The 144,179-nt window shown below is 40.2% G+C and overlaps 1 protein-coding gene and 1 long non-coding RNA gene across 2 annotated transcripts; one reads left to right on the top strand and one right to left on the bottom strand.

The window, feature by feature from the left end:
• The first annotated feature begins 45,558 nt into the window (after positions 1–45,558).
• Positions 45,559–143,979, top strand: CDH6 (cadherin 6). The gene is made up of 12 exons (XM_069008308.1): positions 45,559–45,624; positions 98,985–99,340; positions 120,804–121,098; positions 122,533–122,652; positions 124,608–124,775; positions 126,305–126,492; positions 127,934–128,187; positions 133,896–134,032; positions 138,481–138,602; positions 139,407–139,524; positions 139,612–139,863; positions 143,489–143,979. Exons 2-12 carry the CDS (start codon positions 99,113–99,115, stop codon positions 143,977–143,979), a joined length of 2,373 nt encoding a protein of 790 aa, XP_068864409.1. The 5' UTR covers positions 45,559–45,624; positions 98,985–99,112.
• On the bottom strand, positions 104,628–109,478 carry LOC138105798 (uncharacterized). Its single transcript, XR_011148696.1, has 3 exons — positions 109,432–109,478; positions 107,982–108,068; positions 104,628–105,961 (listed from the first exon to the last, which is right to left on the bottom strand). It is a non-coding gene; the product is annotated as an uncharacterized lncRNA (long non-coding RNA).
• Positions 143,980–144,179: the final 200 nt, after the last annotated feature.

Here is a 144,179-nt window from a genome sequence, read left to right as displayed (position 1 = left end):
TAACTGGCAGGCTGAGTTCTGTGTTTAATACTGAAGCTCCCAATGTCAGGTCAAGACTGAAAACCCAAGAAAACCACTTTGTACAATTAGATAGTGAAATTCAAATCAAGGATCATTTATTACCAAAGTTTTATTTTCATGCATAAATACTGTTAATTAGTTATCTATTTAGCACACTGCTCACACAATGGAGTTTTTGATTACTCTTTTGCAATTTGTTGTTCTCCTTAAATAATGTATGATTAACAGAACTTAAAAAATAAATGGGTGTGTCCTCTTGTGTTTCTCCACATGCCAGAACAAAGGTCTAGTCAGGCAAGCATAATTCCTTAAAGAAACAGTTAATGTAGTAACAAAGTGCTCTATCAACTGTTCTTCAGAATAAACAATGATGAATGAAGTTTTAGAGATCACCATACCTCAAACTAAAAAACATGCATTAGAAGTAATTCCTGACAATATTGAAGAGATGCTGCAGTGGACAAGAAGCATCTTCCTTCAGAAAGTTCTGCAGGAACTGGATGGAGGAAATACTCTGAATTCCTGAATTAGAAGGACTGTATTGGCAGCTGACCTTTAGGTGCCTGGACTTCATACACAAATTAACCTGAAAATGGTCTAATTGCAAATGGCTCCAAAAGAAAAATTAAAAAATGAAGTTACTCACAAAACTCTACAACTTATTTTCCCAAATTTATCTGCTAACTGCCTTTTAATGACATCATTTCTGTCTTCTGATTTGTATCTCAGTGCTCTACTCTTTAGTTAAAAAAAAAAATACCCATTCGTGCTACAGAGGCAATCAAGCTAAGACAGTGTAAACAGTCACACATATTAAAGAGTTTAATTTCAGTTAGTCACTTACAGATGTAGATAGTTCTGTATTTGGTATATTTGAATCAACTGCTAAGCTGCACAACCACTACTGCTGGTGATAATGGAGGAAAAATAATCCACCAGTCTGAACCTCAGATGCCAGGATATTGTTACAAGGTTAATCAATATTTTAAATTGTATGTACACATTGATTTTGCTTGAGTAGCACATAGAGTCAATATAGAAATTATTGCGATAACACACAAACCCTCAAAATGAGGCTTTTTGCAGCTACTTCTCATACTGAAACGGCATATATAAATTATTCAGCATAACACCAGAAGTTCAACCAAAAAATAAACAAAGCAACTCTTTCCCTTTCTTCCTCCCCCTACTTCTTCCTTGCTCTTTCACTACAGTTCTCAAAATATAACAGTTTCTGCCACCTCTGCAAATTCAGGTAAGTAGCACCAAAAGACAGGAAACAGGCAAAGCACACTGCAGATATAGCTATTGTTAAACAAGTAACAAACATAGTTCATTTCAGCTTCATTCAAAAAAAACCAAAAGAAAACCCCACAAAACATTTCACCTGACCTTGCAAATGGAAATGAACAGAAATTTAAGGGACTTCTTTCCTTCATAACAGTTTTTTGAGTTTCTTCCAGCATGCAGACTCCAAATGCAAATGTATGTCATTAAAATGTTACTTCTTTTTTTTTACCCCAGTTTATCTAAAATTATTCTTTCCATAGAAACACAACTCTTGGGTTTCAAACTCTATAACATCGGAGATAGCATGAGTACTCTTAGTGATACATACAAAATGACATTTTCCCTTACTGAAGCTGTGCAAGGCAACTTGCCCCCTTGTAAGAGACATCTGTGTGGAAACTGGGGTTGAAGTGCACACCCTACATACCCTGCTATTGCTATGACTTGTCTTTAGCAAAGATATCTGACTGTAAAGATATCCAAATTTGATCTCGTCTAGTTTAGTCATATCACAGATTTGAACTGTTCGCATTTTTGTATTATCAGTCTGATTTAGTTTGCAGAAAGAGAAATCGGTAAATCTTTGTCTGATATTTTGTTACTTTAAAGAAACATAGTGCAGTTCATCTACTATTTGGAGAAGCCCTATCTTTGTAACTTAGATCAACAACTGAGAAAAGGCAAACTGAATACAAGAAAATAGGAAGCCCCGTAGAAGTAGTTAAACTGTCAAACTAGACCTTGGAGAAATGGGTTTAAGCCTCTACTTCACCACAAACTTCTGTGTGGTAAGCAAATCACTTAGCCTTATGAAAGTGTGAGTCAAGATATATATTTAAAACCTTAAGTTGGTGTCCTGAATGATCCTATTTTTCCTCTTCTCTAGTCCCCTCACACCATGGCTCAACCAGGAGCAGGGAAATGAGGATTTCGGTTCTTACTCATAAAAAATGATTCAGTATATTATATTAGCCATAACAGAGAGAAATTGCAACCCACACCTAATCAATTAGCTGGTGTCACACTCTTTTTTTCCCCCTTTCCACAAGTATGAAGCATTTTCCAAAGCAGAAATGGATAGCTCCCCAAAGCCAAAGAATTTTGATTTTTGTAGCTAAGTCAGTCTCCTGGGAAATGAGGCTTTGAATCCTCTTCAGCAAACACAAAATTTAAGAAATAGGAAGCAAATTCTTCCCCAGAACCAATTCCTCCCCCTTTTTTTGTCCTCTTCCAACAATAATGTGAGAAGCAAAGTCCGCACTCAGCTGAGAAAGGACAGAGAACAAACAGCAGAGGAGAAGCTCCATACAGCAAGCACCCCAACTGTGAGAGCCTGTCAAAGATTTATTGGCACAACACTTGCCCATGTGCTTCTTGTTGCTACCTATGAGCACATCACTTCTGCATATACTTAGGGGGTTTTGATCCCATTAGAAGTACTTTATTTACCATGTGCCTTGTACAGGTTATACACACCTAAAAGACCTGTGGTGCTGAAGGCACTCAACATCTAAAAGCAAGGCAGTGCATCATGTTACTTCAAAGCACCTAAGTATTCTGCTGTTTCTAACGTGTCTGATTAGAGTTCTAATATCTTCTGACCTTCTCCTGTATCTATAGCCAGTGCCACAACTCGTTATGTGTTGCTGTAGTCGTGTCACAGCAATGCCATGCACAGAAACGTTAAAGACTGCAAAGTATTTAGCCACTGCAGAACCACAGGCACAAATTCTTCATAAGCAGTGAGAAAAGAAAACAGGGGAAACTCTACACCTTCAAGATTTTATCTAGCACAAAGTTTATTTGTGTAGACAGTCTGACTGGTGTGCTTTGAGCAACACTTTAGAGACGCTTATTCAGGAAATGACAAATAGTCAAAGCAAAATCAGTACCAGAAACTAACTTGGTTTGTATCATAACCTGTTTTTACGCATGGCTGAATTATTTGGAGTTTCAGTCCTCTCCTTTCTCTCATCACGAAAACACAGACAACAACAATAATAATCTTTGGCCTGTACTCCTGGGCTGCATCTGAGTTGTGCTTGAGGTTACTCAAAGGGTGGCTTCAAAAGCATCTGCATGAATCATGAGGGAACAGATCACCTGGGCCACAGCTCTCCCCTTGTCATATACATTATGAGAGCCTTATGAAGCCAGAGGAGTCAGTTACACAAAAGCATACTCCACTGGAAATTTAAGCTGGATTTAAGATGCTCTGCACTGCTGAAGCAGTGCAAAGCTGCCTTTAGAGATTTGTGAATGTAGCTTCTTATTGTTACACCTCGGCTTTCAATAAATTCTCCCTGAGGGAACATATGCTTTCCTTCTACAGTTTCTATTGTTTGGATTATCTTTCGCTATCTATGACACATTATTTATTAGCATCTTGCACTGCCTTTCTCTTATTGAATTAGCAAATGCATCCCACAGACTAAGGTAAGGAAAACAAGTTGCTCACTGCAAGTAGCACACAAGGAACACAAACCCAAACCTCTACTTCTCAGGAGAAGCTGTTGTGCTCTCTGGCTCATTAAAGATTGAATCCCCACAAGCACTAGGGCATGAAAGCCAGCTGGTACCACTTAGTCCCTACTTAAATCCAATGCCCAAGGGATGCAAAAACCTCATAAATGAGGAATTTCTAGCAGTACTTGGTTTTGGTACTTTTAATTCAGTTTAATGGTGACCTAGCAGGCATAGTCTGAAGATTTTTATTAGTACAAATTGTACAAAGCTTCCTTTTTCTTTATACTTTTCCCCACGCCCCCTCTCCAAAAATGAAAAATGTTCATAATCATTCATCTGCAGTATCACGGCATTACCAATTAATTGGAAATGACCATTCCTTCACGTGAGCCTGGGGCTGGTCTATTTTAAATCAGTAATTGTGTTAAGAAGGCAAGGTTGTTACAGGCTCTACAGGAGCTCTCTAACATTGCTAAAATTTTTATTCTTTCATTTTGTCTCCTACATCTGTTTTTGTTTTTGACTTACTAAAGTTTTCCTCACTTTTATTTTAAAGCAAATGCTAGCTTTAGTTTTACGACATTGAGGTGTTTTGATCAGATCCACAACTCATTTAAACTGACATAATTCCATAGCTCTATGGGCTTGTCTAGGTTTACCGCCACTGTCTGTGCCTTCTGTGTTACAACTGAGACAAAAACAAACTGGTGTACTAGGTTCACCTTATCAGACAAATAAATTGTCAGTGTCATGATTTATCCTGAATAGTAGATGTTTTCTAAAAGAGATTTTCTTTAAAATAAGGGGGTTAAAAATGACCTAATGTACTGCAGCAAAATACTGAAGGCAATCAGTAGGACTGTTATTATTTCTTGAGATGGATAGAAATCTGCTATTTTCTACCTTCCCTTCCAATATCCCAAAGAATAATGATGCGATTTAAGAACATAAAGCTTGCAGCTCAATTGTGGCAATTTATGTTCCTGTAAACTTGATGCAAGCCTGAGCAGCCCAATATTTTTACCTCGTATTGTAAAGGATGGCATCTCAAAGGTCATAGCAATTTCCACCATTTTACTTCCAAATTTATTTCTCTTTAGTTTTTCACAGGAAAGTGTTGAGATTTACCTCTGACCCAACCTACTTTCCTCAAAACTTGAACTGTATATAAAGAATGAAGGAATTTTTCAATGAATGGGCTCTTTTCTGGGTGACACGATTGAAAGACAAACCTCACATCATAAGGAGGTACAATGTATCCCTAAATGCATTTCAGTTCCAAAGTGAGAATGGTAAGCAACCTCTCGCTCTGACCTTTTCTCTCTTCACTGTATGTAATATTTTCAGATTCTGTTGAGGAGTGTGTCTAATTCATTTTTCCGGCTTAGTGAGACTCACCCCGAGTCATTTCCTATTTGCTCTCTTGCTGTGAGTGGAGTCACATTCCCAGTGAGAAGTCAGCTCAGTTCCAGTGATTATCTCCGCTGCGAGCATGCCCAGACCCCGGTGATGGCCTGAGAGGATGCCTGCTCATGCTGAGAACATAGTTTAACACTGTGTTAATAAACACACAGGGAATGTGTTATGCAAACAAAGGCCCCAAGGCAAATCCCTCTGCCCTCAGAGATGCAAAAAGAGTGATAGGTTTGGGGAGAACAAGGGAATAGTACTACATCTGAAAAGCAGCCTCATTGTAAATGTGTCCAGGTTTGCAGTGGGAAGAGTTAACATGAAGACACACTGTCTATCATTCTCTTCTGCCCTTCCTTTGAAGATCATTAGAGTTGGCATTAAGAGGAGTTATACGGATTAAAGGCAGCTAGGTCTGCTCTCACTGCTCGATGAAACAGCTATCATCACAAAGCAGCATACCTTCAGCAGGCTATTAATTACACCCCACTAAAGTCCTTACAAGGTAGTTGATTTTAACCTTAAAATTTTACCATTTACTTCCAAGAGACCTTAAATTTAAATAATATTAATAATATTAAGTAATGAAATAATGCTTTTAATAATATCATAAATGAGTAAATAATAAATTGCTGAAGTAAAAAGTATTAAGATAATAAATACTAAATAATAAAGTGTCTTAATAAGGGTAATATTTAAAGTGTAATAAGGGTAATAATAAAATAAAGCCTTCCCATCACTGTGCTTAAAAATCTTTTGCACAATGACCTTATTTTTCTAAACTGAACCATAACAAAGGATCATCACCTTCTTAAACTCTCGACACCCCCACCCCAGAACCCAACACTACATTTAGAAATGGCTCAGGTTCTTCAAGAAAGCTAAAATCTCACCACTCTCCCCTTTTCTTCATCTTTCCTCATCCTCTTGTCAATTTTACACTCCAGCCACATAGAGATATACATTAGAAAGTCTCACACTTTGTGTCACTACAATACAGAAAAATGCCAACCTTAAAGGCACTAGGAAAAAAAAATGAAAGTATGCAGGAAGAAATATTCATTCACTCATTGAAGACTCTTTCAAAATCACAAAGAAAAAGGATAGGAAGTCTCAGTACTTACACATACTCTCCTCATTCTTCTGTTTTCATTAACATTTCTATAATTAATTAGAGTCCTCAGGGAAAAAATAACCAACACTTCTTTAGTTCTGAAAAGCAATCAAGATCTATAATAGCCTCTCAGTTCTGAAGTTTAATGTAAGCTCATATGAGTGAGGGAACAACAGTTGTTTTCTTTATGCTTTTTACAAAAAAATAAAAAAAAAAAAAAAGAAAGAGTGAGGAAAAATAATAATAGATGATGTTTGGGACTAAAGATATTTAAAAAATAATAATTCTATGTCCCAGTAGCAAATAATACATTTAGGAGGCTAGGATGAAATAAACAACTTGTATTTTTCAGTATAGTACTGTATCATTTACAACCTAGTCAAATTGTATCAAATATAACAACAATCCCGTAACATTTTAACATAATTTATAGCTCCATGAGGTAAACAGAAGGAGGATTTTTTTGTTGCCTTCTGTTTGCTACTTTAATCACATTCTGGGGACACAATTCTGCATGGAAGTGGCTGTAAATATGCTCATGCATTTCCAGCTCATGGAGGTGGTTACAATGTGTATATTAAGGACAAGTTTTACAACCAAACGTGTGATGCAGAATGCTTTGATACTGATGAAATTGCACATCTCTAAGGGTGAGATTAATCCCATCTAACTTTGGCTGCTCAGGAAAAGGATGGCTGACTCGATAGTCAGCAGAGAGTTAAGTAATTCCAGTGGGGGATTCTTCCTATCTACTTTGGACATCAATGTTTGCCTACTAACTGAGCTGTCGGACACACTCCTCTACTTGCAGAGCATGCCTAAATGGGATGTTTAGATTAGACACCTAATTTCCAGACAAGTGAAGCTAGAAAACCTAACCCCATGCTGCAGCCTATCTGCACCATTGCTAAAGTCAACTTCAAGGTTGTTTTTTTATGGAAGCCTGAGCTGGAAACTGAACAGAGCTGGGGTACAGTGGGGATCTGGAGCCACTGCAGCAGAGGTTTCATTGTGCATTTCTTGCCTGGGGACCTCTGTGGGGATCCTGGCCAGCCTGCATGGGGATTGCAGCCACAGTCCCTGTGCTGATCCAACAGCTGGGAAGATTCAGGCTCCCTCCTCAGCCTCTGCTCCCAGCTGCTTCAGCACAATCCTTCTCACTGCTCCTCAGGATGAGAGAGCATGCTAAACTAACCCAAGCAATTTTTTTTTTTTTTTTTTTTAATAAGGAAGAAAGGGAAAAGAAAGAGGAAGGAATACTTTTCAAGTTACTAGGGAAGTTACTTAGGAATTGAGGTAGAAGATGCAGCATAGGGAGGGCACAGGAACCCAGGGGAAGGAGTAAAGAAAAGAAAAAAAGAAAGGGGTGAAGAAGGAGTTCCTTGGCAGTGCTGAGACATTCAACTGGCTTGGCTACATGACCTGAGCACACCTGAGTTCTCCGCTACCCTGCAAGGCCTGTTACTGGTACTGAAACAAGCTGGTTCCAAAGGAAACTCAGGTATGCCTCAACACAATGTAGTTAGTCCTGTCAGGTATGGATAGATACCAAGAAGACTGTGTTGATCTAAGATACCTAATGGAAACCTTAAATTTTGGTATTGGACCGTTTGGCACACTGCTCTAACCCCCTGTTCTCTCTTGGCAGTGCTACTGAGCAGCCAGGACACAGTTCTGCCTTAGGAATGGGCTGGGGAACAGGATAGGTCAAGCAAGTTAAAGCACTGTTGAGCCTCATGCATTGCAATGTGCACAGGACAACTCTGAAGATGGAATCAGGATGTGCCATCTCTTGATAATGAGAAGGAAAATCACTGGGCACTGCCTCATCCAGTAAGCTAATTATCATATCCAAGCTTATTCAGCATCCTTGGTCCACCCATAGCTAGGGATTTTGAAAAGGAATGCCCCTCATGAACTGTGTATACAAGAAACCAGTGTGACAGACAGATAAATCCAGAGCAAAGTATGTTTGCTGCCTGTAGGGCACAATGACAGGAGAAAATTATAGCCTGTATTGGGTTTTGCTGGAACATAAAATGCACATAAAATCTTTTTATGCCCTCATGCTCCAGTTTGCTCTGCCTGACTGACAAGGTGCACCAACATATTGGTATCAGTTTACACATCATTTTGCAGAGAGGAATCCAATGCCACATGGCGTGTGTTCCCTGCCAAGGCACTTTCCCACCACACCTGCAGTGCTGCAGCCCAGATAGCAACCACTGACTGACTGCCTCTAAAAGGCTGGTCTGTGATCATTCCTTCCCCTTCATTGACACACTGACACGTGCTGCAGTGACTATTACCTAGCATTGTACAAAACCACAGTGCAAAAGGTTACATATACTGCACTGCAGGCACAATTTGCATCCAGCCTTTGAAACTTCCCTTCTTTCCTCTTGCTTGAGGTAGAAAACAGAGCATTACAGTGCTGAGTGAACAAAGGCTTAGAGTCTGTTACGAGCTTCAGGGAAGTCAGGGTGCCAGACTTACCACCTTGGCAAAGTGGCAGTAAGTCAGAATATTTATGATAAGAATAATGAGGGAGGAGAGAGGAAAAACTGCTAAGGAATCACTTTTGCTCAATCCTGGTTCCTGAAGTTTGCAGTTCTCCTGGTATAAGCCACATGGGCAAGTGGGGAGTCATGGTCTCACTGGAGGCTGTATTGCATGGTCTCCCTCAGTGTTACTGCTCGGGACCCACTGCTCCACAACCTGAACTTAAGGGGACAGTGTGGGACACAAGCTCAAAAACCATCCAGGGAAAATTCTTCAGGGACTGGTACTGGGGTTCTTACAAACCCTGAAAACTTCTGCAGCAGCAGCAGTCAGAGGCCATGGTGGAGCACCTTGGATAGCCTGAGGCAGGGAACATCCCACCCCATTATAAGTACTTGGTCCACCTTCCTCCTGTGCGACGTTTGGCCATACTTTCCAGGGCAATCCACATGGGAACCAGCAAGCAGGTTATTTTCTGGCAGAGCTCCCAAGTTCTGTGTAACTCAAATGACATTTTTCAAGGATGCTAGTGAGCAGATCAGGCTGGTGGTTTTTTTTGGTTTGACCTGTCCCCTTGTCTAGTAATAATATATTAGTGATTATACATGACACTTACATAACATTCTCCATCTGAACTGCTTCACTGCCCTGCAGAAAAAAAGGAATAATCTCTGTCCCTACATTACTAAGGGGGAAAGTACGGCACTCTTAGGAAAGATGTGCTGACTGTGGTGACAGAGCACAGCTCATGAGTGCACCAAGCAATAGGACTCACACCCAGTCCTGAGACTCAACTCTGCACTTGTCCCCTTCCATCTTGCATCCAAAATCCTCCTCACAATCACCCTTTCCTCAACTCTTCTCTTATTTTGTCTTCCCAGTAAAATTTTCCCACATTTATATTATTGTTACTTATTTATCTAATGCTTTCTTCCTCAACCACACAGTTCCCAGCCAGTACACATCAACCTTTCTTCAACCCTTCTTTTCACCACAGGATTGAGGCAGTCATTTGCTGATGCTCGAGACAGAGAAAAAAATGACTGACAATGCACAAGGCAGCAGGGGCTGGATGTACCTACCTGCCTGGCTGGATCTTCCTCACTTTAAGCTGCTCTGAAAAACACAGACAGAAAAAATGAGTATAGGGAGTAGTAAAAAAAAAAAAAAAAAAAAAAAAAAAAAGAAGAGAGAAAAATAAGAATCATTTAACATGTCCCTGATTGACCAACTGTGGAAACCTTGCAGTCCTGCACCTGAATAAAATTTCTGTTTGGTAGAATGACAGGATGACAGAAGTCCCAACATGCAAGTTCACAGGGCAGTGAAGAAAGCATGAGTTTCCCCACTAACAAAGGTCAGCATGCAACATATTTCCATAGCATATGACTGAAGTCCAGCTGTACAATGTTCCTTCTACAAAAATAGTTCACAAGTCAAAGCATAGTAACATCTTAGTACAGATCCCACTAAAACATACACTGACTTGGGTGCCTGAAGTATGAATATTACTCTCAGCAGCCAAATAATTCAGCTTATTACCAGGCATAGTGAAAGCTGTCAGAATTTCACCTTTTCCTTTCTTATACTGGAGAAAAATAATTACCAGACATACTCTCTGCAGGTTCTTTTGCAAAGAATCCTTTAAGTATAGCTTCAGATTTTGTTTGGATGTAGACAGAATTGTGCTTTGGAAAATCAGCACAGAAAAGACTTTTTAGGTGTTTTCTTCATCTCAGAATACTCTGCACGATGAGATTTCTGTCAAAGGGGCTGTCTTGGGGTGACAACTGTGCAGTTCAGGTTCCCTTGAACTCACAGCAGATCAGCCAGTGTGTTCAGCTAACTTGTTATTCAGTTTTTATTTGCAAAGGACAGCATCTGGTACTTAATCTCCAGAGTAGAAGGAACCATTTACACAGATCTGAGATCACTTTGTGACAGGTGCCAAAGAGTCATTTCCAAAGTCTTTTGAGCTGACCATATGCTACATCTTTCCCAAGCTGGAATAAAGGCATTCAGCCACCATAAAATTCATTAGCATCATAGGATAAATAGATAAATTAGTGATGAAATCACACTAAATATGTGGTCTGTATATTTATGTCTCAAACAAACTAAGCAAAAAACTGTATGCAATCTAATTACAATGACAAAACTATGGTTCAGGGTTTGATTCCAGAAACATGTAAAGATCAAGCTGAATATTTAGTTTTGCAGTGCAATACATCAAAAAAAAAAATGGTGCACCACCATACCCCTTCTTTACCACAGCCTGTGTTCAATATATTACCACTCAAACAAGCCTGAAATCAAATTTATAGAAAATTCTTTACCAAGATGTGACTAAAACATGGGAAGAGAATGGGAATAATTCTCTGAATAATCAGTGTAAATAAAAATAAAATCAGCAAATTATTCAATAATCAAAGTGTTTTTCAGTCTGATTTCAACTAAGTTCATGTCCCAAGACTGAACTACCAGAAGGAGAGGAACAGGAGTCTGGTTGCTAAAGTTTTACTTGTGGGAAGTGATGAGTAGGATCATACAAAAACCAGTAATGAGATTTTCCTCATCATCATTTTTGTGGAAAAATTCTGAACTGAGCTGAGGGACAGAAATTTTGCAGGCCTCCATTTTCCCTAAGTCTGCCCTCAGAAATCTATATTCCTTAATAGAGGGAGAAAAAAAGGAAAACATCCACATGTTGTTCTCCTGGTTGTGAAAATCCCTCAATGCTATACATCTGGGCAGTTGTTTCTATCACTTTTTCAGAGCCACTGCTTGGGATAGGAAACTTTTCTACATTTCTCAGAGGATCCGGAGAAAAGGGGAAAGGATTGACAGGTCTCCTGGGCAAGAAAGAAAAATATTGTGTCTCATGATTGATGTTACACGAATGCTATTTCACACACTTTGTAATCTCTAGTTCTTATTCCAAAGGCTCATGTAAACTGGAAGAATCCTTTCTACCACAGGTGGCCAGTGACAATGGGATGGAGAGGATAAAGAGTAGTTCAGAGCAACCAAGCAAGAAATTTATCCAGAGTCATTCCCTGCAAAAAGGCTTTTCAGAATCTGGACTGTGTAACTAGCATAAGCCTAGCACTGATGGGTTCAGCCATCATTAATTTCCAGCCATTTGGGAATAGGTGATTATTTGGCAGTAAGATGTGATCTGAGAGAGGTGGTATTAAAATGTGGAGAGAGCTGCTATTCTTGCACTGCAGCAGTGATCTAATACAATGGCAGAGCAGTGTGACTAGTAAAATTCACAGGGGAACAGACTTCTTCCCAGGGCTCAAATTATCAGCACATTTTCATTGCTGCCTCCAGAGAGAGACATGTAATGCTGTCAGGTGCTCTTTGAGTTGGGAGTTCTTAAAAAGAGATGGAAGTGCATGCATTAAGGAAACCAATATTTACACAAGGACATTTCTGTCATGAAATATAAATGCTGGAATTCTGCTGGTTACACTCCTTATTTTGAGATTTTACATGAGGGCAATAAACTGAAGAGGATGCAATGCTCCCTTCCCACTCACCATTTTGATTATCATATATGAATTTTAAAGGGGTTGGGTAAAATCCAATCAAAGCTGCATTTATAGATGTTTGTACTTTATACTACTGTCCTTGGTACACACTCATCCTTATTCCAAGCAAAACAACTCCAATTCAAGGTACAGTTCCTAAAGAGGAATGTGACTTTAATGAAATAAAAGGCTCATCATGACAAGTCCAGGTTGAGAATAACACCCTATCCTGTTGCCATTACAGACAGAGACAGAAATATATCAAAGTCGCCTCAGCACTTGAAAGAGAATGGCAAATAAAAGGGACATGTCCAAGCAGTGCTGATGGCAGGTGTCGGAAAGCGAACATCAGCAGGATCAAATAGGAGATCTTTTCTCTGTTGCTTCTTGAAAAGGAATAAAAACCCCAAGACCCGCAGAATTTTATTAAATACAAAGGAAAATTAGATTAAGGCAATACTAAAGGAAGAGCCTGGGGTTCCTACAGCATGGGCTTGCAGAGCTTGGCTTACTCGCCTCCCAGGACACAGAACAAAGGCAGAGTATTTGGCATCACGTCTTTGCTACCATGTCCTCATGGACTGCCTGAACCAGCTTCTGGGTGGGCTGAGAAAGATGTGAAAGCAATTCAAGGTGCGTGAGGAACTTTTTACTCCCCTCACCTCAACACAAGCCTTTTGTGATGCCTCACTGAAGAAGAGCAGATATACATACCAAGGACAGTAAGAGCTCCCATCAGCTGCACCAGATTGGGCTCTCAGAACACTCACATGCTGTGATGTCAAGCATAGTGCTCCAGTCCCTGCTCTGGAGGGAGATGATTCAGCTTCCATAGTTAATGAGCTAAACCAGGGCTCAGGAAAACTGTTTTCATCTCTCATCTCTGCTGCATGTGTCCCACCTGACTTCAGTCACATCCCTGAGGTCGCACGTATGTCACAGGATAACTGGGCTGGCACCACCTGCAGCTGAAACCCTCGGTGTGCTCACTGCATTGAGCCAGGACCAGAAGCAATTAATTCACACAGTGCTAGGTGAAATTACCAGCTTGGTTCTGAGCCAGCTTGGAAATCCCTGCACTGTGCTCCACTGATCCATAGAGATTTGCCTGCACTTCTCTGATGGGTCATCAAGCCGGTACCATTTATTATACTCATTAATATTGCCAAGTTGTGTATCCTCCTATGAGTCCCTGGACTCAGCTACTTCCTAACTTTAGCCAGTTTAACTTGTTTGGCAGAAATTTTACTTGCCCAGTATCTGCGCAGTTATTTATATCTTTTCCTGCAAGGCTCCAGGCAACGCTTTTCAGTCATTTCCAAGAAAAAAAGCTAATGAGAAGATGCATTATCCTCTTCATGACAATCCTTTCTTTGGAATTCTCTCCTGAAACTGAGCATTAGGCAAAGACCAGAAATTTGTCTTGGGAGAAAAAGGAATAAATCAGGGTTGTGCCTATATGAAAATTAGTCCAAACGTAGCCAAGTTAAAAGTCTTTGAATAATTGGTGTTTGTGCACATCTGTGATAGGCTGCTTTGATTTTAGCAGTTGAATTCCCCAAAGAATCCTCACAGGATATGCTGGAGATTTTCACAACTTCTGTGCTTGAAGGAAGCATTGCCTGTACTACTAAGGAGAGAAAAAGGGAGTGTGTTCAAGCCAAGGGTCATAGATACCTATGACCCTGTAATGATTGCTTTGATTCAGATACACAGGATTGTCTTTCCTGTGCTGTTGGTGCCCCTACTTCAGGCATCCAAGCAGCCTGGGGAATAGAGCTGCCTTATCAGGAAGTATGGGAAAAGAGACAGAAAGGATACAGATCTGACACAGAGTTTGTACGTGATGCAAGGGAATACAGAAGTGAAGAAAGGTGCTAGGAAGAGATCAAATAAGAGGAGGACTTTATGGTGTGTGGTACAAAGGACACCTATTGCATATGGTATTACCATGTTCATTTCATAAGCATAGAAATGATACAAATGCTTACCCCATCTACAGAAGGTTTAAATCCTGACATTTCTTAATGTTTGAAAAACATGGGTTTAATAAAAAAATAAATTAAAAAAAATAGTATCATTTTGTGTATACATTGTCCCAAATTTATCTAAAAATAACTAAACAAAAGAAAAGACAATAAAACTTGCACAGACATAACTTTCATTATTTGGTGCCTTCCTAAAACACATGCAGGTCATCAGCAGAGTTGAAAGCTTTCCTGCCAGTACACAGATTTTGTCACTGAGCTAATGGAGTGGCTGTTTGCATTAATAGATTGCTGTCCTCCTTGAGGGCACACGCTGAAGGGGATGCAACACCCCATTCTGGCAGATGGTTCCAAGCAGAGCAGCAACATTCAGGGATCAAGATATCTGCTCAGATCTGTTCATGAGCTACCTGGCTCAGAAAGTGCCAATGCATCTCAGACACATCTACTACTACTCATAAGCTTGGGGTTTTTCCTCATTAAGCCAATCCACAGAAGCCCGATCTTGCCTTCTTCTTGCCCTTGGCTCCTAGGCCAATCAGGTACTTGAGTGGGTTCTCACGCCCCCTTCAACCTGCTTGCCCACCAATCTTCATCTCACTGGATGCACAGCCTCTGATTTCTAGACCCAGACCTGTTGTTCTTTTATCCATATATCTCATATCCAGCCTCCCCATTCCCAGTCTATTCACAATTCTTCATCCCCCAGCACCATATGTGCCCTCTACGAGGCCTCCCAGTTCTATCCCCCTTGTCTTGATCTTGTAAATCACCTGTTTCCTTCACTCTCAGTTAGATCTGTCCCCCTTCCTGTCTCACCTTCTTATCTCAGTCCCACCAGGACAGTGTCCTGCCCTCCCAACCCATGCAGTTTTGTCTTCCTCCCACATGCCCAGGCCTTGTTCACTATCCCCAGTCATCACCCCTTCACAGCAAGGACAGATTTCAATGTCCTGCCAAAAAGATGGTGATGTCATGCCTGACACAAAGGCTAAAATACCCTTAGGGAATTTCAGAGCTTTGAGACTTTGAGCCTCCTAAAACTGCTTTAGCACAGTCTAAACAAAAGGTTTCTAGCAAGTTCCTTTCTCCAAAAGAGTATCTTCAAAGACATTTCAATGCTACAAAAATTTGGCCTCTTGTTAAAGGACAATAAACAGAAATCATTGCAATGTTCAGTCACTGTTGCTAAATGACAGACATGGGACAGGGTTGGTCAACCCTAAAATCAACTAATGTCATCAAACACACATTCACTAAAAGCAACTGCAAACAGAGTTATAGAGTGTAAGATAACTGAAGTCAATATGAAAAACAAGCAACTAGTTTTCCAATTTAAATGCCTTTTGAATTTCCTAGGTCAAGGAGCTTGAAGTCCAGATATTTATGTACAGCTAATCCATTCAGTGAACTGCAATAGTTATTAACTCGGTGTGATTCATGTAATTCATGTAATTTAGCTGACCAGTCATCATTTAGCACCATCATAACACTGCAAATAGCTGTATATTAAAATCATCATCAACAACAAAATAAACAAACAAAAAACCTTACCAAAAAACCCCTTCAATTCAGGGCTGGATATAAAACTGCAGCTGGAAAATTATAATCTTGCAACAAAAAAACCTTTTCACAAAAGAAAAAAAAAGACTAAATATGCAATTTCTTACAAATGAGTCACTCAGATCCATTATTAATTCGACTAACTTTGGCTACTTAGTGGTTTTGATTGCTTTTGATATTGTTTATTTTATGATGTCTTAATTATTGTTGTTTATTTATTACAGTAATTGCATTTTAATTGTCTTTGGAGCAGCACCCTGACTATCTTGGCAGGGAGTCACTAAATAAATAAAAGCATTATTATTATAAACATAATTGATGGTAATAGTTTTTCACTGTTATTGTTAGCAATGCATAAAGGAAAAAAAAATATATATAGTCTGTAAGAGAGAAACAGTAATCAGAACCTCAAGGTTATAGATCCAACTCTGCTACTGATTGTATCTGTGACTTTGAAAAGTCACTTAGACTCCCTCTTATCTCAATTTATTCATCTGTGAAAGGATTATCATAACACTGTCCAATCTCCCAGGATTAGCGTAAGAATTAGCTAATGTCTTTAAAGCATTTTGATCTCCTCAAATGAAAAGTGAAAAAAAGCTTTAGTCTTTAGATTGTTAGTGGTAGAACAGAAAAACGGGTATAATCTACTAAACTGGGAAGTTACTCTAGTATTAATATTTTTAATCTATAATTGGTGCATTATATTGTCCATACACTTAGAAATAAATCATTCTACTATTAGCTACTACTAATAAAGGCAAGAACGCATTCCAGAAGGAAAACCAAAATGGCTTCCAAAGTTTCTAATCGGAAAAAAAAAGAGGGAAGCAGTGCTTTGTGATACATAAAATGGTTTTTCCTCACTATTTCTACATCCAGAGCCTTTTATTTAAAAAAGAAGAAAAAAAAAAGGAGACAAAAAACCAACAATCCAAACCAAAACACACAACACTTTTTTTCTTAGGATATCCAAAGACAAAAGTTGTTTATATTGATTCACAGAAGCAGAATGAGAAAAGAAATAAAGGACAAATGCTGCACACTGTACTTCAGAGAACAAATCTAAGCTCTAAAAACAGAGCCACACTCCAACTTATAGGAAAAGAAAACTTTGACAAGTTGCGCGGGAGACGGAGATTCAAAGTTTTTATTGAAATTTTTTTAAGTTTGAGATATTTGGACTTCATTTAAACCAAGTAATATTGTTCTAGGCTCTGAATCATTACACTAGGCTTTCACTGAATTAACCGGCTTGGGTTTTTTCAAGTAGCTTGTTAGAAACTTCTAAAAATTAGTGAAAGGAGCAGAAAGAAACACTTCAGACTACAGTAGCCTACCCACTTGCTGGGTCTCTAGCCTGAGATGATCAGTCTACTTTCTCCATATTCCCACCCAAATTCTTACGTGCCTTTTTACTGTTGTAATTAACAGAGAGTTCTGCAGAAATGCAGTAAAATGTCAAACAAAATGTATTCACTTTTGCTATGAAAAGGTTCACTTGACTTCACCAAGCTCCATTTTTCTTCTCGCTGTAGAGGGCTATACCCGAAGATGTGATTTGTCCATGAGGGGTTTCTTGGTCCAGAAAGTGCTGACCTGTCTTTCACAGCTGCATGGTTTGAGTTATCCTCCCCGCAACGATCTTTGCCTTGCCATGCTTCACTCGCACACATCAATACTGATGCCTGTTGACAGTCAAATCCCTGTTCATACTCCTATTAATTAAAAATTTATACAGCTGATAATTTGTTAACACTGAGAATATTGCAGCTATTATTAATGATATTTGGTTTCCCATCCTTTTCTCCCACCAGTACTATTTGCAATGTTATTGATGACTGCAACAGGACATCATCGAAACACTTACCAAATGAAATTCTGTTTTTTAGTAGACTGTCTTACTTGTGGCAAAAAATTACCTAAAATCTGTAAAGAATAAATTTATACTTAGACTGTGAACAAGAAATGAATACACATACAGCATCTCCAGTGCAAAGATTTAATGTTATTTATGTTTCATGTGGAGACACCTGTGTTTGGCAGATATCACAATCACAGTCAATTTTGTACAGCGAGCTTAGTCACTGTAAGATCATGACAAAATTTTTAGAGAGGGTTCAGAATACCTCAGGTGAGCCAGATAAGCCTTATATGCCAGATGTGTCAAGCCCTAGGTACCCGTCAGGGTCAATCAAAACTGCAGCAGCAAAGCACCTCTGAAAGTCAGACCCCAGATTATTTGAGCTGGGTGTTCAAAAACCCAGGGATCCAAAATCGATGACAGTTTTCAGCAACTTGCCTGAGGTAATGGAGCAAAACCCTGGCAGAGGTAGGACTGCATCCCAGACCCCTGCTGCTTGAATTGCTGCTGTCGGTACTGTGACATCTTCTCTCCTAAGTAAAGCCATGCTCAATGTGTCAAGCTTCTCTACCAAATCCAGTGTCAGAACACTCTGCACACACAGGCAGAGGGATCTCACCTTGCCTAATCCCTGCATTTGACTCCTATTAATTTTCAACAACAGCTTGAATGTGTTAGGATTCAGGGCCAGCCGAAGGGATGTGCTACATGCAGCTGCCCAGGGTCTCATGACCACCTTGGTTTCAATCTGTCAGCATCCTTTCTGGACAGCATCCATGGACCTCTGGCTCACCTCTCATTGCAAGATGAATTGAAAAACTCAGTTCTCCAAGATCCTAAAATCACAGCATCCACATGAGCTTTCTTAATGTTTTCATGATGCGAGTACACTTATTTTCCAGGCACAGTCTGTAACCACATCTATGAGCTGCTGAAACTTCACACCCTCAAAAAATGGGCCTCCCAGTCAACCCCTTCACCAAAACCTCCTTCCATCTCAGTTGCTTACTTAAGTCTGCCCAGGTCTTTTCTCAGTCTGTAGACACCCAAAGAGTTCTGCAGGGCAAGTTAAAGTATAAATTTGCAGTACATCAACCTCCTTTCTCCACATTCTTAAACTTATGATTAATTCATTGTGTTTTATACTTTCTCTTCTTTCACAGAAGGATGAAATACCTCAGGTTACTTTACAATTACCATGGCACAAGGGTATACATGCAAAAATGTTACCATGGAGCTGCTGAAACACTGCAAATTTACAGCTTCACTTCCTCTGTAGAAACTTATTTGGGTGTCCCTACCCACAGCTTATTTGCACAAGTTCTCAGAGAGACCTGAGTCTGGCACCAAGAGAATCAAACCTCCCTATGGTGAATGGGAGTTGCATGTGTTGGAGTCTGTGGGGCTCTTCTTGTCTGTGAATAGCTGCCATTAACATTTATGGGGGGTATGCATATTGAGGAAAGAAGAGAATGGGCACCCACTGAGAAGAGAGCAGACTCCAGCAATTCTATTCTTATCACATTGTGTGCTTTAGTCTTCACTAATCTCAGCAAAGTATCCTCATGCAAGTCTTCTGAAGTTTGTTTTTTTCTTTTTATCTCCATGGAAATTGTATTTTTTTTTTAATAAGAAAGGTGACGAACAGTTAGCTTATGCTCCAGTAAATCCACAGAGTGAAATTATCTCATTTAAATATCTATTCAACTCTCAAAACAAATATCAAAGTTCAGACTTTGCACATACCTTCTTTGCCAGAATAAGTAGGAAACTCTCCTTTATACCTGTTCAGGCTACTTCAGGGTCTGCCTATTCCCTCATATATACACCTGTGTTCTCTTGTAAACATTTTAACTTGTCAAACGAAGGTCTCTTTGTCATAGGGCCAAGAGACTTTCACAATATGAGCAGTTTCTCAAAACCTCCGCAGCACTACAGCCAAGAGCAGAGTTTCACCACAGGGAGGATAAGCACAGGATAGGCAGTGACAGGATTTTTACTCTTGCCTGCTCTGAGCAAGATTAAAATGCCAGCAGCTAGTCCCAGTTAGCCCCTCTAACTGTTGTTATCACCAAGAGAGGTGAATCAGTGCTGTGCAAACGCTAGGAAATCTAATGAAAAATGTTAGTGCCAGCAGAAGCACAGAGGCTTAACTGAAGTACTGATAGAGAATACTTTGGACAGCAAAAACTGATAGTTGCGTACAGAGAGAAAAAGACTTCAGAGCTTGCCTTTTCTTCTTCAAAAGCATGCATGAAAATTTTCATTTAGCTAAGATTTAAATTAAGGTTTTGATTTTTAAAAGTTGTACAGTTCTCTCTAGTCTGCAACCAAGGAACGCTGGTGTGACTACATCAACATCAAATGAAAAAGCAAATAGTTTCTTCTCTCTACTTCACATTCCCAATGATGAAAAAAACCTTGCCTGAACTAGAGCAGACTTTTTCCCTTTTAATTCAGAAATCCCATGTTCCTTCCCTATAATACCAACTATCAAATGGAAAAACATTTAGTGTCTCCTCAGATTTAGCTGACATTTGAATTCTTACAAACTTGGGAAACGTGTAAATGTGCAAGATTACTATCTGCTAGAAATCTGCTTCCTATGAGGTTACACCAGAAGGTCTCAGCAGCACAGAACAAGTAGTGATTGATGTAGGACAAAAGACAAGCTTGGACTTCAGACACTCTTCTTGCATATTCTTCCCTCAAAATAAGTTACTGAAAATGAGGTCCAGGAGCTTACTGAAAGTAACAGAGATTCAATCAGGCAGGACAATACCAGTTTCTCATTTGTCTGGCCCCTTGGAAGAAGCCTTCGGAAGAAGATGCAGGAGAGCATTCCCTGCCAAAGAACAGCTCCATAGAGATCATTTTGAGTAACAAATTGCAACTCAAACACACACAGTTTGGTTAGGTGGCTTATTTAATGAGAAGACATCCAAGCACACAGAAATGCTTCTGATGATGCAGGTGTTGCAAGGTATTGTGGATAAGTTAACTACACTTGTGCTATTGGGTCATTAAATCTTATTCATTCTTCAGAGATCCTTTCAGCCTACCAGTCAGTGCTACGGAAATGAGAATGAAAAGCTCTTAGGGCACAGCACTACCCTGCTCAGCAGAACAGGTGATGATGCCTAAAGCTATGACTGAGCAAAAGAGAACTAAGTTTCGGAAGGAATATTTGGTACAGTCTCCTCATTAGCAATATTTAGTCTCTTGACAGAGTTGAGAGATAAATATATTTTCATGTATTTTAGAATGTTAAGTGTATCACAAAACACAGAACTTTAGCTTTATAGGTGAAAATCCATAACTGCTAGTTCCCTGACCTGCTGTTCCCTCTAGATGAGGAAAAGTTCAAATGGGTCTTTGTATCCAGGTAATAGGAATATTGCAACCAGTTAGGGACATAAACAACTTGATCAAGCAACTTTCTCCAGCCTGTGATAAACAATGATTTTGTGTCACCATAAGTGTTCTCTATTGTCCTGGTGCTTTGCCTGTTTCTCTTTTTATGAGTGCTGCCAGTGGCTGCTGTAATCTTGCAAACCAACCAGGTGCCTATGTCAAATGGCACCACCTTTCTTCCAAGTGTCTCATTTCCTTCAAAATGCAGGCTTTTTCCCCAACCTACCACAGTCCTGATAGATGCTTTTCTTTATGAAGTTCCCACAAGGATTGTAGGTTACTGCATTTTCCCATTTCTGTACTACGCAGTTTAGCATGCAGAGCAGCGCAAAACTGGCACATCACTGTAACTGAGAACAGCTCCAGGACCTTTTTTTCAGCAACCAAGGCCTTAACCGGTAAGTGGCAAATAGAAATTGCCATGCAGAGGGAACTGTAATTATACCCAAAACAAACTGGTAACACTGACAGAGACAGATGACCTTGAGATGGATAGGTGATCAATAGATAGATAGTCTGGTTCTTTTGTTTTTAAATCATTATTGATAGTACATCTTAAATTAATCCATCATTCTGTAAATCTTCAACTCTTTTAGAACAAAAGCATTCTGGAAGTTTAATTTTTTTTTTCTTTTTTACTAACACATACACTAAGCAGCAACACTAAGCAGGAAAAATCAAGTTCAGAGCAAACTACTTGTACTCAAACATTTGTAATTAAGCATGATAACCAATTACAGAAATACCTGGAATAGCTCCTGATTCACTCTCACATCAGAGGTTTCCTAATCAATTTGAAATAACTAGGCACTGCTACAGAAAATAAGCAAGATCACAGCATTTGCTAATGAGTCTCAAAAATGGATTTCACTGCATGAAAATCTTCATTGTCAGGAGAAAGCCTGTGTTCCCTGAATCTTTAGGGTCATTTCCATTTGCATGCAACTGGAGAAAAGTCCTTTGTTCTTTTCTTCCTTCTCACATCCTCTACAACTCCACACTTTTTTCCCCCTCTCCCTCTGTGAGTTGGTGTTTTGTATCAATGTGCTACACTAACTGCTAAAAATACATCAGAATAAGACCCTTTGTGCTGAAATAGCTTCAATCCACTTCAATTATTACCTAATTTCTCTATGTTGCTCTGATTACCATGAATATAAATTGGAAGATGTGTGATTTCTGGAAAATTATATGGCAGAAGATGCAATAGCATAACTCTGAAGCACACGCCAGGGTAGTGTATTATGTTATGAACATACCACTTAAACATTTGTAAAACGTAAAGCTTTTCTGAGCTCTTCTCCTTCCCCTGAGACTTGAACTCTTGTTGAACAAGCTGTTCAAAGCTCACCACTCTGATAAAAACCTACCCCAACAAAAGAGTGACAGTGACTCTTTTTTTTCATTATTTTTATTATTATTATTAAATCACTGTTTCAGTTTGCCAGTTGCTTGGTCTTCCTGCAATAAAAACCCCCAACAGGTATCCATTTGACCTACTTGTCCCTAACCCAGCAATGTTTGGAGCAAGATGAAATCTGATGATAATGAACTTTTCTTGAAAAAGGAATTGCAAACTATGTCCCAGACCCTGCAATCAATTATTCATGTGAGCAACTTTGAACTCAGCAGGAGTACCCACAGGCATAAACCTTCTTACAGGGGAACAGTTGGCAGGATCAAGACCCACCTCAGGAGGAAGACACACAACACAACATATGAACCCTTTGTGACTCTTTTTATTTTATTATTTTTTCCCCTTTTTGTCCTTGTTATTGTTCAATTTCATTTGCTAGTATATTTCCCACTTCCAGCTGGGAGTAGAAGTGAAGATGCCAAAATAAGAAGACAAAAGCTGTTGTTACGCTCAGCTGGAAGAGAAAGTTCTAGAAATCTCTCAAAAAAAAAAAAAATAGGCATAGAGATTTTTCAGACCAATTTTTAACTCCCCAAAGGCACCATGATAGTTCAAAGAAATATTGTAAAATTTGTAATGGAAAGCAAGGGAGGAAAGGCAAGTTACTGGTGCATTACAATTATCCTGCCTAACTTCCCTCACCATAATCTTTCTTCATCGAGACCCAGATGCTGCTGCAGGGCCCTCTAGATGCAGAAAGTCCCAAGTCCATGTGCCATGTAGCCCTCAGGCCTATACCAACAAGAGGAAAGACATCTCTTATGGTCCTTCTCCCAAAGAAAAGGGGCTCAAACATCCCTGGGCACTGAAGATGCCTTAGAAAAACTCTCTGCTTTAAAACAAGCACTTCCTTGTCTTGGAGCTCAAGGGACTCAGAGAGGGGATGAGATGACTGGCTGTCAATAAAACAAAGCTTAAATGCACAAGAGCTGTTTCTCTTCACCTGAATCTCTTACTCCCAAATGCAGAAACTTGGACTTAAAAAGTAAATTACTGAGTCAGAGGAATTAATAGCTCACTTTCAGGTTAAAGCTAATAAGGGGAAAAATCCAAAGAAATGAAGACTTTGTAGGACAAGATCACAGAACAAATGAGGAACAGGTAATATTAGGATTGTTGGTGTTCGGGAGCAGTAGCAAGCATAAGACATCTCAAGCTTGAAGTCCTTGAAGCAGACATTGCAATTAATGCCACTGAGGGGGAGGCAGGAAAGCACCAGTAAGCCTCTGTAACATGAAGGATAACTATTACTAACATACTTAAGTGCATGACTCTATAAGAATTGCTCAGAAGAGCTGGAGTATGTGGAAAACTAGAAAGGGAAGACATACTCCTGTACAGAAGTGTTCTAAGGGTGTTGAAAAGCAAATACACACTATTCCTGGCACTAGCCACATGTTTTTACAAGCTATGAAATGCCTCATGAAATGCCTAAGTACTCTATTGAAGCTGTGTGATAGCCACTAACAGTTTCCAGTATTCAGCTCTGTCAAAATCCTCTGCTAAACAAATTCTGTTCTTCGTGCTGTCGTTGGGTAAATAAGCAAGAGGATTCCAGCTGAGATTAAGGTACAGGATACAGATGTTTTGCATGCTCTGAGACTACAGCCAGGATACCGTCCTGTTCAAATGTCCACACTACAGGGGGATGACAACAAATTGACAAAAGCTATGAGAAGAGCTGCTTGGATGTTTATATTCACTGAAACACATGCCCTATGGTGCCTTATGACAAGGGCATGGGGGTACAGGTGTGTCAAAAGCAGGGGAGAACTACCTTGAGTTCTCTATAAATGTCTCTTCATTACCTAAACTAAGCAAACAAGAGCAGGAGAAAAGTCAAAATCTGAAAGTCAGAACTAGACAAAATTCAAGCAAGCCATAAGGCAGAAATTTTTAGCAATAAGGATAATTAACTACCAAAGTGTTAGAAGTATTACGGAGTGGAATCTCCATCACTGGAAGTGTTTCAAAGTAAGGGTGGGATGCCTTTTTTTTCTGACAAGCTCAGATGATAAGTCAATTAGGAGATTCCTGTGGCCTGCATGATTACTGAGGTCAGAAGAAGGGGCTCACAATAGTGTTACTTGTGGCTGTGCATTTTGCATGCTGAATGCAAGAAAAAACTCCTCCTGTAAAAGTCCACAGTGTATAGCTGAATGCCATCTGTAACTCTGGGTTTGTTTTCCTTTCATCCATTGTTTTCCTTTCATCTGCTGAGCATGTCCTAAAGACTGCCATCGGTTAGGCTTTATATGGTGTTTAACAGTGCCATTCCCACCATGTCCTAATTATCAGAGCTTTAGAAAATATGAAGGAGATCAGTCATTCCCACCAGTATATAGAAGCTTTGAACAGAAGAGTACTCACACCTGTACATTATTCTCATTTTAGCTCTTGTGCTGGATCAAAGTAAAAAGAAACACTCCAAATCACTCTGCATCTTTGGGGCTGCAGTATCAACGGGTGTCTTGGGATCACAAATCGTTCCTTGGTCACAGAGAAATTAACTCAAAAATTAGCTCAAACATTTTTGGCCCTATATAAGCCAAATAGAGCCATAGTCCTGACAAGCAAACCCTGTAGACACAAGGAGACTTACACATTCCACTAGCAGAAAAAAAACCTTTTCACTTTGGGGGCTCATTTCAACCTCTGAGATGAGATTATCTTCTGACATATGACTAGGTAACTGAAATTGCAAATGATGCAGCAATGAAGAAAAGTTCAAAATCAAATTTCGAGAACAACATTGTGACTATCTCATATTTGGGAGGTGAGTCTCCCAGGCAGTCAGGGGAGCTAAAGTCCTGATGGTCATGGCCTTTGTGACTTTCAGCATTGATAAATGAGGAACTATTGAAATAAATAATTTTGCATCCCTGAAAACTGTAGTATTCTAAGATATTGCAAATGCTTATGTGACAGAAATATAGCATACTCTCCAGCAGCAGAAAAAAAAAATCTTCATAAAGGCTAATAAAAAGTTGGCATCTGTATGTGAAACACTTAAATTTATACCAAGATCAGGCCAAAACAGTATGAACAGAAAACCCTGAATCAAATGAGGTAATAGCTTAGAAAGCATGCTAGAAAATTAATATATTACGTTTCATTTTGCCTTAGCCAAAAATTATAGAAAGCATGGAAAAGCAGATACATAGTACATAGACTAAAACAAAAACCTATATTCAGCTTTGGTTAAGTCCTTCATGGTGATCCATATAAAAAGCCTGAAAGGAACACCTGAGAGCATGACTGCATTTCACAGAAATAGACCTAACTGTGAGAAAAATGGTAAGTCCCAAAGCAGCAATGGCTTACCAGTGGAGTTTTATTTAAAGTGTAACTAAATAACCCACAGGCTCTCCGATGAGCTCAGTGAGGCCAAATGAGCAGTATCTCACCTCTGACCAAGCAAGAGGTAACAATATGTGTTACTCAGGCTAAGGAAAAGATCCTGCTGATTCTGCATGCTGGAAGCCCATTTCATTGATAAATTATGACATGATCACTCTTGCCAGAGCCTCAGTCATCAGTTAGAAGAAGTTATGACTCAAATTATTCACGTAAATCAGGTCAGATTCATTTCATGTCAGGTTTGGACAGACCATCCCAGGCCATTCATTGAAACAAGTACAATTTCAGAGCACTCACAAGAGCCTTTGGGAGCGTTTTTTGCTCGATTCTTTCCTTAGATTTGGCTGTGATGTTCCCATAATTTCTTAATGGCATACAGTTTGGTGACCAGTGTCGATTAAAGTGGATTAGGCTGCTTCGCACCTGGTCCTCCTGCCTGTGTGCTTCCTTGCCTCATTACAAAGGCAGGACCACTTCATCCCAGCTGCCTGAGTCAGCACTGGTACCACTAAAATGAGCAGCTGTGGGGATTGAAGAGTGCAATATAGAGTTAAAACTGACCACATAAAATGACAGCAGCAACAGACTGCTTATTTGGACCCAGCACAGACTCAATTCTTGAGCTCAAAAAGCTCAGTGCCCAAACTGTTGAACAGTTTGGCTTCTTGCCTGGATATGGGATTAAAAACAACAAGACTTTGGTGGGATTTCTAATAGCTGTTTTGACTGCCAGGTGAATTTATATATCTAGGAATTACGATTTCTGGAAATTTAAAACAAATGCTTCAGTTATCATACCAATCACAGATAAATGAGCTCTATCTCCATAAAATTTCATAAAATCCTACTTCAGTGCAATTGTTGCCCAGACAGATCACATATTCAAGCAACTCCATTGCTATGCTCCACAAACCACACAAACCAAAGCAGCTTTTTCTATTATAGTGTGGTACTGTTTTCAAATCTGTTTTCCAAAGTGCTACTGCTCTGTGGATATTCATCTTTCCAAGAGCTTGTTCTTAGCATGACTTTTGAACTCATTGGCCAAATTTAGACAGGCTGAACAAAAGGGCAGAGGTTGTAACAGTCTTACATTCCTGTGAGTTTGATGAAAAGAGATGACAGAGGAAGAAGATCCTACTACTGAATGGATCACTGAAAGGCTGTGACCTAATCATAAGATACAATTCTCCAACCTCAAATCACCCACTTCTAAGGAAGAAGGCTTGCCTCCAATGCTCATGGGCTACCTTCCTTGTAGAAGAGGGAAATGTCCATATGTCTGTTTTAAAGAGACTGTACCTACCAGATGAGAAACAGTAGCAAAGATTCCCAGATCTGAGGTAGCATTATGATGTCTTTGCAACTAGCTCAAAACATAGCCTTCTGAACTACTTTTAATAAAAGAAAAAAACCCTACAAGGCAAAAGCTTTGGAATTTTGTAGATGCCAAACATTATGGTGAGTGTTGGGCCCTGACACTGCTCACTGCACGACAAGGACTTGGTCCACTGAAGTCCTTCCCATTGGCATTAGCAGGTCTCCAGGTATGGCTTGACACTGCAGCTTCACCCATGGCTTCAGCACAGTGTGGAGATACTTAATCGAGTTTCCACCCAATTAGCGTGAGTACCAGGCACAATAAACTTAACACAGCAACATGGAGGTCAGTGTAGGTTATTCATCCACACTGAATTGACTCCAACCCACATGAGTACTTTCATGATAATTTGTCAGACGTAGTCAGTGCAGCAGAACCAGTAGACTAGAAGTCCTGAATAAATGCTGAATATAAGCCCACATGCTTTCATTCTCTCTCTCTCATCCATTATCTCTAATCCCAGAGTTTGTCAATACGGAGGTGCACGACTGCAGCGTATGTACCCCCACATGGGCCAGCCTGCACATAATGAGCTAGGATAACCTAGACCAGCTTCAGCAAAGCATGCTTCCCACCTGCTCTGGGACTGGAATACTCAGGTGGCAACACTCTGTATCAAACATATCTGCAAACACTCAAAATCTGTACACCTGTAGCAGTGTTTCAGACACACCAGTGGTGCATCCTAACCTCCAGTGTCACCGCCAGACTACCCACTGCATCCTTCTATCTGTGTCACCTGCTCTTTTTCTCTTTCCCTTTCAACTGCTAACTGGTTCTGCATTTGAAATCACTGGGAACAATGAGAATCCAAGCATAATATGAACATATTTCACCTTTTCTCCTTTTTAGTGCATAATATTTTAGTACCCAATATCTGCTTGTTTTGCAGTACTTGAACACACAATGTAGGGAAAAAGCACAAAACCAGAAAGGAAATTGCTCCTTGGCTGAAAGTCCAGCAGTTTGTGAATCATTAAAAAGTGACAGACGTATTGAAGCAGCACAGTTTGCACGGAATAATTTCACAGAATCACAGAATGGGTCAAGTTGGAAGGGACCACAGGGGGTCATCTGGTCCATCCTCTCTGCTCAAGCAGGGTCATCCCAGAGCACATGGCACAGGATTGTGTCAAGGTGTGTCTTGAATATCTCCAGTGAGGGACACACCAAAACGTCTCTGGGCAATCTGTTCAGTGCACAGTCACCCACACATTAAAGAAGTTCTGCCTCATGTTCAGGTGGAATTTCCTGTGCATCCGTTTTCAGTCACCCCATTGACTGTTTGCCTGTGGCTTGGCACCCCTAAGAAGAACCTGGACACCGTCCCTTCAGATACTAATAGACATTGATGAGATTTCTTCTCACTTGTTTCTTCTCAAGACTGAACAGGTGCAGCTCTCTCAGCCTTCCCTCATAAGAGAGATGGTCCAACCCCTTAATCATCTTTGTCACCCTTCGCTGGACCTGCTCCAAGAGCTCCATGTCTCTCCTGTCCTGAGGAGCCCAGAACTGCACTCAGCTCTCCAGATGAGGCCTCACCAGGGCTGAGCAGAGGGGCAGGATCACCTCCCTCGACCTGCTGGCACTGCCTTTCCTAATGCACCCCAGGATACCTTTGGCTTTCTTGGCCACAAGGACACACTGCTGGCTCATGGACAGCTTGTTGTCCACCAGGACCCCCAGGTCCTTCTCTGCACAGCTGCTTTCCAGCAGGTCAGCCTCCAGCCTGTCCTGGTGCTTGGGGTTATTCTTCCCCAAGTGTAGGACCCAGCATTTGCCTTTGTTGAATTTCAGAAGGTTCCACTCACTCATCTCCATCTCTCCAACCTGTCAAGGTCCTTCTGAAGAGCTGCACAGCCCTCTGGGGTATCAGCCACTCCTCCCAGCTTTGTGTCATCATTCAACTTGCTTATGTGGAAGCAGCTTCTCTCATTAGAGGAGTGCTCGCAAACTTGTATCACACCTATACAATTTCCTTCAACTTTTTCTTTTCTTCTGATTTTGTCCCTACTACTGTAGTTTATGGAAGAGTTTGTTTTAAATACCTCTAGTGTGAAAAAAGGGGAGGGAATCCATACGAACAAGACATTTCAAGGTGCTCTACCTACATCTTTTACTGAAGAAGTCACTCTAAAATCAAAATGCCCTGTAGGCTTTAAACCTAATTCTGATTAGAACATAAACTAAGACAAACAACTTTCTAAAATAGAGGAAAACTGGTAACAATTTGAACCTGTCTAGGGGAAGTTACTAAAATAAATAGTTCCATGGCAGAAGTGTTGCACACCTTCAGTAAGTCCCACTTCAAAGCAGAACATGAACTTTTTGTGATGAAGTTACAGGGAACTGAGAAAATTCATAATACCTCTAAAGTGCTCAGATATTATGATGATATTACCCATGCAAATAATTAAATATATAGATTAATTTTCTTTTTCGCAATTGAGATCCCTGTTTAGCTCACAATTCTTTTTACTTCAGTCAATAACTTTTAAACCACTTCACTTTCAGTAGTCTCTTATCCTTAAAATTTCCAATTAAATTTATGGTTGGAAATTATAGAGCAGTATAAAAAAAAAAGATTGTCTTTTTCAGCTCACTCTATGGTATAATTCAACTGGCAGCCTACAGCCTGATTCCTCGGAGATCCTTGGACAGGGGAACAGGGGAAGCATTTCTCTATTTCCTGTGAATAGGCGAAAGCAGAAAGATAATGGCATATGCTGGAGTACTTTGCTCTGCACTCTTTGGGCAGATGCCACTCCTGCCATAGAGGCATTACCCATTCGTTTTCCTACTGTGGAGCAGCACAGTCAGCTGGAAAGGGACCTGGTGGACCTTGTTGCCACTCCACCTCTCTGCAGGAGTATGTAAAACTGCATATTCTCGACAATAAATATAGCTGTTTAAATGTGCAACTTCACCCTTTGTTCATACACCTTGACTACTGATAATGGCCTGAACTGGAACTCATAAGGGCCCATGGAACTGGAGAAGTCTTGGCATTCGTTTAAACTTTGTTGCAAGATCAAAAAGCCCTTGATACGCAAGCAGCAGCCGGGCAGGAGTGAAAACACAGAGTTGTCCTGGCAAATGACAGAAACATTTCTTAGGTGATCGTCTTTCAGGGGCAGTGTTTTGGAATAGGTTATGTTGCATAACTGCAGACTGTTTGTGCTTGGTTAAATAGGAGAGTAACCAAATCAAACAATCACAGAATGATAGAATGGTGGAAGCTGAAGGGACCTCTGGAGGTCACCTGCTCCACGTCTCCTGCTGAAGCAGGATCACCTAGAGACAGTTGTCCAGGGCCATGTCCACCGTACTACTGGTGTGGTCTCACAAGCACTGAATAAATGGGAAGGATCACATCCCTCTACACGCTGGCAATACTTAGCTGACTGTAGCCCAGGATAACATTTGCCTTCTTAGCTACTAGGACAAGTTGCTGGATCACACTCAACTTGGTCTTCAGCAAAACCTCCATGTCTTTTTCTGCAAAGCTGCCTGCCAGTTGGGTGGCACCCAGCGTATATTGGTGCATGGACTTGTTCCTCCCCAGGTCCAGGAATTTAAACTTCCCCTTGTTGAACTCCGTGAGATTTCTGTCAGCCCATTTTTCCAGCCTGTCAAGGTCCCTCTGGCTGGCAGCATGACCCCCTGCCCTATCAGTCACTCTTGCACTCATTCATACCAGTAGCAGAAAAACACATTGGTACACTTGAACTTTGTTTTAATTCATAGGTGGAGATAAGAAAAAGCAAACTGAAACACTGTACAGGTAGACTCTCCTGAGCATATTATGGGACAGAGTCAAAAATGGGATTGGTGGTAACTGATGCAAGTGATAATCTTTCAAACTATAACAAAAACTGGTAATAAAGGAAGGAGGGTGATTATTTTTCAAAGCAAGTTAGGGTTTGGGTTACGTTTTCTTGTTTGTTTGTTTTTTGGGTTTTCTTTAGATTTAAAGACATCTATATAATATCAGTGGGAATTAATGGATACATAGCAGGGAGATGGATTTGCACCTTGTTAGTGAGTCTGTTCCAGAAAATGCACATATTTCTGCAAGCAGAATGTGGTAAGGTAATACGGAAAGACAGAAAGAAAAGGATTTTATTCTTCACTACAAAGTAGTCATGACAAGCTTTTGTTTACTGTGATTACAAAGCCAATAATATAAAAAAGTGCCTTGCGGCCCAAGAACACCTTGGTGACCACAATAGATCATGGGCATGGATAGGTAGCAATGTACATAGTAACAGGGGATAAAGCACTGAGAAGGAAAGAAAAAGGATGTTGTCTACTTCCCAACTTTCTAGTCATCCAAATAAACAATTAGAAAACATCACATTTGTGTTTCTCAGCTTTTGCCTGCTCCACACCATTTCTTTCATCCCACTTCTTGGACAACTCAGTGTTTGAAAATGAAGTCTAAAAACTCAGTGAGTTTCTCCTGATTAAAGGACCATGAGGATCCAACTTCAAACCTTCATGCAAACAAAATAAATGGAGTCACTGTGTGAGGCAACTGCCACCATGCTGGGCTTATGATTCTGGCAGCTACTTTCAATATTAAGGAGCAGGAAACAGGATGACAGAGGCCTTTCTCTACATACCAGACAGATACTTTGAGCATTTTGTTAACATTCAGAAGAGTTTCTCTGTGGTCTCAGAGAAGAGAACAAACAAGAATAATACCATTTCTGTTTCAACTTCATCAGTTGATGATGATGACAGGGAAACAGGAAAGGAAGAGTGACCTTACCTGCTCTGCCTTCTGCTCATCAGCAGTACAAAGGCCTGGAAAGGCAGAGGGAAGCATAACACGAGAAATTCACATAACTACAGTCAGATCTAAAGAAAAAAAGAGGTATCTTTTTAGCCTGTGTCTCATCAGGCAAACTTTTATTAAGTACTATTCATACACTGTATCTGAATTGTAGTACGCTAAAACACATCAGCAAATATGAGTACAGTTATTATTCCAATTAATTTCTGTGCCTCCCCTGAAAGATATTAATTTGAGATCTAATTAAAAAAATGGGATAAACAATTCTTTTGTTGAAAGGATGATGAACAAGACTGGTACAAAGTTGATTAAAATAAGTAGAAATCGCTGCTTTCTAATGTGGGATTTTGGCTAATTCAGCGGGACACTGAACACCCATTTTAAAATCTTTTTAGCCCCAAGCAGGAGACATGAGAGGGAAAATCCCCTGCAGGGGGTAATGCAATGTGACCTCATTGGGACATTCCTACAGAGATGATAACAGAACATTTTGATCATGACAGGGCACCCTGCAAATGTACTAGTTAGCTAGGATTTGCTAAAAATTTTATGTGTGTGGCTTTTTTTGTTACAGAAGTGCCAATATTACATGCAGTTGTTATTGCAATACTAGTGGGAGAATCATATATTAACCTGATCTCTATAATATGAGAACCAGTCACAAAATTAAAGGGGATAAAAGCCTACCTGGAATCCTGGCATTGATTTTAAATGAAGAAGTAAGAGTTTACCACCCAAATGCCACTGAAAAGTACAAGCAGTTTGCATCCAAATCTAAATGTTGTCTAAATCTGACTAGGCTAAATGTTTACGTGCAGTTACATGCTCTTTTAATTGAAGAGAAACTGGAAGAGTCATAGATGAGCCTGAATCACAAATTAAATACCACAGGGCTAATTAGCTCCATCTAGAGCTTTTGTTTTACTGTAAACAAACATCTTTTAGCCTGCTCTATTTTAAGATGAAGACTGTACAGTGAGAAGTGGCTGTTCCTAAGATACTCATACCTCTGGGAGCAGTACTGAAAAATATACTCTGTATTCTTCAACTCTGACACAGAGGGATTGCCAGAGAGCTCAAACAGAGTGGCTGGGGCAGCGCAGTTACCCACTCTGCCTCTCACTTCATGCTGTAGCCTTACCCTCCCTGATGAACCACAGCAACTGTTTATCTGACTGCCCTCTAAACCAGATCACTCAAATGCTTGGGGTTAAAACTAACCCTGAGAAGTCACAGGAAAATAACTTCAGTGACCTAGCTCACTGGTTCAGCTCTCATTGAGCTGCGTCAGCAGAGCTGGGGGAGTTGGGACGGTGAACTGCAATGCAGTCTTCAGCATTTCCCAAGCATCCTTCCCAAATATAACATGTAATTACACCCTCCTCAGCCTCTGCAGCCCTGGAAGCTGGACGTTTCTTACTAAAAATCCCAAAAATAACAAGGCCATGCTTTGGCAATACAGTACATTTGGCTTCAGAGTTCTTCACAGATCGTGGATGTAATGTATTAATTCACTTTGCCAGTGGTGACAGGTGAATTTTTACCAGTTGGCTGTATCAGCAGTTGTCTGTTGCCCTATAGCCAGCATGCAGCCACTGTACCAACACATCATCATTCATTACTGCGAATCTATGCTCTGTTCAACGACCAAAGAAAAAGCAACTGTGAGCCTGTTCTTGATCCAGGCCAGATGCCTGTTTCGCAGCAACCTAGTCCACAGATCCACTGCTTGGGAGTGCGGAATTACAGGCTAGGCAGGGCTGGTGTGAAGCCTGTGCCTTACAGCTGGCTTGCCTCAGCTCTGTGCCAGCAGGATGGGCCCACGCGAGGAAGCCCAGCAGCTCTCACCCAGTATCGCGTCAGCTCGGCCGCAGGAGCTCTCAGTACTGCTGTGGCAATAGATACGGCGTCGTGCAAGCTTGGGAAATTGTTTTCATCCAGCTCTAACAGAGTTTTCCTTTAAAAATTTGCCCGCTGTGTAAGAGAGTGAAAGCAGTGATGGATTGCTTTCTACCTGGCAGCTGACACAGTCGGCAAAGGCCAACTGGAAAGGCCTTCTCGAGGAGGGAGAGCTGATGTGCCATTCCAAAAGCTGTACTGGAAGGGGAACTTTTCCATAAAAGGTAATGCCGCAGCTCAGAGACTTTGCAGGGAGATGTTGCAATGTGTCTAGGGCAGCTTCTGCGACAATCAGTTCCAAACCAATCCTGGTAAGAAGCATGGCTTAGGTTCAGACAACTGGTGCAGAAGTAGAAGGACAAACCCCCACCTCACCCTTTGGTCATCTTGTGACACAAATACACTTGGTGAGATTACTTTGCACTTTCAGAAGCAGTATTCACCTCCTTAACGGTATGGAGCCTTTGTACCTCCTTTGTACAGCCTTTGTCACTTTTCTTTTCAAGATTTTGGATCCCTGAATAGAGCCCACCTGTCTTTTCACTATCATATTTCTGATCTTTTTTTTTTTTTTTCCTGTTGATTATGCCCCTATTCCTTTGCAGATTCCAGAGAGGAGAAATGTCTAGCCAGGTTTTCTCTTGCAAACTACCCAAGAAAAGAAATGGAAGTATCTTGTAAATTCCAAACCAAGCCAGCATAAGCTAGTGAGTGCAAAGGACAGAAAGAACCGTAATATTCTGGAGATAAAATGCAAGGGTAAGAAAGGATTCTCTGTGTGTTCTTGCCCCCTTATGTGCATTTGAGATTCATTGCAGCCTTTAATTGCTGGTGCGGGTAGATAAAACAGAAGGGTTGAAGAAGAGAGCCAAGGAAAAAAATAATGGAAACCTGACCAGTGACAGGAGCTGATTACTGTTGGCAGACTGTATAGGTTTCAAATTCATGCTGTGACTTAGGAAATAAGTCCTGGCTGGGATGCATTTTTCTGGAATATCCCTAAGGAATATCTATCAGTGATTCATCTAAGCAGCCACTGGATATCATTACCACTCTACCAAAAATGAGGATAAAATAACAATCTGGAAGAAATGAAAGAAACAAGTGCCCCAGATTTTCTCTCCAGCTGTAGCAAAGAGATCACAAGGGTGGGTAAAGAAAGGAGGGGGGAAGGAGGAAAGGGCTGAACTTTTCATCTGCATGTCCTCAGTTTGCCTTTAAGCTGTGCACATCTAGTTTACTCTTGTCAGAAGCTACCACCACTGTACTTTGTAGCTCTCAAAGAAAGAGATAATTGCCTTTTTTACCAGTCACATGCTTACTAATACAGAACTTTATTTCTTTTTCCCCAGCCCTACACAGTAGGACCTCCATCATTCAAAATAGCATAAGCTTCACTAGAGATGTTAATGCACCATCCAGAGCAAATACAATGCACAGGCTTTGACAGGTTCACATTTTGAAGTCCCTTTTGAACTCACAGTTTCTCTCTTTTTTGTCAGATGTACAGTGGCCAATTATAAATTATGGCTCTTTCCTAAGGCCCCATCCCAACAGCTCCTATGGGTTATGTTCCTACTGGGTGTGCATTACATTAGGCTGATTTTATGTCTCCAAATCGTTCTTGGGCATTTTCCCTGATGTGGTGTTTACCTAATACATAACTAATCATATGGGAGAAAATAAAAGGGGAAATTAATGCTAGTAAGAAAGAGCCTTATAAACTCTTCTTTCTTTTTCCTTTTTTTTTTTTTTCAAGGACATGCCAAGAAACCTATTTTTATCCAGAGCATCAGATACTCAGCTGGACCTCTAACAACAGTTCACTAATTTACATCAGATTCCCCATAGGGTCTATTTGATTTGCAAGTTTAAGTAGAAGATTGTTACTGAAATCACCGTTCTTATATATAAATATATAGTTGATCCAAAGAGAATGTAAATATCTATCACAAACCAAATTCACCCTAGATTCTCTGAAACTTGCAGGAATTAACTGCAAGAATTACACTTTAGAGCTTTTAAAACAAGAGATAATTGCCTCTTTTTCTGTCATGGGTTTACTAATACAGAACTTTAGTTTTTCCCAATCCTCCACAGTGGGACTTCCATAAGTCAAAGTAATGTAAACTGTGTGAGAGATGCTAATGTTAAGCACTACAAAAATATTCAAATAGGCTATACAGTATTTCAAGTGTGAAACAAAGCCTGTGGGTTCAGGAAATATTTCCTCACCCAGTTCAAGGAGAACATGTAAACAGGATTTTTTAACTCTTCAGAGTCTGCAGTGGAGCTTTACTGTAATGCTAATCCCCATAGTACCTCAAGCCCTGGGTTCAACAAAGATGTAAGGTGAGCACTCCAGATTTGGGTGGACTACTCAGGTGCGTAAAGTTTATTCTGTTTCTATTAACTTGCAGAGCTGCAACCTAGGTCAATAAACTAGGATTTCTAACAGGAATTCCCCTGCATTACCATGGATCCTTGCTAGCATACTTATTTTCATTCAACTACAACATTGTCTTCTCCTACAGAACTCCACCTACTTCACTCTAATTCCTGCTAAATGTTTTCTACCCTAATAGAAGGCCAGCTGAACAAAAGAGAATCTGTATTAGAAATATGGATCTATATTAGATCTATATTTCTATCTAAATAGAAAGAGGATCTAGTAGAGGATGTTTAGCTTTTTCCTTTTCAGTATACTACCTATTAACGGGATCTAGGTGTATCCCACAGTGTTGCAGTTCCTGAAATAGCTACAGGAAAAAGAGACAGTGAAATGCAGAAGGCAGTGTGTTAATTCTCTTGTGAATTACTATCACAGTTTGCTACTAATTGAGAAAGTAAATAAAAAAGGTCCTGACAATATGTTCTTTCCTAGTGGGGACTATTCTCATTAAATGCAAAATAAAAGGTTGCCGCTTCTCTTTCTGACTGGAAATTCTTAACAGAGGAGAGAATGCTTCTCTTCATTCAAGGAAAAATGACCCAAAATTATATTAATACCAGGCTGAGTAGCCAGCTGCATTATGCAGTTTCAATATTTCCTTTGCATTTCACAGCAACTATTAGGGAGCTGCCTCATCCTTAGGGACATTACTTCTAATGTCACACACAGGGTAGTTGTGCAACTCCATTTGAAGGGAATATAAAAAATTCTGCCAAGAGTTTGGCTCCTGGTTTCTACAAGTTCCTTGAAAGTGCCAGGGCTTGAGGATGCAGGCTACAGGATGAGTGGGAAACCAAGTAAGCAACCCTGGAGCATTAGGATGAGGGGTTACAAGTTACCAGCATGGAAGCAGATGAGGTGGAAATCTTAAAAACATTGCAGCCTTCTAAGAAAAGTATATGAATTTACAGACACTGCATGGGCATTTGTACATTTTCAGCTGCTATCACACCTTCATTTGAAATTTAGAGATCTGCTTAAATTCAAAATACCCCTGCCTTCTTAAGATGCAGACTGAGATTAGTGTCACTGTCCTACAGTAACAAAAGTTTTACAGCCACAAGAGATAGGGACAAGAAAGTTATGAAAATGTTCTGGTCACTGGACTTCATAAACTGGAATCACAAAGTTCACCTGGTGGCTTCAAAGAAAGGCATAAAGAGCTGCAATTTCCACTGTTTAGATGAAGGCTTTTGTGATGAAGCAGATAAGAGGAATTCCAAAAAGAAGGAAGTGGGAAAAAAGACCTGTTGTAGAGAAGAATAAAGTAGCCCATGTGAAACGTCATCAAAAACTTTGCTAGGCCCCTGCCTTCAGCCAAACATCAGGAGCAGCAAATTATGTTCTTAGATAAAGGAAGTAAGAATACAAAGAACTCACGAAGATGTGGTGTAAAGGGTGTTTATTTCTTCTGGGATGACAATATCAGTTGTCAAGTAGAAAGGCAGCAGCAGATTCACTGATTAGCTCAAGTAAATGCTAATAAGAAACTCTAGGTCACTTCAAATTCTGTATATAGCTAGAGAACAATCTTTCACAAGTGTCCTGGGGATTTTTCATCATTTTTACTACTATGCTGCTACACAATTTCTGCTGAAAAGGGAATGTATCTCTTAATGTGCAATATGACACTACATTTTTTCCAGTGACACAGTCATCTGAAAAGTTTCCCCCAACCACCACCCTCCTGTACACACACAGAGGTGCAGTGGTTCACAATACTCTCAGATTTACCACTGTAACAGGTGACTCAAACGGTCCAAGTTACAAAACTAACTTTGTCAAGAGTAATTTGTGACCATCTTGATTTCTGTGACCAGGTTACAGCACATACCATTGATGGTTTGATGACAAAACTGGGGAGGGGGGAGCAGGGGCAGAGGCAGGAATGACGAGCCCATAGGTAGAGGGAGAAATGACTTAAACTGCTTTTTTAAGAAAAATGCCATATGCATTTGCAGCCTTAGTGTAAGGGAGGTTTGTGCGTGTGTGCGTGGCTGGGCGTGTGCGCGTTGCAGAATTCAGCACTGGTGTAACCCCACAGGTCACTGCAGCCACACAAGGAACATACTTGGGACTATATGAATCAAAAAGTGGAGGAGATGGAGGAAAGCAAAGCACCACTTTTTAGAAAACTACTCAAAAATTATCTACTATTAATTGTGTAAATAACCTAGCCTAACAGTGTATGTGTCAACATTGGTATCAGGAAAGATGAAGATTTGGAATAAGTCCTAAGCCTGAAAAGGAGGAACTGATCAGCCTGGGGGGAGTGACCTGTGGTACTCAGCAATACTTATCTGAGAACTGAAAAAGATATGTCTGCATATCTTTCTTTAAAACCTTTGGTAGGAACCAGCCATGACAGGCACTCTGAATAAGGGGAAAAAATAGTGGTGTGAGCTAGAGCAGAGTAGGAGCCAGGTTTGGATTTTATCCCCAGATTTAACTGAACCACCGCATGAAACTTAACTCACTTCATCTATTCATTTACCTTTTCAGCATTTGCCTTTCATCTCTATTTAGGTGACAAATCCTTTGGGCCAGGAAATCTGCAAACGGATGTGTGTATGTGTGCACTACTGAAAAATACACTGTGATTTTGATGTATTAATTATTTGCATGACTTTTTTAGTGCTTTTTCTCCCATTGCACTAGGTATGTGCAAGCTGAGGTAGAAAAGAGAGTTATTTCTCCACAGGTTATTAAAATACAAAGTATGTTCATGTCAGACTCACAAGCAAGTTATTACTGCACAGTGAGTAGCCTACATCATCTGAGGCATAGTACCTGTTCACAGAGGCACTCTTAGTCATGAACAAATGGAAGATAATTCTTTTAACCCAGTCCACACTGAAAAGGGATTGAGAAAATCAAATTACATGGTATTCTCTACCATCTGCGAGTACATACAGACAGTCACTGTGGCTCAGGCAGTGACAAGGAACTGGTTAAACCATGGCAACTTACACAGAAAGTCTGAGCCCTTAGAGAAGAGAGAATCAATGGATGCAAACAGACAGGGGACTGGTAGGAACAAATACTGGCTTCACACAAATAAGGAATAGGTTTCGTGGCCAAAGTGGGGTTTTGTGACAACAAATGCAATCATGTAGAAGAGTTCTGCAGGTTACACAATAAATTAAAAGGATTTTTTAACAGAAAATTAAGTACTTCTTGAAAAATGTGTATATATATCTTGTAAAATATTCCCAAAGCATCCAAAGCTTTGACAGATATGGAAAAATGCATTGCCTTCTAATTTTGCTACAATAACATTGCATGTGGAAAGGGCTAATAGCTCCAGATTCTGACTAGTGCCCATGACTAACAACTCCTACAACAGCAGCATCAGATTATCACTGATAACCTTTCTTATTGGTTCCAGGGAAGTTATCAAGATTCTGACTGCAGCTGGATGACAGAGTGAAATTTGATCGTGAACTGATTTTATTGTATAATGATTATTCAGCTAGAGGGATAGAATGTGATTTTTCATTTGCTGCAGTCCCATGCATGCAGATGTGTGCTGGCTCCTCATTTATCCTAATGATGTAAGCATTAGTTTTTAAAGACCATACTGGTTGAAGTTTAGTTGATCTTCATGGTGTGTTGCATGGAAGCAGTCTCTGTCCTTTCAGGCCTTTTCTAGGGCAAGTTGAAGTGCTGGTTGCTTGCAGGAATGATGATTAGTGCAATTATAACTTCATGTACCTGTTGAGGCAATGAAACTCCCGAGGCATTAGCTGCTATTTACCCATCTTATTTGTTACGCTGACATTTTTATGCTTCTGTCAGGAATGATCAATCCGACATATTGGGAATGCAAAAGGTGAAGGATGCTGTTATATTATTTTTAACAGCAGAGTTTCTTGGTAGTTTGCCATGAGTGAGGGGTGAAGCCTGAAATACAAAGGTTTGGTTCAGCTGAACATATTTAAGCTATCTGTGTGTGAAACTTACCTGCCATCCTTCAGCTTGTTATTTCACAAAACAATTCTGTAATTACTGACTCCAAAAGCAACATAACAACAGCTGTTCTTGCGATATTTTAATACCACTGGAATTAGGAGAGCTAAGAAATTCAGAGGTATATGACAGTTTTGAAAATATCTATTTCAGTATGAGTTCAATCCAAAATGAGATTGTTTTCGCTATCCCTAGGCAAAAAAGGCATGGACTAAACACTGAAGGAAAAACTGGTGAGGGACCATGATGGTCAGGATTATTCACCTCAGATCTAAAGCTATTTCTTAAAGAAAATCTGTGTTTCTTTGAAACAGTTTACATGTACCCAGAGAAGCAAAAGGATAGCATGGTAGTTGACTAGAAAATCAAATTTCCAGAATAGTTTTGAAAATAAATTTTCATCTTCAACCTAGACAAGAAGACCAAAGTTCCAGTTTGTTCAGAGGAACTGCACAATTAATGAATAATTACAACTATTTTAAGATAAACCAAAAATGTTATTACTATTTTCTAATTACCATCATTCCCTGACTTTCACCACTGAAATGGGGAAAGACAGACATTCAAGAAACCATGAAACTGCAGGAATTTGCAGTACCAGGTTCCCTACTTGGGAAGCAGCTGAGAAGTTCAGGCAGCAAGCTAAGAAAAAACAGGAAAGTTTCACAATGTTTCCACAAAATCAGCAAGCTCTGATTCACATTTTGTTTTCTTTGTTAATGTAACATTATCTCGCAGTGGGAATCTTTGTCATCCGAAAATATCTATGGGATAGGCAGAAATGGAGTAGTTCCTCATGTGGCTTATGAAGGAACCAACCAAACCACCTGCTGCTTTTCTTCATCACTTCTAGAAGGGGCTAAAACATTTAAAAAACTCCAATTAGAACAAGGTATTCAGGGTAATTGGAATAATCTCCTTCTACAGTTTTGGAGGCCTCACTGGAAGAAGAACATTGACAAAGAACAAAACTTCAGAGACTGAGAACAAATATGCTACGCAGGGCTGCATGCAATCACTGGGATCCATTGGGCAAACCATCACTCTTCCAGTGGCCAAGCAGACCAGGAGGAATTGACAGAAGATGGGAAACTGGTTTGTGCTATGTTTCTTAGGTATTTGCATCAAACTAGGACTAGGAAAACACCAGGGCTGTTTCAGTGCTATGAGAAGCACATCTTGCTTGAGGAATGCTAAAATGTAACATTTTCTCAGCCCTTACAATCACCTGGCTAATCCTTGATCACTGCACATAGATTTACAGGACTGGGCTTAGACTTGAAAGATGTGGCATTCAATCTTGAGAAAGCAAGGCTCCCTGCCCCTAGGAAAAAAAAACCAGAAAAGAGTGAAGAGAAATTCTCTTAGACTGAGGTTTCCCCTTTATAAATTCAGAGTAAGGTCCCTCTTCATTTTTTTGAAGAGGCTCGGCAAACTGAAGTGTGGCGTTACGAAGTGAGACATTCAGATTGTTTCATAAATACTGCAGCTTGTAGTGAACCATAAGTGGCTGTTTAGTCTTTAAACCCCACATAGACATCTTCTATTGTATTTCACCTAAATAGCTTAGAGAATATCATCATATATTCCTAGCTCACACTGTATTTCATTTTTGTGCTGGTGACTGAGATTCACGGGCATTTTGGTCACAGTCTGCAGGGTTTGGACATTCCACAGAGACTGCAGAGGCAGAAGTTGCCACTTGGGATCTTCATTCTGGCTAATTCATTGTCAGTTCATGGGCAGGAATGCTTGCTTAAGAGAAGAGCCACAGACAAGATAGGTGTCAGATGGTATGTTTTACCTGGAGTACCCATTCTGATTTCTAAATATGAGATTGGTTCAAGAGCTGCAAAAAATGTTTGTCCCCTTTCCAGTCTTGGAGTCTTAGACTTGCAAACATTGAGTTGTTCTTTGAACCTTCTTATATTCTCCACCTCATGGCAGGGAAGTTGTTTTCAGCCAATGCTGATCTTGATCAATTTTCACAGTCCTAGCTGAGCCTCACTCAGCTAATGTATCAGGTATACAAGACTCCTCATTGGTTAATGATGTGATCTAATCTGCTAATTCTATTATCATTATAGCTGTCAATAGAAGAGGGCTGAGGAAGAAAAGCACCATCCTGACAATATCTCTCAAAAATGAAAGAAGTTTTCTTCACACAGCTATGGACTTCAGTTTGTGAACCACAAATTCATATAATTGATTAGAAGATAAATATCTTACACACATGTTATGGAGAACACAACAGTTCCTGCACTAACGTTTCCTTTTTAACAAAAACACAGAAGTCCTTGGATATTAATAATTCCACTCTGTCTGAAAAAATAAAATAAAATAAAATAAAATAAAATAAAATAAAATAAAATAAATAACAAAAGCAGCCTTATTAAAGCTAACCAGAATATGACACATCTAGGAATGAATAATGCCCAAGGAGACCTCAGGGTTAGAGTGGGCAGTGAATCGACAATGCAATATGGCAGGGAATAAGAAAGCCTGCAAATGTGGTCTGTCATAAAGAGAGATAGACTGTGTCCAGATAGCTCCCGTGGGAATGCTCTGCAAATACTCACTGAGTTCCTGACCTGTCATTGCTGAAAAAAAAAGAAAATAATGAGGGAACTAGGGGAAGTTCAAAGAAGAGCAACCAGAATGATCTGCAGGCTTGAAAAACTCAGCTGTGGAAAGACTAAAATGGCCAGATAATGGCAGTGGTACATACCTAAGTGGGTTTTCTAGGTGATTTGCTCAAGTAGAGTTCACAAATATATGCAAAGCAGAATCCAGCTTCTTTACACTGCTTTGCCTTTTGTAGGTATCATACAGAGTTCTTAAAAGAAGAATTCTGCCAACACAGTGACTGTGGGGAATAGCTTGAAGGCTTTCTTAAGGAGCCTGTTGTCCACAAAAATCTGATTGGTCACCTGGTGTTCAACAAGACAATAATTACACACTCAAGAGAGACATTGATTATTTATTTCACAGTTGTACAAGCCTGGGTGCTTGGTGGTATTCCACAAATCAAGCACACCAACTATCAAATTTTTACTATTTATACATTTCAGCAAATGAATTAGTGTTCATTGGCTACAAGTTACATAGTTCTCTATTAATTAGTATCCTATCTTCTGTTGGTTAATGATTCTCTTGCTTCTCATGCCAATTAATCTGCATGCTTAATCTTTCTTTTCTTTTGAGTTGTTGGATTTCTTGGGTCGATGGTCCGTGAGTTGGCACTCATGGTCTCTCCCTGCCAGAATTACCTTTTACCCAGTTGGAGCTGCTTTCAGCACAATTGCTGAGTTAGCTTTATTAGTTTATTCCTTACCTTGTCTCCCAGTTGTCCTTGTGGCCTGCAAATTCTGCATTCTTTGTGTCCACTATCAATGGATATCCTTTTTCCCAAGCTCTGGTAACTTTCCCCTAGGTCGGAGATCACTGTAGCACGTCAGGCCCTAAACCTTAACAAGGCAATTCTACCAACAAGTAATTTGTTTTTCTAACACCTGGACATCACTTAGAGTGCTTGTTAGCTGTGTTTCATGGATTAAATCTCCCTTCTTGCTGATTGGTCTTGAGAGTACACAAAGATCAAACTTTAAAGAACAACCTTCCTTAAGAAAATTTTACATTGTCCACATTTTGGAACAAGCCCAGCACCAGTTTCAGCTATGCTGTGGAGATGGTGCTGCAGCACTGTAGAAATTACAGCACAAGCAGCAAGATTGCTACCTGAATTCCTGGTGCTCAGGGTATTTAAATCATACTAAAGCCTTGACATAGTTCAGAAACAGGACACAAAGATGGCTTAGAGCCAGCACAGACCCATTCTTAAGACATAGAGCATGCAAAAATTGTGAAATTGTGGGTAGGAGCAAGGGAAGAAAAAGGAATAGAAGAAGAAAGAAAAACAAGATGACTTTAGATTTACTAGCAGTGAAAAAAATCATAAAGGTCAAATATAAGACTGTGGAGATGTGAGAGGCAAACGGCAGAAAGCTTCACTTCTTGCAACATTTGCCATGAATCTTAAGGGGACACTGTGCAGCTGAATTGGAGTGGACTCTTGTCAGGTAAATAATAAACTGGCAGGCAATTTCCATCTTGTGATTTAATATTTAGGTTAAGAAAACCTAAAGCCTTATTTCAGGCTGTATTTAGGGGCTTGTGGGGGGGAGAGGTTGTACAAAATGCATGTGTGCAGAGAGGCTCCACGAGTCCCACAGCAAAAGCTATGATTTCAGACCGTTCTGCATTAAGATTACTGAGAACCTCCTCAGTGGGGAGCCCTCTGGGAAGAGAGGGACCAAGCAAAGGCAGGCACCTGGAAAATCCCCCTCCGCTGCTTTCCATTCACATAGAAACCGCCACATGCGATCACCCCCACGAAGTGCCATCTCCATTAAAAATTCACCGAAATATCTTGATTCATCAAGTCCAGGAACTTCCTGGGAAGTGTGGGAAAAGACCAGCGGGGCATCTCAGGTGTCGAGAGAAGGACTTAAGACCAGCTCGGAGGATGAGAAGCCGCACAGCACAAACACACAATTCAAACAGAGGAACATGCTTCTGCCTCCTCTTTATCCCCCCTCCCCCGATTTTATTCCGCTTTAGCTATCGCTACCAAACGATTGGGAAGAAGCTGGCGCCTCTCCACCTCAAGCACGGAGCTGCTCTCTCGGGGGGAAGGGGGGCTCCCTGGCACAGCCCTCCCCCTCTGCCCTCCCACCGCATTCAGTTGCAAATCCCTGCCCGCCCGGAGGAATCGGCTCCGCGCCCGCTCCGCGCCCCCCCGGCCCCAGTGCGGCAGCTCCGGCGGCCCCGGCAGCCGCAGCGCCGGCGCCAAGGGTGCGGGTGCGCGTATGTGCGGGTGTGTGTGCGCGCCTGCCAGGGAGCCAAGCGGAGAGGGAGGAGGAGTTTGGCTTTTTTTTTTTTTTTCCCTCCCCTCCTCCTTTTTTTTTTTTTTTATTAATCAGGAGCAGTGAATGGAAACCAATCAGATAGAGAGTCCCCTCGGCTCGGGCTGCCTGCATGCCGGAGTTAAAAAGTGCTGCTGGCCGAGCGGGAGCCCTAGTGCGAGGCGGGGAGGCTGAGCGGCGGGAGAAGGGGCCGGGGAGCTGCGCTGCCGCGCCGCCGACCCGGGCGAGGCTCGGCCGCGTCGTCCCTGCGTGCCGGTAAGGAGATGCGGCTCTGCACCTCTGGAGGGGCAAGTTGTAGCTCTCATCAGCCAGCTGCCTTCTGCCTTTTTTTTTTTTTTCCCCTCATTCTTTTTGCCGTGTTTATTGGGAATGCTAATTAAGGGGGAGGGGGGGCGGACGGACGGACGGGGGGGACAGCACTTATTTTGCAAAGTTGGCAGCTGTCTTGCGGAGGGCTCTGCCCCCGCCGCCGTGCCGGGGTGACCCCCCCGGGGCTCCGCGCCCTGCCCGATGCTCAGGGGCGTGTGGGACCATGTTTGCTGGCGCTGTAAGTCAGGCGAAGGGATGCGGCGTTTTCCTGGGATTGTCATAGCCAGCAAGACACTTCGGGCGAGGAGAGGTGGTGAGAGCGGGCGAAGGGTCGTGTGTGCTTGGAAGAGAATAACAGTAATAATAAGTAATAACAACAACAAAATGATGAATAGCTAGAAAATAATAATTTTAAAAGTCTGTCTCGGTTTCTTGATACTGCCTAGCTGCTGTGAAATGAATACAGGGCAAACCCTTCGGATCATGAGCGAAATCTGAGGCAAAGTGCAGAACTGAATGTAGAGCACAGTTGAAATGAGGCGCTCCCTCAGTGAAAAGAAGGGGGCAGAGCGGGCAGATCTGGGGACGTTACAGGAATTGACAAATGTGAAGTCTTTTATTTGATAAAAGAACGGGCTGGGGAGTGCTGGAGGAGGTGGAAATAAGAGGGTGGGCGTACAGGCATTTTTACAGGAAAGAAGTTGGATAATTGCAGATAGCAAGCACTGAATTTGGTGGTGTAGTAAATGTTTTAAGGAGCTGGTAACATACTTTCTGTGTCAGCTAGGTTGAACTATTTATGTATTCCTATGTATATAGCACCTACTTAGATGCACACCGAGGAAGACAGTTTGCATACTACATCTGTGTATTCTTATGCAAAAGGTTGAGTCAAGAGGTAAGCAATAGCAGTAGAGGTCAGTGGCTGTGGAAAGGAGTCCTGTCACTGCTGCAATAAAATCCATATTTTACGGAGAGTTAAATGCAGTACTTTTTAAGTGCAAGTGGATGGTCACCTAAGTAACTCCTGATGACATTCAAGGTTCGAGAAGTTTAACGACCGAAATTACTCCCAGCACGATGGCACAGCTACTACTTTTATACAAATCAAGAAGACAGGGCACCTTTTTCCTTTTACTTGTGTGTGGTGTGGGATTTTAAAGTTCTGTTAGCACTGCATGGGAGATTGAGTAGTACAAGTTACTTACAGAGTGTAAGGTCAGTCCTTTCTCCAAATTTACTCTTCTTCTAGAACAGCTGGAATAGAGAGTATGGTTCTTGTCTGTTCAGGAATCTGTGAGGATGGAATGTACATCCTATGTGTGTACCTCATGAGCTACACACATGAACATTTGTGCAAGGAGAACATTACAATCAAGAGCAAGGTTATTTCCATTCCCTTTTGTCACAGGACTGTGTGTAGTAGCATTCTGGAAATGACATAATTCCAAGGGAATGAAATTGCTTGATCGTGCAGACCTCTTTGGTTTTAATCAAAATAGACATAGCTCTTCCAGTCAAGATAAAGGCTTATCTCCTGTATTTGCTGGGCTGAAATGTCTGTTACGCAGACAGTTCTGTGCAAAAGTACTTGCATGTTACTTAAAACATTCCATAAAATTGATTAACATCTGTTCCTGAGCAATATAATGCTATGGGTAATGGTGCATCCTTATTCATTTCTTTTTTTCTAATTCCTGTTTAAAGGCAATAAGTTTGCATGTCACAGGAGAGTCGGGTAGGGCTCGGAGGCTTGTGATCACGATTAAGTAGATTCCTTTATCATGGATATATACAGTTTTAAAGGCCTGGCAGCAATGACACAATTGGATAGCTCCTTTAAAGAGCCCAAACATGCTAATAAAGACTGCAAGGCTGAATCTCTTTTTCCTCTCCTCTCAGATGTTATCTGACACAGCACCAGTAAATATATAATCTCATATGCTTCTGGCTTTCAGCTGCACCATAATCTTTCTGGACATATTTCTAGTGGTTTGCAGTTGACTTTTGAGCTGGGGGAGGGAAGAGGAAAGCAGCCAGTCTTTTCAGAATAACGTAATCAGAGCAGCAATACTTTTTTTTCCCTTTTTTATTTCCCAGGGAAAATGGCATTGATTCAGTCCTGTTGTAGCTCTCTGCAATTATCCTTTGCAGCCATTTAAGTAACTGGGGTCCCCGTAGGGACTTATTAGTCCCTCTAGGTATTTTAGTTTTCACACCAGTTCACAGCTCTTGCATATCTCCATGCCAGCTCTCTAAAGATTACATTTATAGACATGGTCATCATTTTCTAACCAAGTTGTTCAGCTAGAAATGTGCATCTTAACTTCTGACTCTTCTCTCCCTCCCTCCCTCCCTCCCTCCCTCCCTTCTTTCCTTGCACAGCTCTTCCATGCAAACAGTAACCTGCCGCTCAAGGCAGCCTTCCCTTTCATAAAGTTTGCATTTTGCCATCTGCTGTTTCAATAATATTTAGTTGAGAGACTTCCTTCAAAACAAAACATACACATGTTAAAAAATGTGGGATTTTTTTTCCCCTGCTTTCTGCAGAATATCTCAAAAGTAATGTGAACTTGATAGAAGTTATGAATATGCCTGTACTCTCACCAGCTGAGATCTTTCACTAAACGAGCAACCCTCTTCTCAAGGGCACACTGGGTTTCTCTGGGCAGGAGCCTTCCTCCAGACCACTGTCCCCTCAAGTGTGCTACATTGTCTTTTCTTTGACTGAAGAAGTTTTCAGCATGCTGATATGCTGCTTATTAATAGAATCCTGCAGTATTTTGGGGTTTGGAAGGAACCACCGTTGGGTTTTCTGGTGGATGCCTGTGTGCTATGTGGTGGTCAGGCAACATTTATCTGTTGTTAAATGAAATGGTGGTCCCTGTCTCATGCTTAACTGAATTTTTCAGTGTGTCACCTGCCCTTTGCTGACTACTTTTAAATTATGTTACCTTTCTAGTGCAATCTTGCACTAGATGGCTCAAGATGTGCAGGAAATTATTTATGGATCTCCTTGGAAATGGTGGCTAATTACTAAAATGAAAGGTAGCTGAAATCTATAAAAAAGAGTGGGTAGAATGCACTGGAAGCAGCAGGCCCCACTGTGATGGTGCCTCATCTTACATAATGGTTGCAATTCCTCTAGTGGCTCTGCTGCAATTATACCAGAATGAAGTAGAATTGGTTTTCAGTATCTTTTGATTATCATAAGTGTGCGGGAAGGGCTTTGCCTTGGAAGCTGGGTGTTAGGGAGACTTCTTCATTAACCCTTTGAAGACTTAGATAGCTGCAGTAACTGTTCCTATGTCTTCAAAAGCTTTGCGTCATTTGGGGTTTACTTATTTTTTCCTTTTTCTTTTTCCTGTATAATTTCTTGGGTTCATAGCTCTTAGAAACAGGGCTGATAAACTCAGTTTTGGTTATCCTGACTGCCATGGTGGGGCCAAATTCAGGATCTTTTCAGCATAAATCTTTAAAGTGAGTGCCCCATCCTGGGCACGAAGCGAAGAGTTCTGCAGCACACAGAGCAAATCTCTTCTGCTGACTCTGTGCAGGATTCAGTTTGCAGTATAAACACAATTCTCCAGTTTAGATGTGTTCTGCTTGAGATAAAAATCCAGTAGCAGCTGGTTTGCTCATGCTGCATGCTTAGTCATGGCAGACCTTTCCAAGGGGTCTGAAAAAACTATGCTGAGTGAGGAGAAAGGTATGGCATCTTGCATTGTTTCGTTTGGAATGGGGAGAGATGAGATGTAGACTGAACATTTAGTATTAAATCCAGCTGTTAGCTGTTTTTATTGTGTAACAAAAGGTACAGGGCAGATTATTAGTCCCTGTTTTAAAAAACACCTTTGGAGAATGCATAATTAATGCAAAACATCAGCAGAAAAAGTCATCCTCTCTGAGTTATGCTGTGAGTGATGCCGCAGTGGAATTAGGTGGGGGAAGGCTGTATAAAAGCATTTTTAAAGTTTGAATGTGAGTACTTCACATCCAGTTGGGCTTTCTATGCTGTAAATCTCAGCCTAAGAGTCGCTTTTTGGTTCTTCCCCAATGACTGGCTGTTATTGGCATCCATCCAGGCTGAGGTTCCTAAGTTTCTCTAGGGTACTGCTGTATGTCCTAATCCTGAGCACCCATCACCTACTTCCCCTCCCCATTTCAGGCAGGCTTATCCCTCTTTGTACACATGACCATCTCCTTGTTCCAGGTGGGGATGATTGCCACCGCTGTCTTCCACTTTATTTATTTTCCTGCCTGTGCATTTGGCACTGAAAGGCCCAAACAAGGACTGTAAATATTTGAGTTTATGCTTTTGTTTGTTTGTTAGAAAGACCATTACCAGAAGAAAAATAAGATAACTGAAGTTCAGGAGTGTTCATAGAGGGGTATGAATTAATGTTACTGGTTGGTACATCCAGTCTTGTGGAGCTGCCTGCTCCTTGAGTATTTTTCTCTCTCAAAACAAACCATAAAGGATAGTTTTCTTCTGCAGCTGCAACCCTCTTAGCAGCAGTGAGGAGCAACGCTGATGGGGAAGGGTGAGGGGAGCCTGTAAGCCCAGTCAGGATGGAAAAGGCTCATCTGGCATGGTGTCCTTCCTGAGTTAGGATGGTAGACCTCCAAAAAGAAGCTTTAAGCAAAGAAGTGATTGCTTAACTGTGATCGTGCCAGAGCACTTGATAGCACCATGCTGAAACATCCAAGATGCAGTGATACTGCATTATCTTTCCTCACACCCAGCCACAAGACACACTCTCCATACCCTCCTCTGTGCCAGGCTCATAGACAAAAGTGCATATACATTTCCGTCGGGTCTCATTCAGGAACACTGCCAGCCTTGCTATGTTTTAAGTAACCTGTTCAATAATGGCTTTATTCTGGCATTGTGGGCAAATATTTTATGGATTAATTAGCCTGCCTTGTCAGGATATGCATATATATTTATATATAGTCAGAAAATGCTTAATTCTAGCCAGTGTGACTATTAGATTTGATTTGCAACATAAATACCCATCGTAACCCCCCAGCTCTTCCCTGGTGACACACCACAATGCACAGAAGAGAGCACTTTATGAATGAGATTCGTCCTGTACTATCTGGGTACCGTAATTCCTTTCAGCTAAACTAATTTCATTATCTTGCTGTAATGTTTACAGCTGCCTCTGAGATAATAGGCAGTGTATCTTTCCAGCATTTCCCCTTCTGCATCTAATCGCAGAGCCAGAGCAGGAGGACCTAGGAGAAGGGTCAGCAGGAATTGAAAATCAGCTCGGAAATTAAACACTAGTCAGGTTTCCCCAGGTAATGCAGGTGCGTGCCTGTCTGGTGGAAAGCAGAACCTCCTGCTCCCTCATTACAATTGGCAGCTAATAGCTTCTATAAGCACAAAGCCTGCTTGATCAACAGGATCATTAGCATGTAGCTCTGCTTTGTTGTGAGGGTAACACCAAACTCAAAGAGAATACTTGCCTCTGATGGTAACTCCACTTAGCATTGAAGGTCATGGTGATCCAGACTTGTATGAGAGGCCATGGAGTGGTGAGAGAACCACTTGTGCCTGTGGGTCCCAGCTGGGGTGCTGACACTATGTTGCACTGGGGCCAGACTTTGTACTGACAGTCTCACTGTAGGGAAAGCCCTGTCACTTAGAAAGATATCCATGTGTCCTCCTCCCTCATCCCCTTAGATCCAATACCATAGCAAAAATAATTAAAAGTACGGTTGCATTTAGTTTTGCCCTAAGGACTCAGGTAAAATCTGTTTCCTCACTGAATTGATTCTCTTTGAGTGCCTGGTGGTTTGTAACTTTAGGGTGTCATTAGTCTGGCAATCATTATTTGACAAAAGTATCTTCACGAACAAAAAGAAAATGATATAGCTTGTAGTAGTCTGCAAAAAAAACCAAAACCAAACCAACCAAGAACCCACAGATATTCAGTGGACATTTGGGAGTCTCGCTTCAAGTAAGGGACAAGGTATCGTTCATCGACATGAGGCCTTCATGCAAGACCTGTTCAAGTACTCCACAATTCCACGTCTTCACCACACAGCCCCAGTGTGAGGCTGGCCTGGATAATTGGCCATGTTTTACAGCAGGGGAACTGAATCACCACAGAGGTGAGTGATTTGCCCAAGGTCACAGGAGGAGATCGTAACACAGCAGGGATGCTGAACCAGGATCTCACAGCAGGTACAGCTTGCAGTCAACCCTCCTGCCTCCCTCCTGCTCTCTTTAGTTGTTGGAACTGATCCAATAATGGATGGGGGGGAAAAGTCAGATTTGGGTCCTTTTTTTTCATCCAAAAGAAAGCCAATTATTTTTCTCAAGGACTCCTTGCATCTGCTTTGACACTCTCTCCCCAAAGGATTTTCTGGATGTTTTTTGCTTGTTTGTTCAGCCATGTTTTCTGTGGAGGGGAAGGGGGAGGCTGGGTAGCTCCAGAGCTGTCTGAAACATGACTGAACGTCTTATTCCCAGGAGAAAGTAATCTGAGCTGTCCCCAAGCAAGGTGGCAGTGCCCTTACTCTCTGCATTGGCCGAGTTGGACTGGCCACAGAATTTCTTTACCATTCCCTGCCTCATACATTCCCACCTACTTATGCCTGTGTGAGAGAAGGGGATAAAAAAAATCTCATAAAAGGCTGCCTATTCTGCATGCTGCTCCCTGTGGTTTGGGGCAGCCAGAGGTCATACCACACTATCTCTCGTTCACGTCCATGCCTGTATGAGTTCATTTCAAAGCACCCCTGCTTTGTAAACATCTAAGGAGTAGTGTTCCTAGCACATAGATATGAAGGTGAGTCAAAGGGAAGTTACTTGAATAAGGACATGGTGTACACCAATACCCCTGACACAGGTATTGATCTTAGTGTAAATAAAATAGAGGGAGAAGTAGAAAAAGATGCATAAAAAAGACACAGTAAATTTACAATTTATGTGGCCAGTTTAGATCGAAGTAGTACCAGGTCCTGAGCTCTGTGCCACCTAATATGACCTAATGCTTTTGGAGCTGACCTGACAAACTGATCAAGCTCTACAAGAATTCAAGAGAACCTATTTCCTCACTTTCATAGTGTGAAGAGTGCTCTGGCAGATCACAGAGCAGGAATATATAGAGGTAGAATCTCTTTCAGGGAGCAAATTTCTTTTGTGAAATTGGTGCTCAATTTAGCTGCCAGGGCTGAAAGGGAAAAAGATGCAGAAGCAACTCTTAAGTCCACCAGCCAGATCCCTTTAAGCAATTCATGCTGTGCCAACCAGTTTTATAAAACCCTGTATTTCATCTAAACTCCATTTAAGTCTAAATAATATGAATGCCCTGCTATGGTATTTCCCTTCTCACTGCTGATAATTACCAAGTTATTTCTGCCATAAACAAAGCATGTTCTTCTCTCTCTCTGACTTATCTTATCATACCTGGTCCCAGAGCAGTCTTTTAAAAGTACCAATAAACTGCACTGAAGTCCACAAGGCTGTTTGAATACTTAAGTACCATTCTGGATCAAGATGTCAGGATTTGTAATGAAGTGCTTACAACTTTGCAATTATTTTCACGGTGACCACAACATGACCACCAAATATTTGTATAATTTATATCCCTAAATAATAGACTATGCAAAATGGGGATGGAAGGAAAACCTGTGTAAGGAAGAATCATCATTTCCCATTGAAGCCCCTTCAGCAATATAGCCTTGGATCATTTGTACAGCATGGAGAAGGATTCTCTGCTGAGTGACAGCTCCCATCAGCAGTTGCAGAGGGGATAGAGAGGACTGGACTGAGATTTTCACTTCCTGGCTCTTTCTGCTGGCATGTAATGGGAAGATCCTTCCTTTGTGCAAGTGTCACTGTGCATTGTATCTCTAAAATCAGTTCTTAGCTCAGATTCTTCCTCCTGGTGCCTGTGTCTTCAGGTCATCTGCACTTAAGAGGAAGCAGGGCATAAGCATCTGAAGAAAAAAGCTGGCCCGGTGTATCATATTTATTAATATTTACAGCCATCAGCACAATTCTGCAGACAATCTAATCTCAAGCATCTTTGAAATTCAGTGATTTTCAGAGCAGTGCTTCCCATCAGAAACAGAAGTGTGCACTCTGATTTGAAGGAAGGATTTCTCTTCCTCTTAGGAAAAAAAACCAAACGCAACAAAACAACACAAAAACAGGCTCCCACTTTTCTCAGCACATAATTTATGTTGCTATTAAATGAAGTGTATTACCATATTGTAACATGTTAGGGTCTCTTGCAGGATTTCTGAAGCAGCTACTCATTAATCCACTGTAATTCATTTTGGATATCTTGGATATCTCAAAGCTACTCGATATCGGAGTTACTTTAAAGTATGACAGAGTTTTCCTTAGCAGCAGGTTGTAATTTCAACCAGGCTGGTAAATGTGAGGTCAGAGGCTGATTGCTGCAAATCTAGAAGGGTAAAATATTCTGCACATCCTTCTTCCCTGTTGCAATAACATCCTGAGTCCTGGATGAGCAAAAGTAAATGGTGGGATTATTCAGGAAGAACAGGTTTCATCATCTTGGACTGGTCATTTAATATTGTGTGTTTTGTGTTTATCACAAAAGTATTTATATTTGTCAAGCTGGCATTAAAACCAGCCTTCATGTGATGCAGACACCTCCGGCTCAGATTTAGTTTCAAGCCCTGACCCGAGCAAGTATCTGTTACGTCTCGTAGGCTGTGGGTCCCTACGGAGGGAGCTGCTGGAGCCATGGTGGTGCTTGGGGGGGTTGCAGTGTTAACAACAGGCATCCTGACGTGGGCAGGCATCCCAGCACTAGGAGTAGCCAGAAAACTTATTCTGGAAGCTGAATTGAGCAAGGCAAGCACAGAGACTAGTGCATACAAGTGACAGCAGCTTCAGTAGGTGTTTCACTGGGGCCAGCTTGGTGCAATCCAAAACACCGGAGGTCTTTTGTTAAGTCCCAGAGTTAGTGGGGTTTGCTGCTGGTGATAGAAAAGTACCAGATTATGGCAGCTCTGGGAATGGTGGGGTCAGCATAAGGAAGACATGCTCAACCAGATGGTGTTCAAGTCCTATTCTTTACTTCCTTCAAAGGTGACACAGTGGAATGTTTGATACTTTTTTATATACACTAGTGATGGTAGTGCAGAACTCATGGTTATCACAGCTTTATTTCCAGGATATGTTGCATAAAGGGTAGTGAGGACGTGCTTTCAGGTACCACCCAACTTTCCATATTCTCCTTCCCTTGCAGATTTCTCTTCTTCCATGGGAATGTGTGGGGTACGCCCAGCCCTTGCCCTGGAGGGATCTCTGCTGAGACAAGAGATTTTCCAATCTCCCAGCAGGACTCCCTGAAAAGGCAACTACTTCTTGGGTCATGACGAGGAAAGGTGGACCCACAATCCTTTGGGAGACACTATGCAGATCATTCTGTAACCCATTGGTCTGTCCCAGACCCTCTGTAACCCATTGGTCCCCTACTGATCCCCTGTATCCCTATAAAGGCAAGCTCCCTCGGGCCCCTCGACTGAGAGAGCTCGTCCCTGGCTCTCCCCTTTGCCAGAGGGGACACACAATAAAGCTACCTCTGTGCGGAACCAGCCACACGAACCTCTCGTCTCTCTCTGGTCTGGTTTGGCTTGGGGGTGCCCTGCAGAGCTGAGCTGGAATCACGAGCTGACAATCACTAAAGAGCTGACAGTCTCTGCAAGGGCCCCTCTGCCAGCAGCTGAGGGAAGACACCGGACCTCGGGAAGGCGATTCCTTTCGGGACCATCTCTCCAGACCGGTCACCTCTTCCTGGGTCACAGCCTCGGACCCCATCACCAGCTGTAATAGGAATGTTTCATGCTCATCTGTTGTTTTTTAAGATAATAATTCTTTGCTCAGCCCTGTGCATATTTGAGTCATAAAATGTTTTAGGTTGGAAAAGACCACTAAGACCACCAAGTCCAAAAGTGAACCCAGCATTGTCAAGTCCATCACTGAACCATGTCTCTAGGTGCCAAATTGCCTCAGGGAGGCCAAGGCACACCAGGAAGCCAAAAGTTCAGTAGACTTCAGTGTGTTTGAAGGAGGTCCTTGTCCTCACATGGTGGGTTCATCACAGGGCTGGATGACCTTGTTCCTGCAATTGCTGTTTTACAATTGACTTCCAGCTGCCCAAAACAAAGCAAAGAGACCAAGCAGGATTCATCTGTAAACTTGGATAGGATAAATTATCACAGAATATTCTGAGTTGGAAGGAATCCACAAGGATCTTCAAGTCTAGCTCTTAAGTGAATGGCCCGTACAGGGACTGAACCCACAACCTTGGTGTTATTAGCACCGTGCTCCAACCAAATAATTGAACTGAGCCATTAGAAATAAGTTGCTAATGTAAGCAAGATTAACTTGATGAGCTGCCTGAAATGAGATATTAGAGATGATAGGGAAGAGAGAAAACTTTTCATTTAGATGGAAACAGGACTGATTAATTAAGCAGTAACGAACAGGGAACCTTGCCTTGAATTGATATAAGGCTTGCAGTGCTAATTTAACACAAAGTACAGCTCCCAATTTGTTATTAAATTAAAATGGCTTTTAAAATTGTTTACTTTTTTTTCCTTTTCTGCTTCTGTGTGGCAAAATGATTATTCTGGCTAGTTAGAGAAACCAATCAGAGCAGCAGAAAGTGTAGGTTGAAAGAGGGAAGATTGTTCTGTTGTGTAATTAAGAAATATACACTAATATCCATGACATCATGAATAAGCACTTCAAAGTAGTAAGTATGCTCTGCATTGCATATTAAATGAAACAATTAGTATGCTAGCAAGCTGCTCTGGACATACACTAAAAAGACATCACACTTCAGGAAATAACTGTTTCTTATTTTTTAGTCTAAAGATGTGCTCACCTGACTGACAAATAGTATTAAGAAATAATGAGGAAGAAGCATTCTTCCTTTTTGTCCTTTTCCCTTTTCTCACAATTTTCAAAGCAGTTTTAATTTGAGAGACTTTGCGGTTGCTCCATACAAGGGAACTTTTTCTACCCCAATCAAATTATATGATGAAAGTGTGAGACGTTGTGTGTGATAGACAAATCCTATGGAACAAGAGGGAAAACAACCTTGTAGCGACATTGCTTTTTTTAGTCTTAAACAAAATACATTCTTGACAAGAATGATTCCTTGTAATTTATTGTAGGATAGCTCAACAGTAGCAATTTGTCATGCGTAGTTATGTAATTTGATGGGTTCATTTCTTAAATGAATTATGGATTATGGATTACCTCTGTATATCAACAACAGAGCTGTATCTTTTATGTAAATATTCCCTCAACTTTTCCTTCCTCTTCCAATCCATTTTCCGTCATACAGAGATGACTTTTTTCCATCTAATCTTTCAACTAATAAGGTGTTTAATAATTTAGCAACCTAAAAAATGAGCATATTTCAAAGGAGTTAGTATCAATGGTAGTGTAAGAGCCTCAGGCTACAAAAAAGTGGATGAGGTTACCAAAGTTTTAGAGTCAGGATCCCAACTGTCTTTCTGCTTCAGGCAGCTATTTTATTAAAGTTGGTATTAAACAACACTGCCTTAAGGTCTGATTAACAATTTATGACTTCCTAAGAAGGATTAACAGAAGCCTATCATTTTTATATTTAAATCTTGATTTGCATCTAAGGGAAACCATACCCAGGTTTATATTTTCATTATTTATTATTTTTATTATTATTATTGCTGCCTCTGAAATATTGCTTATGTGAATATTGCAGGCACCAATTTGTTGTGCTGATCTGTTGGTACCTCATCCCCTCACATGTGTCAGAGGGACAACTTGCTTCTTGCATCCTGTGATGGGCTTGATCCCGCAAAGTGATGGCTTTTGTCTCATGCTGGACTCAGTTGCTCTTCACTATCCCTGAAGTCCACTGGGACAGAGGGTGATCTGCAGTTGGCAGTCAGGCTGAGATCTGCAAGACCAGGAGCTGAATGTTGTCCAGCTAACATTACTTTGGGGAGTAAAATCCAGATGTACAGGACCAAGGCTCGCCTGACATACCTTCCCAGAGGGGAATTTTCCTGTTTGACATTTACTTTGTGCAGCAAGTAGCAACCCTGTCCCAGTCTTTTATAAGCCTCCCAGTCCGGCTTATGAGGTTGCTTCTAGGCCACCTCTGCTAGGAGAGAAGCACAGGGGGATTCTGCTGCTGTGTTCTGGGATACAACAGAGCAGGAGCTGTTGCTTTTTGCTCTTACTGAGGCAGCCCAGAAAGGAGCATGCTACCAGGTGGGAAAGGGGTGGGGAGTAGATACCAGTAAATCTGCTGGCCAAACATTGCTCACTCTCCTGTGTAAGAAATCAGGCCAAATACATGCAGCTTAGTGGAACAGAGTAGAATTTATTCTACTTCTAGCAAGGCTATTTTTGATTGCTTTTGTTTAAATGTTCAAACAGACAGTAATAACAATGGCCTGTTCTGTTACCTATTTTCAAGCTGTCCTAATTCCCCCCTTGACTATCCCCCCCAAGTTCAGCTGCTCTAGAAATCTGTGTGGCTTTTTTTCCCTTGTGTATTTCCATTCCTGATACTTGTCAGTGGATTTAACACTCATTTCACTAAGGGCTGAATGTGGTAGTCATAGTGTGTAGAGCTAAGGGAAAATATTGCCAGAGAGGGGCTGTGAGCTCCACTGACTCACAACAAGGGAGACGTTAGTTTGGTCTTCCTGCGATCCTCTAGTCACTAAGACACTAAAAGGTTCTAAAGAAATGTTGATATTTAAGGATTTTCATTGCTTTATTTCAACTCTCAACACATCCATGGCTTTCCTTTTAATCAATAGCATGGGTTTTGTCTTGGTCTTGAGGGCTTTTAAGTTTTAAAAGACTAGAGCCATAATCTGAAAGCTGCTGGTTCTTCAAAGCAAAAGCTAGCATTACGACATTCAGAGAAAGATTTCTCATTTTCCTGGCTTTTCAGGATGTGCTAAACTGAGTTTTAGTTTTAGGGCTGCATTCACATTTCAATAATCTGCTGTTACAAAGACTCCAAGAACTGCAATCAGAATATTTTCTGGTGATGCTTGCCTTCAACCTATGCTTGTGGGTCGTTATTGACTGGGATTTAAACAAGTGCTCAAAAGATTGTGCTGAATCAGGGAGCAGTACCTGTGAGGAATAAGCCCCTTCAATGCTGTATTGACAACATTCAAGGTGTCTAGCTTATTCTTCAGTTCTGACTAAAATTTTATCCAGTCATATTCTCAGTCAAAAGAGGACAAACGAATATTATTCCATTGACTTCCAAGGAGCTGTAATGATAAATATGAGCTGAAAAGCCAGACCAAGGAAGCAGAAGAAAATGCATGAATAAATTATCAATAGTGGACATGCCCAGGAACTTAGAGCAGTCAGCTCCCCTCGCTCTCTCTTCTTTTTCTCCTGTTAAAAAATCCTCAGCCATGTAGCCAGAGAGCAGGAGCAATATCATGGAACTTCCGTGGCCAGAGACACAGAAATCAACAGTGCAAGTGGATGGTTCATACCTAATCTGTGTGGTGAATTAGTTATCAAAACTATTCTACAAAAACACGTTTATTTGTATGACATTATTGTCCATGGGTCCTAATTGTGTGAAGCAGTGCTCTAACCTAATAGAGTCCCAGCTGGCAAGTATGTTCAGCGAAATCAGTCTTAGCTGCAGGATTATTTGACCAAAATATGGCTAACTTTACTGGAACTCATATTAGAAGACAGTGGTTAGTTGAGTTCCACCCTGTAGTAGATGTGTAAGTTAAATTACATCAGATACACTTTTGTCCAATTAAAGCACACTTATTAAAAAGGTATCTGAATACCTGCTGTATTATGATTCATTCTGTAGCCACTGGAATGGTTTTTAAGTCTTCTGCGCACAGAATTTTCAGGTGAGGTCAGTGTGATTTTTCATTCACAAAAATGGCTTCCTGGGTCCCTTAAATGAATCAGAAATGGAAATAAAAAACAGGTCTGACCATAACACACAAGAATGTCTTGTGTGTAGGAACAGCATGGTATCAGGCATAACACAGGATATCACAACTCTTTTAAAGAAAATAACAGAAAGAAGTAAGAAATAAAAAGTGAGGTACAAAACATTTGCAGGGAGTCACAGGAGACCATACTGTGTGACTTCAGCTGTCCTCAGGATAAATTTTGCTCTGAGAGCAACACATCTTCCACTGTATTTGTGGGTAGGACTGTTGCCAGGAAAATGACATCTTCTTTGGGCTTTGATTTTCCTATTCTGTGACTGCACGGTCAGTTCCACCTTGGTCAATAGCTATTTTGTGGTTATCCCAGGTTGCTTTCTGCAGCAAGGTTAACAGAGTTTTGAGGGAAAGGTTGTCTGTGTCATCACTGTTTGCAGATACGGAGCATCCGTCAAAAGAACTGCTAAATGAAAACAATCTGTCAGCACCCGGTTTGTAAACATCTCTCAACCTCTGCTTTTGGATGTTCATTACTAGTTGATTTCTACCACACAACAGTGCTCTAAAATGTTCTCAGGTGGACATCCTTTTCAGGAGAATGTGTGGATATCAGCTTGCAGTGGAGTGTCAGCTAGCCCAGTTCCAAACATAAAGCTAAATACCTTCCTGTTTTGAAGGTTTTGCAAATGATCTCGTCTTGACATGACTGAATGAGGGAAATATACAAGTTGTGATCTCTTGTCATCTGCTCCTGCCTTATTTTCTGAATCTCTTCAGGACAATCAGACACCCAACCCTGCACTCACACACCTGGCTTTAAATGGGGTACTGGTATTCTGCACGTTGCTGTTTGAGTCTTTCTGCTGCTTCAACCCAGCTCTGAAATGTGTCCCTCCAGGTTAGCTTGCATAAACATAAAGTCCCAAATTAGCATTGCAAGCAACCATTGCCCTCAAAAACCAGTAGTTTTTCTGTGCTCAGTGCATATTTGCCATCTGCTAATGCATTAAAAAAAAAAAAAGAAAAAAATCTCGGCCAAGTGCTTAATTTGGAGTAAATCCATGTCTAACTCTAGTAACTTTAAGGAACTGTCATTGCCTTTACCAGCTAATGAAAAGGCCTCTGCGACTGCAAAGCAGAGACTGCTTTGGAGCATTTGGGCTGTGCATTGTTTCTGCCTGTCTGAAAAGTTGCCAAAAAGGAAGGAATACCTTTTCATGGAGGCAGCCTTCTGGTTGTTGTCCACTGTGCAGAACGGGGTGTGTAGCTATACACTGCAAGTCTTCTGTACTGCTTGGCTCTAGCACAGCTCACATACCTATGTGATATAAATACTCAGCTTTGCTTTCTCAGCTCTAACCCTTCCCATGCAAAGTCAGAAGCGTGGACACTGTGCCAAAAATAGGATGCTGAATCCTAGCTCCTTGCAGAAATGATCTCTTTAAAAGCCACAAGCAAAGAGGGAAAAGGATCTGGAACCATCTCACACTATAAAGGATATTTTGGTTGTCTAGTGGATAATTTTCTTCTATCAGGAAAAAAAAGCCCCAAACACAATTAAAAGATTAAAATTATAACACCACTTCTTGTAGTCACAGGAGTGTTTTACCCAGAGTCCTGCTCAGGACAAGTAGCATGTGACTGCCTGGCTTGTGCTACGCCATTATTATTCAGGCCACTGGCACTGGAAAAAATACAGAATGTCAACACAAGAAATGTCAAATGGTAAGAATTTGTAAAGAATATGTTTGTATTTTAAATATAAAATTCTGTCTATTTTCAAAAAGAAAAAGAGAGACTCCTAGAATTTATCTTTTTCCCTCCACAATATGATGGATTGATAAACCACTTTGGAGGGAGTGATATTTTTGGACAGAATAAAATACTCTCCAGAAGTTTTTAAATAGTACTACTTGGACAAGGTAGTTCAGTAAGAGTGTTTCAAAAGGCCTCACAAGAAATTCTGATCTTTATTTCACAGCTTGCCCTCACGTGCCTGTCTCTTTCAATAAAGTGTTATTCAGCCATTGAGAGCACCTGGCTTGCTGGCTGGTATCACACATCTTTCAGTATGTTGATACCAATGTAGTTGTTATTCCTCAGGGGATTGGCAAGCAAACGGGTGTTTGAAAGCCCTCTACCTTCAAGGCCCCTACTCAAACCCCATCTGGAACAGATGCCAGCAGTCAAAAGCACCATTAGTACCACCTTAATGGCTCTTCACAGGACTGTGTAAGCAAAACAAGTATTTATTCCTTTTCATACAGAAAAAAAAGATGAATAGTAGTGGGTTGTACCGATAGCATCATCTATTGAGAATTTCAGTGGCACTGGCCCATGAACCAGAAGCAGAAGTGGTGTGGGAGGATGGCACTGCCAAGTGATCTCTAGGCTCCTTGATGAGGTGGGCTGAATAAACTCTCATTGCTGCTGTTTATGCATTATCTGTTCTGTGGACAAATAAACCTTCAGCCTCTGAAGCTGACAGTGTCTACACTGCAGAAACATTGCACCCATAAAAAGATTTAAAAGGGGGGGAAAAAGCACATTCTAAGGTAGCTGATTTACCATGGAGACAGGCATAGGAACATGTCCTATACTTTTGGGCCCCTGAATTGCTGAAAGAGCATGTGGTCTGTGTTTTCTCATATCTGAAGAGAACTACAGGGGAGTCTCTAATCTCAGGGTGGAATTTACTTGTCTCACATTCTAGGCATACAGTGAAAGACCTGCAGTATATATATACCTGATGCATTTAGGCTACATTTTTAAATTGTAAAACTTGAGATATCTCCTCTGATGGAGAAGGAACAGGAAAGGAGCACTGAAGATACAGGTTTGCAACCACCCATTAGACACCAGTTTTTAAAAAGGAATCTGATAACTTGAGGTTTGAGTGTCAGTGCTTTTCCTTTCATGAGTGATCTCATGCTGAGTTCAATTTTTTTTCTCAAAGTACGTTTTATCACTGCCTTTTAAGGTCTTTATACCCCAAAGCAGATCACTTGAAAGTTTACAATGGAAAATTATTTCATGAAGCTAGCGATGACTCACTGGAATAGGTATTTGCAGACCTGGACAGTGGGGTTTGAAGATTGTCTGAGTGTGCAAGCTTTGTAGATATGCACCCTAACAGAAGCACAGGCATGTAAGAAAAAGCCCATGGAATGTAATTGTAAGTAAAACTGATTCTCGCCCTCACAGAAATAGATGTTTCTGCATCTAGAATGCATGTATCTGTTCATGCCACACAGACATCTTTTCCTTCTACTAAAATCCAAGTCAGATCTAAAACTCAGCCTTGAGTTTCAGTTCATCAGACATGCACATCAGTATTCTTCCAAGGAAAAGGCAAAGCCAAACCCAATGAAATTTATAACAGTACATGATCCTATTTTCTGTCATTTAGATTGTCTTGCCAAATGACAGGACCTACAATCACTCTTAGTTAAATTGAATTATTGGTCCTCCCTCTCCACTGGAGATCCTGGTGACATTTTCAGTGGACTTCTATGAGTTTGCAAGGTTGAGATTTTAACTCATAGAATTTAATGAAATTGTCAGCTTATGTGACTAGAATTAACAAGTATTTTACATTTTAGGCTTTTGGTGGTGTTTGTTTCTTCTGAAAATTTACTGTGTATGTCATTCCTTGTTGTCCACTCAGCATTGATTTCCTTAAAGCTCTGATCTGTCAAGGCAAAGATGTTTTTATATATGGATTTTACTGAAAAAGTAAAATCTGTAGCTCTTGCATGTGAAGAATGCCTTGAAAACATGAAATCTACCAAAGGAAAGAATAGAAAAGAACAATCTTAGGTTATTTTTAAGTTAGTCCAGTTTACAACTAACTTGGAGACTTGGGGTTGGCAATGCAGTAAAGTTAATTGCAATCATTTATAAATGCCTTGCTAACTAGTTGCCTATTCATTACCAGCAAAATTATCTCTCAGCTTTCTGGAGCAAGGCATATTTCAGGACTGCATTTTTCCATTCCTGTGGTCTCACTAGTTCACCTGTGTGCAGCCTGGCCAAAGACACGCAGATGCCTTGGTCACAAGTAGCTAAATAAAACAGAAAAGTATCACGTAAAGGTGAATGGTCATGATTGCAACACTTAACACTTGCATGTTCCTCTGTGTCAGAGTGCTTCACAAGCAGGAACTAATTACAATACATTCAGTAATAATGGGATGCTCAAAGAGATGCTAAATTGTGCTCTTCTTGAAATAAACTGCTGTGCTGGGATAGGAAATCACTAGATTACAAGATAGAAGGCAGCAACTTTAGGATAATCCCTCTGTAATCTCATACACCCAGGTCCCTCCCATGAGATGGCACACATCCACGTTTCCCCAGAAACACCTGCTTGGGAGAGGTTTGTCCCTTGCCTTTGCTTCTGCTTCTGCTTCGGCTTTGCTGGTACAAAGGGGCTACAGGAACTTCTGCCCTTGTCTGTTTGTGATAGGACACAGAAGAAGGGTTGGGAAAACATTTTTTAATGGCCACAGCTCTAAAGAAATCTGACTAACCCCTAAAGCATTTTCAGTTACATATTGCGGAGCAAGACAAAAAAAATCTCTTTGCTGCTCTGCTGTACTGCTGTAGCAGAGTCATCCTCTGTTTTCTCCTTGAAGTATGTGATGTCACAAAAAATTGATTACTTGGGCAAAAAGAAATAGGATTGCAGGGAAAAAACAGATTTGTTATATTAACCTGATTATAGCTTCAGGTAATAGATAACCTTATGCTTTATCTTGTGGGGAAAAAAGATAGCTTTTTTAAACACTTAAAAAATTTCCCGTTTTTAATGAGGTATCTAGAAACAAAGGAAAAAGCATCATCCTTTTTTTTTTTCATTTGCTTACTTGTAGAAAAACCTTGAAGGGACAATTCACATTTCAATATCATCTTTTTTTAACTTTAGCCAATAACCCTTTTCAGGAATTAAGTCGACTGCATGGGAGAGGTGGTAGCAGATACTTCCTAAGAGGTAACTAGATTGTGCATGTTGTGCTTGCTCAGTGCTGGAACTCCAGGCTCTGTGCCGCTGCCCCGGAGCTGCTCCTTCGGGGTGCCAGGACATGGTGATACAATTGCTGTGGCCCCTCAGGGACAAAAGTCATTCTGGATAAGAGGGACCCTACAAAGTTTTAGGCATTAAATGAACTTTAGAAATGAACAGGAGTTTCTCTTGTCTTGGCCGAGCTCCCGAGCAACATGTTCATGGCATTTCGGAGCTGGCCCAGCACACATCGCTGCGGGCAATTTTGCCTTTCCTTGTAAGGGATGGTGTGGAGATGAGCTTCCCTATCCATGGATGCTTCAGGCATGGATGTTCTTAAAAATATATGCAGCCACTAAACAGCAGTGGTGGATATTGTAGTTACTGGAAATGTTCAGCGTTATGGAAGAACACCTACCCCCAACTTTAGTTTCTTGACATTAAAAATTGATCTTGAAATACCAGCCCTGTAAAATCCATTGATCATTGCTTCTAATGCAAGAGATAAGGCATTCTTGAACCTCTTCAGTGTTTGTTGTATAGATTTAATGAAGGTGGATGTTGCAAGTTTCATGGGTGGTAACAGCTTAGGTTGTATTCTTTCTGCTTGTCATTGCTTAAAGCAGCATTCAAAGGCAGTTTCCCTGGGCTAAGATGCTGAATGTCTTTTTCTCCTCTCAGCTTTCTAAAAATTAAGTGTAATTCAACTCCTGTGAATGATAGCCTGCAGATAACAACCTAGCCCAAATTCCAACTGGAGCTCATTTAAAGAGGTCATTATTCCTTTTAATTAAATAAAAAATAGGAAGTTGGTCCTTTCTTATTGGCAAGGAGTATTAATACTTTTCTCATCAACCTGTGTTCAGTAAATCCTATAACTTAGGTGAATTCTAAAAGCCATTTTAAAGGTATTACAGCACAATCTTTCCACAAATAACATACATGCTGAAACCTTATCCTTTTTTTTTTTTTTCCAAAAGCTTCCTAAACCAATATCTATTTGACCTAAGCTTTCACGGTTATCAAAGCACTAAAAACATGGAAGTTATTAGATTATTGCCAGAGCTAGCATAGCTCATGATCTATTTGACTAGAAGTTAATTTTCTAAAATGCTATTTTAAGAAAACAATAGCAAACAGAAGGTGTTTACACTCAGACTAGGGTAATACATTAAAAAGAAAAAAAACAAAACAACAAGACAGGGTCAAAAACAAACAAACAAAAAAATCCCCAGCTATACAAATAGACTGTGGGAAATGAAAATGATTAAAAAAAAATCTCTGATCAAAAAAACATCTGCATGCTAATCCTGGTGTTTTCAAGTGGAACAACAGAGTAAGAGGAAAAAACCCACACATTTGAAAAGAAATGTGAGAAGCAAACAAAAATATAATGATGAATGGAAAAATAAGACCAAGTCAGAAAAATTCAGAGAAAGAAACAGATTGAATCTGCGCGTTCTTTCACAATAGAGCTTCTGCTGGTGTGACTGCATATTCAGCAGTGTGAATATTATAATTAAAGAATGTCAGCTCAAGCAAAATGTTTTAAAACCTTCCTATTAATAAGCAGATAAACTGCTTAAAAATACTGATTACATTAGGAAAAAAGGGAAGTGTTTGGGTTTTATGTTCCCATTCCTTTCATCTGCTGGAATACATTTAAATAGCAGATGTCTCTCCCAGGCAGTGTTTGATAGCAGTAGTGTTGATTTTGATGGCGAGGTGGTAAGATCATCTTTATGGAGGGGGTCAGTGCCGTGCTGCAGTTCCCGGCACTGCCTGGTACCTGTGCAAGGGCCAAGTCCTGCGCCAGGCAGAGATCCCACAGCAGCAGCCCTTCAGCAGGATGGATGAGGTGCTGGTCCGGCGGGGCTGCTGACAGCGCCGGGGAGGGCTGGGGGCTCTGCGCAGCGCACTTGGCCGCGCAGCCCCGCGGGCTTGCCCTTACAAGTGCTGCAGACAAAGAGCACGGCTCCGTAGGATGGCAGGCAGCAAATGCTGCGCTGCACAGCATCTCATCCCGGTTTGGGAGCCAGAGCAGGAACGCGTGACAGTGAGCTCCCCGGCGCTGGGAAGCGTGGATGCGAGGTCAATGCAAATCTCGCTCGTCTCAGGAGTTTGGAATTTTTCTCACACTGCATTGCAATTAAAGTCGCTGCTTTTTTTTTCTACTGGCAAGGCAAAGCTATCAAGGACCAGACAAGTGCAAAAAAAAATTAATTTAAGCTAAAATGAGAATTAGCTCTGGTGCCCACAAGTTAGCCTAGACAAGCCCAATCTTGCAAATACTTACATACATAGATAATTTTAGAGACACAGATAATCTCAGGCCCTTATATGTACAGCCAATTGCTTATCATTCAGAGATTTAGGGAAGATCTAATCATTACATGCAATGATCTTAAGGAAGATCATCATGACAATCAATGTAGCTTAAACCCACACCTTTTTACATCTCTTTAAGATACTGTTCCAACACAAATAATTCAAAGTTGGCTAAACTGTGAAAAAGTGGCAGTTGAAAAATAGCTGCTGATGTATATATTCATCCTAGGCTCGCAGGAAAACATTTGTCCTTTGGAAAGACACTCTGAGCTTGTTTTTTTAGCACCCAAAAGTGTCAGAGTATCTTAAGATTTTTGTCAGGCTCTACATGTGAGGCTGCAATGCACTTTTTTTCCCCATTGTGGCCAAGCTCTGTGTTGTGAGCAAGACAGTTTACCTGAGGTGTCATTACAAAGCGTGAGAAAATTGTCATCATAAATCACCAATGTGAAAATAAAGACAGCCTCTGGGACTGCAGGATTTCTTCCAAAATTTTCTCCTAGCTACAAGAACTGTAAGCTAGCACTAGGTTTCAGTCTTTTTTAGTTGCTAAAGTGCTGTTCTGCATTTCTAGGTTTCCAGAGAGTCACCATTGCAGTTACACTGTTAACCCAACCTTGACGAGCAAACAACATCACCAGCAACAGCCTGGTTATGAATCTGTAAACATTACCTCATCCCTTTCAGAGAAATTGTTAACTCTCTTTCCCATTCCAGACCATGGCATACAAACTGCCCACTCCAGTGCCAACTGTTTAGAGACCAAAAACTTTAAACATTACAAAAAATAATTTTAAAAAATCCAGAGTAATAAAAAGGCACATAATCACAGTCTGGTGACACCCTGATTAGGCAATTTTCGAGTCATTCAAAGACAAAATGAAATACATGTTTCTTACTGTATACATTTAACTTTCTTTTGTATAGAAATCTCAGCAAAAATGATGAAAGTTTGGAGTTTGGCAGATGAGTAGAAAGAAACGCATTCCATTACACATTTGTGTAGGAGAGCTATGCCATGCAATGTGATGCACATCCAGATGAACAAAAGCTTCACATTTAACGGGTAGGATTTGGAGAGAACTCTGTTTAGTAATGTCAGTTCTGAGCATAATTTCTTCATCCTCATTCTTCCATCCAGTTGTTGCCTTTCCATGCTATACTAGTTTCACAGGTTTGTATTAGAAATTTATTTACCTCATGTTCACAGCCAGTCTCTCTTCCTTGCACAGTTTGGTCATCACTTTTTGGCTACTATTTCTTGTTGTCTGCTATTCTGTTTTAGGCTACTTAGTTAGAAATGGTTAATTGGCCCTGGTGTCTTATGTCAGGGAAAATAACAATCTTTTAACTGTATTAAGCGCCCACAAATATTTCACTTCATGCTAATTTCTCTGCTTTCCAGCTGAGCTGTTTAAAATGCTGAAAAAATCCACCCTTTTTTGTCACAGTTAAGTAGTTTACTAGGAAACAAGTGTAAGGGTTAGCTGTTTGTGGTTTAAAATGTGTATCAGTGAAGGAGATTTGGGGGGGGGGGGGGGGGGAGGTGTTTGTTTCTTTTGGAGTTTTTTTAACACTGGCGGCCCTTTCCCTTTTACTCTTAAATTATTTGCCGATATCCCATCAAAGCGCCGATTTAATTATTTTTTTTCAAAGTGTCGGCGGGCCGAGCCTGAGGCCGAGTTCAGTCCCGGGCCGCTGCAAGGCCTGGAGCTCCCCCGCGTGGCGGCTGCGGCCGGAGCTGGGGCCGGGAGCGGGGCCGGGAGCGGGGCCGGGAGAGGGGCCGGGAGCGGGGCCGGGAGCGGGGCCGGGTCCCGCGTCTCCCGCCTGGGAATTCTGCACAAGTCAACCGGAATTTCAGCCCTGCCATCAAATGCCAACATGCGTTGTTAAGACTGCACTGAGGCTCCGCTTTTGATTTTTTTCCTTTTTTCTTCCAAAAAAACCTCTTTTTTTTCCTCGTTGTTGCTGTGCCTCGTTTTGTGCACTCCTCCTAGAGCAGTGAGGAAGGGAAACACTCCGGAGCGTGGTGCAGTCACCCTTCAGAGGCCTGAGCATCCCCTTGCGCTGTGCCTCGTCTCCAGCCGCAGGGGCCCTGGGTACCACAGCCCTTAGGTGTGATCCAGGGGACGTCGGGTGCCATGGCAATTGTAAGGTCACACCCCCTAACAGAAGAGGAGCTTCCATACAGGAGAGCTGATGATGGACCAAACACAGCACAGTCAGGTAGTGGGGGGCTGAAAAATACCCCATCTTCCCCTTGAGCAGGAACAGGGGGGGCACTCAGCCATGGGACGGCACCGTGGAAATGGCTTAAAAGGTTTCGACACCAGCTGAATGATGCCATGCTGCTATTGATGCCATGAAGATTTTTGTCTTTTCTTTTATACCCCTGTTACACCTTTTTACAACTTCTGTATTCCTAGTGCTTTTTGCCTATGTTCTTGGACTTGTTTGTCAAGCTAAGAGACGAAACATTTTAGAAGCTTCGTAGCTAGGGATCGGTGTGCCCCAGACCCCAAGGTCCTCTCCAGAACACATTCTGTAAACCAAGATAGAACCATCCAGGGGAAGGTTCCTTGGAGAGGGGGCTCACTTGAGCCTCTCATTGGGGAATCTTTGACAGGTATGCTAACTAGTAAAACCTATAATGTTATACCCAGTGTTGGGGAGGAGGGGACAGAGAGGGACACATAGATAGACTCGGCGGGGTGCATCTCGATGCATGTGACCTGGACATGTACACCCAAGGATCCTTAAAATAAATACCAAGGTGAAATCCCTTTTCCCCTTCTAACCGTGTGTGACTCTTGATTTTAAGACCAGGAAAAGGCATCACTATCAGCAATTGGTATTGATAGAGTACAGTATTAAGTTCAATGCCTGGATTTATTCAAACTATTCTCCACTGATGTGTAAATGAAGTGTGCTTTGTGTCTCAGTGGCACCTGTGTGGACCTCTCTGTGTTTGAGTGTGGGGACAAAGACTTTTCTGTCTGAGGTGCTGTGACTGGCCGGGTCTGACCCCTGCAGAGATGCCTCCACCATGTGATTACAGCCCTGGCCTGAGCGAGCTCCAGAGCCTGTGTATTAGGTCAGCCTATGCGCACCTTGAGTAGTGAAGAGGGTGGTTTTGGCCCTTCTTCGCCACTTATATTAGCAATGTGCAGGCCACAGAGGATAAATTTTATTTTCTTTTTGGTCAAGCACAAAAAATAACCAAGTTAACAAGCACAAGTAGTCACAAGAGCTGATAGCATCAAACTCTTCCTCAAGTTTTCCGGTGTTCTTTTTTCAATACATATAACAAGGCAGCATACTTTTACTTGGACACACTGCTGCTTCTTGCAGCTTCAATTTACAACCAGCTAGCATCATTTCAAAATCCTGGCTTTTGAATCACACATAAAGCTCAGAGCTTAGAGATTTTCCCTCAAACATCCCAGCCTTTCTTTACTTTTTACTACCCCCAGTGAGAGTACTGAAGGAGCACTGTATCATGCTCAGTACATTATGCCCATGTACAGAGTCAAAGTGCAGTAATACAGACACAATTTTGCCATCCATTTCTATATGAGGGTTCCTTTAACAGCTTGTTAAAGCACTGATGCAATTGAGTTGCATTAACAGGGACAGAAAATGGGTTAACAGTTTAATGAATGAAAAATCAAATGCCAAAAAAAGCCCAGCCTCCAGCTAGCTAGGTCTGAAATACCAATCTTTGGCTTTAAGTGATTCTTCTATTGTTATTCCCTTTCCACATTCAGACCCTGTTTGCATTACTGTAGATTTGCACCATTCATCTGGTATAAATCTGCCCTCACTCAGCCCTGGAAGCCTTATCCCAAAATAGGTGAATTCTCAGACTGAGCAGAGCTTTCCTAGCAATTTCTGTATTACCTCCCTGCAGAGAGCGTAAGTCAGGACTTGGTCTAAAATGTCCTTTATCACCCTGTTGAATCCCTGCTGTGTTTAGCAGCTGGCACAACTTTAAATAGCCTTCAGAATACGCTAAATATTGCTGAATTTCTAGTGTACTTTCTGGTGCTATGTTCCCACAGCACTAGAAGGAATCATTTGGGACACTGAGTCCAGCTCTTCCATAATCACAGGTCTCCACACAATACACATCTAGTTTGTGGGAACTTCACTACATCCTGTAACCCACCTGAGACCTGAAGTATGAGATGCAGGAGCAGCTTAAAAATGGCAAAAAACATTGCAGTAAAGGAAAGGAAGCGATCAAGGGTATGACCTGGAAGAAACTGACAGAGAACTAGTAGTATATAAGGATGTAGTAAAGCCACCTTTAACCTTACCTTTGCTCCCTAAGCTGCTCTTAAGCCACAGTTTGGCATGAGTCAGGCTCCCCTATGCTGCTTTTGTGCAGTGCTAACTTTGTAATCCTTTCTAGAAGTCTGAGGCATTGACAGATAGATTTGTGGGACTCATTTTAAAGCCAGAGTGCCTTGCAACCGTGTAGGAGTTTGCACTGTGTGGTTTCTGCTGAATCATGTAATGTCATACTGGTGAGCTGAAAAATGCATGATAAAATAGGTTGGTTTGATACTGGCCAAAAGCAAGATCTTCCTCACCATGGTGATGTACTGCCCCAAGTCTTACATCCCTGTCAAGATAGCCCCTTCTGAAATACAGGACATACACCGTTCTAAAGTCTTTGACATGACAATAATGGCTTAGGAGTGCATTCCCTCAAGCTGTACCTATACTTTTCCTACTTTCTTGCTGCATTTCCACTAAAAAAAATGCCACAGGCATAGTTAGTATCTTGATTAATTTTTAGGGCCCACTGAGAAGGATTGTGATCCTGTCAGTCATTCTGGTTTCTTTTAATGAATAATTAAGTATGTGAATGTGAAATAGATTCAGAAATTATTTTCAGGAGCTTGAATTTTTCTTGCCAGCTTTTCCGTTGCTTATTAGTTCAATTGACAATGACATGTTATTGCTCACCCAATAAACTTCTATGCAATACTGGCACAGTGGCAGAGTTTCATTTTTCCCAAGAAAGGAGCAGTGCAAAAGCAATAACAATTTATCTTCTTCAGAAGTCTAGTTGTTTGCAAAAGTCTGGAAAAGTTTACGTCCTCATTTAGCAGTATGCCTAAAGCTTTGTATTGCAGTTGAGCCAAAAGAGGCAAATGGAGAGACATGTTTAAGAGCACTAATAGGAATATGCCCAAGAAAATAGTCTCATCAGGGCACACATAGCTGTTAGAACCAGTGATAACAAGGGAAGGATCTTGAAATTTTCTCCTACATGAAATACAGCAACCAGAAGGTCTTAAGCAAAGACTAAAAAAAAACCTGTTAGCAGTATCTGTAACATGCAGGAATCCTGCCCCCGCTCCCATTTCCTCCTCTCCCTCATGTGCTTGCAATATGTTGTAAGGGTGCAAGTGTGAAAAAGAACACATACAGAGTTACTCGTAGGCAGTGCAGACACTTGTGATTTTTCTTGGTGTGCGTATTTATTTTTGATGGCCAAATTTCATAATTTGGCCATTTTCATGGAGTTAATTGGGCAGTAGGTTTTGCATCTGACATGATTTTTTTCCCCCTGAAATCTTGCAAAGGTATTAGAAGTTATGGTCTCACTTGAGGTGGATCACTGGGACCTAATTTTCCCTGCTATCTGAATATACTTTACACTGAAAGCCGCCCTTGTACACATACTAATATACCCATACACTGACAGTCACCATTCGCTCAAATAAAACCTTGTAAAAATCAGTTTTATTTAAGAATATGGATAATTTCTGACTTGTTGACTTTTATAATAAAGCAAAAGGTCTTAAACTGCTTTGTTTGGTGGAGAGGGAGTGAGTAGTCTGGTAGGGTTTTGTTTGGAATGTTCTGACAAGTGCATATTGTTTCACATGTTGTATGGGCTCGACTTGTCTTGCATGTTTGTGCAACTCTGTGGGATCAGCAGAGACAAACATCGTTTGTCAGGTACCTGTGTTTCACTGGTTCTCATTCACATCTCTGTTGTAATTCCTGCTGCATTCTACTCTTACAGCTGCTTTGCAGAACCTTCTGCTGCTCTAAGCTTTATGGCCCCATCCCTAAATGTATAAATACAGAGTATAGGAAACATGGGGGTTTTTTTGTCTAACAGGAATATGTATTGCAGGAACCGCTGCTACACATTATCCTGCTAAACCCAACTTTGCTGGTGTCCAAAAAGGCATATGTGTGGACAAACAGTAAACTGGGAATGAGAGTGCCTTGGGCTCCCCCTGACTACTTTTGGAAAGTCCACAATACCTCAGATTTTTGGAGCTGAAAGTCTGTAACTCTACCAGATGAGGCTGGCTCCCCATGTGGAAAGCAAATTATCCCCATAACAGCCTATTACTGGGGTCTTTGACCATTCCTCTAAATGCAGATCATCCATCAGATGCTGGCCACCTTCAGAGAAAAGACACCAGACTCCATCTGCCATGTATGCACTCTCACACTGCACAACAGCTCTAGTCCTACATTCCATATATCTTTTTCTTTTTCAGTGCTTCAGGAGTTCAAATTCTGACTCAGGTTGAACTCTGCTATAACAAAATAGCCGTGGCCTGGAAGTGTTATGATAATCAATCTTTTAACAAACCAGGTAGAAGAGACAGAAGAGCACAGATGTAGCAAATGCCACTGCACAGTGTGCTCTCCCGTTACCTGGAGGCATTAGGCTGTACAGAGGCATAATGTCATCAAGCACTTGGTTAATTCAGCTCCTCCTCATCCTCAGTACTACCTTGCTAAGAGGTATAATTGAGCTCTTACTGCCATTCTTTTCAGATTTTGTTGGTATGTGTTTTTGTAAAGTCAAGCAAATAGAAAAATTAATGACAGCATGTGAATATACCACAGAATAATGCTACTTAGGGACTGCTGTGCCCTTGTTGCCAATTAACCTTCATGTTCATCACAGGCTGCAGCCAGCTGCATCTATCACAGTTACTTGGGTTGGGGGAAAACATCCATCATTATTACACAGAGATATATATGTTATTTTCCTAAAGCAGCATAATCCTCCACTTATCAAAGAGGGCCTGGGATAGCTGGGAGGAAATGAAACTCAATTTTCCCTCACATCTGCTTCTTCCTTTGGTATAATCAGCACAACATGCACTAGGCAAGGTCACAAACTTTGACAATGTTCATCACAACATGCAATTTCTCCATTCTAGTGCCATTAACTGCTCAGCAACCTCTCTTTCTCCATCCCACTGTTTTTAATCTGCTAGAGCACTTCAGAGCAGGAATGGGAGAGCTTGCCTCGCAGACCTCTTTCCAAGATCACTGCCACACACCACACTTTGAGAAAGAGTCAGCAGTGAACCACTACCCCATTTGTTTCAGTGGAATAGGGAAAAGAACATCACAGTGGGATGCAATTTCAAGCTTGCTGGCCAGCACCTGAATCTGGAAAGAGATTCTGATACCTTACCAGCAGCAGCATTACAGGCACTGTAGTGTCTCCTCTGAGAAACATCCTGATAATTTGTAGAGACCTGTAGCTGACATGTAGAGACAATGGGACCAAAAGCATATTTTTTTCCTTTTATATTTAAAAGGGTAGAGAGTCAGTGATGCTATTACCCTCTGTTACAAAGCTGGTTATTTGCAGGATGGTATGGTCAATGATGCACTATTTCTGAAAGCCTCTTTGCTTAACCTGCATTGTTTTGGCTGAATTTTTGTTCAAAGCCTGTAGTTTGTTTGAAACAGAAATTAAAGCAAAGCCTGCATATCTTGAGACAAGGGCAGGAGGTTCTTGTGAATCATGCCTAATATTATTTCATGCGGTGCTTTTTGTGCTGCAGTTGCTTCCTTCATAAAAGTAAACCTTTCCCAAGCTACCTCCCTGTAGATCCGACGGGTTAGATGCACTCCCATTGGCTTTGCTGACTACCTCTCTCCCAGATATTCACTGACCCTCCTTCCATGTAGGGCCCTCCCTCCCTATCTCACAAGGCAGCACCTCCACACCCCACTGCCTCACCGCCCCTGGGTAAAGGTTTGCCATGCCCAAGGATCAGAGCACCCAAACATCAGTCACTTGCTTTAAAGTTGCCCTTAGCTCAAACAAGGGGATGTAAAAGTGAGTAGAAGCATTATGAAATAGGCAAGACAGGCCACAGGTGCACAGAAGTAAAAAGATAAGCAAGTCCCTGTCTTCCAAGCAGCAACATCAGCTCTAAATAGCTCTCTCTGTATGTATCCAGCTGACGAGCTGACAGATACTTCACAGCCCTCTGGCTGAGGATTTGGTTCTTATGCAAACCTATGACTTCAGATTGCATTCATGCAAGAGGATCTGGGATTTTTATAGAACCAGATGCATCTTTTGGCAGGAGGTGTATATGCGTGTGTGTGGAGTGGGGGCACATTCAAATTCAAATTCTCCTCTCCCTTCTCTTTCTCTGTAAGAGAAATTGTTAACCAGGGAAGACATTTATGTTCCCAGAACATTGTTTGCTTTTCCTAGTTTCAGAAATACTTCTGTACTTAGCAAATGGTGTGCTGGTCTCCAGCACAGAGGATAAACAGACATCCAACCCCAGGTTTGCCAACATGTAAAACAAAATGTGTCACTGGAGAAAAACAAAGGCTGCTCTGAACTTGCAGAACAATCAGAAGAGTTCATTCTCCTTTGTTCCTACCTGAATAAAAAACAAAATGCCTGTTTGGAAAGAATAAGTTAAATAAACTTGCTGGAAACATAAAACCATTTGTTTCAATGAGTGAGAGATAAGGTGCAGAAACCCATTCCTCACCTGTAATCCCTACTGTTTTTATGTGCACTGAAAAAGTACTTCTATCAGCATGATGCCAGCCCATCATTTCTTAGATAATGATCAACATTTTCTCTGTTATGCTCTCTTTTTTAGGCCTCGATTCAGCAAAGCATTCAGGTACATCTTTAGGTCCTCTAGCAGCCTTCAGTAAAAGCATACAGTTTGAAAGTAAAGTGCTCTGCTAAATTGGGTCTTTCACAGAACTAAAGAGAAAGCTCACACAAGAGCAAAGCAGCTTTGCTTTCCTTCCAGTCACACTTGGTTTATTCACTTGCTCTTGCTGTGTACAGCTGTGGATTGCTGGCAGTATGCTTGGATGGAATTTGCAGGATTCACAGCTTCAAAGATGAGATGTGCCAGGCTTTAGAACAAGCTTGTATAAACACAGGAAACCAAAGCATCCATGTAAACAAAGGAAGGTAATACATATATTCACACCTGAGCAAACAGACACACTCGTACATGCAGCAGCAATGCTCCAGCAGGTTCTACAGCATTCACTGTATCAGCAGACACAGCTCTCATTTCTGCTGTTGCTTTTCTCTTGGCTTTGTAATCAGAGAAGCACTGGGGCCAAGCCTGCTAGTTTTGCAGCACACTGTAAAATGTATGAAGAGGTCTCAAAAGCTCTGACAGGGTCTTATCTATACTGAGCTATCTTTATAGTTGTGCTCAGGGAGTGCAGTATACTGCATTGAATTCCTGCCTTTTTTTTTGTTGTCCGTGTAGTTTTTGTGTTTTCTGTAATTTTTGCCTGTAAGCGTGGATTTGCCAGCTGTCTTGCTGAGATCTTGGGGGAAAGGAAATGTTGTTTGATTTTTGAGGAGACAATGAAATTTAAAAATATATCCTGTAATTTGAATGACCTGTTTAGAGACTATGTATAATCATAGAGACCAGAAGAAGAAAAAAACTTAGCATCACAAATACTGAACATTTCTGAACTCGGGCACAAAAGAGCTGCCAGGTATCTCAAGTCTTCAGAGGAAGCAGGTTGCTTCATTGTAGTCTTCTCTGCCTCAGTGCCTTCCCTACCCTGCCATTAACTACACCAAGAAGTAGCACTACCTTTATTGCTGGTGTAAGATGAGCTAGATTGTATTTCCTGCTCAATTACAGACTGGCATGTGCAAGTCACCCCAGAGGTGACTTAGTCTTCTGGGGGCCACCCTCAGTACCAAGTAAATATTGATTCTGAACACACAGTCAGAACACATGGAGCCTTTCATGTCTGAGCACACTTGGCCAGCTAGTGTGGCAGGCTTCTGGATTACCCAGGCTCACCGTCATCTCCTTAGAGTTGGATAGGCTGATCTCTTGTATAGCCACAAGTCCCATTTACTACAGTGAAAACCATAATCACAGTTGGCTCAGACTTGACATACCCTTCTGTATGAGATTTACAAAGATTTAATGTTACTTCAAGAGGCTTGCAAAAATCCCTGAGGGAGTTCATCCACAGGAGTTAGATTCCTTCATGGGATACATTGAAGTCAGATGGGTGCCTAATTCCCATGAAGTTAACTTGCACAAGTATTTTTATAAGTCCCTCTTGGCACTATTCCCTCTTGGCTTCCCTTCCCTCTTCTCCTTCCTCCTTCAATCTTTTAAATAAAGATAGCACTTAACATACAGGTGTGTTGCAAGACTCTTCTCAGTGCCTATAAAGTGCTTTTCAACTCTGGCAGAAGTGCCTAAGAGTACAGAGTTCAGTGAAACTGGAAACGGGGGATTTTTATGGAGATGATGTGCAAGCTCTGTTCTATCCGATACATTCATCTCAAATTTCCCAGGTGTCAACGTCAGAAGGCTAAAAGATGGTGCTGATTCCCCAGGGCTCTCCCTGCCTTTTGGCACTGCAGTTAAATCCCCTGAGTCTGATTCCCATTTCATCCATTTCTGCATGACTGAAGCAGGAGATGTGGTTTTAGCAACAACATGAGATATTTTAGCTAAAGCTGTGTAGCTAAGTCTTAGTTATACTTTGTTATCTTCAAAGAAAAGACAGATAATATGCAAGCAACTGCATTATAAACAAAAAACACAGAAAGAAAGTAGGGAAGGGTGGAAGCAGGCAACTGACAAACCAGTAATTTGTTAACAGGGAGATGAAATGCAACAATAGATTTGTTTATCAGACCATTCTATTAACCTCTAATGGAACATTTCATCATTTATAATTAAGCTTTCCATTTTGTTACTAGACCTTAATAGCTAAATTGGCATCTTGCAGACTAGGCCAAGAAATACAAGCAAGCACAGGAGTTCAGGCACAATTGAGTCCCTTCATCAATTTTCCACAGAAGCTGCATCAGCCCCCATTTTTTGATGTGGCTGAAGTCTTGTTCCTATATCCTCTTCTGGCTGTGCTGTGCTGGTGAAGGAGACCTCCTCACTCCTCCACCTGCAGGCTACCTTCCCAGAACTGTTCATATAGACCCCTTCCTGGGAGCCCTGCCCACCTCCTTTGTGTCAACTGTATAGGTTTGCTTTGAGATCTGCAAGCTACAATGAGTTTATTTCGACTTAGATGGGTTAAGGCATAGTACAGCTTAACAACCTTCCCTCCTGGCAGGGTGTGCAGATGAGCATTTGGTGACAAAAACTAAGCCAACACAGCTGCAGCTGAGACAGAACATGTGGACAAGACTTTGCTCCTCCGTCTGAGCCCATTCAGTTGTGTAAGGTAGAGCTGCAGCGCTCTTTATGCTCCATCCATTTAGGCGGGAGCAGGGAAAACAGGAGAAAAAACTTGAGCCAAAACTTTCCCTTTGCTACCATGCCAAAGAAAGGCTGGAGAAGGGTCTCAGATGTGGTGGTTGTGCAGTCAGATGGGCAGCCTGGGCACTATAAATATTAGAGTGTGGTACTCAGCTTTAGCACAAGCGGTTGGAGAGGATTTCGCTCTGAGAGCCCCACCAGATCACAGTGGCTGGAGGTGGGAAATGGACTTGCATGCTGTTCCAATATGGTAGACGCATTTTGATGTCCCAGCTGAGGCTCCTGAGGGGAAATAGGAAAATGAGGGTCTAGCTTGTGAATCATGCCAAGTGTTAGCTGCCACATTGCCTGCCTGCATCAGATTTGCATAATTTTGCCCTTTCTCAATAGCAGAAGTGCACGCACCTGGAGGGCTTTGATGACAGAAGTACAAGTGCCTGGGGAATTTTGGCACCACCAGGGTCAGCTGGCAGCTGAGAAGAGGTTCTAAATACTGAGCCTCAGGGTCCAAATTCTCTGTCCAGGAACACTGATCATATTGGCTATTTTATTTCAATGGTTGGACAAATATTACTTCCATAATCTGAAAGGTGCTTTTGCACTTTGAGGAACCCACTTTCTTCCTCAAATGTCACTAATCCATTAAAAATCCCTCATAATAGCCACTCTTACTCCATTCCTTTATCCCATTCTTCCTGATGTACTCGTCCTTTTAAAAGCAGACAAATTAATAAAGCTTGTTCCCAAAACTCTGCCAATTATGTAAGTAGAGACTCTTACCAGCCACGTTTGGGAGAAGAAGAGGCATCAAAATCCCTAATGCCAGAGCAGATACTATGTAAAATTGGTGTGTTTTCACCACTGATTCGATCCAACAAACTAGGTCACTTGATGACCATCTTCCATGGGTTTGTGGTAGGTTTCATGGGGTAGGGAAGGAAGAAAGTACAGTTTGCCAATTGGAAACAGATTCCATCCTACTCCTCTTGGAAGTGCATGTAAGAAATCCTCTGAATTTGAGTAGGCATAAGAAAAAGGCAAAATCCAATGAGTAATAAAGTACTATTTTCTCATAAGTAAGAGGCTCTTATTAAAATGTCATTGAGTAGTAACAAACAAACATGAAAGCTACAGAGCTGCATTTGACATGAATGTCTTTTTAAAAATAAACAGACATGTTTGATTATTTGTAATCCCGTATAATCCACTGTGTAATATTAAATATTTTAGGAGAATTTTTATTCCATTTGTTCTCAGCATGGTTGGCCTGAAGCCAAAATGTAGTTATTTTTAAAGACAACACTCCACCAAGGGTTTTGAATTTCTTTCATGTTGGCTCTTTTTATAGCATTTTGAAATTGATTATGCATAGCAAATTCATAGGAGAGGATAAAAAAAACAAAACCCACAAACAAACTATGGCAGCATATTTCTCTGGTGTAGGTAAACTCCTGGTCTTGTTTCCCAGGTTTCTGCAGCAGGAGAGACTCTACAAAGTAGTTGCTAGGAGAAATAAAACAAACCTGTACGTATGGAAAATGGTTAAAATCCTGCTTCCACAAAGCCAAAATATAATCAGTTCCTTTCTGTGCCACTCATAGAGAAGGAGAAGCAGATGAATTTCTTAAAACCCTGCAGAGCTGAGGGTGCCAGTGGTGAAAGAACTTGCCTGAGCCTCAGCCAGGTATAGAAGCCTGGAGAGAATACAGCTTGTCTGTGGACTGAAATCAGGGCCTAGTTCATTTCATACAATTTTGAAGACACTGTTTAATGGCATTTTGGTGCCAAAAGATCAAGTAAATCAGTCTCTGCAAGAAACTGGATTCAGCAGTAAAAGCAGAGCAATTTTTCTCTGATAGCATTTCACTCCCTGGCAGAGAGCATGCTTTTGCTCCTCCTGGATGTACACCTAGCACATCGAGTTTGCTACAACTGCTCTGTTCCTCCTGGTCACAAACAGGTATTTTGCACCCCTACCACATCCTCCTTCCCATGACAGACTGCCACAGCCTCTTCCATCTGCCATTCTCAATCTCAGCACATTTCAGGTCTTGAATTTAAACATCCAGAATTAACCATGCCACATTTTAAAGTCTGGTGCCCAGTAGTTTGGCTTTCCACTCAAGAGGTGTTTTGTCTCAAATAATGAAAATGCATTGTACATTCAGATCAGCTTTCATTGCATTTGAGCCCAGCTAGCAGGCTAGGACACAGGTTATATTTCCAAATGTTGTTTGACAAACATCAGACTAGAAACATGCTTTCCTAAAAGAAAATGGAATTTCTCCAACATTAACCCATCTCCAAGAGCTGGGACTTTAATTAAAATAACAATTACTGCAACACTTGTAATGAAATTGCTAGTCTGATCATCTCACATTCCTGCCCTACTCAGGTTTCTAAGGTGACATCCCTTTCTTCCTAAAACTTTCTGCAGTGTAAAAAACAACCTGCATGAGCAGCCCAATTCTCTTGTAAGATATTTGTATAGGCCTATAACCTCTTTTGGGGATTTCTTCTTAATTTGTATTCATTCACAACCAGCAGAGAGAATGAAAAGTGTGGCAGGGAGAAACTCATTCCAGCAGTTCTGCAGCACCCTGCAGCTTAGCAAAGGTAATTTGTGTAGTTACAGCTCTGCTTTTATTGAACACATCTGCAGCAGTCATTGGATTGGGATGTTTCCTTAATGCCTCCTTGAGAGCTAGTACATGTCCTGGGTGGAAGGTTGAATTTGAAAAATGTCCATATAGCCTGTGACCAGCTATGAGAATACAGAAGTCAGATTACTTTGATCCCATTAAACCACAGAAATACTATAACACACACACACACACAAAAGAGAAACAATAGAAAGGGCTCATGGCTAACAGCTATTTATTTGTTATGATCTCACCCTAAAGATTTTCACGTTAAGGCTTAATGTGGTTTGGTACAGAGGTGAGCTGGGGCATGGGGTTGGAGATCAAGCCTATAAATAACAGTAAGTATAAAAAACAGCCTGAAATTTTGTTCAGATCATTTTTCCTTGTCTAAAATAGAATTTATGGATTTTGCCCTTCTACTATTAGGATGAAAATAAAGTAATATGAAACAGCCTTAAAGTGCAATGAGAAGCAATTCAGGATAAAATGCTAATCAGGACTAAACAAGTGCAGCTGCAAAAGGCAGAAGAGGACTGACCCACAGCAACAAGGTTGATTTTACCCAGCCAAGTGGATGAGGAATAGGGTCAGATACCTGCAGTGTTCATGGGGTACTGTCCCCTCACAGTGGCTGAAAGACACGCAGTGGAAGCACATGCTCCCTTTTAAACTCAGAAGGAAATTCTGTTTGACCAAGCCAAAGTTGTCTGCCATTCTTTTCCCATTCCTCCCAGGCTCTGAAATGTTCAGAAGCAAAATAGTGACCCATTCTACTCTGATCTTCTTCATGCAGTTTCGTATTTTAACACCATTCCTGCTACACCTAGCACTACAAGTATTATGTTCACATATACCCAGGGAAAGAAAAAGATATTTAAAAAGTGCAGATTCCACACTACACTACATACAAGTTTGTCAAAATCTGGCACAATAGACCAATTGACAATTAATCTTCCTTTCTCCCCCAGCCACAAGCTGTGCTTACATCCCTCCACATCAGAAAAAGCACATTCATCCATTATCTGTCTCTTTCCCATCCCATTCACCAAACAGCTGTAATAAAAAATCCCACCTTATAAATTACTTCAGAACACAAAGGGGAATCTCTCCATTTTGTAACAACTTGGCTAATTTAAAATGGAATGAGGATTCTTTTTCCCTCATGTTTTATGCTAGCGTGTACTTTCTAGGACATCATATCTTGTTATCAATTTACAGCAAGTATTCATCCAGATTACTACAGGGTCCTCCAGCAAATGCAGAAACAAATTGACATTAAGAAGCCACACGTTCTCTGTAGGGAGTCACCTTCTGCAAACCTTGCCTGCCCATAAGTATGCATATAAATGCGGCTTCTGGGAAAAAAAAAGATTGAATTCTTATCTTGGGGGAATGGAGGAGGGAAGTTGTACTATTAATAAATCCAAATGTTAGGCTTAACAAAATATGCAGTTTAAGCAGGGGTGATATATTGCACTCCCCCATTTGAGAAGGAATGGCAAGGCAGGCCAGACATTGCTATTTTTTCCTTGAAGACAACTCATTTTCCTTCATATGCTTATTCAGGACACATGACTTGAGTGCATTTTAAGTGGGAGTCCCCACAGGAATGCATCCTGGCCCTTTCCCCACCATGTCAGTTCAATGGGTATGCAACTCCGCTGAAGTGAAGTGCTCTCTTTCCCTGTTTAGCTTTCAAGAGCAGTGAGGCATGTTGCTTTTTAGGTTTTTTATGACTGAGGAAACCATCTTGTCTGTCACACCTTGTGCTGCAACTGGATATGAATAGGGACCCAGCCATCACTCCCAAATTTTCCACATTTGCCAAAGGGTCTGTTTAAGGAGCTGATAAAGGAACTTTAGAAGCCCCAGACACCACCAGGAAGGACACATTCCCTCAGACTTCATTGCACAGGAACTGAATTTCAGCAGCTCTGCTCACGTTCTTTATCAGCCATGGGTGCATGTCCGAGGATGATATTGGATTTGGAGAGATAGAGGCTAAACTGCAAAACCCAGGCTGGTGTGGTGACTACAGAGCTCCTCAGGACTGCCTAGGCTTTGTCAGAGGCCACTTCAGGCTCTCGAGCATGGCAGAAAGCAAGGCTGCTTAAAGTCACCCTCATCCACGTTTCCCTCAGGCATCCATACGGGCTGCACCTCTGAGATGCGGCTCCGAATTTCAGTCAGCCTTGACTAATGAATTGACACTGTCTGTTTTGGCATGGGGCTTGTCCCTGTGGTGCAAAACTACTGAGAATAGGGGCTGCTTCAAGAGCAAAAATTATCTTGTGACCAAGAGAGCAATCACAGCCCTCATGACTGCACACAGTGCCCTGCCTTCAATGCTGCTCCGAGAGGTTGGCACAGGGGAGGGACACCCACTCGAATCCCCTGCTGGGCAGGAACCCAACCCCTGCACTGACGGTTGGTATGTCAGAGTGCTGCTGGCATGAGATTAATATAAATGCATGAAAAGGTACATCTGAGGGGTGTGCCCTGAGTCTTCCTTGTCTGGCTGCATCCCAGGATCACAGCTGGATAACCAGCTGTGTCCCAGCTCTGAAGCACTGCCAAGCTAGAAGCCTCTTTGCTGCCACTCCTCTTTCTCCTTACTGCTACTTATTATTTTCCCCTTTTCCACACTTCTGCTGCATAAAAATTGCCCATCTGACAAAGAGTCAAAAGCTCATTATGGGCACCTGAGGACAAACCTTTTAGGCAGAGCTGACAACTGGAGTTTATTGTTAGTCTAATTATTATTTCAGCAGTAAAATCAAAATTAATCAAACAGTTATTCCAAGTCCAGCTACAATGATGCTAACATTTATAGTCCATATTATCTAATTGTTGCTAATTCCCATTAATAGTACCCAGTTTGTTAGTCACCAACCTCCTATTATCTACCTCCTTTTGCTACATCACACTCACTTTTCTTATGAGTAGCAAAAGCAAATAATTAGCACCTTAAATTCTTCACTGGGAGGAATATCTTTAGTTCTGGGTCTGCTTGGGGTTTTTATGCAGTCTGTTAATATCACTTTTTTAATTAGTGCCCAACTTTAGTTACTGGTTATTCACTTAAGAGGTGTTGGAACAACATGCATGCTGTAACTTCTTTAGGGTAAAACCATGCAATTTTACAGAGTGAAGAAAACACCAAAAATAAGTTGCATATTAGTCATCTGTTGGGCAATTGATGATTCAGCCAAAACAAGCTAATGTAAGCTCAGGACCAGGCAAAGCCCAAAGTGACCTGTGTTAAGGTAAAACAAAATCTGCAAAATTTTGGTAGCAATGGTAACATTTCCTAAGGTTCTATAAAAGCTGTGCTCACACTGGTACTGCTGATGCAGTCTTGTACATGCCCATTACATCAATGCTTATGTCAGTAAAACTCTTCTTACTTGTTCTTTTTCCAGTTACAGCCAAATAAACTGCAGTCAAAGTGTTCCATGTTGTTCCCCCAAACACCTGAGGTTTTCTTTCAAGCTGATCACATCTGATAGAGTCACACTTCCATTTTGAGGAACAGTGACTTGTGGTTTTAAGCCTCCATCCTATTCTGGATACTAACATCAAGGAAACACGTGAGCTATTCAGCACTGAAATTAAAGTGCATTTTCTACTGACAATAGTAGCATTACAATAGCCATGATCAGTTTAGGTAGTAGTGTACAGCACAAAGGTACAGGCTTAAATACATATATATATTTTAATACATATATGTACACATGTAAGCTCAACACGTGGAATATGGGACTAATTGACAATGTATCACATTTGTGACAAACTTCAGCCATTTATAAACAATGGAATGAAAATCTAAAACCATACATCTTAGACTGAAGTAGATTGAATCTTGTTTTTGCATAGACAGACTGAATCTTGAGTAATCCCTACTGCTTTACAAGTGCCCATGCTTGAAAAACAGTCATCTTACCACCTACAATCGAAACCAGCTTGCAGTAAATCAGAAGAATGGGGTATTGGTTAGCGATTATGAGAAGGAAGAAGAGGCAGATAATTCTGGGGAAGACTTCCCCTCAGATTACCTGTGTGTACCCAACACCTGTGGTAGCTAAGTTGGAAGGGCTTTAAATAGGAGAAAGAATCTAATTTCTGGTTTAAAACAGATAAATTATGGATTTCCCATGTAACTGAAGAAACAACATTTCATCACAAGACAATTCAATAGATAATGTGTAGATAGGGCTAATAAACTGCTGGTATAACCTCAATTTTGTTTTTAAACTTGTCTTCATCCGGCAGGAAAGAAACGTCATAAAACTGTAAATGTTTTACAGCTTCTTTAAGAAGAGATCAATAAAAGCAAAGTTGTCAAGACTTGTGTAGAAAAACATTAAATCTTAGAGAGTAATGACAAAGAAACTTGTATGTATTTATAAAGTTTATCCATGTTCAGTTCATAATAATTTCTCAGACTTTCTGGTGTCCCTATAGCCTTCTGTTTCTGCATTAGGTCTAAAATGTCAGGGTGTAAGAGGCTTAAATGCCATTGACTTGATTGCAGTAAGAGTGAGGTTTCTAAATGCCTTTGAAGGTCTGGTCTTTACATTCACTTTCTGTGTTCAGGAATGGTAGCTTCGCAGTTCTCACAGAATTACACAGGATAAATACAGTAAAGATTATTAAGTGATCAAACTCCTTGGTAATGGAGACTATGTGGGTACCTTAGGTGAATAAACACTCATGTTTGCAGGACACTTTGACAATTTTCAGCTTACATCAGTTGCCCATAATGAGAGGTGAGAAGGAAACAGGAAAGCAGAAACTGGGGGACTTTAGGATCAAAGCTAAGTGACCTTGACGAGAAGAAGTCCTTTATCTCTCCAGAAGGAAGTAGCCCAAGCCCATGACAGTCACAATGCACTAGAAATGCATGCAATATTTAAGATACTGAAGTGGAACATACTATGAGTGCAAATAAGTGCAATTTTTAGAAATGTTTGAGATTTAACTAATTGCATTCTTTATTGCAAAAACATGGATTTCTCTGGATATAGTCAGCAAACATTTGATCACCTCAAGTCATATTTAAGTTCCAGTCATTTAAGCCCTTGTCATTAAAATCAGGCTAACAGAAATTTTGCCAATAAGAGTAGCAAAAATTGAAAGCAGCAATAGTAGAACTAAGAAACATTTTTTAAAAAATTAAGAGTGACATGCTGGCTCTACTGACACAAAATTCTTAACAGTTTCAACAAGACTGAGGCTGGTTGTTTCTGTTCACTGCTTTCCATAAGAGCATCAGAGAAGTTTAGTTTTGGCTCAAGAAAATACTCAAAATACATGGAGTCTTTACATTATTGAAAGAATAGCTGATTTACCCCTCTCTGATGTGAAGGGAAGCATCAGAGACTGTACTGGCACCTCAGTTGGTCATGTTTCTTTTCTTACTGGGAATAATTTTCTTTAGCATTAACTACTCAGGGGAATGCCTGATGAAAAGGATTTTCTGAAACAGAAGTAAGTCTCTCTTGTCCAGATTAGTATCTCTTTGTTTTTTAAACAGGGACATCTGTTTACAGGCATAAAAGCTCAAATCATACAGAAATGGTTTCTTTTAATTCTGCTTCTCCCAAGCTACTTCTCCAGTGTTTTTGATCTTGGCTATCAATCCTGGCAACTCTATGGAATTAATTCAGAATCAAAATCAAAAACTCCAGTGAGCAAAGGCCAATTTTGCTGTCTTCATTGGCTTGCACAGAGCAATGTTCTACTCAATCCTGGACTGAGAACAACCACTTGAATCACATGTTCTGTATTTTTAGGATTAGCTCCTTCAGTTGTCTGAAACATAAAAGCAGAGCTGTCCTAGAAGCTTCTAATCCCCAATTTGCTGCATATGATGATCACAGTTATTTAGCATTGACAATATAGTTAAGAGTTGCAGCATGGCTTCAGCTCCCTTACATGGAAAACAATAGAAAAGAGTCTGTCTGGAACAGATTTTAAAAATAAAGCACCATATTCAAGTGTCCATTACACAAGGGGAAGATTTCAGTAATTCCATTGTAGACTCCACTTGCAAAAAATACAAACTCTCTATATCCCAAAGAGATTCCACACATAATTGCAAAGAATTTAACGATACCAGAAACACCAATTGTTTTAAGTCAGATTGCAGTCTTTCCTGTCTTTGTTGATGTTGTTTTCTTTTTTTCCCATTCCTAAGAAGAAACATTTTTACAGGCATTTGATCGCATACATTTTATTGGTTTCAATGCCCAGAGAAAACTCCTCACCAGAGGAATATTCTTTAACAATACAAGCAAAGGAGTTAGTCACCTGTATAGTATTTGATTTTCACTGTGTATGTATACAGACCTGTATGAACCAAGAGAAAAAAAGGAAAAAATCTGCCATTCAAATTTCCTCAGTATTTCTAATTAAGCAACTCATTAAGGTTTTTCAAAGAACTAGTGACATAAGTGGCATTATTAAATACTTCAGAAGCTATTCAGTCACAAGTAACATTATTCTTTTATACATTTTCATATTCTGAGAAACATAAAATTACTAGCAAAAACATATTAAAAGGCCCTTCTCAAAGAAGAAAGCCACCTCTCAGATTAGTGATTTGAAAAGCAAGTATGCATGTTTCCTATTCATGAAACTTCAAGAGTTTCAGAAACATCACTCACTGTTCACAAAACCTCAGTTAAGTAATGAGTCATCGTGGCTGGAAATATACACTGAAGTGGTAAAGTTTATTGCCTCACCTGAAGTCGCAGGTTGAGTGTAGCTGCTTCTGCCATGCACTTGAACAATTAATAAATATCATCCTACTGGAAACAGAATGTCCTACTTGTCAAATTGCTAGAACACCCCTGCCAGCATGGCATGGTATTTATTCACCTGAATGCACCACAAGCATGCCTTATTCCCATTTTAATACTCATTATTCAGTCCTAGTAACTCTGAAGTGACTCAGAAATGGTCAGTCCCTCTCGCTGCTGCAGCTGCTTCCTCGTGCAAGGCCTCCTGGGCTATCCCTGTGGCTATCTCCACCCTCTGCCATCCAGTCTAGTCCTGCTTGAGGAGGTCTCCTAGATCCTTAACAGGATCACAAGTAGGATCAAAAGATCTAAGAAGGGAGGCCAGCCTATCTTCATTAGCTCTCCTCTCTTTTGCTACAGCTTCTTAAGCTGTGCAGTTAATAAGGGTAACATTAAGAAGCTTTTAGAGAATCTAGAGTGTTTTAGTGTAGCCAGTTACTATCACGATCAAAGAAATAACAGACCTTTTCATCAAAAAAGAGACATGACCTCCTAATCTACAGTTCTTTTAATAGCACATTCATAATGAAATCAGTCTTAATGGGCATCTCTTTATTTTCTAGTTGATTTCTCCTGTTGGAGCATATTTGCACAAGTGGAGTTCATTTGCCCACACTGAGCTGAGCATTGCAGGTATTTCTGATTTGGTAGCACTCTGCACTCATTTCACATTGGTAAATGGCCATGAAAGTCTAAGAGAGATAAGAAAGCTCCTGACAATCAAATGCGAAGTCAAAGTTTAGCTATTTCTATCGTGCCCAGGTTCCAGTACCTTATGTCCCACCTCGTTTGTTTTTGCCTAACTTCAGAGTGGGAAATTAGCATATGTTTCTGTCAAGAAGTCAAGAAAAATGTACTGAGCACTGAGCCTCTAGCAGAGAGGAAAATGCAAGCAGCAGCTGGTGAATAGAAAACTGCTTAAGAAAGACAATTGCTTTGCTCTACCACAGATGAAATGGGGCACACTGGGAACAGGGGTAGCAAGGAGAGTCGCTGTAGTGGAGAACTGCAAAACGTAGGCAGAAAGGCAGAAAAGATTAAGGTCACTAAAAGAAAAAAAAAAGAGACAGCAGCCATACCATTTGGGATTGTGGCTATCCTAGAAATGTGAAGTTACAGACAGTTGTAAATAAAAAGTAGAAAAGAATAATCTCTTTTGTACCTAGGAAAAGTGCGTATGTTCTAACATGCTTAAATTAGAACTGTGGGAAATCTGCTTACCTGTTTGCCCTCACTTGCTAAAATGGTTCTGTTGTTGCAGTATCTGAGTTTCTTCTGAAGGAAATAAATCAGGATTTTAGCAATTAGTATCATATTTCACAACAATATACACTGCCCAAAGCACATCCAAAACACTCCTGTCAAAGAATTTTCTTTTACTTGTGTCTGTTATTGAACTGCCTAATTGCTACTGTCAAAAATAGTCAGTCTTTGATGAGAAGATATGCCTGTGCTTATTGAAAAGACACCTTACCTCCTCCTTTCTTTTATTCCTGGCTATGCATGTGGCAGTATAGCCTCTGCCTTCATTATCACTCTACAATACTTGAGGGAGAACTGCAATGCCACTGAAGCATCTGCAAGCCCAGATTTTTCTCCTGTGTTTGGAGAGTATTGTTGACACTTTGGCTTTGAATAATTGCTATTCAGCACAGAAAGGATCTGTTGCCTATGGTTCTGTCTTATTTATGGGAGTTTGTGGATAATTTTCCTCAGATGGCATGAAGGTAGATACCTAATAAATGGTAGGCTGAGTGTGCATGGAATAAAGCAAAACAGGGTATTTCCCCTAGAGCAAGAAAAACAGTTTTAAGGGAGAAGCTGACCAGGTTTTTCTTTGATGTGTCCAAAGGTTTTTAGTAGTACCTGATATTGTTGAGTGGTGGCATTCCATACCTTCCTCAGACTGGAGTCTTGTTTAAAATAGCTCTATTTTTGCTTTACAACAGAAAGCCTAAAATGTCACTGATCACTTCTAAGAGCCTGTCTAGGAGACTTCCAAATTCCAGTGTCTAAACAGAAATATAACAACAGGTATTCAGACCGTGTAGCTTTTTCAGTGGGAGACAAAGCACTTTAAATTAGGCACCTGATGGTCACCTAAGAGTCTTTCTATTGTCTGGATAGGGAAGCTAGGCTCCTTTTCAGACATCAAATTTTGATGTGTAGTGTAGACTGAATTTCTTTTTGCCGACATGCCTGTTTTGAAGAGCCTGCTAGTTCTGTATTCTAACATACCTAAACAGATAAATAAAAAGGGTTAGGGGAAAGCACAACCTTATAATTTGATGGTAGCTTATTGCATGTCTGAGAACAACAGTAACTTGGACAACAAGATGACAACACTGCAGACTTCTATCAAGTACTGCAACAAGGAATAAGATTTTCCTACAAGCATTTTCATGGCTTCAGGGTTGCTTTGGGTACTGCTGAAAACTCTGGCTCTAGTTCCATGCACATCTGCTACTCTCTGCCATTAAGGTATTCATCAGGAATAAAAAATATGCATATCAGATATGCATAGCAGTAGGAGCACTACTGATTTCAACTACTAAACGTAGTTGATTGCTTGGCTGTTTTAGTCTTCTCTCTGTCAATATAATTTACAGTATTAGTCTGTATTATCTGCTAGTCACATACCTGTCCCTGGTTTAGATTAGAAAGGAGCATTAGCAGGGTGCTTCCTGCTGCAGGGGGACATTGAAATGCTGTGGAGGCCTGTCCCCACATCACCCGGAAAAGGCAGAAGAAGCTGGAAGCGTTTTGCAAGACCAGCTCCTGCTCCCTGTTAGTGCCACCCAGAGGTGGCTCACAAAGAGGACAGGATCAGCTAGAGCTATGTCTCTCCTTCCTCTCCCATATCACTCCTTGCAGAGGTGACCAGCCTGTGATACCTGCTGCTCTTGCCGTCACACCCAGGGAACGTCATATCCTTTTCCAGGTGCTCCAGCTACAGTGTCCACACATCCTCCAGCTCACACCAATGTCCAGCCAGTATATGCAGCAAAGGTGCTTGTGGTGCTTAAAGCTCAGGTAGGATGACTTGGACTTCCATCAGAAAGGAAGAATAATAACCTGGTAATTAGAATACTGCTGTATGCCTCAAGAATCTAGGTCCAGGTTCCAGCCCTTTCACAGATATTCTTGAATGACCACAGAAATGTCACTTAATGCAGCCATACAATGAAAACAAGATTTCCTTTTCTGTGTCGTTCCTCTGTCTTGTGTGTTGAGACTGTTTTTGCACAGTGGAGAAAAGATACACTCCCAGTGTGGCTAACTACAGAGACTGAGATGGGGCATCTCTGGAACAGCATGACATTAAGGCTCTTTTCAAATGCCAGGTGAAAAAAAAATCAAAATCTCTGAGAACAGACAAACATCATCATCAGTTCACTCACCAGCTATTGAATAAATCCATACAGTCATCTTTTGCCATGGCCATTCACGAATCAAAGAAGGAGATACATTTCTCACTTTCCCTCTTTTGTCAGTGTGTGCTTTTGTGAGGTCTGGTGCTCTCACTAGGTCCACTACGATTAAATCAGTTGTATTGTACAAAACCACCATGTTAATAGTCCCCAGTGCAGGATGGAGGTAGTAGTTATCTTAGTATTTCTGCTGCATTTAGTTATTTTTATAGTTCTGCACCTTTTTTTTCCTGCTGAGAGAACTGAATAAAAAAATGACTTTGAAAGACATTATAATCAACGGCTGCTGGCTGCAATTACATTGTGTACTTGATGTCTTCATAAAGTACCTCTAGTTTAAACCCACAAATCTTTCAGTTTGAATTCTCTCTTGGCTCTGTTCTGTTTTGTTATTTCAGTGGTGTATTTACAGGAATGATCGCTAGAGTATATGGGTTTATATAACAAAGAGATAAAAAAAAAGTTATCAGAAGATTAAAATTTCATCAGCTATCTTTGCACTGGAAAAGTGACATTTTGTTCCATTTATGACTGATATTTACAAAGGCAAGCCTCATGGACAATAAATAAAAAAAGCATTTGGGTTTCAGTGCTGTAAAAGCTTATTCACACTTGAGAAAATTATTAGATGGAGACTTTCAGATTTAAATGGTCATAAGAGAGACATAATTGTAAAGTGAGCTCAAACTCAACAACTGCGTTTTAAGTCCAAGTCAATTATGGACAAGTCTGCAGTGTTACAGCTTCTGAGCACATGAAACTTGGCTATTACTGAAGATATCCAGCAAGAAATTCTTTGCTATATATGAAAATGTACTAATATGATTTATTAAAATATATTAATATGACACTGAAAAGAAGTGAATATGCTAAATTTGGAAGCTTCTATTTTTTGAAGTTAGATGGAATATTTTTTTTTTCTTTGTGCAAGTAATGTCACTTTAACCTTTCCCCCTCCATGGTAACAAAGTAATTTTTTTGCAGATTTTCCTTAAAGACTTAATCATTTCCTTGCAGTCTTGCCTCCAGGCTAGAGGAATCACATTCTTCACATTAGAGAGGACATCCCCAAGGGCACCCTAGGGTCCTGGCTTCTCTGACTCAAATTCTCCTAGGGACTTGCGAATTTCTCCTTTGGCTTGGCTTTGCAATAAGGTAAAATCCAAACAACAGATGACCAGATCCTTACCTAGAATGTCTCATTCCATACCACAGACTCTCATATCTGACACAGTAAATGCAGAAGTCACTATTTAGCCATTTTTCTCCTCCCCTATTAAGGCTTTCCTCACGTTTGGTTCCTCAGGCTTTGACAAAGATGTTGATGTGTTCCCCTCTTGCAGACCTGACAGATTTAACACTAGCACGTGATGGTTGAGCCAGGGGAGAGTCCTCCTAGCAAGGACTGAGTAGAGAGAGTTCCTCTCACTGCAGGGTCTTGCTGCGGGACTAGAAAGTGACTCTCCTGCATAGGGAAGCTGTGAATCCAGAGCCTGCAGTCCAGTTACTGTCACTGCTGGTTGGCTCTGTAGAATTGTTTGGGATTTAACCAGGCTGAGTTTGCCTGACAGACTTAACTGGTGCTGGCTAGGTAAGCATCTGGAAAATGTCAGAATACTGTCAATGCGTTCCCACATCATCTACAAAATTAAATATAAATTAGAACTTCCAGGGTAGAACCCTCCTTTTCCTCCAAAGATACTGGTGGTAAATACTTCATACAACGATGAAGCCAGGGACTAGTTTGTATCTTTCCACCAAGAACTCTAAATTAGATCTGGTTTGGGGGCAGTAAAGGCACGTATACTTGTGCATTCATAGTGTAATCTGCTAGAATGAGAGAGTAGGGTCTATTCTCTGTCTTGGTGCATCTTTCTCTAAGAACCTAAGTGTCGCGTTCCACTGTGGGGAACTGCGGAGAGTTCTTTTAAAAATTGATGGGAACGAAATTAAGCCTAACGAGGCGAACCTTGTACCCGAGAACCGTTTATTGATAACAAGAACGGAAAGTAAAAAGAGTTGCCCAAACGAAAGAGAGCTAGAAGAGGAAAGAAAGAAAAACGGAAAAAGAATGGGGGAGAGGAGAGAGAGAGAGAGAGAGAAACAGGGCGTTACCAGCAGCGAGGCAGGGCAGTGCTGTCCAGGCAGGGGCTGTGCCGCTGCCCGCCTGCGGCCGGGCTGGCTCTGACCGAGCCTGCGCGGCTCCCGCGGCGACGGCAGCGGACCCGCGGTGGGTGAGCGCCGGGACGGGCGGAGCAGGAGCCTGGACAGGGTCGCGGTGACCGGCTGGATCGGGGCGGCAGGGAAGGAAGCCGGCAGCCCAGGCAGGAACACGGGGCGAAGTGGCAGGGCAGCGGCCAGGGGCTCAGAAAGGCAGGACAGGTGCGAGGGCAAGCCAGTGAGGGCAGGAGAGCCAGAAGGCAGGCTGGGACCAGGGCAAAGGGAGGAGCGGGAGCAGGGAATAAACACCAGTGGGTCCCAGCGAGCCCTGACACAGTTGGTGTTTATAGCCGTCTGGCCCCTACCAACGCCCGCCCAAGGACAGGGGACCATTGGTCCCGTTCCATCTTTCTGTGCCGTCCATTGGAGGAGGCTCTCCGCGGCCTGGTTGGAGCAGCCCCTCCGCAGTGTCTCCCGCTGCCTGCCTCGTGGGGCGTGTTGCCAGGCGAAGCCTACCCGGAGACGAGGCTTCCCCCACTCCTGGCTGCCTCCCGCAAGTGGCAGGTGTACGCTCCCTCACCCCACATGCCTCTGACAACCCTGACAATCAGAGTTGAGGCAAACTAAAATGGCTGAATTCAAGCTAAAGTGGCTTCTCACACCAAGCAAACTCCATAAGGATTGATGCAATTTGTTGTGTCACAGAAATAAAAAAATAAACAAATAATCACACCTCAAGCTCAAAAACATTTCCCGTGCTCAGTTTCCTATATATTATGCCAAAGCATATATTAACTTTCACTTCCTCATTCAGTTGCTGTGTGAGAATAGCAGTGCATTATCAGTTCTTCAAAACACAATTGATGTTCATTCCAGTTTACTAATGGGCCTTAATCCAAATCTGCAAAGCTTTGTATCCAATGCTCGAACAATGAAACTGTACCTCTCTGACTAGGGAATAAAGGATCTATTAAATGGCACTTCTGTTTGAGTTGTATCAGAGGTTGTATCAGAAATTTTAGAGACACCTATGGTTGCTAGCCTGTTTAGAAGCTATTTAAAATCTAATTATCAGCAGCCCATCACATCCAGGATGTATAAATTCATACAGAAACATAATTGTTTCTGTAAAAAGCATAAGAGTCCCGAGTCTAGTCCACTTTATAAAGCGTATTCCTTTGAGAGTCTGCTGATGGAGTGAGTACTATGGGGCTGAACAGAAAGGAATGAAGAAAATCTCTTTTCCCTCTCCTTGCTGATGCCTCTCATGTGAAGGCTCTTTGCTAGTTTGGTTTATTTAACAACCAGCTGGGCGGAGCATTACAACCCACAGTGCTGAGCAGGAACAGAGTTGGAACCTCTTTGGGGCTCTTCATGTCAAGAATCTATACCTGATGCCTGTCACTGCGCCAGAAAGGCATCTCCAGGGCAGGGCTCCCTCATTCATAGGAGTGACTCCAATGGATGCATTTCTTTTTTGATTTATAGTTGAAATACTTGGATATTGCTCTGGAAGGATGTAAATTTGCACTGAGTTCTCACATTAAGACATTACATTAATGAAGTATTGGAAGAGAGGGTGAATATGACTATGACTACTATCGCCTGGGGGAAGTAATTTTGAAGTTGATACTCCTAGTGATTAAGCAATTGTCTGAGGTGTTAATCCTTCAAAGAGGCATGGACATAAACTTTAGATCTGCAACTCATCACACTGAAGAAAGTTCTGTGGCTGCAAGTTACATTGCTTTTATGTTAACAGTGATCATAGCTAAAGTTAGACTGGGATTTTTTTAAGTTTGGATGCACACATTTCTTCTTTTCTCGTAAAAAGCCAAGATTTGCTATATATTTGAGCTGACAGAGCTAAGCCAGTTGTCTGAGGCTGTTGTACACTAAAATTGTTTTTCACACTTGACAGTTGATTAACACAGCAAGTTCCCCAGCCAGCTGACCAGGTGATGTTTGAGAGAAATGCCATGTTTAAAGTGCCTCCTTTTACCTGTCTTTGTGCAATGTGAAGAAAACAAATTTTAGCTCCCATCCCCAGGTCCCATCAGTTATATTTGCACATCTCCCCTTAAAGAATCTCCCTGGTAAATTACTTGTTTTCAAAATAAAGAGAGATTGCACAAGAAAAGCTGTTCCATTGCAGAGACCTCTCTGGAGCATGAGACACTGGGACTGGAGCACAAAGTGGCATTTAAGAGCCACAAGAGCTCTCTCTACTAAAGCCTCAGCTCAGAATGTAGTGCTCTGTCCTTTTTATTCACTCAGCTGAATTTATCACTATGACCCATAAAAGAGTAATCAGCACCCATAGGGCAGAGACACCCTGGGTTCAGTTGGTACTTACCCCAATTGCACGCTTGAGCCAGGGTCTGTAAAGGTGTGTCTCCTTTCTTGCCACTCACAGGGAAGCTGCTGGGGCTTAGCTGCTCTGCTGCATCATGCAGGCTGTGCAGTCAAGAAGGACGTTACGGGATCATGCCCTTATTTCAGCATTTTGGACACATCTCTGCAGGGAAGAGTAAAAGGCTGTATTTCACAGCTATGATATCATTCTTGTAAGCTATAATTCAGCATGAGCCACTATAAAACCTTTCCCATGACATCAGAGCTGTGAAATATAGCTGACTTCAACTGCAGAAAATTCCCCCACAGGAATAATTGTTTCCTGGCAATCGGCGTTTGAAGGACTGATCCTTTAAAAGTCTGGCACAAATCCCGTCTAGGTAATGCTGCTCCAGGCAGCACTTCTCAGGAAATGTTAAGTGCAGGAGCAGAGGTATGGAGCCCCACCACAGGATCTGGCCATAGGGGTGGTGGGATGAGCACTAGAGGAGCCTGTCACGTGATGATTTTCACTTGCTTATGCCTCAAAAATCCAGACCTTACTAATAGCAAAGTTGTAGGTTTGCTCGCTCCCTACCTCAGACCCTGCCTGCCCAGTAAGGTAAGACACGTGCCCAGCCAGCAGCACTGTCTAATCCATCTTTCCATATCTGCCCTCCAAACACAGATCACCCTGATGATACATGCATCTTGATACGTGGTAGCTCACCGGGTCTGCCCCTACTTGGGGCAATACTTAATCTCCCCTGGGCAGGCCCCAGTCTCTCCCCAAAGCAACCTGGCAAGAAAATGGAAGTCAAAATGTTGTATGAGACATAATTTTCTCTTCCATTTCACATGAAGGAAGATGTCCACTTGAATACAGTCCAATGAGAGCCAGGGTTAGAATGGATGTTGGCAGAGTGATAAAGGACAAGACCCTACACAGATTGGAAGGGTACAGGAGGAGGAGAAGAGAGACTATAGGTATGGAGAAAGTTAAAGCCATCTCATCTCTCCCTGTCCTGGTGCCCTGAATCTGCTGAACCTGCTGTAGCAAGCTGCACACTAGTTTGCCACTGCTCCATCAGTTGCAATGAAAGTAATTGTTGAACACATTGAGCTTAGTCATGCCAGCTTTTCCTGTTCCTCCTCTGGGAAGGCCTTGTTGTGAGCAGCAGCTCTGTTCTTGCTGTTCTGTCTCTGTGTGCATAAATATGTGTATGTGTGAATACACCCAGGGTCTGTGTGTCTCACAACACTCAAAGCTGTGTGTGGACACAACTCCCATGACCTGCAGGACAGAGTTGTCTTTTCCTATAGAAAGCTCCCTGGCTAACAGGAGGTAACTACAAATCTTCCCTCTTCTCCATAAGAAAGTAAACTGCTTCAGAATTAATTGTACTATTTACATTCTTTCTCTTAAGGCTAAAAATCTTTTTCCTTCTCACACAGATGTTACCTCTTAACAGAATTTTACCTTTTGAAGCAGTAAAATAATATTGTTTGAACAGTCCTGTTCCATTACCTACTACTCATATAAAAGCTAAGTGGTATTTCTTTATAGAAAATGATTTACTAACAGGAACTCTGAGAGAGTTAGGGTTATTTTATACAATTTTTTACCAAGAACGACAGCCAGAAGAGTAACTAACCCGAGGGATTGTAGGTACTGTAACTCCTTCAGCATAGCTCAAGGGCTAAATTCTGTCTAATGTACACCTTTAAATAGACAAACACATATTAGAGGAGAAAAAATGGTCTTTGATATAGAATATGATCCAAGTAGTGTTGCGTGAAATGAAATGAAACAAAAAACCAAAAATTTTCTCTTCCATTTCCTATAGTCAGATTGTCATTCCACAGTCTTTTTTTACAAATACGGAGAGATGCTGTATTGAATTTTGAGCTGGTTCAGAATGATTTATTGGGTTTTGATCAGAATACTGAAAAAAAACCCCAAAACTTTTTTTCAAAGAGCATCAATGAGAAAGCAAATGAAAGTTAATCACATTATCCTTATCTGAGATTATAGATCTGTTTGAACTAAAAATATAATGAAGTGTTTATAACAAAAACATATGTTATGGAATGTTTCTGTCAACTAATTCTGATTTCTTCACATTATAAAATGTTCCAAAGCTGTTCATTAGGCATTTTGTATGACTGGTTACCTGAGACACATAGTATATTTTCTTCCTTCTGAATAGAAGCTTTCATCTTTTTTAAAAACAGAAGAACCGTCAACACTACACTGAGGTACTGTATCTGTAGCTTTTTGCATGTTGAAAATTACACAGTATTCAAAGATAGAGATCATTTTCATAATTATTTTGTAGGTGCACCAATATTTTATATTAATAACAGTAGGAAGAAGTTGCTAGTAAAAACCCACAGGTAGCAATGAACTAGCTGGGGTTTGTTTTCTATTTTTAGAACTTATTAGTGAGACCATTTGCATATATAACTATGTATGTAAAGATTCAAAACTCAGTACAAAACTCTGGCAGTAGATAATAAGAAAACCAAGGTGTCAATTTCATATGCCATAACAAGCAGGTCTGTTATGTATGAGATAATGACAAATACACACATTTATTTCCGTAACCTGTTAAGCCAGGCCTTTCTAAATGAAGTCAAAGGCAAAACTCCTTCAATGTGAGGAGAAAATCCTGGAGTTAAGTCCAGTCTCTTCAGTCCATAACTATAGCAACAGAATGCATCCTGGGAAGACAGTGTGCAGTTTTGCTAGCATTTTTTAATGCAATAAGGTAACCTCATCAAGATCCCCAATCAGAAAGTAATCAGTTACATCCCAAAGTTCAGGCAGTAAAAAGAGAAATATCTGGCTTGCCTTTATTGATGAAGGGAAGTAAACGGAGTTAAAGGGGACCCACACATACCCTAAATCCAAACATCATGACTCCTTCTCCCTACTCTATATAGATTGACTCAGATAATTTGAAGGACCATTTGCAACATTTTGATTCAGAAACAGACCAGGTTTTCAACAATCATTATTACTTGTCTGCTTTGTGGACTTACTTGCTGCAGTGATGACACTTAAGTACCTTTGGAAATGCTAAAAAAGTCCTTATTTTTCTTTTCAGAGTTCCTTTGAGACTGCAAAGACTATTTAAAGAAGGAAGACGGCATGAGATTGGATTCAGTGCAGTAAAGTAGGTTAGTTTGAGGACAAGACAAAAAATCATTATTTAGACCATCTTGTGTTGCCGTGATGAGAACTTACCATTGCTTCTGGCTGCTGTTTTGGGCTGGTCAGCCCCACCAAAGTTTCTTAACTCCATTATCCAAGAGGACTAGTGGCTTTCCAGAAAAGGAAAAGGTTTTGGTGTTGTCTGGAAACAGCAGGCAAGACCTCCATCGTTCCAAAAGGAGCTGGATGTGGAATCAGTTCTTTTTGTTGGAGGAATACACAGGAACTGACTACCAGTATGTTGGCAAGGTAAGTTTCTTTCATATGCATCTAAGTTTTGATTTTAGAAGCACTGGAAAGCCAGAAGTAGCAAGTAGGGAAGAACAATGCCTGCTACAACTTCTAGTTTGTGTTCCTGTTTGCCCAGCTTCTGCTGAGGAGTAATTCAGCAGAAAGGTTAGTACGTTTCAGCTTCAAATTGTCATCAACAAGAAGTTCTTCATTTAACCAGGAAGTCCCATGGCAAATCATTGGCAATTCTGTTAAAGATTTTCCAATTTATTTTGTGTCTGGAAATAATGCAGCTTAATTATAGGCTAGATTTTTAGCTCCAAAATGGACTGTGTGTTTTCCCTCATGCTCATTAATTTTGCTACAGTCAAACAATATAAACCAGAAGAGGTTTAGGTATAAGTTAGGATTCACAGCACCTGAATTTTTGGTGAGGATCGTCTCTACCCAGCAAAAGGCAATTATTTCCATTTTTATTCCCCACTGCACACAACAATGATGCAGCCATTTTCTGATGAGGTTTCGTGGTGCCACTGAGGACTGTGTGACATGACTTTCACACCACCAGCCATGCTCCTACAAAGCATGGTTGAAGCACACTCTGCATATATACTAAGAGGCAGCTGAAAACTTCTAATCTCAAAGCACGCTGACAGTTGGGAAAGGGTTCCAAAAAAAATTTTAAAAAGAAAGTCACAGCTTAACTCTGAGAACAACATCCTCCTCCCTGAGCAGCAGACCCCCATGTAGGTAACAACCATTATGTGAGCTGTAAAGCTAATGCATCTGTGTTAAAGAGAGTCTATACTGCCCAAGGTGGCATAGTCTGTAGGACTCTGTCTTGCAGAATGCAGAAATTGTGCTATTGATGATGACATTCAAAGCAGAAACAATACAGCTTGGTTTTCCAGACTAAAATGGGTTGTGTCTGATCCTAGTTTGATCTCTCAAGCCTCTTAGCAAAGGTTGCAGATCACAGTGGTTTGACATTTTATCTCCCTCTGCAAGCTTCTGAGCATTCCCATGAGAGATGGTGGCTGCTTTTCTTTCCTGCCAGTCAGCTGTCAGTCAAAGTTGGATGCGACACTCCTTTCCTGCTAAATGGCTGCAAGGCATGATTCAAATGAAGAGCTACTCAGAGCTGGTGTAATACTCATAGAACTCCAGCCAGGATAATCAGCATTCATGAAAGGTACCATTGAGCCCAATCTACAGGAAAAGGCCAAAGGCAGAGAGTCCTCAGAGAGGAGAATTAGAGAAGGAAGATAAGAGGGTAAGAAAAAAAAACAGAAAAGAGTAAGAGAAAAGAACTAGAAAGACAGAGGTGGAAGGAATGGAAGCTTTACAAAGAGGAATCGAGATGGAAAGGAGGGGGAAATGATACTAAATGGGAGTAGAGGACAAGAGCTGGGAGAAAGTTTCCCTAAAGAGAGCAAAAACAAAAACAGAAGATGAGACAGTGAAGGAAAAAAAACCAACAGGTATGAAACATGGAGTCAAGGAAAAAAAAAAGGCAACAAATTGAAAGACAACAGTCCTCCATATATTCTTGTGTTTCACAGTCTGCCAAGGGTATTGGGGATCTTTTAGTTCAAAGATAGTTCGTGGTCCTGAGATGAGTCCTACAGTCTCTCATTTTCACTGGGAATTTTGACATTAAACCTGCTCAGCCCCTCATTCTTTCCACTGCAGAATTAGAGTACAAGCTATTGACTTCAGAAGGACTGATGGGGAAGTGAATATTCCTGCAGGATAAATTTGCTGAGAGACAGTTAAAAAATGGTCTAGTTGGACCAGAAAACTGAGACAGTTTCAACAGAATTTGAGAGAGAGAGAAAAATGTACGTTATTTTTAAAAGTTGTTGTTCCACCTATTTGTACTTTATTACACTTTCTGTTGTAAAGCACAGAAAGAACACATAATGTATAAATGTCATTGATTCTGTGTTCCTAAGCCGTTCACAAGTGGCCTTTCACACATCTTTCAAATGCCAGAACTGCTCACACTCTTGTAACTGAACAATTAGCCAAGAGGCATGGAAGAGCAGCCTTTTATTATTAAAGTTGAAGATTGGTGTGAGGGGAAATGATAGAAACATCTAAATGTCTCCAAATTGAGGTAACCAGGCAATTTAACTGAGCAATTAAACTTGATTGATGTGGGCAAATGAGGATAATGAACATTTTTATGAAGCTTTTTTTTTTTTTTTCCTCAGAGGACTAAATGTTAACCTTAAATATGGACTTAAAAATGCTAGGAATATAAAAAAAGAAATGTGAACAACAAAATCTTTCAAAACAATAGCAATATATATATATAAAAAGGGGAAATGTGCTTATTCCTTACTGTATAAACAGGCAGACATGAATCTTCTGGGTTTTTTTGTGTTTAGTGGTTAAAGCTAGTGGGCATTAACATCATAACTATTAAAAATAAAAAGATTCTATATAAGCTACAAAAAAAAATCTTTTACTCATGCTAGTTTCACTTTTTTCTTTTCATTTTTTTTAACATCTGTTTGATCCAAATATCTACATCAAAATATGAGATTTAAGAAGTCCATTGTGAAAGATTCTATAAAACAGTGTTATTTCTATGAGCTACCCAAATTACAGTTGTAAAATTCTGTAACTGTTTATAGTACAAAACACATATTTGCATCATAGTAGTTTTAGAGAGTAGGGAAAGAACAGTGAAAGGGAATGCATTCAGGTTTGAGATAATAAAAAAGAAAGGCAGTCTCTCTGAAAACAGAGCTCAAGGCAGTACTGAAGACAATGCTGCAGCATCATCTGAGTCACAGACCAGAGCACTGTTGTTCTCCATACCCTGTATACTCTTTATTCATTGAACCCAGAGCTTTCCATCCTTTAAGAGTTAGTTGTCCAAGCACATATGAAACTTTTTTTTGGTAGCCATGGGTACTGTCAGCTGTTAAAAAGTGCTCCCCAGTTTTGTATGCTGCACACTTCATTGTCAGCCCAAACATGCAACTGTGTCTCGCTGGACAAGGATGTGCAGCTGCCAGCGAGACACTCACAGTGTTACAAATACAAGTTCATGTTTGCTGACACCAGATCGATCGCTTTATTATCCATCCTTGTATTCCTCAATTTCATTCCTGTATATTTGTGAAATAAAGTCTTTTTAAAAGAGTTGAAATTCACGCCTCCAGTCACACTAGTCTCAGACCCAATAATAAGGAACTTGAAGAAAAGTTCTAGACTGGAATTATTCATTGCACTGCTGAATAACTTGTGAACTATAGCTATGCATTGAAGTGTGACTGATGGGCATAGTGACATTTTAACCTGAAGATATCTTTTCTTCTGGTTCAGAAATTATAGCATTTGGCAGGGACTCAATCCAAAAATAAAATAAAGGAATTACATGAGCATAGAAGTAGAGAAGTGTCTAGCACTACTACCTAGCCAAAATTTGCAACATCTGAGTTAGGTTTTAAATGAGATCTAGTTGTACCTGTGACTGCTTAGTGCAATTTTAAAGGGCTGGGGTGAATACATCTTTAAATCACAGGTAAACAATGAAGTAGTAGTGCAGCTGCATATAAAAACATACACTGTGTTTTCTAGGTATTTTCAGATATTCAAGGAGTTAAAAAAATGAAAAATTCTGCCCTGTTCCAAGATTATACTCACAGCTATAGTTACTATTTGTATACACTTGACAGCTTTGACGTGGCTGTCCCACTGGCTATGTAAAATCCATGTACTGGCATCCATCACTGAGTTTAGAGCACAAACCTAGAATCATTGTTACATAAAGGGATAGGATTCCATTTTCTTTAGGACTAAAGAAAGATCTGAACAAGTCTTAAATCTTACTCATTAACCCAGGAACAGCTTCTGGCAGTCTGCAATGGAAAGGACCAACTTGCTTTCCTGGTAACACCAGGCACAACTGTGGAACGGTTTGTAACACTCTGTCTGTCTGGCACTAAAAGGAAACTTCCAGACATACTTTTCATTTTTGCTGCGTCTTATTGATGTTCATATAGTTCAAGCAGTATGCTCGCCTGGGAGCTATCTGATGTTACTACCTGTACAACCCATCATAAACAATCAGCCTCTGCTGACAATTCCATTTTTCAAGGAAGATAAAGTCAAACTCCTGCTGGTATGTGGCTTGGCAAAGCAAAAAGGATACTGTGTTACTGTAGGCAAAAGCAGAATCTTTTTGTTTGGTGTTGAAAGAACCACTTGGAAAGATAAATTTCCCTCTGTCAAGGCATGGTTTCAGGTACTGTTGACCCTGCTTTGAGGAGGGGATGAACTAAATGTTACCACAGTATAGTTTCAGCAGTGTTTTCTTTCTTTTGTCTGATTCTACTTCTGGCTACAACTATTCTGAAGGCAAGCACAGCAGTGTATTTCAGCAGAAGCAAATAAAACAAAAGGCAGAATCCCTCCAAGTCATTGCAAGTAAGGGGACTAAGCAATGTACTGAGGCAAAATTATCTGGCTGTGAGCACACACGAGGGGCTATTTAAACAAAGAAAATTACTGTCATGTAATACAGTCCATGCCTTTTCAGCATTTTAGGAGGTAATGAATAAAATTACTCCAATGGTTAAAAGGTATCGTATCTTAATTGTATGGCATGATAACTAGCAAGAGAAATCTTCCCTTTCAGCTTTTGGTGCACTAGTGTTCTGCACTTACCTTTAAAATTTTTCTTCCCCAAAAAAAACAAGATGTGAAAAGTCAAACTAAAATGACTCCCCCATCTGCACTTTTAGCATCCTTTATGCAGCTTTACTGGCAGACACTTGCTCAGTATTTGTTTTCCTTGCCTTGTAACTTGCACTATGATATATGCCTAATGCCTTCAGTTTCCTGTTCCAAGTACAGTGACTATTTGGCATTTTTGCAAAGCCCAAAGTTACCCTTGTATGTTCTGTTTATTCAGAAAGTATCTCAAAGCAATTTTCCATTCGTTTTTGATGATCAGAATAGCCTCTCTCAGGGTCTAGATTTTGCATTCTGCATCCAGAAGAACTGTAAGCATTAAGACCAGCCTTTTACATGTGACAAAACTTACATACAGGGAGGTTAAGTGTCCTTCTGCACAGCTAAAGTCAGAAATTTCAAAACAGAGATTGCAAACAAAAAATCAAGAGTTCCTAGCCCCTTCCCCGCCTCCCCAATTTATATAATTAGGTCACCTGCCTCACACGTCAATAGACTGAGTACTTGTCATTCTCTTAAAAAGTAGAACAAATGCTGTGGCACATCTGCGCTTCCATTATTCCGCATCCATCAGTCATATTTTATGTTCCACCACTTGACTTTCCCAAGTGCCCTTCATTTCTGTATTGAATTGCACACACATACACACACTTGTCTTATATTCCTCTTAGAAAGATTTACAGGTGCTGATAGAAGTTCTCTGTACTGCTGGTCTCTGCGGAATAGAGATAACTCCGTAATGAGGGACAGTTGAGAGGTTAGAGGCCCAGGGTGACAATCCAGAAACAGCTTGCAGGTTTTAAACCATCATATGGGGGCTAAGAAAGGAGATAATGAACAATGGGTGGGATGGGCAAGGATGTTATTCGGAAAATGAAAAGGCAGGAAATATAGCATGGTTAATGTTTACGATCATCATAATTGTGAATCTACTTGGCATCATCCTTGCATCCAAATATATTACACAACATAAGAGCCTTGGAACCATCTGTTTCAAACAAACCCCATTTCCTACATTATGGCACATGATGGTACTTACAGTGTAACGATACATAACCTCCTCCCCTACTTCCCATTCCACCTACAAAGCAAGCAAATCCTGGGACCCTCAAGGCAATAGTTCTGTTAATTCTTATTTTTCACTTTTGTGTCCCAAACAAAACAATTTTATTTTCCTCATGCTAATTACCCACTCATACTGGTGCTTACATTTTGGATCACATCTTTCCACAGATTATGCTGTTCTACTCTTGTTAGCAGTCTGCACATAGTCCTGAATTGTGTGTCCCTAGACTTCTAGCTATAGAAAAACAGCTGAACATATTAATCTTCCTCTCTAGAGAGAGACTACATGTGAAGTTCATGCTTTATTATGGAGTATTTAGATCGCTGTTCTCTGGAGCTGCAATTATTATTTTCTTATTTGTTTGTGTAACACAGTAGCATTCTCACTATGAAGCTCCAACATCATGAATGTAAATTTTGAAGGCTAGCGATAGCTAAAAAATAAAATGCGTCTTTCAGGCTTAAGACAGCCGTTGTTACTTCACCATTTGTTGTTCACAGTTGGCTTACCAAATATAGTAAACCATAAAGCTTAGAGAAATCTCTTTATTAAATTCAACATATTGTCTGTGCCTCCCTTTTCTTTTGCTGCCATTTCCCTCACTGGTGAGCATCGGTTCACAGTGGGGCAGCAGTGGTTGAGAGCTGTGGCCAGTCAGTGTAACATTTCAAAACACAAACTGAAAATGTGTAGTGATGTGAATGCCTACTGTCGATCCATATGCGCTAATGCAGACTGTGGCTTGCTTTCACCATTAATGGGGTGAAAGAACCTCAACATGCACTTGCAAGTACTTCAGGATGCAGTGAAGCTTGTAGTTATCATGAAAGTCTGAGGTGGCAGATGAAGGAAAATATTGCCCTCTAGAAGGAAAAGAGAAGGAAGAAATATCAGTCCTTTCTCTCTTGTCTTCTAATTTCTTAAAAAAAAACCCCACCCCAAAACAGAAGAACAAAGGTTGTAAAGAAATAAAATACTGAGTGAGCTGCTGGGTGTAAAAAACTTATATTAATGGAGTAGGGGGGAAACATTAGCAAATGTTTATGTTAGAACTAGAATTCCAACTGTTTTCTTTACAGAGTTGTTTATTTTGGAGTCGTATCATTTGATAAAGACTGCAGTCCCTCTATCCCCAGCTTTCTTATGCTACGTGGTACAGGGCAGGGCTCCTGGAGAGCTCAGCTGAAGTGGCCTCTCTGTATAGGAATATTGTCCCTCTGGCGTTATTTCATACTTTGTCTCTTTGTGAAACATCAAGTGGTGTTTCACATTCGATGTCTGCTGGAACAAAGAAGGTTTTAATGTGTTGCTCAGGCTCACATAATGATCATTCAGTCATCTTTAGCATATTTGTCATCTCTGCTCGTTCTATATCTTCATGTTGGAAGGCGACATCAAGTTCAGTCAAGTCATTTGCATACCTTTTGTGTTTGGCATCATGTTATCATTAATGGAAGGTCAAGTTCCCCCCAAAAGACAGAACCAAACAACACAGCTGTACTTTTGGCTCTATGATGTACTTCCTTGTACCTAGCAGCCCTTGCAGTCGAGCTGATTGGGGCACTGGCAGAGGATTTAAAGGGCATGCAAACTGAGGTGTCAGAGCACCCATTCGTAGTTCCTTTCCACTTCATGTAGTTTTACACATTTCAGGTCAGTTGCTTAAAGCACAGTTAATGCTTCTTAAAATTGCTAAAATTACTGACTATGGGAATAGCATAATTCCCACATCCTGGGAATAACAACTGCCAGGGGGTTGCCGGCAAAGAGTTAATGCCTGTGGAAGAAAACTCCTTCATGTATATTCGTGGTAATTGTAGACTCATGTGAGCTTGAGCCTCATGCTACTTCTGGGCAGATCCTGTCAGGATCTACACCATTCACCTTATAAATATCTGTTATTTTATGTATGGAAATATTTTCTGAACAATTTCCTTTAGAATTTTTAGGCTGATAGTATCACACCAATTACATGTGCTTCAGAGAGAATTCTTTTCTTTCATGAATAATAGATATTATATAATTGGGAGAGCATAGGCACAAGTATTCTCATCAAAAGAATTTCAGGTTCTCCAGTCAAAATTAATACACATTCCTAGATAGGCTATGCTGGATCTTGAACCTGAATTGGTGTGACTTCCCCTATTTTCAGAATTTAAGTACTTTCCCCAAAGACTGTGGCTTTTCAGACATTATAGAAAGAAACATTTCATTACTGTCACCATCCTTAGATGCATCTGATTTTTTCTTACAGAACTGAGTGTTTCAAATTTACTTAAAAGGCTTCTGATTTATTAGTTTTTGTCTACTGTGGATAGTGCATCACTCTACCAGAATTTTCTGCCTGACTCAAGGCTCTGTGGGGCCTCTGGGCAAAGTGCTGTTCCATATCCCTAAGCAGTTCTCCTTTATTCATGATGAATGGGTCCAGCATAATGCACCCACTGGTCAACTCATCAATCACCTGGGTGAAGAAGTTGTCTCAGGACATGCTGCAGAAACCTGGGCTGCTTGCACACAGACATATTACCCTTCCAGCAAACATAAGAATGATTAAAGTCCCCCAAGAGTACTATGACCTGCAATCACAGGGCTTCCTCCCTAAAGAAGGCTGCATCTGCTTCATCTCTTTGAGCAGACAGTCTGTGGCAGATACCTAATGTGATGTCTTGTGTTGGTTTGTCCTCTTATCCTCAAGATCTCAACTGATTTGTCACCTGTTCCAAAGCAAAGCTCCACCTACATGTGCTGACTATTTGCTAATCCACTTCCTTGCCTTCCTGACCTGGCTTTTGTAAGGGTCTACATCGTTCCGCTGCAACGTTCAGGTCATGTGAGCTGTCCATTTACAGCCTCACTAATTGCACTTTGAGAAATACTTACTTTGGAAGAAGTATCTTCTCAATGCCACACTTGGCTGAAGTTTCCCATAAACATTTTTCTAGTTGAAGAGTCTTCCTCAAGAGGGTCCTGTTGAGAGATAAATGTATGACCTTTTATATTGCATCTACTGTCTCACATATCCTCGATTATCTGGTTATATAACACAAACTTCTGTTTAGAAACAAAGTTGGGGAACATGAGTGAATGGAAATACTTTTCCTTTTCCCAGCTTCTGCTGTATAGAACTAAATGACAGGGGCATGAAAACAGATTAAAGACTCAATTAAACCTGTGGATATGAATTGGTTTCCTTTTTGTTAAGTCTTCATTTAAATGTGAATGTGGGTTCTCATTTGTTTTAGCGTTTGTCTTTATCCTCCCTTCTTCATCCCCCTTCTTCCTCCCTGACACACACACTTTTATGTAGCATATAAAATTCATACACACATTTCAGGGTTTGATTGTCAGCATCAAGCACTCAGAATATCAAAGGGTCACCTTTGTCAGTAAGCAAAGGATGAGCATTTGCTTTCAAGTGCATCCATCAGGGAGTAGTCAGAAGCTGTTACTTGCCAAAGAAGCCTGATGTTTTATTCAACTATATCCCAGTAAAAACATTTCTGGATATAAGGCCAGGGTTTTGTTTTGTTTTGTTTTGTTTTGTAGTTCATCTTTCAGATAGATTCCTCCTACCCCCACAGGAGAATAGAGGTTTTCTTGGAATTAGAAATGTATGTGCTCATATACGTTGATTAAGATGCTGTATTTGCTTACAGTTTAATTATGAAGCATTTTTAAAAGTTCATGATTCCAAAGAAAACATCTTGTCAGTGATTAAATAGATAATTCTGACCAGTGATAAAGAGTAATCAGCTGTCCCTGGGTGACTTCCCAGAGAAATCAAAGATAAATGAAGCTGGACATATAATACAGACTGATTTCACTAAATCTACACATCACATAATTTAAAGAATAAGGCAAATATACTGAAATTATTATTGCCGTGCATGTTTGCTGAATGTACTCTTTTCAAAAAAAAATATTTTCTCCTAATCTCAGGCAAATACCTGCTGCCATTTTCTACTATATTATTCCCTTTTTAAATTGACTAATGCAGTACAGGACAGAGGTCCCATTATAGTCAGTGGAAGGATATTAGGATATTGGAATTCATTTCCTCTGACTTGGAAAAAAGCTGTAAAGAAAGTTGGTGGTCTTGAATTGTAGGCAATTCAATTGTAGGTTCTAATTGAAAAATGGGGTTTAGGCATGCATCCCTTCATGAACTCAGTGTATTCCCATTGAATGTCATTACAAGTCAGGCACTTAATTTTCTTTAACCTCACATATGAAAGCACACGTATTACTTTCCAGGGAATTTTTAAGATACCTCAAAATGCTACTTTAGCTAATATAGCCAACCTTGGAATGCAGAAACTTCCCTACCTACCCATCCAAACCTTTCGTGACAGTAACCTTCATCTGGGGCATAATAACAAAAACCTGAGAACAATTAGATTTTCTACCATCGCATTTCTACCATTGGATTAAGGATAGGCCATCCCCCCACAATCTAACTACAGCAAGCTGTGGCAAAGCCACAGTATTGCTAATCTTGATTCCAGTTAAATGATGCTCAGTCTTTCCATGAACTAGCACAGAACAAATTACACCCAAGGTTCTCAAATCGTGTTATAATCATTGCATACAGAACTGGACATTGTTAGCATTTTACTGCAGGGAGAATGTAGAAACATCAAATAGTGATCTGTCTAAGATCAGACAGGAGGACTGTGACAAAAACAGTATTAAAACCTGACAGTGTATTTGTGGCTACAAGCCTGTCTTTCCCTTACATATCTTGTGTTTTTGTCAAATAAATACTCTTAAAGGTACTTCACTGAGTGAACCTTGTTTGTATTTTTTTATATATACCAAGAAAATCATCAGTGATGTCCCAGACTAAGTTTCTCATTTAATCTTTAAGGCTCACTCTTGAAGCCAATGACTGACTACTCAGTTAGGGTGGTAGATTGGCAGTGGTGGCAATATCTGTCTCCTAATGACTCGTACAGCTCTTTCAAGCATTCAGAGGCTTGAATTTTCATTCCTGATCACTGAATTGTATACACTAGATAAAATAGTTTTAAAATCTATTCTAAACTTCTGCTCAGCAGTTCAAGAGAGGTCTCCTAGTACTTGAGCTAGGTTGTGACAAGTCTAGAGTTGGCTAAGCCATTTCTACTTTTTAGTAGGTGTATGCTAATGTGTAAACTGAAGCAAATTCTCATGTCTATCAGGTCCTTTTGCTACTCCACAGTTGGAAAACACTGGCAAAAATAAATAATGCTTGCTTTGACAAAGAAATCCAGATGATTAAATAGATGGACCAAAAGCATAAAACGGATTTTAAACTGCCTTGGCCTTCCTTGAGAGAAGAACAAGATCTCCACGCTTTTGTGAGGGTAATTGCAGAAGTCTGTATGATGGTCTATTGTTACCAACACTACTGTTTAGCTGAAGAGAGCTCTTTGATCTTTCAAAGGCATACTGAAGCCCAACTGCTCTAAGTAAAACTGGGAAAATTCATATATACAACCCATGGATTTTTTTTTTTTTTTTTTTTCTTAAGTGAGAGGTCAGTTATTACTCAGAGTCAGAATTGTTTTGAGTTCCTTAGAGTCTGAAAGGAAGACTGCTTCTTTCTTAATATTATACAGTAGTTCAAAGAATAGCAAGAAGTTTGATAAAAGGACATGTAACTCAAGGGCCCATATGTATAGGGATCAGACTTGACACCACGGTCTCTTGTTCCTTACAAATTAAAGACCTATTTGTCTTTGTAAAGGCAAACTTTGTAAATTCCTGCTATAATATGGCTTAGAGATAAGAGGAAGAGGAACAAATAAAACTGCATTACCACAGAAATGTTAACTAGCACTCAGCTCAGGAGAACATGGAAGTACCTTTACATGGTTTGTAGCTTTGCCAGATACTCATTAAGATCTGATAATCAGTTGCCCCTAGAGAGAAGGGCCATCAGAATGAGGTACCTTGCTAGTTTGATGTACTGCAGCACAGGACAAAAGTTCTTGTGCCATTGTCCCTGTTTAATCACAATGAAGAGCAGAAGCAGCTGGGGAGCCCTAGAGGAAGAAGACTTGAGAGGCCCCAGGCAATGTGGAACGGATTGACATATTCCAATCGATTTTTTGCAAAGCTGATTAGCTGTGGCTGCATGTTTGCACTTCAGGTTAGAAAACCCATTTGTGATTTTGAAGGGTATGTAATAAAGGTGTGAGTCACCAGAGTATGGATGTTTATTCTTAGCTCCATGCATTTAAAAGAGAACAACAGGTTCCCAACCACACTTTGGGCAGCCTGTTCCCTAAACCAAGGATTCCAACATCAGCCAAACTGTAGTCCCTGTCTATCTCAGGCCATGTGGGCTCACATATGGCCCTCAAAGAAAGAGACTTCCAGCCTGCCTGAAGGGTGTGAGCCTGAGGTTCCAAAGTGAGAGAACACGTTACATCTTGTCTCTGGTCCAGTGACAAATTCTTATTCCTTTGCCCTTTATATTTCTTACCCTTTTTATTTTTTTTTTACTCCAACAGCCTATATTCTTATTGTAGTGACTTTTCTGTGTTCTATTTGTTTTGAAATCAAATGCCTCTGTCTTTTATACTTAGTTTGCCTTTCGAATACCTGGTGCTTCTGAATCTTGAAATATGCTTAGTGTTTTTTGTTCTGTTCATTTTCTGAATATGTTCATCTCCACAAAACCAATTTTTGCCTCACTTAGTGTCATTCATTTATAGGGAACAGACTGGCACTGCTACTTTTGAGAATGAATGTGAAAGTTCACTGACATTTTGATATTCTCAAGAAACAGAAAGACAACATCACCGTGATATTTTTTTTAATTTCTCCTGTAATTCTTAATATCAGGACAATATGTTTTGCAGATGATATTGCAGATGTTACTGAACACTTACAGCTTTTTTCACTGTTTGTAGTGGGTGCAATTTTAGCTTTTTTTTTTGTTCTTCCACCTCATGGCTATTTTCTTTTTTCTTTTTTTTTTTTTTTAAAGCCAGTGCTTTGGTTAAAGGGTACCCATAAAGAATATTGTTGTTTTACCCTTTGCATGTTATGCACTGAGGTGGTTGTCTTAATAAAGCATTTAATTTATGTTTTAATAGTTCAAGTATGGAATTCCCATATCCTGTACTGTTTTTTATTAGTAATATTTCAATATTTACTGAGTTTTTCTGCTAATCTGCCTGTTTGCATGGAACCAGGGCTGATACGCATTTTGTAAACAAGGTGTCTTGCAGATATGTTCTTTCTATAAAATCACAGCCTGCTATGTATTATTATATTAATAGGATTCCACAGCAGAGTGAGCCAGGTTTTGAGGTATTCTTGGGTTTGCTATACTAACTCTTATGGATCAAAAAAGTAAGCACAATCAAATAGACATAGTATATTTTTCAGTAACTCCAAAGAAACCAACACCCTAAAATGTAGGAACCTCCTATAATCTCAGTAATTCTTCAGTGCTATATTTCATTAATTTTTATAAATTTAATGTTTTCAATCAGGAGTTGGACTACTCAATGATCCTGATAAATCCGTTCCAACTCAACATATTCAGTGATTCTATGATTCTTGATTTCAGTCTTATCCTTTATTACGAGATTATATAAATATTTTTCTCATAATATTTACTCTAATTATGACAGTAGAAAAAGAGAGCTATTTAAAATGGAAGGAATAGAGACAGGAAAAAAGGCAATATTCATGAAACAGGAGTTATTAAGAAAAAAAATCTAATGGACAATGTATGGTCATAAAATGGAAAGAGAAGGAGCGGGAGAAAGAGAGAAATCCTGAGTGTTTTAGTCAGGAAGAACTAGTTTGATACAGCAATGAAAATAGCAAATCTTTGTACTCATTTCTAACGCAGATTGTTCCAAGATCTATGTCTGTTTGTACAGAAGGAATGCCAACTGAAATGCAGCATTTACAGAAAACCAGCTAGGAGCATCAGCCCTTCATATCTGGCCTTTTCTTCACTGGCTCTTTTTGGAATCCACTTGACTTGAAAACAAGATACTGAGGTTTCCAGGTTTCCAGCCGAGGACTCAGAAGTGCCTATTTTGCAAGCAAAGGCTGTATATAGGCTGGGAGTCTAGCAAAAAAAAAAAAAAAAGAGAGCATATGGAATTGTTATCTATAAATGCAGGATGAGGAAGAATATATGCATGTGGGAGGAAGCTCTTAAAACAGAAAAATAATGCTGGCACAAAAACAGCACATCTAGTTCGGCAAACAAGATCTTTTCTGATCTCCAGAGCAGCACTTTCTTCAAACAGGAACTGCGTACCTGTTGCACCTCTTTCTTTGCTAGGCATGGTGAAAGCCAAGCAAGATAAAACTACATTAAAAACCTCAAGCACTCAGGAATCAGTCACACTGAACCATGTTCAGGTTTACTGTATTAACTATAGTACAAGAACTGTACTTACCATACTAAACTAATCACTTACTGTAGTTAGCCAATTCAATTATTCTATGAAGTGTGACATCTGTAAGGTCAAGAAAGTAATGAAAAATGAAGACAGCTGATTGTTTAGGATAGCAGATCTCAGGTTAGTGAGGAGATACAAAAGAGTGGTAATCTACTTTAGGTACCTATGGTAACAGTTTAAATACAGCCCCTGTGTAAAAAGCATTGCTCCTGACAGCTGTACATCAAGAATCATGGTGCCGTGATCAGATAGCACTAGGTCTGTTCACATTTCTTTTTAATCTTGTCAAATATTTTTAATTGGTTTATTTTCTTTGAAAGCGGCAGTGTGAATCTTACTTCAAAGTCTGTTTCTTGATTTTTGAGGCTACAGAGTATAAATCTTACTATAATCTTCAAATTGCTTTATATAAGAGTGGAAAGGAATCATCTCTTCTAGTTTCTGTAAGCACCAAGATTTGGAATCACTGTAGCATCTTTCTCCCATTGTCTTCCAAATTACTTTTAAGCATCTAGCCATCTAATCATCAGCTTCAGCAGTCTAGCCTCTATCTCTGTCCACTGGCCTCCTCTAAATAGTTCTAAAGTCCATTAACTTATTTCAGTTAATTTTATAGAGGAATAAATGTGTCAAAATCATTAATCTCATGTACAGTTTGAAGAACAGTAGCTACATCAGGCAAATAAACCTACTTTTTGCCTTGACTGTCTGGTCAGCTGGCTGTTCCATAGGTACACACATAAACCACCAACAACTATGGTCCATGATGGTTCTTCTCCAGGAAGCATGTAGGGAACATGAATAGTACCATTTTGCAGTTTCTAGAGGAGAGGATTTGAGGACAAGGGCCAGAGCAGGAAGTAGCCAGCACCATGCAGTGGGGTGAGTGATATGAGGGAGACAGGAGGCTTTGGCTTAGGGCTAAGTTGGATAGGGAGGTTATGTGGTGTATGGAAGGATCCAGAGCTTAGCTTAAAGGAGACAAAAAAAAAGATGGCTCACACATCCACAGGAAATCTGTCATTTCTGGTGATGCTGGATCTCTTTGTGGACCTTCTGAAATATCTTTTGAAAGAAAGGATCTTTTATGTCTTGAAATAAATTATTTGTGTAGGTGTTTGCCCTGATGATACATGATATATTTTGTGTATATGGAGGTATATGGAATCCATATGTAGTGTTTTGGGAGGGGTTTTGTGCATTGGAAAGAAGTCTATACCTGAACTTCAGCAAAATACGTATAAATATTACTTAATGCACAAAGCCAGTGACATTTTCCTCTTAACACAGTCACCAAGTAGAGCAAAAAAGTTTGGTGCTGATTATTTCATGATACTAAAGGAGTTGGTTATTATAGTAATTAAGAGGTTTTGTTGATGCTATAGAGGTAAAGAGCACCAGGAGAGCCAAGGAAGAGTGTAAGGTTGTTATTACTCTTACTATTACAGTATTAGCAGTCTCTTTTTGCCTGCTTTGTTTTTTCTGAATGCTTCGGTATTGTGCTGTGTAACCTCACACAATACATGTAGTTGAATTTGTTCATTACTAGACAGTATTTTGGTGTTTGGATAGATTAAATTTGGAGCAAAATCATGTGCTATTAATACTCCCAGGAGAAAAAACATGATTCTCTATGTTAGCCACCTACCAACTGCTTGCTTACTATTTTAATAGTTGATCTCCATTAATGTGTTAGGAAGCAAAAATGTGACCACACCAACCCCAGAATACCAAATCCCTCGTAAAAATAGAAACAAATAATAAGATGCAACAGGCAGTTTATTTGTGGTTAATTGTGGGTTGATGGTTCAGTGTGTACATCTCAAGGTCAGTTGACTTTGATCTTTGAAGAGATTCAGTAACTGCTCTGAAATTCAGTGACAAGCACGTTATATTCACAAAAGGAAAGGGAACTTGGTCTGTAGGGTGAATAGAAAACCATTTTACCCACTGAATTGCCAGGTATCGTAACCAGCAATATGACATTAGTGTGAGCTAAACTGCAATTTACAGCTGTCTTTCATAACCTAAAGCCACTTCATGAATGAGATTAACTATTCTTTTTAAATCAGCGTTGCAGAATGAGGTAGAGGAGGGGTGTTATTTAACTCTGGAGAATAGCCATGGCCTGCAATTTCAATTTTTTGGAATTTAATTACCACAGCAGTAAAAGTACATTTTCAGTACAACCTTGTTACAAATACCCGTACTAGAAAGCCGCTTCTCTCTGGTGTATTCCATTTAAACACACAAGAGAGTTAGTGGTTAGTCTTAACCTGTTAAAACATATGGGGTCTCACTTCACTTATTCAGTTTTGGTCCTGACATTTCATAAAGTTTCATATCAAGGTGAATTTAGCATGTTGGGAAAAGGGCCCAAAGTTCAGGGCCCAGCCCTGATTGTCCCTGTCCCTCTGTCCAGAGCCCAGGACCCCAAGTCAGCCCCATGGCCCTGCCCCAGAAACACCACAGCAGGACCAGTCTCCAGCTCCCCACAGCCCTGCCCAGGCATCACAGGAGGTGCCCAGTACCCAGCACTGGGGCTGTCCTGGTCACCTGTGGCTGCCCTGCTCCTGTCTGGGGTGGTGGGACAGGCCATGGCTGCCAGGCCCTGCCATCGCCCACCTGGGGAGATGCTATTCCCTGCACCACAGCAGCTTATAGTCTTGTTGCAATAGCACTTGGAAGATGCCCTTAAATTCTTCCCACGTGCTTTGCTGAAGGAATTCCTGAGTCTGTAGAATGGGTCCAACTTAATTTTTTAAATCCTGGTAAAGTTTTCCTGGAGTATTACTTTAAAATGAAGCAATGCTACCTATTGGAGATGAACATAAATGCTGTCAATATATTCAGTCCAGAAAAAAATTAAAAAAATAATAAAAATACTTTGAGCAGATATTTCACGTCCCTTTTCCTTGATGTCATGCTGAAGACAGTCCATCTTCCCTTGGATATTCTGGAAGGGTCTGCCAGAGATACTGTGGAGAACAAGGCTACTCTGGATTGTGGCTAATTTTGAGAAAAAAAACCCAAACCAAAGAACAGCCAGGTCTTATTTTAAAGTTAGTATGTATATGACAACAAGCAGAATGTCTGATACAAGGAGCTATTGCTGTAGTCCTGAGGGCTCTTAAAACACCTCTTCCTTCAGGAGGAATGAAGCCTTCCCCATGTCCAGGCATATGTATTTGAATGGTTTGGGCCAGGACATTTGGGAAGAACAGGAGAAAGATAGAGGCTGGAGAGTTTTCTCTGACTGTAAGTCATTAAAAGCAAACCAGATGGTTCACTTTACAGTGGTATTAAAGCAAAATGAGTAAAAGTGTGCCTAGGGCATAGTAAAATCTTTAATTTGTCATTTATCCTCAGCCTTAGCCAGTGATTGATGGACAGTGTCTCAAGATTGTCCAGATTAGATTCTGAATTAATCAATTTATTATAATATTAATACAGTGCAATTGCTGATGCATTTACTTTTTATTGCATAGACTTAGCTCTTCACCATTTTGCTTACCTTTGGGGTATTGCTCAGTTCAGCCACCAACTGAAATGAACAACCTTCAGTAACACTTAGTTCCTACGGAAGTAAAAATTTTGTCTTAAAGTGGAGTCTTTAAATATTGGCTGAAGTAACTTTGTCTTGAGGAATGATAATATGATACAGCCCAGATTATTTGAGTGCTGTCTCCCAAACATTTTATTCTATCCTGTGACTATCTGCCATGGCCCTTTTATTTGACTAACTTTATGCAGAGGATAATGGACACTCTTTTGCAATATGGGTGAGTAAACAGAGTGAAGCTATAATATCTTGTCTTGGCTGGCAACAGTCCTGCTAAAAGCATCTGCAGTATAATTTATGCACATACTTCATTACAGCAAACTTTCTTTGCAATGAGGTGTCTAGGTAGTGAAAAATAACTTCAACTTAAAAGGAAAATGGTGTTGTTATTGCCATTCATTTCATCCTCATAACCTCACAGTGGTGCTAAGTTTTATATACAAAACCCATCAACTGTATTTTTAACTACATCTCACCTCCAGGCCTTTCATCAAGACTCAATTTGCACTATTTTTTTGTCCTTTAATTTTATTTGAATTTTTTTTTTTTTAACCTGGTAACAGTAGCAATTTCCCTCTTTGTATAGGTCACACAAACAAAATATTACTTCCAAGATAAACTGATACTTAAGAAAAAGTAAAATAGAAGATTGTCTTTGCCTGGGTAGAACTTCACTACCAAAGAAAAAGTCGAGGACAGATAAAGTAATCTAAAATAATAAATCTTTCTTTCTTTTTTTTTTTTTTTTAATATTTTCCTCACAAAGGAATGTTGCAAATTTATTATCTTTGAGAAACTTTTCTAGAGATCTGCTTGGCTTTTTTTTTTTTTTCTGAATAGAAGGGAAAAAAATCCAAACTATTTTGGTAATATAGTCATTGTCCCAGGAATTAAGTAGGCGATACAGGTCTATCCCACAAATCCTTTATGGTGAGAACTATCCTCCTTTACTGAAATCAAATAAATTTCAGTCATACTTTTAGAGACCCTTTGTGAACCAGGTTCATGAGGCCACACGTGATGATACACAGTAAGTTCATTGTTGGTTTGAAGAACAAGCATTCAGCCAGCCTTAACTCTCTGTGACACACATGTAGGACATGACCTCCCCCAGGTCAAGTTCTCACAGTAAATAATCCACATACAGGCTGGCTAACTGAGCACTTAGTTTGTTCTGTCATGTTGTAGGAAAGCTGTAAAACTAAAGATACCCAAGTTGGAAAGGTTTATGTCAGAGGGAGCATTTTTTTTCAAAAGTTAGTGATTTAGATGGAGGTCTAAATATTGAAGCTTGGATGAGGATCATCTCATTCTCAGTGTTGATGACACTGAGATATACTTTGTCTTGGTTTCCAGTCACAGTGGGTCTTACACAGGTGGGTTAATTTTGGAGGAGAAGTGGAAATTTAATAAACAATTGACATGAAAATACCAAGTTTCCATTTTTAGTTCTTTAAGTAGTCTAGGCTAGTTAAAGAATATTATGGAAAACTATTCCCAGTGGTTCCAACACCTTTTCTATCTTGACCTTTTTTTGCTGCTTTGTTCATTGAAACCAAGTTTAATTAAAATGATGACAAAAGTGAGCTTGAGAGTTCAGCCTTTACCAAGTCTCAAAACAGCACTATTCCATGACTCATATGAATTAATAATAGTCTGTTACTGAGGGCTGTTTTTGTGCCATTCTGATACAGACAAAGTTAAACAGGCTTTCAAGGGAGACAGAAGTTGAATTTTTCATGTGAAACAATCATAAAAATACACAGTTTTAAAATAAAATTATTTTCATGCCTTTTCTGTTGCAGGTTGCCTTTAAGGAAAGTTCTATTCAAACAACCGATTGAAATTACATCCTGCAGTAGACTTCTAGTCTGACTTCTTAACAAGCTGGTCTGATAGATGTTTTTTAGAGTCTGAAGTTATGTCTAGTAAATAATGTAATTCCTCTAGGCCTCCCGGCCAAGGAAATTGGCTAACTGAATAGGACTCAAGAGACCTAAACTCTATTCCAAATTTCAAGACTAGCCTTCTGGGAAACTTTGTTATCCAAAAAACAGAGCAAATGGTATTGACTGGTTTTGTGAAGGGATGTGAAATCTGTTTATGAAAAATTCTGCACAGAACCTACTTATTGCTATTCTTATTATCAAGAGAAAGGGCTCCGTGCAAAATTACACAGAATACCCATTTTCTCCCTGAAGGAGAAAATTAAGAAGAGCGCTTCAGCATGTCTGCTAATGATTAACCATGCCAAAGTTACAATATTTTGTATTATTGGACAGTCTTGGAATGTGTGGTGACAGAGAGTTTTACCCTTAAAGGCAGAGTTTTTGCATGGAGAATGCTTTCTCTAGGGATCATTGGCATATGCACACACAGTGGAGCTCTGTGCCACCAAGTGTGTTGTCTGTGGATTTCTGATCTGAGCAGAAAGTTGGAGGAATCCCAAAACATTGACCATATGGTCATGCTGGAGGCTGCCCTTCCAGCATGGTAGGGGCATAGCCAGGCACTGCTGGAGTCTATGCCAAGGTTTTTAAATCTACAAATCTTTTCGTCCTCTGCATGCTATCCAGCAATGCTAAGTGCTTTGCAACATGCCCAACCAGAGTTTTTATTTCTTAAGTTTTATTCAGGAAAAGAGAAGCAAAGAGCTGGTTGAGAAAGTCCAGCTCTTCTGACTCATAAACATGTTTTCTCTATGAAAGAAATTATTTCCAAGAATCTGCTGCCTAACAGGTTTTTTTTTTTCCCATTAGTTTCAGTACCTATGCTCTTTGGAAGCCATTTTAATGCTTCATTTTTTAAAATTTTTATTTTCTGTAACAATAAAATAAATTGTTGTTGAGTAGCCTGCATTTTAAGGCTGGGGAATAAATAAGGTTTTATCAAAGGAATGCCCATAAGGGTATCATTTAGTCAGTTACACATTTTGTGTCACTCAACAGCATTTCAAGAGATGTGGAAATCATCTGGGGAAATAAAAGATGATGATTTGGGCAGCTCATGCTTTGTATGCTAATTGCCATCATTCTCTTCTTTCCCTTCCCCCCACCATGTTTCAGTTTTGTCCATGCCTCTTTTGATAAGGCAACTGATCACTTCCAGTGCTGTAATGGTCTGTTATACCTGCCTGCCTCTGCCCTTAGTTTGCCAGATCTGTGAATGCATGTATTTATCTGCTGTTTGTATATGTGTTTGATAGATTATTTTATTGTACACTATGTGATATATTACATAATGTCCATGGGGCATAAGAGCCAAGCACCCGGAATTTAAACTCAAGAAATAGTTTGGCCACTTCTTAATTCTTTGTTTACTGCAATTCCCAAATCCACTGGTTTTCCACTGTAGGATATCATTGCCCTGTATAATATTCCTAGTATTCCACCTAAGCCACTAGCATTTGGATTTGATTGATGTATATTTAGCTTGGGAAATTGGTCTGCAGCTTCACTTTGTGGTTATCCTCAGGCAATTTCTTACAATATTGCAGACCATTTCAGTTCTGACATCAAGACACAACTCTATCTACTCACTGCTTCTACTATAGTACCAACTCATTTCCCAAAAGCAGTGTACAGCCTTCTGGCTGAGTATTACTGATAGGAAAGCATATATCATGATATCAGTTAAAGTATCTAGAATTGTGTCCCAATTATTTATTTATTTTCCTTTCTTTCTTTATTTTTTTTTTTTTTTTTATTCCCATTTCACCACCAGCTGCATTCAGACCAGGATAAAGGAGATGGATCACTTAAATACATCCTTTCTGGAGATGGAGCAGGAGACCTCTTCATTATCAATGAAAACACTGGTGACATCCAGGCCACAAAGAGACTAGACAGGGAAGAAAAGCCTGTATACATACTCCGTGCCCAGGCTATAAACAGAAGGACTGGAAGACCAGTGGAACCAGAATCTGAGTTCATCATTAAGATCCATGATATCAATGACAATGAGCCAATGTTTACAAAGGACGTTTACAATGCCAGCATTCCCGAAATGTCAGATGTTGGTAGGTGCTAACTAATAACTGATTTCAGTGTCTGGTCTGGTGTCTTTCTGTGGAGTTATTGAAGAGCCCAGGGTTTACAAGTGTTGAAGAGAGACATCTGCTGTTTGAGTCTGGAGTAATAGCACCTCAGACATTTAAAAAACATAAAAATCCAGGAAAATAGTGGCAACGATTTGCTGGAATAAGAGGTGTCAGCTGGGTGAAACATGCTCCCTCTGTTTTAGCACAAAAAATGCATGTTAATACCGTCTGGTTTAACGTCAGTGAAAGTGAGTCGAGCTCTTTTGCACAACCCCGGAGTTTAACACACGTTGTCAACATGGTTTAGTAGCAGTGTAATAATACGGTATTCCATGGTCACCTGTGTCAATACCACTTCTAGATCTGTTCAGGAGCCCTTCTTTAGTTCAGGAAGGTAAACAAAATGGAAAAGGGTAGGTAGAAAAGGGGTTGTACACATTTCTGTCACCCACTGGTTCGGAGATATCCCATTATTTTCCTATAACCTTTGTTGTTCTTTCCATTCAAAAAAAAAAAGAGCTCCAGAGTCCCTTGAAGTCCACTGAAATATTTCTATTGATTTAAAATATATTGAGCTGTAAAAATCAATTAAGACAAGAAAAAGAACTTCCTTGGAAAATTATTTTAAGATGGGATCTTTTCCTGAGAAGTTGACGGGTTTTGATTCTTTGATTCTTAGGGAGATGATTTTGATTTCTTTGTCAGAGAGCAATGGATGGTTGAATTCCAAGAAGCACATTTCTAATTTTGAAATAATGTCCAGGGAGAGAAGCATTAATTAATCATGATCAAGAATGAGATTAAAATAAAGCTCAAGCAATATGAAAATAAAGACTTTGGGGCATACTCTCTCCCCTCATTCATGGGACTTGTCATGTGGATGAAAATTCATCTGGTGAAGTGAGAACCCAGTATTCACATTTTAATATGTGAACACCGTATTCACAAATGGTTTTAAATGCCAAAATCTAAGCTAATTTTTTGTTTCTTAACACTTTGCCTGGGATTCAACACCATTTCTTTCTCTAGAAGACACATGAAAAACTATATTTACATTCCTCTGTCAAATACATTACGAGCATGAGTAAATTTGCAAAAGTATATTCTTGACCTAGATTCAGATTCCGAATGCTTTCAATATCTGGAGAAGGGTGCATTTCTGTTTCCTTCATGAGAAACATGATGAAGGATCCACATATCAATAACTGTGTGTTTGAATGAGTTGAGAATAAGACAGGTATCATTTTGAGTTTATGTCCTTCATGAACAGAGAAAATTCTACAAAATAAGATATTTCTAACTTCCTGCCACAAGTCTAACTTGAACATGACTTACTTCTTTCTCTACATCATAAACTGTCTTGGCCATGAAAAAAAACTAATATTTTTTATTTTCTTTAATATTTCATTGCAGGTACCTTTGTTGTGCAAGTCACTGCAACTGATGCTGATGATCCTACTTATGGGAACAGTGCTAAAGTTGTCTACAGCATTCTCCAGGGACAACCGTATTTCTCCGTCGAATCTGAGACAGGTCAGGGGACCTTATCTGTCATTTTCTGACAATATCTGTAATTCAAAATGACATGCTAAGCCAAGCTAGGATATATTAGTAAAAAAACTTTGAAGAGATTACATCTTACTCAGTGCAAAATCTGACAAATTTAATAGAGTGACGCATCTGTAAACATGACAACTACATTATTTTAATCTTACCAGCAAAGTCTAATAAATACAATTAGTACTGGATGTGAATCAGTTTTCAATCATTTTTAACAAGCAGTGGGTACGGAGACTGCAGTGGATGCTTAAATTAAACCAAATAGGTTGGCTTTTAGATGAAAGAGAGCAACAGGTGGGTGTGGAAAAAAGTGCTTAATCCTCATAGATCTTGATAATGGCTAAATTAAGACTAAGGGTTTGTTCAGGTGAGTTTTTTTTCTCCGTCTGCTTCTTCAAAACTTGTTTAAAGTAATTATAATTTCTGTACATCTGCAACATATCACTTTAATGCTAATTTTATGAAAGAAATCTTAATTAAGAGTAATGATGGAAGAGGTAAAATTGACTGTTGCGCCAAACTAGAAGATCACAAATAGAATCCCAAAGTTCTGAGTTCTGTTTTTGGAAGATGTTTAAATTATACACAGTGACTCGAATTTTTAATGGTCTGACTAACAGACAGCTTTGGAACCTGTGCATGTACAACATACATATTCTGTCTGATTGAATCACTGACTACCTGAGAATACAGGTAGTCTCTTCCCAAGCTTTCTGACTAAGTTTTCCAAAAAGAAACAAACAATCTCAAGAAACTCCTTCAGTGGAAACATCCACTGTGTTAGGTCGCTGGAAGCTTGGGAAATTGGTTCTCCTCAGCATGCGTACAGGAAAGAAATAGATTATCCCAGACAATCAGGTTTAGGATTGTTTCTTACATAAATCTTAGAGGCTCAGGCAGGGAGAAGGAAAGAGAGACTGTATGTCTCAAACTGAAACCTGAGCTGAAAGGGTGTACACAATTCTGAAAAGGGAGAGAGCCAAGTTCAAAGGGAGCTTCCCTTCAAGCATAAGGTATTGGATAACACAAGCCAGGATTTTTGCACTGATGCACTTTTTCTGACTTGGACAGTACAGTATGTGCTCTTCCAGACTTATAATAAGGATAAAGTAGCTGGGAGTTCACCAGTAATAAACTTCTATCAAGAGGTTTTTATGGGGCACAGGAAGCTAAGTAAACCACAGTCTTGATCTTCCTGGCATGGAAATCAATTGCAGAACTCCTAGAGTGAAACATGTCTCTTTCAAAGCCACTGTGAATTTTGTCATGGATTTCAATACTTGAATTTCACCCCTTTTGCCTACAAAGGAGTCAGTTCTCACCTTAAGAGACCCAATGAGAAGGCAAGCATTTTGCTTCATGGTAAATCTGAATGATTGAATTTCAATAGGAGTTGGCTTTATAACTGATGCTTGTGCCTTTGAAGAAGGAAGTGACTGGCAAATCGTTTCAATCGATGTATAAATAGAAATATATATACTCAGGCATGTTTCGATGCTCATAATGTTCTTAATTAATTTCTCTTCTTCCATTTAATGTTGTTCCACTCTTTAATGGTGTCTTGCTGAAGTTAGCTCTTCTTTTTTTTTACCACATCTGTCAAAATAATGAACAAACAGCCTTTTTCCAGTTCAATAAGAAATTTTAGCATGGAGCTGAAAGAGGGTAAATAGTTATGTAAAATAACATGGCTCACAAATAAGTAGAACATCTTTCTGTGGGTACCACTAATACTGTGTCTGTCACATAGGCAGTAGCCTGAGATGTGGCATGACAAGTCTGTAATTTAATGAACCATCTCATAACAGTAAATATTTGTACTGGGCAAAGATTACTTACTACACAGAGACTGTTTTGTTCTTTTAATAAGAATTTCCATCAAAGTCACTACCTGTGAACTCCCCACTCTTTAATTTTCATGTTTACAGGCATTATTAAAACTGCTTTACTGAACATGGACCGTGAAAATAGGGAGCAATACCAAGTGGTCATCCAGGCTAAAGACATGGGAGGCCAGATGGGCGGATTATCAGGAACCACCACCGTGAACATCACGTTGACTGACGTAAACGACAATCCACCTCGCTTCCCCCAGAGTATGGAGTATTTACATTCCATGTTGTGACACTAAAATGGACAAAAAATGGTTCTTGTTTTGTTTTTTGTTCACCTTAGATGTTGTTTTTTCCATTGTGAATTTATTGAGTATCAAACTTCCTTTAGGAAAGCAAAGGAGAGCACATAACTAAGTAATAGCATCATGCCAAGGTTAATTGCTGTAACTGGGAAACAAATATTTAATATTTTTACTCCATTTGCAGTTGACGGTCTTGAGAGGTGAATTAATGTGCAGAAACAACTTCTGTTTTTCCTACCTGTTAAGTAACTCTGATCACCGTAATCTGTATTTCTCGTTCGCTATTATTTCTTTCAGACTTTGTGATTGATTGCAGTTTAAGGTATCTGGAGTAATCGAATATATTTAAGTTTTGTAATAAATGTATTTAAGTATGCAAAAATACCCCCCCAAGAGCAAATTCAATAGAAATGAGTATTTGTAACCAGAAAGCATTTGCTTCAATGAATTTTCCTATATTCTTTGCATACAGAAACAAAAGCACATACATAAATATATCAGGTATTTCTGCCTATTTACTTCCCCTGTCTCAAATAATTCGGTAGATACACGTGTGATACTTACGGGAATCAATTGAGCAAGCTCTCTTAGAAAGTAATTTCTACTAATGACCATTCATTGCCTTAAGGGGTTCAAAGTGATTCAGCTTTCATCCTTTTCTCTTTCCCTCAGTTTACCTCCTTCTTTCTCACTCTATTTTTTTCCTTTTTTACTTTGTCTAACCACTGCTCTCTGTATGATGTGTGTGTATCACAGTGTCAGTGTGTGTCAAAGTCAAGAGCAGCTGTTACAGAAAATAATTGCAGATACTATCAGACAAATCAGTGAGCTTTGGCAGTTAAGTCACTGGGAAAGTTATTGGAAGCAACTTGTCATTTAGGTTCAAAGTCTGTTCTTAGCTGTGGGCAAAGAGTTTCCATTTAAATTAGAGCAACTTAAGAAGAAATATAGCACTCTGCCCCCGATGAGTTAATTATACATCTCTGGGCATAAGCGTCTTCAATATAAAAGCCAAAGATACAGCTTCATAATGCCAACATTCCACAAGTAGCTTTTTTCAGACAAAAATTCAATGTAGTACATTTTTAATAGTCATTTGAGCTGGATTCAGCTTTAGTGTTACTAAGCTGCACTGGCTTCTGACAATTCTTAATATTTGCCCTTTGGCCTCAAGACATTTTTCGTACACAATTCTGATATGGCCAGCAGAGACCATGAGAACGTCCAGAAAGAGACATCTGTTGCTAAAGTTACATGTTTGTAGCAAAGCAAAATGCCCATCCTCCATATGAGATAACAGATAGAAAAATAAGTAACTTTTATCCACATGAAAGTATGGCAGAAGCTGAAGGCTTTTGCCCCAGGAAGGCCTGTGGACACAGTGACTCACTAACTCACCTGCACATGCCCAGCCTGGACAGTGGACTGAGAGGTGGTGTCCAAAGCACACTGAGACTGACTAACCAGATTTCCCTCTGTCTGCTGCAGGCACGTACCAGTTCAGAGCTCCTGAGTCTATGCCACTCGACTCCCCAGTTGGCAGGATAAAAGCTAATGATGCTGACGTGGATGAAAATGCAGAGATTGAATACAGCATCACTGAGGGGGATGGATATGACATGTTTGGAATTACCACAGACAAGGACACACAGGAAGGAATTATAACTGTGAAAAAGGTACACATCGTAGCACACTTAATCCCAGCCTCTGAAACACCAGTCAAACCTTTATCCAGCACATATTTGTTTTTCATTTTTAGTGCAACATGTAGTTTTTGTTAATTTGAACTCTGTCTGTTGGGAATCTCTACATTAGCTATGTAAAGTTTCTTTTATACAAGCAATTGGTATCCGTCCTCTTACACCTCCTGTACTAAACCAATGCACATACTTTGGAGGACCTGAGAGAGTAAATTGCCTAAGGAGTGTGATGCAACTGAGAAAAAAATTCTACAGCCTGAACATACCCACAGAAAACTCAAGGAAGCACCACCATCCAACTGTGATTTTCTCCCTATGATGCTTACAGGATTTGCTCACTTAGTAGAAAATACGGTGTTAAGACCACAGAAACAATGAGTATCACATGGCCTATTTTGCATTATCAGAGGATGTTGAATAGTACAGCTATAATATATTAAAGTACATAGACAAATTTCTTTTGACTCACATTTTGTAAAAATTTAATAAATCTATCAGCATGCTTTAGAAAAAGAAATCACAGTGCCTTGCGAGATCACAGTGGACATCATCTACTAGGTTGCACATTGGTTGTCAGAAAAGGTTTGAGAAATATTGTTTACAGTGGGTTATCAGGCAAACTTGATAAGGTTACAGATATCATCCTTCATCAGTTCAAGTTCAGTCATCACTAGATAGACATTGTGTAGATTTTCCGAGCATGCTCTTGCTTGTTGATATCAGTACGACACCTGTCATTACTTGTTTTTTAGGAGATGCCTTCCAGGGTCTGATTATGATATCAGTCTAACTCCGTTTGTATTTCTGTCTGTTGCTGACAGAAGCTGTGAATCTTCTAAAATGGAATGGAAAAACAGGGTGACTACTCTGTCCCCACATTTCTCCCAAGTAGTGTCAAAGAGTCTCTAAATACTGTTTCTTCATAGTTTTAACAGAGTGTGCTATAGTCATAACCTGTCATAAAATCATGTTTGGCTTTGGCTGTAGGTGGTCTTGGATATCCAGACACTAGATGTCACAGTGTTTCATTTCAGTGATGGAATGCCAGTATCTAAACAAGCGATACCTAGAAAATCTTCCCTCCTTTAGTGTGTGGTGCTTATGGGCACAAAACAGATAAGAAATCATCAAAATGCCAAAAATGACAGAACAACAGACATGAAGAGTTAAGGCTATATGAGAAAACTACTTGGTGTTTAGGAGTTCCTGGCATAGAATTCCTTGAAAAAGTAGTTTGCTTCTTAATGTATTAGCTGGGCACACTTTCTCCTTTCTTTTAGCATTTTAATTCCAGTTCAGGCTCCTGTTAGCTAGGACAGGCCTCTCCACAACTTCCCACTATTCATCCTGCTCATCTGGCTGAGAATCACAGCAATCCCCACAGACTTCTCAAACTCTTTTTTTTTTTTCTTCCCAGGCACTGGATTTCGAAAACAAAAACTTGTATATTCTCAAAGTGGAAGCTACCAATACTCATGTGGACCCTCGATTCCTGTACTTGGGGCCATTCAAGGACTCAGCTACAGTCAGAATTCAGGTGGAGGATGTAGATGAACCCCCCATGTTCAGCAGACCAGCATACATAATGGAAGTGAAAGAAGATGTTCCATTAAATAGTGTAATAGGAACAGTAACTGCTCAGGATCCAGATGCTGCCAAGAACCCTGTCAAGTAAGCATATACTAGTTCAGCTTGTCTGTAAATTTTTTACAGCTTTAATTTTTCTTTTATCATGTCAGCACACACAAAAAAATCCTCACTTGTAACAATGTGAATTGTAGGGCATGCTTGAATATGGAGTATTTTACATAGTAAATGATCTCTCACACTTGGGCATGTTTAGGTATGTGTGAATGTGTTTGCATGGCTTTTGCAGTTTGACTTATATCCTAATCTCTTCAATAACTAATGTATGGAGTTATTTCTACCATGAAAATTTACTGCAAAAAGAGCACTAAGAAAATCTTAGTGTTTTCCTTCCGCTTTTAACATTTTCCAGTGCAGCACAGTGCATCCTCTTGGCTATATGACAGGGCGGTGATTCAGCAGCCTTTTCTTCTTCCATCTGTCCAGACCTGCTTAACAGAGGCCACATTTATCTTCTCTAAATTGCAAGTAGAAATGCCTCAAAATCAGCTCATGTGCACACACAGGCTCTCATCTCACCTATATCAGTGCAAGGCTTGTAAGATAAGAGTCAGTCTCATGAGCTTCATAAATTAAATTTGCCATGAATCAATAAATTGTTCTTAGAGGAAGTGGAGGAAATGTTAAGGTTGGAGTAGCTATACCTGAGACTTCTTTTTTTGTAAATTGTGTATTGTTTCAGTGCATGCTTAATGTGCTTAAGTCATACTGGATAGAGTGTTAAAGAACTTTTAAATAGTTGTGTGCTTTAATTAAAGTTCATTGCTACTGACAAGGCAGCAAGAGGAGGAATTGAAAAGTGCAGCAATATTAAATCCAGGTAAATTTTCAGCAGGTTTCTGAGTCAGGCACCTTGGAAATTCAAGAGTAGCCTTTGATCGTAATAGAACAATGCAGGTTTAATAAAAATCTAGTTCATCAATACTTTGCACTTCTGCAAACTACTGTCTTTCATCAAGATATCTTACAATAATGAGTAAGTTTTAAGCTCTTAGCTCATCTTGTGAAAGTGGTAAATATTATAATTTTAATTTCCTAGATAAAGATACTAATTCTAAAATGTTTCTGGCAGAAACCCCCTCTATCTTCATGCCCTAAGCATGACTTCTAGTTCAAGACTATACCTTCTACCTGTAATCAAGGTTTTCTTAAATTTGCATCATGACATGCAACAATTACATGCCATTCTGGGCCAGCAGAGCTCAGTCACTTAAAGAACAGCATAATGTTTTGCCAGCTTTGGTGAAGCCCCGGGACAGAATGAACATCTTTTGTAGCACATTTTCATGGACATGCTAGCATGAAGGTGAAAAATTAGTTGGGGTGACATGCTGGCCCCTTGCAGTCTTCATTGGAACCTGCTTTTTTATATCTAATGGCGCTGGAGAGTAAGGGGAGTGCTTCCCTCCTTCCCTGTGGTGATAACTACAACCATTTGCATTTCACACCAGCACCAGCTCCTAATTATAAGTGATTTACAGTGGATAGAGACTGTGCTGTTCATTGTTGAGTACTGCCTGCCGGCTCTTTGCTATTAATTGAATGTGTGTGCTGAAACTTACCTAACTTTCAAAGGGCAGTTCTTTAATACCGTATAAGTACTTTGCATATTTAAGTACCAGATAGTTACTGAGCAAAAATTAGTAGAAGTGTCAAAACTGATGCAGTGAAGCGGAAAGCTTGTCTACTTTTTACCTTAATAGCATGCCACAGCCAAGTGCAAGGAGAAGAAAAATAAAAATGAGAAAGAGGTTAGAGTAATAGAAATAAACATAGCAAGAAAAAACATGAAAATCAGTAAGAGAGAAAGGAAATCAGCAGAGAGCAGTAGCCTGAGAGATGTTAACTTGCAATAAATGTAATTTTATGGTGCTAATATCTTGGGCATCTGCTAGAATTTAGGGGCATGGGTTGAGTCTGCATCTTTTTGACAGGGTAATTTTTTTTTTTTCTATCATGCAATAGAGATGCGAAATCCGATTTTCACTCTGAGCTTCGGGGAAGATGCAATTAGACTGTATATATATGACTTGTCACTTGCTTGTCAATTTTTCTTGACGGTTAAAAATAAAATCTTTAGACACTTGATATTACATTGAAAACCTTCCATTTTCTCCTCTACTCGAGTGAAGATTTCTCTTCTTAAACAAACTGAGCCCTAACTCTGTTAGATGAAAGCCCCTTTGATCTTCCATTAAAGGAAACCTTCACAATATCATTATGAAAATGCATTATGAAAAATTCACACACACATTCCTTCCTGACCCACAAATCTTCCTGACTTGTGGTTACATTAGACAGCCAGCTGCTGAACATCAGAAGACAATGAAGTGATAGCAAAATGAAGCGGATATCTGCCCTGGCTGTAAGACTGCATAACCATTTGTGACCTGTGTATTGGTAGAGCTAAATTGCCTCAGTCTAAGTCTTATAAGTAAGTTTTGCTCTGACATAACATTGAGAAAATACAAAAAAGCACCTGTACATGTTTTACTGTATTTGAATATGTCCATGTGTAGTAACATTAGCACACTCCTGAGTAGCACTCTACTGTCCAGCTGTGTTATAAAACAAAAGTTTTGCATTCTACTTGTGTTTGATCTACACAGAAATAATATGAACCACTGCATACCGATGAAAAAATAATGCTGAAACTGGCACTGCTGTATTGTACATCAGATCTTTTAAAATTGCTAGCTTTTTTGCTGTAGTAACTCCTCAGAGGCATAATGAAGTTCATCAGTCACTGGAACTGTCTTCCTGCTGTGATTTGATTTACTAAAGTACCCCAGATGAAAATGATCTGCAAACAAATGTAAGGCTAAATTTTGTTTGTGTATTTTACTGACAACATATTTGCATGTGTTAGATTCTTTTACCCTTCCCTTCTTCCTGTTATGTACAAGGAGAGACTGGAGTCTGCATAGATACTTTTTAACTTCCTAGCTTGTCAATTCTTCAAAGCTTGAAAGAGATGAAGTCCTGAAATCTGACAAATACACACCAGTAATTTCATTAAATAAATGTAAAAATTAGTTTGATGTTGTCTACTTAATTCCTACTAGGTTGTGATCCAGAAGTCAGAATCACCACCAGTTCAACATAATTAAAAATCCTTGATCAAAAGAGACTGGATTATGCAAACTGAGAAACAGAAGTGACAGTCTACCTTATTAAAATCATCCTTCTAGACCAGATTTAATGTTAGAAGTGGAATATACTTTACATGCACTGGCCTTGTATGTATTTTCCTTGGGATATGAAGAAATAAAATTAACATTCCATTAAGAAACTGTCTCTGCTGGTTTTACTTTTATGAGTTTGAGTTTCCACTGTACAAATGACTGAATATACATATGGCTTTACAAATACCTTAAAATTTGTAATATCTTGAAGAAAAAGTCTTCAATGTTACAACCCTGGTAATCTTAGAAAAAGTCCAGAACTTTTTTTCTTTTCCTTCCAGATACTGTACCAGAGATTGAATTTGAGAAATCTTACAAAGATAGTGATTGCAATACACCAAGGCATTAAAATGTGCTAAGACAGTGAGATATTTTAAGTCCATTCAAAATATGAAGCTGAAGTAAAAGTAAAATTGAAGAAAAAAACCCCAATGAACAGACAACTCATGCCTAAAGCTAGTTGCTTATTTAAATGTCTTGCTGAATAAGTCTGAAACATAGTATTACAGTTAGCAGGAACAGCTAATCTATGGAAAATCCTGATATTTCATTTCAAAGAAGAATACAGAATCTAGATTTAACTGCAAAATGGAAATGCCAAAGTATTACAGCTGAAAGATATGGAAATGAGCTACAGAATATCTGAAAATAATTGAATTCAGAAGATACCAACATAATATCATATAAAAGCCTGAATGAATGAAAGTTAAAATGAAATGTTTACCATACCAAATACTTACTTTTTCAATATCTAAAAGAGTCAGACCTGTTTGTATAAACTTGTTCCCATTAAACATTTCAGCCAAGTCAACAGATTCACACCTGGTATTTAGATTTGGACAAGGCAACACTTTTCAAGCTGATGGTGATGTCACACTGCTGCATAAAGGAACTAAGTTAGGGACACCACAGCTGACTTCTGCAGCCAAAATTGCAGTACTGTCAGTGAAGTGACAGCAATGAATGAAAACTAAATCTGGACTCCTGAAGACCTAGCAAGCTATGCCTATGCAAGTCCTACCAAAAAATGTTAGCTTTTTGTGCTAGTACCTTTGAATGTCATTTGGGTGCTTCCCTAGGAATTTAACATGGAAGAAGGAAAACAGTTTAGTACAAATAATTAATACTTGCCATTGTTTTGTTTTGAAAGGTAGGCTACACTTAAATTCTTATTTTGGAATAAGACCTAATAAGTCTAATTTTCTGTAGGCATTATATCCCACTTTTTTATTTGCAAAGAAGGAAAAAAAACCAGAAGATAATTAGCAAGTTAGTTTTAAAACTTGTCAGAATCACAGTTCAGCTGGTTTCTTCTATTCCCTCCTTCGTTCATGCAAGATCTTTCTCAGAATTTAAGAGATACTGCACAAGCACTAGGAAGTCTGTGCAGAATAAAGGACATGTCTTGCAGCTGCTTCTGGGGCAGAGCAGGGGAGAGCAATTTTTCTTCAGCCTCTGCATTCCCCTGAATTCTGTAGTGGCAGTAAACTCTGCCAGTCATTCTCCTGGCCCAGTTTTCATCTGACTGCTTACCAGCTCAGCCATTATCTTTACCCTTGTTTGGACACAAGGGACAGCAGTAGCTTCCTTGTCTCCATTGACGTGGCCTGCAAGGAGAGCAAGGGAGCACACTGGGCTTCCTAAGGATCTGTCCTGGATTGTACATGAGCACACAGTTGGGCTTGAAACAAGAGCAGAATAATGCAATTGCATTCTTGCTTTGGCAACATCAGAGACATATTTCTGTCAAAAGTTCCATAATTTATGCAAGAATTTTCCCTTCAGGAGAGATAAAACCAAGTCACAGCATTTGGATCAAGGTGGTAGCACCCTCTCCCGGGAACTGGAGAGTTCTACTTTTAAACTTGGATTTAGTTCAGGGGAAAAAGCAAAAGATCAGATTGAAAATTTGAATCTGTATTTAAACTCTGAGCTCATCCAGAGCTTGTTAGCATTCATTTTCACATACAGATACCATCAAGCAGGGCTGAGAATGTTAGTTTTAATGAGTTACAACAAACCTTTGTGTGATATGTACCATGGAATAATGAATCTCTGTTCCGTGCTGACTTGGTTTGGGCGGGCAGCCTTTTTAAATGCTGGGAAGTGAAAGGTACAAATGCACCCCAGCTGTCAAGTTTTATATCAGAAATTATTTGGAACAGTTGAGATATCAAACCATAAAAAGAAGGCTTTATAAAGGAAAAGCCAACTCAGCCTTAAAATAAACTTCGTATCTTTCAGGACACAGACTTCACATTTTTCACTAAAAACAAAGCTTTGATGATTCTCAGAGGTATGTAAATTCTGCAGCAATTCATTTATTCAGTGACAATACTCCACCTTCTAAATCAAACCTCCAATGTGTCATTATCCAGTAGCTCAGAACTAGCTCTTTGTGTGAATACATAAAGACTCTGAAGCCTGTGCTGAAAACAAAAGGAAACCCCATTTACTAGCTGTTTGATGTCTAGTCTTAGAAAATGGTTTTAGAACATAGAAATTAAAAGGAAAGCATGCCTCTAACCCCTGTCTCTGTGTTTGCAGGTACTCTGTAGATCGTCACACTGATATGGACAGAGTATTCAACATCAATTCAGGAAATGGTTCGATATTCACTTCAAAACCCCTTGACCGGGAAACGCTGCTGTGGCACAACATTACAGTAATAGCAGCAGAGATCAGTAAGTTAAACCTAAATACGACTCCTGTCCCTGATGTAATGAATTTAGCCTTCTAGCTGAGTGTGTGGAAAGCACAGCTGGACACATGTCAGGTTTATGGATAGCCCACTCAATACTAATGAAGAAGCAGTAACTCTGCAAGAGGTCATCTGCAGTTTTGTGTTTATTAGAGACACAGTTCATGAAGAGATGACTTAGCGGGGAGAAAATGTGACAGTTCTGTGTTCTCTAATCAGTTATAGCCACTTCAAATTTCCAACATGGTTGCTGAGTTTTGAAACTGGCATGCAGCAAAACAGATGGTTTAACTCCAAACTGCATTCCTTGGCTGAATTCAATCTCATTCAGACTGGATGTTGTCAAATAAGGCTAAGGTGTCTGGGCTGAGCTAGGTGCCCAGATCTTAATCGGTTTTATGCATCTCCATTTTTTACTTTGTGTGCATCCTTTGAGATTACAAGCTGTAGTTACAAATCAGTCTGTCACTTAGTTTAGGATTGTTCCAGAGTAGTAATCTTGTGATAATGCTAGACATGTTGATTTTAGAAGTCGAAATGCCAGGGATCTAAGATAAGGGCATGTATTCGAGATGGCCTTAATAAACAATCCACTTTGTTTTAATACATTATCTGTAAGTACATCACATGCTCAAATAGCAGGGAATGCAATTCTATTTGCTTTTGCAGAGTCGCCGTACCTATGTTTATGGTGGAATGGTAGATAAGTTTTAAAATAAACATCAGTTCTGTTGAGTGTCACAATGTCTCTCTGCACCTCAGAGGCTAAAAAGCTTTTGATTTTTCTGAGACAACGTAAGCTCTACTTTCTTTAGTTGTATTTGTATATGGCTCAATTACCTGCTTAACAGTGAGAAGAGTGTAAAGAACTCAAGTTTCTTTATTGTGTAAGTCTTCTTTAAAACTGAAAACCAGTGTAAAACAATTCTACTGAGACAAGTAAATGGGGTTGTATGGTGGAGTAGTGGGTAGGAGCCTATAGGAATGACAGGACATTAATAGTTTTCTCCCTCCCATGAAAGTTTGCACCTTTTAATGCTGTGTACAGGATTTCAGCATGCCAAACACTGAATGTTAGTCACATGGTTGTGTTTCTATGAAGTTCTTGAAGGAGGGTTCTAGGGTCGAAAATTGTACACTATAGGCAGCTCCTGGGTAGAGCAGAAGGGAAAAATAAATGCCTAAAAATGAAAGAATAGCAAGAACATTTAGCATTGGGAATAGCAAGAACACTTGCATTGACCCCAGCTGGGCTGAAATAACTTGCAGTACAGAAGACTGTATACTGTCTGAAATCCAGCTTAGCATCTATAGGAAGTTCTCATTTGGTTTCTCCCGTAAGCACAGACCTTCTACTGCACCAAACCCTCTCAGCTTAACCTCTTGTGTCTGACACAGGCTTCTGTCTTAATTACCATTTCTCTTTAGTCAGAATCCTTTCAGGCTGCTTCCCAGGGTGTGCTTTACTAAGCCTAGACAAAATTTTTCCTAACTAGGGTAGATGTTTTCCAAAGGCAATTTTTTTGGTTGAAGTGTAGTTACTGTTCTGATCCAGGACACTTCACTAATTTTAGTCTCAAGGGACTAGACCAGAAAGTACCACTGCTTATTGTTCCTGGCTAAACCCAGAAATTTCTAGCAAGGCTACTTAAAGTCCCATTGCACTAAATTCCATAGAATCACTTATTACTCTCAGTGACATTATCTCACCAAGCTTCAAGTACATTTCACTGAAGTAATCTAAAAGAAATACCCAGTCATGTTACAGGCAGGATATGCCTTCAAATGTGTTCCCTTTGATATAGAAAAAAAAAATAGTTATAAAGGCATAAAGAGAAACACCTTCCAGTGATGACTGCTCTTGATTTCGTTTTATAGTCAAAAAAAAAAAAGATACAGAAGTTGTTTTGCCTTTGTCTAGAATTGTCAGTAAGTTTAGACTGCTCCATTTCTAAACGTTCTCCTTTTTCACCAGTATGAGCTGCAATTGCTCAGCAGCCCAGAGAATCAGTCATGCTGTGACTGCTGCAAATAAATAGTTGGTGAAACACAGGGTCAGTACATCTGCCACTGTCAGACAGCAAACTGGCATTAAAACTGGGGACACAGGTCTAGTGAGTCACAGATGCAGAATTACAGCTGATTTACCAGAGACAATTCCCAGAGTGTTTTTAAATATTTGTTACTTAACACTTAGGGGCAAGTCAAACACTGGCAGGACTTTGAGGCTGTATTCTGAAAAAAAAACCCACTTTAACATTTTGGTTGCTGGCTCAGCAGAAAACATATCCCTATAGAGAGAAATAGATTTAAGCAGTTTGTTGAGTCAATGGAGATGGACCCCAGCATTAATTAAAGGATAACGCAAACAAATGAACCTACATAAATTAATTTGCACAAATAACTTGAAAGATGATGACACAATATATCAAAAAGACTTGAAGATGTATATTAATTTCCATTCAACCAGAGAAGAGGCATATGTTCATAGAGCCTAGAGTTTATATGAAGCCTCTGTTTATTACAGTATGATTTTAAATTGTGAGAACCTTAAGCACCTAGAAGTAAAATGAAAATATGGAGGTTTAGGTTTAAAAAGCAGGAAAGAAAACAATTCTCCTTCTTGAGAGAAGAAACATGTTTGTGAATATGTTTGAATGTATTTGTTAGAAAAGTATGCCCTACAAAATAGCCTTGCCAATAGTCCTGTGACTTCAAATGAGTGCCTTTGATTTCTACCTGTTACAAAAATTCAACTCTTTTATTGATGTGTTTTAGCACAGAATTCAGCCTAGTCTGTATTATACATAAACTGTTATTTTATACATTGAATGAATTTAGCCCAATGGCTCATATTAGAGGTTTATGCCTAATGGAATCATATTAACTTCAGTGGGACTGTGGAGCCTTAAAGCACAATATTTTGTCCAAATGACTGAGCTCTGTAATACAAATAAGCAGTGCCAATTTTGGAGAAGGCATTTTCACATTTATAAAAGGATGATAAACACATTAATAGGACTTTTATTAAAGTCAACAAGCTACTATAATGAATAAATAGAAGCTACTATAATGAATAAATATAATAATAAAACCAACCAGCTACTATAATGAATGCTTGCAGAGGAATATAGAGTCTTAGATCCGCTATATTTTATTGCACTATTTTTTTCACTTGAATGATAGGTTAAAATGCATTAATAAACTATATTAACATGAGTAGGAAATCAACATAGGAAAATTCAGTGTGAGCCCTCATATAAGAGAGGTGAAGATGTTTATTTTAAACGAAACTTATTTCAATCACACTCTTTCACTCAGATTTCACTCTCTGACATTCCCATACCCACATACTCCTGGGTGGATATTGTGTGATACGGAGCACAAAGAAGACAGATCAATGACAATGTCTCTTGGGTTTCTTTTGATTAGTGATGAAAAATTCGTTTGGGACCAGATCTTGTACAGATCTTTTAGGAGTCAGTGGTGGTTACGGTGTGACTTTTTGACTCAGAATCTTGCCTATTTCACCATGCATGGCTCTAGGCAGGGTTGCTGGCACTGCTTTTCTTCCTTATTCTGTGCATCTTTTTGACTAAGGTCTGTCTCCTCCCAACAGGAAAATGAATGGTCTATACAGTATGGTGCGTTTCCAGATGTTTTCATTTTTAACCAGAACGATGACAGTATTTTCATTAGTATTCTGTGCTCAGGAATATCCTTGTCAAGTTCAACCTCTTGGCACTATGCAGTTCTTATAGGGAAAAAAATATTGTTTTGCATAGGGGGATTTGCAGGTTTTATATAGTGCTTATGTTTCTCAGCTGATACACTTTGGTATTTACCCTAGAACACCAGGCAAAACAATTCACAACAGGTTAGAAAGCATCTGTGATCATAGTTGCAATTACTATTTCTATAACATAATGATAATCATGGTATCTTAAGGAACTGTGCCACAAGATTTGTACAGCACAGCGTATTACATTTAACAACTGGAGAAGAAAAAACCCACTCAATCTCATCCTCATGACTCTTCAGTCTTCCTGTTTGAGAGCTAAGGAAAGGAATATGTTCTAGATACTTCCCTGCCACTAAACAGTATCAGTCAGGCTAATAAATAGATCTAATTTAGTTCCGGTATTATATTTACATATATCACACATACATTCATAATCACACTTGGAATGGTCAAAGGAATTTGTAAATCCTGGACTCCTAATCTATCTTAACTCTATAGTTTATGCAGAATTAGAGTAAGGATACCACATTCATCCCATAACATATTCACCAGAAATAAACAGAATGTAAGTGAAGTGCTCTGAGTGGGAAGAATTAAGGCAACGAGCCTCCAAGTCTGTCCTTTTCTTCCATTGCACTGAGTCAGTAACTGGGCTAAATAAAATCTCCATTCTGGTTTTGTCATTTCAGACAACCCAAAACAAAGCAGCCGTGTCCCAGTGTTCATTAAGGTTTTGGATGTAAATGACAACGCTCCAGAGTTTGCCATGTTTTATGAGACCTTCGTCTGTGAAAACGCAAAGGCAGAACAGGTGTGTTGTCTGCTTGTACTAAGAAAATATTCCAAATGAAATGAATTTTGCTACTCTTGCATTACCTCATTACCTCAAGAGGTGCACTTTGCATTGCATCAAACTTAATTGCAAAATTAAACAGTGGCTGCACAGTATCTATTTCACTTAGTATTCTTCCAGCTAACATGATGGTATGTTTTTGAATGTTATTTTCTGTACTGCACCTTGTTACCCCTGATTCATTTTCATTATTTCATCCTCTGCTTTATTCAGGCACCTCCACTGTCTCCTTCAGAAACAATTTCAGGTCTATATGTGTTACAAGTCCTGTCTGTGATACAACTATTTTCCTGCTAGATAACTCTCAGTCTACCACTCCTATTGTGAAGTAGTTCAAAGCAGCAGACGATTTGGAAGATTCAACCAAACTATTTCTGTGACATGAGATTTGGGTAGACAAATATACAGTCATCCTGGACTGTCTCACCTTTCATCTCCATTGCTTGTCACATGCAAAGGTTTCCTGCCGATCTGGAGTGGCATTAACACAAGCCTTCTGTTGAAATCAACACGATTTTCCTGCCAGCTTTCAAATTCCTTATGTTACTCACCGATGGTATAGCATGGTGATAGTATGGTGATCCTAAACAGCATCAGCAGCATGTGGATCACTTTTCTTTAGCTCATTATAGCAACATCATCTGCCTGGAAGCAGAAGGAAAAAAAAAATACAAAAGATTGCTTTTACAGGCTTTTTTTAGAGTACATAAATAAAAATAAAATTCACTGACTTAGGACATAATTTTGTTCTTATTGTTTCAGCTGATACAAACATTAAGTGCTGTCGATAAAGATGACTCTTACAATGGACATCAGTTTTCATTCTCCTTAGCTCCCGAGGCAGCCAGCAGCTCAAACTTTACACTACAGGACAACAGAGGTGAATTTCTAGGAAGACTTTTCTTTATTATCTTATCCTTGTTTTCAGTCTTCAGATGAAGTCTTAATGCATGCTTTATGCTTCCAGACAACACAGCAGGGATTTTCACCCGAAAAACCAGATATAACCGGCATGAAACAAGTACCTATTTCTTGCCAGTGGTGATATCAGACAATGATTACCCCATCCAGAGCAGCACTGAAACGGTGACTATTCGAGTGTGTGCTTGTGACCATCGAGGGAAGATGCTGTCCTGTAATGCAGAAGCCTTGATTCATCCTACTGGTCTTAGCACTGGGGCTCTTATTGCCATTCTTCTCTGCATCATTATATTACTTGGTAAGTAGTTTGGGGACTTTTTGTTCCTTTTGTGGTTATTTTGCATTGCTATAATGATTATTCCAAGACTAGGACAAAGGCAAAGTACTGACGCCGTTGTTTCATCCTGTACATATTTTATTGTATTTCCTCTGAGGGCTGCTACAGATGGGGTGTGTAGGGCACAACCTACCTAACCTTAGTTATCTAAAAGTTAGAGATATATGAGGAAGAGGAGACAGCTGGGCTCCACCCTCTGGTCAATGGAAAGAAACACCTGCAGAGAGACATTCATCCCATCTCTTATTGGTATCTAAGGAGGACCAGACACATTACTCACAACCCTCTGCAGGTGTCCATCCCTTTCTGTTGACCACAGAAGGAGGGCAGATAACTTAGTTTTGAAGAATTAACTTCCCATTTCTAAACTGAGGAGAAACAAGTCTCAGTGCTTCTGTTCTGCTGGAAAAGGATGCTGAATGATACTGAAGGATTCTCTCAAACACTGCAGGGTCCTCCATTTCACCCATCTGCGATTAGAAAGAGGTTGGATCCTGAGGGTGGAGGATGTGCAGAGCTCTGGCTACAGCACTTACAGGTGGTCAACTTTTTTTTTTTTAATATATATAAAAATAAGGACACTTTGCACCATCTCTCACATTCCTCTCAGGTTCCACCCCTCTTGTACTGCAAACAGAGATAGTTGGTCACTCAGCCATTAGCTGTACCTGTTCATCTGGGGACAACTGTACAATACAACGTAGGCTGTTCTCTGGGAGTTGTTATTAGGATGCTCGGAGGAAAGAAAGTAGTCGGACCAATTTTACAGCAGGAGGGTCAGGCAGGGAAGAAAATGTTTCCTTCATGATTCTACTTCTTTTTACCATACTCCTATCTTCCTTGGACATGCTTATCACCACTGAAGAGTCATCTTGATCTTTACTTTTAACAAAATTTCCCTATCCAGTAATGAGTCAAAGATGATGTTGTGGTTCTCAGACTTTTAACAGTATAGTCATGACTTCCTCAAATGAGCACTATCCCATTTTCAGAAAAGATTCCCACAATAACAATCTGATCTTTAATTCACCATTAAATTCATTTTTCAAAACATGGTATCATTGCCCCTAAGGGCTGAGCTCACTTTGTATTAAGTTCCTTACCAGAAAAAGTAATGTAATGCTGCAGGTAGTCTTGCACTCGTTAGGGAAACTGTGCTCATTAATACCAATCTGACATTAAATGATTTCCTGTTTTATGTCAATCGAAAATAATTGATTCTGTGTGCTAAGCAGCACTTTATGTCAATTACTGCTCATGCCACCATGCACCATAAGCAGATTTTCAATTAACTCAACTATATAATTTTCTATTTTCAGGTTGGTTGCAGGGTTTGAATGTGCAACCACTACTGAGTGAAAAACAATACTCTGGGCAGACCTGAACCACAACTCAAAGTTTAGCAGCAACAAAAATTGCCTGTAAACTGCTAGGTTTATATGCAGTTTGAGTAAGTTCAGCATCTTATCAGGAGGCTTCAGATATGCTGAACACAGACATGCAAATAAAGGTGATGAACTTCAGCATGTAGCTTATGGTGGGGTCTTTTTCCTGCAAGTTCAGCACAAAACAGTAAAAGCCACATATCAGACGTGATGTAATTATCAAAGTATCATACTTGCATGTTCTGTGTAACACTGTTTTTGGAATGAGATACTTCAGCAACTCTTTGCTGTAAGCTCTGTCATTCCTGTGCTTTATCAGACCATTCTGCCAGTCACTGTTCCAGAAGCCCATTCCAAACTGACATTGGGTTTTTCAAGTTCTCCAAAATGTTCTCCAGCTACCTCTCTTCTTTCATACACACCTTTCACCAGGCCTTCCACGCAGTGCCACAGCTTTTTGCTCTTGTCTCTTACTGCATTTTTGCACAGCAGCACGAAGAAGCATCACTCAGATTAGGACCCTTCTGTGACACCATAAGTAAATCCTCATCATTAGGCTGAGATTCTAATGCCATCTGAACCACCTCTCCTAATCCTTCAACTTCACAATCTATTTCCTTTCAGCTCATATTGACAGATGTTCTTCCTTATTCGCAGTATTCCTGTGGTAAGGCACAACATTTTCCTACTTTATCCTGTCTTCTTGGTGACCTTCCATAGTCAACCTACAAGGTGCTTGGGCACAGCTACAGACAATATTTTGCTCTAAGCAATCCTGCAGGGGAACTCATTATTTAAAAAACCAACCAACCAAATCAAACAAAAAACCCCAAAAAAACCGAACCAAAACAAACAAACAAAAAAACCCAACTACCCCCCTGACCAAAAGGAAAAAGCCCACCAGAATTTGTCTGTCAAAGGAAGCTAAGAATGATCAGGTTCAATGGAATAAAGTTGTGTCTTGGGCACACCCTTAGTCCTTGCCATTGGCCTTAAAAGGTTACAACGGAGGAAGGGACTGAAAAAAAATTCTTTAACCGTTACTGTGCTTTGACTCACACACCATTTTAGAAACAAAGCTGACATGAAAGATCATTTTGATCCACCTTATCATCTCACATCAATGAGTTTAGGCATTTCTGCTTTGCTTGCTATGAAAAAACTGTAAAGACAGCAAGATGTGTCTTTCCTTGGAGTTTGCACGGCAGAGCTGAAATGCTGGGCACTGCAGACCTCAGACTACCAAAGCAATAGTGACAACAGAAATACATCCCTGTTCTTGTTGCTGTTCATTTGTCAATATTCAGCCATTTACATCTTAACGCAGTATTCAGCTAAGAAATCTGAAATTAGCTTCTGTAGAAAAGTGTTGTCCATATCCCTTTCCACCCTCTGTGTCCACTTTTCCATCAGTACTGAGAGTCATTATTGAGTAAAAATATTAAAATTCGGATTGGAGTCATGGAAAGAGCTCCTCCCCTCCAAATAAATGAAAAATATGTGTATGAACACGCACACTTTAAAACAAAGGACATAAAATATGTTTTAGAAATCTGCCTTTGTCAGAATAAAAAATAACTTTATCATATCTCATCAGCCCATGATTTAATTTGTGTACTTTTTAAGGTGATGTGCATTGTAAAAGCATTCCAGGGAAGTTAATAAAACTCAGACTTTGTGCTAGCTGAAAATCCACTCCGTATTCCGAGCTTTTTTTTCCAGATGAGGTTGGATTTAGTTATCTTGAAATTCAGCTTTGCTAAGCTCAGTAGATCCCATCCTTGTCCATGGCAGAAGTTGCATATTGTCCAAGGGGTTCAACATGAATAACATCTGGTGTTACTTATTGTGGAGAAGGTGGTTCTTCCTTCCTAACTCTCATTAAACTAGTTCTGCTCTCAAGGTGACAGAATAGTATATGGCTCTGGGTAACAAAGTGCCTACTGGCAAAAAGACATTCTGCTTGGCTTCCTGCAAGCTTGACATCCCCTTTCTTCTGTGCATCCATGCCATTTCATCTCCCAAGGAACTCACAGGCACAGCAAGCGCAGCCTGGAAATCTGACGTGCACATCTTCAGTTTTGCAAAACATCCTCTGAATCTTCAAATTCAAGTAGAGGCACAGCATTTCTTCTGGGCTTTAGTGGAGCTGGGGATTAACCTGCTTTCCCTTTCTCTTTTGCTGTTGTTTTTGTTTGTAGTTACCGTGGTGCTGTTTGCAGCACTGAGACGGCAGCGGAAAAAAGAGCCTTTGATAATTTCCAAAGAAGACATCAGAGACAACATTGTCAGCTACAACGATGAAGGTGGTGGAGAGGAAGACACGCAGGCGTTTGATATTGGCACGCTGAGGAATCCCGAAGCCATAGATGACAATAAATTACGCAGAGACATTGTGCCGGAAACACTTTTTATGCCACGGCGGACTGCAACAGCGCGGGATAACACGGATGTCAGAGATTTCATTAACCAGCGGCTAAAGGAAAATGATACAGATCCAACAGCACCCCCGTATGACTCGTTAGCAACCTACGCGTACGAAGGTAATGGCTCTGTGGCCGAGTCCCTCAGCTCCTTGGAGTCGGTGACCACGGACGGAGATCAGGACTACGATTACCTCAGTGACTGGGGACCTCGGTTTAAAAAGCTGGCAGATATGTATGGCTCCATGGACAGTGACAAAGACTCTTAATATGTTGTCTTTTTTTTTTCTTTCTCTTTTTTTTTTCTCTTCCTCATTCCCAGAAACAGCACTGGGATATGTGAAGTGGCTATTTCTTTCTGTTTCTCCACAGCTGTGTGAAAGAGTTCTCTATTCTATCCATTTGAATTGTCTAATGACTGCAGTCTGTGTGGGTTAGCCATCAGAAAACTTTTTCTAGTATCATTTTA

Source organism: Aphelocoma coerulescens, chromosome 2 (assembly GCF_041296385.1).
Source record: "Aphelocoma coerulescens isolate FSJ_1873_10779 chromosome 2, UR_Acoe_1.0, whole genome shotgun sequence".
NCBI classification, from domain to species: Eukaryota; Metazoa; Chordata; class Aves; order Passeriformes; family Corvidae; genus Aphelocoma; species Aphelocoma coerulescens.
Note: the sequence above shows the minus strand (reverse complement) of the source record. Positions and strands in the feature narration are given on the sequence as shown.

Bases quoted from the DNA above. Each gene is read 5' to 3' on its own strand.
- CDH6 (XM_069008308.1), top strand. From the start codon at position 99,113: ATGAGAACTTACCATTGCTTCTGGCTGCTGTTTTGGGCTGGTCAGCCC. The intron at 124,776-126,304 runs GTATGGAGTATT...TGTCTGCTGCAG, and splicing joins TCCACCTCGCTTCCCCCAGA to GCACGTACCAGTTCAGAGCT. The intron at 139,864-143,488 runs GTAAGTAGTTTG...TTTTGTTTGTAG, and splicing joins CTGCATCATTATATTACTTG to TTACCGTGGTGCTGTTTGCA.